The sequence below is a fragment of the Mirounga leonina genome, unplaced genomic scaffold (genome assembly GCF_011800145.1).
Source record: "Mirounga leonina isolate KUSES-001 unplaced genomic scaffold, KU_Mleo_1.0 Mir_170, whole genome shotgun sequence".
Lineage (NCBI taxonomy): Eukaryota > Metazoa > Chordata > Mammalia > Carnivora > Phocidae > Mirounga > Mirounga leonina.
The window spans coordinates 4,097,004-4,230,725 of record NW_023270433.1 but is presented as its reverse complement, the minus strand read 5'-3'; the positions used below and the strand labels follow the sequence as shown (position 1 = coordinate 4,230,725).

Below are 133,722 nucleotides of genomic sequence, written 5' to 3'. Positions count from 1 at the left end.
GGGGCGCGGGGGCGCCGGGGGCGGGGCTGGGCGCGGCGCGGGGGCGGGGCGTGGGCGCCGGGGGCGGGGCGCAGTCCGGAGACCCTGGTGTCATCAGGCCCTGGGGAACCCCAGGGGGAATTTCATTTCCGGGGCCCATTTCAGCTGGGCTTCTCGAAGGACAGAAGCTTCTGGAATCTGCTCTATTAATAACCTCCCCCTTCGGTCATCCCCACAGACACTGGAAATTCAGAACCACTAGTTAGAGTCAAAGACTGGTTCTAGAGCTTGCTGTATGCCTCAGTTTCCCCACTTGTAAAATGAGGAAGTGGATTAGATCAAAGGTTTTCAACTCCTTTTTTGTGGCTGAAGCTTTTCTTCCAGTGAATTTCTTCCAATGCTTTATAAGCAGAGGCCCAGCTTGTAAGACCCAGTGGGCACTCACACTGGCTTTGGGGTAGAGAAGCAATCCAGGGGGGCCCTGGACCCGGGCCGGGGCTGGCCACCCCGAAAGGCCAAACCCATGGCCTCGGCCAACACCCACCACCCTGGAAGGGCTGCCCACCACCCCTGCCTCTGTCTCCAGTGGAGGCCAAAGCTCAGCCCTAGGGTGCCCAGCCGCCTTGGCACCCCACTGCCCATCCTCCACCCACCAGGTCAGCTCTGACTTCACAGAGGAGAGGCTGCCCACAAGGCTGCAGCTGTCAGTCTGAATTACGGCATCGGCCTTCAGATAATTCCATCAACTCTAAAGCGAACCAAACAGAATTGTGCTGCCCATGTCACACCGGCTAGCTGCAGGGACAGGGTGGGGCCTCCGGATCCGAGTAGAGGCATTCCCCCCTCCCAATATCCTTCTTCTTTCCTTGCCTCTCTCTGCCTCCTCACTTGGGCCAGCTCTGGGCTTCAAGGAGTCCCAGAGTGGGGACACTTGCCCCCTCCCACAGAGCAGAGGCCCCAGGAAACCAGCTGGGAGGGGGTTAGGGAGAAGCTGGAGGCTTCTGGGCTGCTCCTCCACCCGCCCTGGAGAGGAGATGCAGATGCGGACTACTGCCCCACCCTCCGCCCAGATGCCCCGCCTCTGATGAGGCTCCTCCCATCTGTCAATAATCTTACAGCCCCTTGGAGCTGGGAAGGATCCGCGCTCCCTCCAGTTACACAGACGGAGTCTGAGGTCCAGAGAGGGTTTGGGGCGGCCCTAAGCCACAGAGCGCCAGGGCCAGGGAGAGGGAGGGGGTAATGGATGCTAGAGAACCAAGACAGTCCAGTCTTCTCTCAAGATGTGGGCCCTCGGGCAGCCGTGGGCTCACGTGGACATGGTGTGGGGTCATCACCGGGGGATGGCGGGGAGCCTGCTGGAGGCACGCGGGGCCGGGCGGTGTGGGGGTCCGTGCGGAGGATGCCCACAGGTCGCCTTGACCGCACGCCTTGCACGTGTCCGTCCAGAGTGTAACTGCAACCAGATCGGCTCCGTGCACGACCGGTGCAACGAGACCGGCTTCTGCGAGTGCCGCGAGGGCGCAGCGGGACCCAAGTGCGACGACTGCCTCCCCACGCACTATTGGCGCCAGGGCTGCTACCGTGAGTGCGCGCCGGGCGGGCGGGGCCTGCTGCTGCGGGGCGGGGCACGGGGCGGGGGCTGGCGCCTCCAGAGGCGGGGCTTGGGTCGTGGACGGAGCGGGGGGGCGGGTGGTCCGGGGCTGTGGGCGGGGACAGGCGCCACCAGAGGCGGGGCTTGGGCCGTGGGTGGAGCCAGGGGCGGGGTCCTGGGCGGTGGGCGGGGCCTGGTGCGACAGGAATTGGGGGCCGGTGCCAGGTGGGAACCCGGAGGCGGCGGATCTGGGGGTTGGTTGAGAAGGGAGCTGGAGGCAAAGGTGGAGCTGGCGGTTGGTGGGATTTGGCTGACGAGGGCAGGTTTGCGAAGGGGGGTGGGGGGAGGAAGGGAGGCTGTCCGAGGAAATGATGGCTTGGCGAGACCGAAAGGACGAGTGGTCGCTAGTCTCGGGAGGAGGGTGGAAGGGCGCTCCAGGCACATGGACTAGCAGGTGCAGAGCTCCGGAGGAGAGAGAGCAGGTGCGCCCCAAGGCCAGTGGGCCGGGAGCGGGGAGGGCCAGGGGCAGTGGCGGGAAAAACGACAGGGGCCAGGTCTCGCCGGCCACTGTCCCCATCCACGCAGGGGCGTTTCGCACCGAGGGCGCCCTGAGCCTCCGGCACCCCTCGGCCCGTCTGAGTCGCAGAAGCCCCAGCGAGGGGGGTGGACGGGGCCACCGCCCGCGTTAACTGCCCCTCCGCCCCGCAGCCAACGTGTGCGACGACGATCAGCTGCTCTGCCAGAACGGCGGCACCTGCGTGCAGAGCCAGCGCTGCGCCTGCCCGAGCGGCTACACCGGCGTGCGCTGCGAGCAGCCCCGCTGCGACCCCGCCGCGGAGGACGGCGGCCTGGACTGCGACCGCGCGCCCGGGGCCGCCCCACGCCCCGCCACCCTGCTCGGCTGCCTGCTGCTGCTGGGGCTGGCCGCCCGCCTGGGCTGCTGAGCCCGGCCCGGAGGGCCCTGCGCCCGGGGCCCCGGGGGCCCGGGGGGCTCGGGGTTCGGGGGCCGGCGTCCGAGGCCGGGCGGCGAGAAGTGTGCGGCCCGAGCTGCTCCCAGGTGCTACTCAGCAGAGTCCTCCCGCCTGCTCCCGCCGCGGCCCGTGGCCCCCGCCCCCGCCCCGGCACTGCCCTCCGCCGCCGCAGGGGGCGCTGTGCGGCCCTGGCCCCAGCAGCCTGCGACTCGGGTCTCAGTTTTTCTTTTGTATTGCCCGCCACCCCCCCCCCTTTTTTTTTTTTTTTTTTTTTTTTTTTTGCTGGCGGTGAGCGAGGGGTGGGGAGAAACGCCGCTCACCTCAACACCTCCAGGTCCCGCCTCCCAACACACACACACACGCACGCACGCGACTGTCGCGGACACCCCCTGCACCTGTCCCTGGCTTACCACCCGCCGGCGGACCCGGAGGTCCAGTTGCCTACAACTCTTCTTTCTTTGTTTTCCTTTGCGACCCACCGGACTCCGTGAGGCCTGGTGACCAAGGAACTCACCGTCTGGGGGAGGGAGTTGGGAAGGAGGGTTGGGAGGGCTGGAACCTTTGTTTTGTAGAGAACTATTTTTGTTTGTATTAACCGTCCGCTATAAGGAGGACGCGAGGCGCTACAGGTGGTTGATGGTGTATTATCCGACGGAGTAAAGAGTCTGCTCACTGCTGCCTCCAGGGCCTGTTTTCTGGGTTCATTTACACCCCGCGGGTTTGGAGTTTAAGGAGGAACCCACAAAGTAGCCTTGGAGGAACTTTCACCGTGAGGGCCACCACTTCCCCAGGCCTGTGAGTGAGATCCGGCAACCCTCCTCCCTGCAGGTCTGGTTAGAGCCCTCTAAGCCCTTGGTAGGGGGTACCCACATGTTAGCAGCTTCCCCAGACTGTTGCCTCCCTCCTGTCCCTTAAAAAAAAAAATCCAAAGTTTATTGGCACTTTTCCTCAGCTGTCCTTGAATTTAAAAGCACGTGGTGGACACTGGTATCATTGCTGAGAGATCCAAGGGAACTGACTGGTGATTTATAAATGGGATGGATGTGTCTCTCAGACCTGGGGGACCCCCAGCCTCGGGCCCAGTGTCTGGAATCCCTAGATGGAATGCACAGCCCACCACCCTCTCCTCCTTTCCCTCCCAAAGATCACACAGGGGGTGGCCAAGGAGACCCAGGGGCGGCCTGGGAGTTGTGAGAGGACATTCTGAAGAATGCGGTCTATCCCGCGCCATGGAAGGGTCCCCTGCGTCTCTCCCGCCCTTGGGTACTCGTATTTCCCACCCCCCACCCCCACACCACTTACTCTCCGGAAGGTCCAGATTTCTCCCAAAGATTCTCAGCCCCATGGGTCAGTTCTGGCTCCTAGCTGCTCCTACAGCCCCCACCTGCGGTTACCTCCTGGCACCTGCAGCCACTCTTTCCAGGCTGGAGAGTTTAGACCTGCCTCCCCCACCCTCAAATCCCCAAAGCAAGGCTAAGACCCAGTTCAACAGAACTTGGCCTTGAGGATGAGATTACAATACAGCACAGGAAGGGGGAAGCTACAACTGGATATGAAACAGGATTCAAGGCTTGTCAAGGACAAAGGCCAATCCTGCTGGCCTCTCTCAGCTCCCATCCCCAACACCAGGTTGTAGGGGTCAACTCCCAACCCCTAAAGGAAGTGCGTTCCGTCAGGCCCCCTGTGGCTTCTTCACCTTCCTTCTTACCGACAGAAGCCCAGTGAAAATAAGACATCCTGGGACTCCCTGTGTATAAGAGTGGGCATGTGACATAGTTCTGGCCACTGAAATCTAAGCAGGAGTGATGGATGGGGCTTCTAGAAAGTTCCTTACAAGCCCCTCCCCTCCCTACTCCCCACCCAGCTTTAGTTGGCCCCGTTTGGGGCCCTGGCCCTGCTCTCTTGCCCCTCCCCCTGGTGCTCAGGCAGCAGAAGTGAGGGAGGGGCCATCTGGCAACCCTGGGTGTGAGGGCATCCTTCTCGGGATGGTGGAGCTGAGGACCTAGGAGAGCCAAGCACATCAGGCCTGCTTGCCAACCTCTGCACTTCATGTGTGAGAAAAAAATCAATCCTGATGTGATTAAAACACTGGAATTGGGGTTTTCTGTTTCACGCAGACTTACCAGTTCCTAAGCTATTGGCTCTCCCCACCCAGCATCTGGGTCCCCCCGCCCCCCGAGTCCACCGAGGCCAGAGAGACTGACACCCTCCCTCTCTCGGCTGCAGCCGCCCTCCCCCCTGCAACACTGCCCATGACCGAAGACAAGGGATTACAGCATTAGGCCCCGGTGTCCAGGCCTTGCTGTCTCAAGCCACCTCTTTCCGGACGGGAGCTGCCTCCTCCTTCAGCTGAGTGTGGACCCACCGCCAGACAAACAGTTCTGTTGGCTGCAATTTGTAAAGAATGGTCGCCTTCCTCCTCCTCCTCCCAGTGTTAAAATACAAAGGCACCGCAGTGATATACCCCCAAACACACACACACACACTCACACATGCGCACACACAGCCCTTTGGTCTGGTTCCCTCATGAGAAGCAGAGCCTGAGACAGGGGTTCGGGCATGAATTTGCTGAGGTAGTGAGGGAATTAGGATGTGGGGTGTGGGGAAGGCCCAGCACCGATGTCCCCCCTCTGCCTGGTCCACTGCGGGGGCTCTGGAGCATAAACCACATCGTGAGGCAAGGGGCAGCTTCGACCCAGGCAGCAGTGCCCTCATGCTGCCTTGGGGGGCTGCAGTCAGTCCCCTGGTACAGAAGGTGGGTGGCCGTGAGCTGTGAATATGCCAACACAACGTTGGGGGGTGCTCCCCTAAAGGGCCTCTGGGCTGAGCACCAACAACTCTGCACATGCACGCACACACGCACACACACTCTCCCCTTTGTGTCGCCCTGGGTGTGTCCCTGGAGGGGTCCTGAGGCGTCTAAGACGAAAGGGGCCTCTGTGGGCGGCGCTCTGTCCTCCCCGACCTCTCTCAGCCAGACCAGCGCTGTGTCAGCTCCCCTGGGGCTGGTCTGAGTGATGGCTGGGAGGTGGACGGCATCATCAATCAGAGCGGCAGCCCCAGTCCCTGAGAACACCACTCAGACCCTGACCTTGGCTGGAGGGTGGAGGGAGAGTTGCCCGTGGCCATTTGGAACGCTCTGACATTTTCCAGGCAGCGGGGAGAAGGAGAAAACAAGGCGAGCCGGACCCAAAGTCATAGCCCAGCCTCTCTTAAATACTGCATCCTGTCCCCGACCGAGATCAGGTTCTGACACCTACTCCTGAGAGGTAAAGAGGCCAAGGTCCCGATTCCTCAGCTTGGATAACGGCCCGCTGTCAGGCGCCGTGCGCAAGTGAATGCTCGTCTTCAGCCTACGACAGGTTTCTCAACCTCAGGGCCTGGAGACTTCTGGGAGGGCGGCGGGACGCTGTGCTCGGCACCTGGGAGGTTTAGCAGCATCCCCGGCCTCGGGCAGCTAGATGCCAGCAGCACCTCCTTCTCTGGGGTGAAAACCAAAAGTGCCTCTGGGCATCGCAGACTGGGGGCAAGACCGGCCCAGGTTGAGAACACTGCCCTAGGTAGAAGGGACTACCATACCCATTTTACAGAAGGGGAAGAGGAGGTCCACCAAGGGAGGCTCGGAGAGAAGTAACTGGCCTGAAGTCACACTTGCTAAGCCCGGGGGCAGGAGCTGAGTGCAGTCAGCCTGACTCCAGAGCCCAGTGTTGAACCCAGGGCCACTGCAGCCTGGGCAGCCCCAGGCAGGGGGGCATCTGCCCGGGGTGGGGGAGGGGCTTGGGGGCCCTCCTGCCTGCTTTGCCCTCCATCCCTGCGCCCCATGCAACCCTTCTAGCGGGCTCTACAGCAGGCAGAGCAAGGAGCCCTGGGGAGCTGGGCTTCATCCGAATGGCTCTGCTGTCGCGGGAAATGTCTCCCCACCCGCCCCTCCGCGGCAGCCTCGCCTCGCCCCCTGCCCCCACCTGCCCCCTCTAAATAAGCAGGACTGCTGTGTTAGCGTTTCTGGCCTCCCCTGCCATGCGTCACACTTACGAGGCATTTACGGGCGCCGGGGGAACAGCCCTCGGCCTCTCCAGGCAGGCCTGGGTGGGCAGGGCTCCGAGGGGGCTCACCCCATGCCTGCACCCCTGCCCTGGGCCCCACACTTCTGGCTAGGCCCGTCTCCCCCAGTCCCAGAGGGACCCCAGCACATCTCAGCACATCTCAGGCCAGAAGAGTTTCGGGGCAAAGGCCCAGGGAAGGAAAGCTTTACTTGTTTATTTTTCCTTTGCAAAACACAAATCAGACTGTAGGGAAGTTAGCAAATACAAAGAAGCGAAATAATAATAATTTTAAAATTAAAATCACCCACAATCCTCCGTTCGGAGCTAATAACAGTTAATATTTTCTGATATACATTTCTAGTACTTTTCCATAAAGCAAACCCACAGATAATCTGGGCCGGCATTTATTAAGCCCAGTAGTAAGCATCGTGGTCAGGCTTGACATCCTTATTTCGAGAATCCCGGCAAGGAAGCTGGGAAGTGGGCTTTATCAGTGTAGCCACCTTACGTAAGGCTGACAACTCTGAGCCTCCAAGAGTGTCCTGCTCAGAGGGCTTAGGCCCAGCACAAAATCCAGCTCCAGGGTGACTTAAGCAGAAGAGATTATTTGAAGGCACATGTCAGGGGAGTTAGATGTACAAAGCCGGGGCTGTATGCAGCCCAAGGTGGCCAGAGGGCGCCCCCTGCCCAGATGCTGCCAGGGCTGCGGCCCTCACCCCAGGCCTGCCTCCTGCTGGGTCCTCACCAGGTACGCACAGCCTTGTGTCCAGCATTTCCCACCCCACCGAGGGAGATGGTCTCCCTTCCCCAGCTAGAGAAAGGGCACAAAGAAACATGACTATTCAGCACAGAGAGGGTGGGCAAGCCGCCCAGAGTCACACAGCCAGGAAGAAGCAGGACCCCGGATGCAAATCCAGGCTCTCCGGTGCAGAACCTAGCTTTTCACACTGACCTGCACACTGCCACCTTTTCCCTCTATTTTATTTTATTTTTTAAAACAATAATGGCTTCATCTTATATATACCCTTCTTGGTAATCCGCTTTATAAAATGTAGCAATATGTCCTGAATATCAAAGGGGGTCTTTTGCAATGAAAAAGAAGTGCCCAAAGCACATCCTTTCAATCTTTGTTTCCACCTGGCGCCCTCTTTCCCACCCAGAACCCCCGCTCTGGGGGGAACAGGAATCCAGCTCCTTGTTATAGGAGTGACTCCCTGCCAGGCCCATGTGCCCCTCCGACAGGACAGGGTCTGGCCAGGCCCCCGGAGTCCCTGTGGCTGTGTTCCTGGGGGCACAGAAGACGGTGCCGTCTTGCGAGAGCGGCCCTAGGCCAGAGACCAGGTGGGAATACCTGCAAGAGCAGGGCTGCAGATGACTTCTGGCCAGAGCACACTTGTTCTGCTGTTGAGGCCAGTGGTCCCGCCAGGAGCGGCTGGAGCGGGGCCCGGAGTCCCGGGAGCTCTGGGATTGAGCCCTGGAGCCGGCACCAGAGGCCCTGGGGTCTGTCCCATGCTGTACATTCACAGCTGACCGAGGACCCACATTTCTACCCCCCCCAAAGGGGAAGGGGTTCTAAAAGCAGAAGGGGTGGCAGTGAAGGGCACAGACCCTGGAGTCCAACCACCTGGGTTCCAAGCTGTCCTCCACCACCTGGGTGACCTTGGACAAGTTACTCAGTCTCTCGGCTGGGCGATGGGGGTGGTAAACGTGCCTGCATCTCAGGGCCATGGGGGGATTCAGCAAGTTGAGACCGTGTCCCCCCTCCCCCCCAACAGACCCACGAGCGGGGCGTCACTCCACCCTCCTCCCGCCCTCTACATATACTTGAGTACCTCTGGGGCCAGGCCCTGGGGCCCGCGGAATCAGGCCGACACCCCAGCCCCAGCCCCGGCCCCAGCCCAGGCACGGCGAGCGCCCCTCCTCATCACTGCCATGTCCAGGGCCAAGGCACTGGGTAACACAGAGGAGGGTCCCGCTCTGGGGCCCAGGGTCTGGTCCACAAACCAGCGGACTGTGAGGGCTGACGGCGTGGGCAAAGGGCAGGAGGGGACCTTGGAGATAAAGATGGGGAGGCTCTCTCATCCTGATTCCACCGGGGACGAAGAAAGTCCGGGATGAGCCCGGAACCTCTTGCATCACAAGGTAAGGAGGTGCTCAGAGGAAGAAGAGGGCACATCCACGGGGATCACTGGAGTATAATGAGAATAATGACAGTCGCAGATTTTTACACACTGTCTTTTTTTTTAAAGGACATCCTGAGTCTCCAGTGATATTCCTAAAGAGGAGTGGGGGGGGCAGGCAGTGAGGAGCTCTTCCTCATAGAATTTTAGAATGACGCATTCAGGAGACGGCCACTGGAAAATCACTATTTCGTAGCCACCAGTGTGATGGCTGATCTGGGCAGGAACATCCATGGATGGTAAGGGCAGTGGGTAGAAGGTTCACGAGTAACAGGCCTCTCTCGGCCTCAGTGGTTCAGCCCCAAATTATGGGTTAACTACAAAGAAGGCAGCTGGTGGCACCGCCTTAAATTAACCAAGTGACCAAACTCAGCATCACCAACAACAAGGCCAACGAATGCTTTGTGCCTCCCGATAACAATGCCACAGAAAGAATACATCACCACCTACGTTCTTGCCGAAAATATTTAACCTGATTCAAATCGCAAGGAAACAATCAGACAAATCTAGACTACGGGGCATTCTCTAAGCTACCTGGCCTTTACTTGTCAAAAATGTCCTTATCATGACAGACTGACACAAAAGAAAATGTAAAAAAGAGTGGAACATTTTACAGGCTGAAGAGACAGGGCAACTAAATGCAATGTGTGATCCTTGATTGGATCCAGAATTAAAGTCTTTTTTAAAAATACAGCAATAAAGGACATTTTAGGATAATTGCAGAAATTTGAACACAAATTAGATAATTATATCAAATGTCGATAACAGTATTGTTATGTTTTAAAAAGTCCTTATTCCTTGAAAATGTGTTCTCTAGTATCTAAAAGTGAGGTATCATGATTATCACAAGACACTTGGAAATTTTTCCGTGAAAACGAAAAGCAGAGACCGATGGATGAACAGAACAAGAAAGGGTAACATGGTAAGGGGTCGAGAACTGGTGAATCCAGGTACTTTAGGTCTTCATTGAATTTAAGTCTTCACTGCACTAGTTTAACTTTCCTTTACATTTAAAAATTTCAGGACAAAAAGTTGGATGAAAACGATAAAAATTTTTAAATAAACTCATTAATAATAGCGCTAAGACAATTTGGCGGCATTTGTGAGAAGCGGGGAATACAATTGTATCCCTTCCTCATGCCATAAATAAAAATAAACTCAAGAGGTTAAAAGCAAAGTAACGCTTTCGAAACCTTTAGGAGATTGGTAAATTCAACCACACTGCAGTAAAAATCTTCTATACCATAAAAGACACCAGGAAAAAAGCGCAAGCCATGACCGAGACAAGATACTGGAAATACATGAAAGAGATAACGGATTAACATTGAAAATATATTAAGAATTTCAAAAAAAAAAAAAAAAAAATCAAGGGAGAAGACAAACAGCCCAAGAGAACCATGAGCAAAGGATGAGAGCCAGCAAATCCTGGATGAGGGAACAAAAACGGTCAACAAACCTAAGAGAAGATCAACCTGGTGGTAATCTAGGAAATACAAATTTTACCCCCATCAGATTAGCAAAGAACTTTTTAAAAAGTCTGGTAACACCCTGTGTTTGTGAGGATGTGGGGCAATGAGATTTCACATACACTGCTGCCGGGAATATAAATCAGCATATGATTTAGTCTAATGGGCTTTTGCCTGGCAATTCCTCTCCTCCGTATACATCCTAGGGAAAATCCAGCGCAAGGAACAAGAACATCTGTACAGGAGTGATCACTGAAGTATTGAATAGTGAGTGATAAGTGGAAACAATCCAGATGCACTGCACAGGAGGCTAGATGTGGGGCTTGCGGAGCGGTCCCGCACTGGGATAGCATCCAGAGGTGACAGTGGGTGACTGGGAGAGGGCCCCTCAGCCGAAGCACTACTGACATTTTGGACTGGACCATTCTGCTGCGGGGGGGGGGGGGGGGGGGCTGTCTTTGCGCACGCGCCATATTACACAGCACCCTTGGCTTGCGATAGATGGTAGTAGGGCCCACTCCCAAATTGCAACAACTGTCCCCCCCACCTGAGAACCCCTAAATTAGAGCTATATGCATCCCCATGGATAAATCCTAAAATACAATGTTGAGTGGCAAATTCGAATCACAGAAGGAGAGATGCAGTATCATAGCCTTCATAAAAACACTAAAACATACAAAAGAAAGGCATCTCCATTCTCCAGGTGAGACCCAGAGAGGCGGGGCAAGTTGTCCGAAGCCCCCAGCTGGAGCCAGAGGGGGGCCGGAAGTCCTGTTGCACCGCGCGTTTGTGCCATTCGAGTAAGTTAGCCCCTAAGTTTATATGCTGGATTTTTTTCGTGCACATTGGCGCATCTTCCCTGATGAAGCAATGCATCCACTGCCAGCAAAAACGTTGCTAGACGCCTTTCTACCGGTGGGGACACTGGCAGAGGCCCTTGTCCATGAGGGGCCCCAGGTCACACTGGCTTTGAGAGCAACCGATGTAGATGGGCGATTTTCACACCTTTCCACCGAGACCAGGGTACAAGTAACATTTATCGTTGCACACTACCGCGCAGGGGGCGTATCTGAAAGAAAACCTGCTCCCCTACCTGCGAGCTCCTTCCGGCTCTGCCCTGCTCTTTGCCTCTTGCTCTGCGTGCGTGGAGGCTGCAGGGTGGCAGCGCTGGTCACTGTCCCCACCGCTCCCCCGGAGCCAGGGCGGAGCGGGGGACATCTCGAGGCAGGTCCCCTGCGCGGGCCCCCGGGAGCTGGGAGCGGGCCGAGAGCGCCGCCCTGCCGGTGGCGGGTTCCGTCGCATTCCGGCAGCCGGCGCGCACCTGGCACGGCGGGGACCCCCCCATTGTCCCAGGCGCGGCGCCCAGGCGGCGCGATCCTGGGTGGGGAGGGCGGCTGGTGTCCCCTGTTGCGCAGCTGCCCCTCTGGCCATTCAGGCCGCGAGCCCCTGCAGCGCCCCCCGCACTGGGGGTCCGGGGCGGCGGGGGGAAGGCCAGGAGGCCTGGTGGCTGCGGCCCCGGCCATGGGGGAGCCCAGGAGCCCCGGGGCCGCTGAGCACCTGCGCAGGGCGGCCACCGCCCCGGAGCCCACGGCGAGGAAGTGGCTTACTCGCACGAGGAAGATTTGCGAACACAGCCTTTCTCGCAGGCTCCAGGGCAATGCCGTTTGTAAGACAGAATGACCGAAAGAACTGGTGTTTCCTTTAAAATACCATTAGTTTTATTACAAAAATAATTCACACTCACTGTACAACAAATGGAAAAATGAAAAAACAACAACCACCAAATAGAGAGTAAACTTGCATTTACTCCCTGGAATAGTCAGGGCACAGATGATTTCTAGGGCAGTGGAACAGTCCCATAGAAGGCTGGAACGGCCTATGGGGGTCATCACACGATCATCCAGACCGATGGAATGCACCCGAGTGAACCCTAATGCAAACCATGGACTCACTGACCCCAACAAATGTACCCTCGGGAGAGGGTTGGTGGCAGTGGGGAGGCTGGTGTGTGGGGAGGAGGATCTTTGGAAAACCTCCGTACCTTCCTCTCCTCTTGATGTGAACCTAAAATGCTCTATAAAATAAAACCTATTTAAAAAACCCCAACTACCTAGGCCTTGTTAAACATATTGGCAAATGTCCTTTTAGGGTTTTTTTCCCCCCCCTTATTAAAAAATTCTGTGTGCTGTATGGAGAGAGAGAGAGAGAGAGAGCGAAGAAAAACATAACCATCCCTTACCACAATATTGTGAATCCTTTCCAGGTCAAGAAAAATGATTGAAAACTATACTGGGGGTCTGTCGCTGTGCCCTGAAGGTGCCGACATTAGCCGCCCCTGTAATGGTGTGTGGAGCAGTTGTAACGGGCTCGTGCCGCGGGACCCGTCCCTATGCCCCAAGATCACCCGGGAGGAGAGTGCCAGACATGGGGGTTCCAATCAAGGCATTTAAGTTGCTTAAAAACCTGCAAGGGCTCCCTACTGCCCTTTGCGTGAGACTCGGCTACTCGCCTGCCGAAAAGGACCTGCAGGACCTGGCCTTCCTTAGCCAGCCCCTCCGCCCCGCCGTTAGCTCCTGCTGGGTTCTCGGACCTGATCGTGCTTTCTTCATCGCGCCTTCCAGTTTTTGTCTGGAATGCCAACTCCTACCCCGCCCGTCAGCTCTCAGCTGCCTCTGCCTCTCCAAGCTGGAATGCCTGCTGACTGCACACAGCAGAACGCCGTGTGTCTTCTTTCTAGCTCATTCTTTGTGGCAGAAAAGCACTGACCTGTGGGGGCTTGGGCCCACTTTTAGGTCACACAGGTTCTGTGGGTCAGGAATTCCAATGCAGCTTAGCTCAGGGGTTCTGACTTGGGGACTTTCTTGGGCCTGACTTGGGCCTGACTGGGGCTGGTGGGTCCACTTCCAAGATGGCGCCCTCACTGCCCATGTTGAGGCTGCTGGCTGTTGGCACAAGGCGGTTCCTCCCCATGAGGACCTCTCCCCACAGAGATTCTTGAGTGTCCCTCACAGCTAGGCAGCTGGCCTCCCCCAGAGCAGATGATCCGACCGAGAGCACGCACCCCCTGCAGTCACCTGTTTCCACAATACCCAACTGCTTCCACAGTCAGCCCTACTCAGCGCAGGAGGGGACTGCCAACTCTGCTACTGGGAGGGACCAGAGCATTCCGGGTCTCGGAGTTCAATTAAGCAGAACCACTGTCAGAAATCAACGTCAGGTATTATCTCCTTGACTTGGCCTTATGCGGTTTGAGTGGTTGAACCGTCCCAGCGAGGTGGTCATGTTCATGCCTCATGCTGGAGCTCGAAGTCCACAGGCAGGCAGTCCGGGAAGGAAGACGGAGGTGAAGCAGGAGAGCGAAGGCAAGCTGGAATCGGTGAGGTGGATTGGAGCCCATGTCCGTCTGCCCGCAATGGTGGAGACGGGGGGCGTCCCCCAGGAGAAGCTGGGGCCCCCTGTCCTGGAGCCAGACAGCCTCCTGTCCCAGGTATTGGAGAAGCTGAACAGTGACGGTTGCAGGCCCCACGCCAACGAGCCAGCGGTGACAAGAGGCATGAGTTACGACAGCGCCCCGGGCCTCTGTCCCCGCCTCAGAGCCTGTGAACAGTAGGGCGGCTGCTGCTTTTCTGGCCTCAGACCGCACGCAGGGTCTCCTGTGGCCCACCCGAAAGCAAACCTACGGGGAGCTCTACCCACCCAAGCTGACACCTTACAAACTGCAACGGAGTGAGGTTTGTGTCCCCCTTCCCCCCATTCATACGTTGACATTCTGCCCCCCAAGTGATGGTGTCAGGAGGTGGTGCCTTTGGCAGGTGATTAGGTCACGCGGATGGAAGCTCACGATGGCCCCAGAGAGCTTCCACGCACCTTCTGCCACGGGAGGACACAGCGACGAGAAGGCCATCACCAGACACGGCATCTGCTGGTGCTGCGATCTTAGACTCCCAGCCTCCGGAGCTGGCGAAGAATGTTTCTAAGGCACCTGGTCTCTGGGGTTTTGTTGCGGAAGCCCGAGTGCGCTAGGGTAGAAACCCACCACAAGCTTAGCTCTCCCTCCCCAGAACCTCAGGGATCGGGGCCTGATTTTGGAACTTGGTGAAAAGAATCAGAAAAGGAACTCAAACCCCAATTTCCACTTTCAGCTAAAGAAAGTGAAGCCCCTGGGGGCTGCGAGCTGCCGGTGGCCGGGGTGGAGCTAAGGCAGACCTGCCCCCTCTCTGGTTAACACCGAGCCCCTCCCAGGCCCCGTCTGTGTGCTGGCACCTACCGGAGGGGTTAGAAGTAAGGCCTTTCCGGTCACCAGCCCCGCAGCTTTGCTAGTTCGTAGCTCGAGCACCCCGGGCGAGCACTTCAGCGATAGGAGCTGGTGTTAGAACACCCGCACGCGCCCAGCGGACTCTGCCGTGCGGGGCTTAGCTCCAACGTGGAGCCCCAGCCCGGGATTCCCTCGCCTCAACAGCGGCCACGCGGGCGTCCCTGCTGGACAAGCACCAGACCCGTTGCCTTTTCGAGGCCTCATTGGCCACACGGACTCACCCCGGCCCTCCTCCCTTCTAACGGCCCCAGGAGTCACCTGAGCGGTTTCCAGTTCTCCTTCCCCTGGCCCTGCTGTCCTGGGAACCTCCTTCCGAACGAAAGCGAAGGTGCCCCGATGGCCTTTCGTGGTGGGCCTTGCCCTGTCCGGGGCTCCTGGGGGCGACAATGGTTGAGGAAGGCAGACATGACCCCCGTGGGCCCGAGGGCTGCTCCTCTCTCCTCCTGACCCCTAGGAGCCAGGCCTCAAGGCTGGAGGCTCAATGGAATCACCTGAGAGTGAGTTTAAGAGTTTAAAAAAAAAGTAGAAGGCAGCAAGCGCGGGGCCCCGGACCCATTACATCAGAGATTCTCGGCTAGAGCCCAGGGGCAGCATTTTTCCACAGCTCCCAGGTGACTCCGAAGCGCGTCCCGGGTTGAAAACGCCATGTGAGCACTTCTTTTTGCAGGCAGGTGGCAGCAACACAAAGGTGGCCACGTCCACCAGCACATCCACCAGCACAGGTGAGCTTGAGGCTGGGGAGCAGGGCCCACGCGGACCGCCTCGCGGGGCTCCAGCACCCCATCTGTCTACAGATACCATTTATGCCACTCGACGTGGCAGATGCCTCCGTACAGGACCGGGTGACAATAACTCAGGTCCGTTAAGGGCGACGGAGGGGTCCCGTGAGTACAGAAGGTGCTGTCGTGTGCTGCACGATACGTAAATTCTACTTAAGCTGAAGCTAAATTTTTGTTTCCTCCCTGAATTATTTATTCCTCAAACAATGAATGGTGGCCCCCGGGAGGTGGCGGTGACTGCGTGGGCGAGTCGGGCAGGAATGACTTTAAAAATCGTCACTACAGATGTGGCAGTAACGAATTCCACAGATGAAATGGACCTCGGAGCACTGGCCTCTCACCAGGTCCTTTGGTGAGTTGAGGAGGCCCCTACCACCATCCGTCATTTCACCCTCCTGGGACTCGCTCGCACATCCGGAATGAGCCAGCGCCCTCCAACAGGAGTGCGGCGGAGTCCCACGCCGCGAAGGAAGCGCGCTCCACTTCTGTGGCCGTCGGCAGTCACCCTGACTTGGACGTCTGCACCCATCGTGTCCCTGGGGGCTCCGCTCACGCCCGCCCAGCCTCTCCCACCCTCCCCAGCCTCTGCCTGAAGGTGAGCATGCTTTTCTGTCGGGCCAAGCCCCCAAACAGGACTGGCCACCAGGGCTGGTCGTGACACACCTCGTGACCTCACAGGTGAGATTTCACCCCAAGAGCCGGGGGTGGGGGGGCTGGAGAACATTCTTGAATAAAGCAAATCCCCACCATGTGCTGTCTGCAGACAGACCACATGGCAGGCTGAACGGGCCTGAGGCACTCTGCTGAGCACACTGACGCTGAATCCCACCTAACTGAGGCCAGTTTTCCGGTTTCCGCTTTTAATTTCACCACTTTCTCTTAAAATGGAGGTTTTCACAAAGAGGGGTACTGTCTACCAAATCCCAGCTGTGAACTCAGAGCGTAGAGTCAAAGCTGCAGCAAAGAATTCTCATTTGCGCAACTAATTTTAGAAAATAGTTTAGTACATTTTTGTTATAAAATCCATTTACAGGAGGTTATTCACATGTACTTATCAAATTTGCTCCTGGTGATACATGAAAACATAGAACCAAATAAACCATGCACATAAATCCAAGGAAAATTATATATAGAGAAGCAAAACAAGTTTTTAAGCAGAATATATTCATGTTGAAAGAACGAACAGTGAAGACAGGCCACTTTCTCGTAGCGCCGTGGCAAGGACGAAGCAAACAGCCGTATTCCTCACTCTGCAAGATTAACTCCCACTCACCAACACTGCTGGGACAGCCACATCGAGAAGGGCCCCATTTACACATAGGAAATGCTTTATACCAACTTTTTTTTACCAAGTGGAACAACAAACAGTTTCAAATGCAGTGTCAGGTGGCCTGCGTTCGCAGGGAGAGGTCGGCAGGACACAGGCTCGGATGGGGAGCGTGGGCAACCAGCGGACGGACAGGGCGCACGAGAACACACGTCACGCTCGTCGGAAGCCCACGGTCCGGGCGTGGCAGCGAAGTCCGCGGCTGGGAACAGGAACCCTTCTTTCTTAGTCTCCGTGCTGCACCAGCAGAGGGAGAGGTTCCTGGCCCCCAACTGTGTCTGTCACGCCTGCTTTCTAAGCCTACAGAGTTTAGGCCCTTTACACCGCTGCCGCCAAGAACCTGCTCAAGAAGAGTAGAAGGAAAGTGAACTCAAAGAAACAGTGCCATTCCTTGCCAAAGGCACAAGCAGGAAGCTTACAGAGCCCCTGACCCGGACAGGGTGGGGCTCGCCCTGCACCTCCTCACACTGCGGCCGAGGACCCATGCCCTACCCGCACGCAGGGAGCAGGCCGACCGTGGGGCCGGAGCGTGTGCTCCCTGAGGGCCGGGGGTGTCCGCTCGACGTCAGCAGACCCCCGCTGGGGTGATGTGAGTAATGAAGAAGCAGAATGTCTAAACTTTTGGCAATCAAACATTTAAAGCTTTTAATAACCAGCTTCAGTAGAATTTTCTGACACGAAGCCCTCTTTGCTTAAAAAGCAGATGGCAAAATTTCAAACGGTGCACAGTAATCTTCAAAGGGAGGCCCTAACCAAGTTAGCCAACGGGCTGGGCTGGGCTGCCCAGCATTCCCTACAAACCACTAGTTCTGATAGGTGCAAACTGTTGATACCATATATTCTCATGTCTGTGAATTTGGAAAACAGGACTTTGCAATGAGCGACCCCCCCACCCCCATGGTGCAGGTACTCAAACATCCCCTCCCCACGGCACCCCAAACCACAGCACAACCCCCTCTAACCAGATGACCCTACAAAAGTGGCATCTTTTCAGGAGTTAACACAGTCTCCAAAGATCACAGGAAACCTGTCAACTCTCCTCCTGGGTCTCAACTTCCAATGTCTGCGCTTCCCTTCAGCCTTCTCTTCTGAAAGGGTGTTTCTTTCCCGCCTACAGTATTCTATCTGGCTGGCCCTCCTGGATCCCAAGCTGCCAGGTCGGTGACCCGAGGCCCCTGGGTAGACATCTAACATGCAGCTCCCCAGGCTCCCCCAGAGCAATCTGGTTGGATTCTCCCGGCAACCTGCCGGCTTTCACGCACAGGGATTCCCCACGCTGCTCCAGCCCCAGCAACCGTGGGACCTGTCCACCCACCAGTTACGGGACACTCACAATATGCTGGGGGCATCTGAATGGTAGGTCAAGAATTATTCTTCTGTTTCATCTTCGTCTATTTCAAGGGGAACACGAATTTTAGCTAGAAACCCTGTGCTTCCTGAAATAGGAGGCTGGACTCATCAGAGCAGTGCAATATCCTGCACCAAGGAGCCTCATCTGAAAACGTCCAACAGCAGCAGAACTTTACCGAACAGGACTCGGCTGCCCGAAGTTTCCCCCAGGAGACTCCACTTGTTTTCTTAAATAGAACTACAGCCGTCTGACCCACCGGCATGAACCCTGCCTCCCAGAATACCTGGGCTGCTGAACAGGTCTTGCCGGAACAACATCTGAAAGGGCTTGCCCTCCTCCTCCCACCTTTTTGTTTTGTTTTTTAAGTATAAAGTTTGTTCTGCTGAAAATGACTAACATTTTAAGTAGGGGAAAGAAAAGCGGTCTACTAGATTACATTTTAAAACGATTTTGTTATTTGCTATACAAATATACATTTCAACTTCTACAACACCCGCCTCAGTCTGACCCCTTATCTCAGAAGGACAGGAGCTCAACATTCTAAGTCTCCGACTTCAAGGACAGTATTACAGACACACAAAGGCCCTTGAAAGCTTTTACAACTGACAAAAAAACTGTGGAAGATGACCAAGAGGCTCAGGTGTTGGGATACATTTTCCATGTTTTCCAACAGCACACAAACTCCTTTAAGGAAAAAAAATGATCTTATCTGGACAGTCCCACTAGCTGGTCAGCTTAAGTTTGCAACGATGCTGTGGCTGACAGTCTGTGCCATGCGGCTTCACTATAAAAGCCTTCTTTTCTTTGAGCTGCAGTCCTCCTTCTCCAGTCCCCTCTTGTCCCAGCCAGGGCTCCTCTTCGAGTAGTGGCTCTCCGGGCTCCACCTGTCCTGGTCGCCCTCACTGAAAGCCCGGGTCTCTCTTCTGTGGCTGAGCCCTCCTTCCCAGTCACATCTTCTTTTACTTGTGGAGACATCAGTCCCAGCAGCTGGAGGTTCACACTGCGCGGGAGGTTTGTAGTTGTTCAGAGCGGTTCCTCTGGCAGTGGACTGCTGTGCGCTACCCAGATCCTGGTGACTCCCAGGGAAGCCTGGCTCGCCCGAGGGAGGTGTCGCTCCGGGATGCTGGGGGCTCAAGGGCTGCGGATCCCTTAGGCACACCCCTTTGGCTTCGGGGTCTAGGCCCATCCTCCTAAGCAGTCGTGGGTCCCGAAGCCGGTCCTGAAGGAGAGGCCTTTCAGGGTCCTTTGTAGTGACAGTACCAGAAGATTCCTTGGAGTCAGGGGGCGTGTGATACAGGGAAGAAGTGAAAGATGTCTTGGCAAATTCACTGTCGAGCTTGTTGCTGGGCAAGCCGCCCTGGGGTCTGGACGCCTCTGGGGCTACGGCAGGAGGGTGAGTCAGACTTCTCTGCAGCACGGGCTTGAGCTTCAGAATCTTCGCTGCGTCGTGCCTATAGTTTTTGTCGCACGTCTTGATAATGGCACCCCGCTTCTGTGCATCCTGAATCAGGTGATTCCAGTGCTGATTTTCCTTGAAACAGAGAAGGGAAAAACAATTACACCCCCAAAACACTCGTACGCTTGGGAAGCATGAAGTTTCTGCTTTCGTTTCTGAATAATAATAAATACACTTCATGAACAGATTCTCAAGAATCCATTAAAGGAAAAATAAGTTCAAATACAGAATTATGAAGCCACATTACCAGAAAAGAGCACCAGTCACTGCCTATGAGAAAGAACTTCCACCATTTTACCCTGTGGCTCATGCTGTGTGGGAAGCAGAGCTTCTGCAGACCGGACCAGCTGTCTACAGCCGCGAGTAGCTACTTACATTTCAATTAGTTAAAGTTAAGTAAAATAAAAAGTTCTGTTCCACAGCTGCACCAGCCACATTTCAAGTGCTCAGGGGCCACACGTGCCTAGTGGTTAGTGTGCTGGATGGTGCACAGAACAGCTCTGTCATCCCAGAAAGTTCCCTTGGACACTTGATCTAGAGTCTTGCCTATCTCTCGAAAGGCTAACATTTTGGAGCAGGAAAGCTTGGTTTCAGAGAGCCCTAAATTTTGGGTGTGTGTGACTATTCTAGAAAGAGGCTCATAGCCTTCACTGAATTCCCAAAGGCCTCCCAGACTCCAAAGGGCTAAACTGTCTTAATCCACTGAGACAACTATTCCACAGATTTTTCCCACTGTCTGTCTCTTTTCTGGAGGAACTTAAGTTACGAAAGCAAACCTAAGGAGAAGGAAACCCCACCTGCACGCATCTCTCCTCTCTTCCCGTTTGACTTTCCTCAGCAATAAACTACCACTTTACAACCATCAGAACGTGGGCCTCTTTAGAAAGAAGAGTGAGCGTGAGAGGAGAAAATCCAAAGCCTAAAGAAAGAGGAGACAGCTGCCCTCACGTGGCCTCCTGCCCTATTCAAAAAACTGGGTGAGGGCAGCAGTATTTACTTGCTGCATGACCGTGGTCAAGTCAACCTCTCTGAGCCTATTTCCTCATCTGTAAAATGGGCATAATGTTTTATTTAATGGATTCTAAAATGCACATTGATTTCACATTTAACATTTCTTAATTTGGGGCACCTCCTGGCGAGGTAGCAGTTTCCGAGTACCTAATCCTGGAGGAATTCATGGTTAGGCAACCACAACCCAACCCGCTGACTGCACAGGGAACAGTCTGTGGCAGAAACAAGGACGTGTGTGAGTGGGACCTGGGGAATGATTCTGTAGTGCTAGACTCGGAAAGTGAAGTCCTTCCAGGAACACCGCAGCCTATCCATTTTGTATTTTCTCTTTTATGTATGAACAAGGGTGACAGAAGTCTGTCTTGTCGAAACAAGTCCAAAAGAGTTCTTTTAATAAATATAAAAATTCTACGTGAAAATAGTGTCACAGTTTAATAGTAGTACATAAAATAATGATTCCTATCGTAATGGCTTCTTGGACTGGACGAACTGGGACTGTGTGAGGGCTGAAGGCTCATGCACAACGCGCACGCCCAGGGCCGGCACGCACCAGACAGGCCCGCGCGAGCGCTACTGGGCCCAGGGCCTGAACCTCCTTCTCACTCCGGAGCGCTCCCGAGCATCTCACCCTGAGGCTCAAACACAGATGTGACATGAAGCAGATGGCCCTGCTGCTATTTTTGCCAAGTCTATGGCACCTCAACTTGGTATTTAATCCGATCCTAGGATCACAAAAACAGTTTTGAGAAGGAGCTATTACTCTTGGTTTCTCAGAGGAAACCAAGTACCTTCACCATGGATTACGTTTCCATAAGGGAAACTGGGCTAAGAATTAAAAAAAAAAAAAAAGGAAAAAAGCCCCAAGGACCACAGTTTTCCTATTCTGGTCTTTCTGTGCCACTGGTTTCCGAGAGTGCAGACACCCCAGCTCCCCGCCGCGTGCTCCAGGGGCTCCCCCGCCCCGCTCCGTCCCGCAGTCACCACTCATCCATGCCCAGGCACTCCAGGGGGTGCACCGCCACCGCCAAGGCGCATGCAGATCCCCGGGTGCCACAGAGAGGGGGCAGTAAAACCGGGGGTGCCCAGCAAGCCTCCTTCAATCAGGGCGTCGCTAGGAGACACATAGCTCGAATACACTTTTTACCTTTCAGGTTAAAACATTACCAAAATTCAACCGTGTAAAAAGGATAACTCTAACAGGTTAATCAACTGATAAGAAATCATTTTTTAACACTTAGATCCTAATGGTACCAGGAAAAACAATTCTATAAAAAAATGTTTTAAAAAATTTTAAGAAATAATAAAAAAAAAATCTTTTCTTCTGAGGTAAGTACAGATTCACAGGAAATTGCAGAAAAAGTACAGAGAAGTTCTGTGCACCCTTCACATAGTTTCCCCAGGTAGTTATAAAAATACTTTTTAAACTTTCAATTTATATGTAAATTTTTGCGGCAGAGAAACGTAACAGTATGAGATAACAGAAAGGCTTTTAATTATAAAAATATATATCCCCCCTGAATTTTATCCCAAACAAGTACAAGTGGAAATTCAATTTCAAAGAGCAGAAAGAATCATACTGCTATCTGTTCCAATGGATTCATTTAAGAGTGATGTAAAGAGGGCGCCTGGGTGGCTCAGTTGGTTAAGCAACTGCCTTCGGCTCAGGTCATGATCCTGGAGTCCCGGGATCGAGTCCCGCATCGGGCTCCCTGCTCAGCAGGGAGTCTGCTTCTCCCTCTGACCCTCCCCCCTCTCATGCTCTATCTCATTCTCTCTCTCAAATAAATAAATAAAATCTTAAAAAAAAAAAAAAAAGAGTGATGTAAAGATTTTTAATAGTTTTATTTTACAATGCCAATATTTATAATATATTCAAAAGCAAAATCTTAAGCAATACTTAAACTTACCATAACAAATTTTCAATATCAACTTAAAAACAGGTGGTATGCAGCTTTTAAAAATTCCTTCAAGGGGGCACACAAATAACAACAGAAGTTGAAGACCACAGATGTAGGGAAGAACTGAATGGGAAAGACTGTATTTGAATGCCCTCTGGTGGTACTAACCAGAAAATGGAAAAAATACTGAAAAAAATCTAATGAGTTAGCTCCTCTCCTAACATAACCACTGACTTTGGGAAACACAAAAATGAGAAGAATTCGAAGTTGTGACCCCCTGAAGGGGCAAGCAGCAAACACCTGTGTTAGCCAGCTGACATCACCGACGGAGGCCACACTCTGCCTACCACGGATGTAAACCCGCCCCGTCTCCTAGAGGAGCTCTGACACGGCCTCCCCCACCCAAGTGACACAGGGTGAGCAGTACGCTCCCCATGCCAAAACAGAAAAGAAGATCCAAGCTTCCTCTTGCAAACTCCCTCGAGCTGGCGTTAAGCTGGGCCAGTAACAGCCACAGTAGCTGAGTGCGTGCTAAGTGCCAACAACTGTTCTAGCACCTTAGACGTATGGATGGATTTATAGGTCTCAACAGTCCTATGATGGAGACACAATTTTTTTTTCATTATGGATACTGTGGATACTTGGGCCTTGGACTGGGAAAGGGTTAGCAGTTTACATCTATAAAAGTTCCCAGACAGAAGTTGCTGAAGGACAGGACAACCAGGGGGAAGCAGCTCATTATTTTGTAACCCTGCAATCAATTCCATTTTGATGGAGAATAAAAACAAAACCTCCACCGAGTATCAGTCACAATGGGCAAACTGGAGCACTCTGGTCCCGAGAATGCACCTACCATGAGGGTCCTTAAATGTCCGAGGATGAAGAGGCTGTACTTGGCTCGTGTGATGGTGACGTTCAGTCTCTGCAAACTTGCCAGAAATCTAAGCAATAAAAACAAAGTTACTTCCTTCTGCAGAACGACTTAGCGTAAGTGCAGGTGACACACAGACAGTGCTTCAGAGAGCTTTCCCTGTGCTCCTTCTCCTTAAGATTTCATTTATTTATTTATTTGAGAGAGAGAATGAGAGAGAGAGAGAGCATGAGAGGGGGGAGGGTCAGAGGGAGGAGCAGACTCCCTGCTGAGCAGGGAGCCCGATGCGGGACTCGATCCCGGGACTTCAGGATCATGACCTGAGCCGAAGGCAGTCGCGTAACCGACTGAGCCACCCAGGCGCCCCTCCTTCTCCTTCTTTAATGGTACATCATTTTCTCCCTCTTCCCAACACAGGGTCCCCAGCAAAGAAGCAATTCCCATTAAAACCTGGAAACAAAAGGCTTGGAGCTTTCCTTGAAAGTGATGCATCTGTCTGTCAATCTCCTATTTGGACTTAGAAAAGATACTGGGAATTTTAACAGTGTCATTTTTTTTTTTTCTTAAAGATTTTATTTATTTGACAGTGAGAGACAGAGCACAAGCAGGGGGAGGGGCAGAGGGAGAAGCAGACTCCCCGCTGAGCAGGGAGCCCGATCCGATGTGGGGCTTGACCCCAGGACCCTGGGATCATGACCTGAGCTGAAGGCAGATGCCCAACCGACTGAGCCACCCAGGCGCCCCTTAACAGTATCATCCTTAAAGCTTTAGAAACATCCTAAAAACACGCTACTAGATCAGTTATTCTTAGTATGTCGGAGATCAGTAAAATGTTGTGGAGCGAGAGGAGAAGCACACACATATCAGACAAAGGTACCAACACATCTGAGGAGAGCTCAGCAATAACAGAACTGCTGTATGAAGAAGGTGGCCTTTCTGCTTCACAGGATGCCCCAGAGATACCAATGTCTTCACGTGTCCATGCAGACTCTCTCCAAACAGGGAACAGGTAACTCATGTTACTATTTTCTTTAAGAGCAAGGAAACTCATTTATAATCTGTAAATTTCACCTGCTCCTCAAGAGCAGGAAAAGGCAGCCACCCAAGAGTCTCAGGGCTCTGAGACTCAGGGGAGTTTTCTGTCCCTCATTACAATGTTCTTGGCATCTTTAGTGAGTCAACTGACAGGAGTTAAGGTTTACAAACTTAGCAAAGCACAAAAACACAGAGAAGACGAAAAGCCACTCTATGACAGATCGTGGAAAGGACAGGCCCCCTGCAAACTACCCCCGAGCCAAGAGTTAGGTTACTCTTAGGAGGTCAAAGAACAGACTGCCCCTGGACGTGGGTGATAGACAAGGTCCAAGAGAAGCAGACGTGACAGTGGATCAACTTTACAAGTGAAAAAGGAAACTTTCATGAAGTGACGCAAGTTTTTATAAAGGAAAATACCGCAAATAATGATATTCTCCAACAGTGATCAAAACCAGATCTGACTCGAGATTACAGACAAGTAAAAAGCCAGTGACACTCACCCAATTGAGCCCTGCATGGTATTTGCTCTGACGCACGTAACAATAACGCAATCCTTCTGCCGGCCCTGGAACCCATCCACGGTATCTACTTCTGCTGGCCTATTTACAAAAGACAAATATGTTTACTGAAAAACGTTAAGATAATTATTAAATATGCATATTTATACAGTAGCATTTTTTCAGCTTTTGTCATGGTATCTTTTATCAATATATAATTCATGTGACGTAAAATTCACCACTTTAAAGTATAGCATTCTGTGGTTTTTAGTATATTCACTATGTTGTACAACCATCACCACTATGTACTTTCACAACATTTCCTTCATTCGTGCCTATTAGCAGTTAATCTCGATTTTTCCCCTCTTTCCAGGCCTGGCAACCACGAATTTACTTTCTGTCTGGAAATTTTATTTATAAATGGAACCATAACATATGTGGCCTTTCCTGCTCGGCTTCTTTCACTTAGAACATGTTCAAGGTTCATCCCTGCTGTAGTGTGTAACGGTACTGCACTCCTTTTAGGACTGAATATTTGGTTGTACAGATACACCATGGTTTATTTATCCATTTACAACTGATGGGACATCTGGGTTATTTTCCCTTTTTGACCATTATGAACAATGCTGCTATCAACATTCACTTACGAGCTCTTGTGCTAACATTTTTTCGATTCTTTCAGGTATTTATCTAGGAGTGAGATTTCTGGGTCATACAGGAATTCTACGCTTCACTTTTTTTGAGAGAGAGAAAGCACAAATGTGAATGTTGGGGGAGTGGGAGGGGGAGAGAAAAGAATCCCAAACCGGCTCCATGCCCAGCAGGGAGCCCAACATGGGCTTGATCCCACGACCCTGAGATCATGGCCAGGCCCGAGCTGAAATCAAGAGGACACTTGACTGACAGAGTCACCCAGGTGCCCCTATGCTCCACTTTTTGAGGAACTGCTAAACTGTTCTCCACAGTGATCTACCATTTCACATTCTCACCAGCAATGCACAAGGGTTCCAATTTCTCAACATCCTTGCCCAAACTTGTTATTGTCTGTTTTTTTATGAGTCATTTAGATGGGTGACATGGGGTCTCACTGTGGTTTTGATTTGCATCTCCCTAATGACAAATGATGTGGAACATCTTTTCATGTGCTTGTGGACCATTTGTTTACAACCTACTTTTGAGAAATGCTATTTGAATCCTTTGCCCATTAAAAAAATTAGATTATTTAACTTTTTATTTTTGAGTTGTGTGAGTTCTTTATATAATTCAGATACATGATTTGCAAGTACAGATTTCCCTTGACTTAGGATGGGTTACATCCCAATAAACCCATCGTAAGTTAAAAATACCCCAAGTTGAAAATGTAATTTACTACACTTAACCTACCGAACACTGTAGCTTAGCCTGGCCTACCTCGGACATTAGCCTACAGTTGGGCAAAGTCATCTAACACAAAGCCTATTTTATAATAAAGCGTTGGCTATCTCATGTAATTTACCGACCACTGCTCTAGGATAGGTACAGGATGGCTGCCAGTGGCCGCGGGACTGCCTGTGAGCTGCGCCCACTGCTGCCCAGCACCGCGAGAGGCTTGTGCTGCGCATCACCAGCTGGGGAAAAGATCCAGATTCAAAATTTGAAGTATAGCTTCTACTGAATGTGTACTGCTTTCCCACCATCATAAAGTTGGAAAATTCTAAGTCAAACCATGGTAAATCAGGAACTATCCGTATATTTTCCCATTCTGGGGGCTGTCTTCTCCCTTTTTAAATGGTGTACTTTGACACACAAAGGTTTCTAAATTTTTAATTATGAAGCCCAATTTATCTATTTTTACTTTGGTAACTTGTGCTTGGGTGTCATGCTGAAAAACTGTTGTCTAATCTGAAGTCACACAGATTTATACCTTTATTTCAAGTTTTATAATTTTATCGCTTAGATTCAGTGCTCTAATCCACTTTAAGTTCATTATACTGTATGGTGTGAGACAAGAGTCAAAATTCATTTTCATAGTGCCTGGGCAGCTCAGCCAGTTAAGCTTCGGACTCTTGATTTGGCTCAGGTCATGATCTCAGGGTGGTGAGAAGGGAGCCCCGTGTCTGGTTCTGTGCTGGGCATGGAGCCTGCTTAAGATTCTCCTTCTCCCTCTCCTTCTGCCCCTCCCTCCCACTTGCTCCTTATTTAAAAAAAAAAATACATTCTCTTGCGTGTGGAGATCTAGTTGGCCCAGCACCATTTATAAAAAGGCTATTATTTCCCCACTGAATGACGTTGGCACCCTTGTTGAAAAGCAACTGGTCATAAATGAGCGGGTTCATTTCTGAACTCCCAATTCTATTCTACTGGTTTCTATGTCTATCCTTAGGACAGTACCAGTTCTGATAACCAGCTATGCAGTAAGTTTGGAAATAGTAAAGTGTGAACCCTCCAACATTTAGTGTTCTTTTTCAAGATATTTCCACGTGAATTTTAGGTTAAGCTTGTCCGTTTCTGTCAAACAGGCAGCTGGATTCTGCTAGAGACAACACTGAAATCTGTAGATCAATCACTCTGGGGAGTGCTGCCCCCTTAACAGCACGAAGTCTTCCAATCCACGGACACAGACTATCTTTCCATTTATCTTGGTATTCTTTAACTTCCTTCAGCAACGTTTTGTACTTTTTGATGTGTAAGTTTTATACGTCTTTACTACATTCGTTCCTAAGTATTTTGTTCTTTTTGATGTCATTATAAACAATTGTTTTTTAAATTTCCTTTTCAGATTGCTAGTTGCTGCTGTATACAAATACAGCTAATTTCTGTATACTGATCTTGCATCCTACAAGTTGGCTGAACGCATTAGAATGAATGGTTTATGTGGTTTTTGATATATAAGGTCCTGCCAACTATGAAAAAGGATAGTTTTACTTCTTTTATAATATGGATGCCTTTAATTTCTTTTCTTGCTCAATAATCCTGCTCAGAACCTCTAATACAGTGCTGCACAGAAGTGGTGAGGGCAGGCGTCCTTCCTGATCCTGGGGGGACAGCACTCAGTCTCACCATCAAATATGATGTTAGCTGTGGGTTTTTCATAGATGCCTTTTATTAGGTTGAGGAAGTTCCTTTCTATTCCTAGTCTATTGAATGTTTTTATCCTGAAAGGGTGCTGGATTTAGTCAAATGCTCTTTCTGTATCTACTCAGATGATCATGTGGGTTTTCTCCCATTATTCTATTAATATGTTGTGTCACGTTGATTTTTGTATATTGAACCAACCTTACATTCCTGAGATAATTCCACTATGGTCTTGGTGTATAATCCTTTTAATATGCTGAATTCAGTTCCCATTATTTTGTTGAGGATTTTTACATCCATATTCATAAGGGATACTGGCCTGTAGTTTCTCTCTTCTTGTGATGTCTTTCCGTGGCTCTGGTAAGGTAATTTTGGCCTCATAAAAGGAGTTAGAAAGTCTTCCCTCCTCTTCTATGTTTTGGAAGAGTTTGAGAAGGATTGGTATTAATTCTGATCTTACTGTTTGATAGAATTCACCAGTGAAGCCTGGTCCTGGGTTTTCCTTTGTTGGAAAGTGTTTGATTACTAACTCCATCTCTTTACTTTTTACAGGTCTGTTCAAATTTTCTTATTTTTTTCTAGAGCCAATTTTGGTAGCTTGTGTGTTCCTAGGTTAAGAAATGTTTGAATTAATGGATTTCCGATAATTAATCTTTAATTTTATTGTTGAGGTAAGAAGGAGACAAAAACATGATCTTCACCCTGTACATAAAGGCATGAAAAGGATTAAATACTTTATTCTAAGTGAAAGTGTTACTTCGTGAATCTTACTAGAATGAGAATTCAGATTAACAAGTCATAGAAGTAAAGGAAGAGGACTGGAGGGTTTCTCAGTGGGTTCCACTGCCAATGGTGGTGAGGACATCCCGATCAGCAGGAGGTACTCTGTCTATGGCTGGTCTGCGGGGCCGGGAGTCTGAGCGTTCCCTACCCAGCATGACCGAAGCCTTGAGTCTCCTCCTGCTGTATTACCACGGCCTAAGGCCATTTCCTAGAGTTAGGTTTCCTTTTATCCCCTCTTTCTTCTTTTTAATTCAACAGAAAAACTGGAAATATCTGTAAAAATATAGATGCCTCACCCTTTTCTATCAAATTCTTTGTCCAAATCCTTCTGAATCATCGTCTTCTGAGCCTTGTAATGGGTTATTATGCCAATGTTCCGGAAAGTAACATCCCTTCTTTTGTCTTTAATAAGTTTAATTATTTCCATTACCAGTTTTATTTCTTGAACATTTACATATGAGCTAAATAAGATGAAAAAAACAAAACAAAACACATCAAAACTAATAGCAGTCCAACTGCTAGCTTCAGTCCTACTTTGTTTTCCGTTACAGTGAAGGGCAGGCAGGTATGTTTCACCTTTATTCAGTCATCAGCGGCTCAAAGAAGCTGTTATAATGACCATTAATATTGCATACTTGAAGACCTATAACCACCCAGTGAAACAGGAAGTTGTAAGAAAGAAAAGACTCTGAAGTCAACTGAAGTTTACTCACTGATATCTTCATTTGTTGTAACCGGGACAGCAACAGTCAGAACAAAAGTATTCATAATAACGAAGATATGAATAATAAATAGCGAACACTAAGAATTTGCTATCTTCCACACACTGAAAAAAGTGCTTTATCATATTATCTTTCTTAATTCCCCACGCTGGCTGGGCACCACACGGCGAGGGGATGCCATCCACACAGACTAAATGTGATGTAGCCCCCAGAGGTGAACAACATGGAATCCTGCAGCAGGCCTGCATCCTCACTGGCCTCTTCCTGCACTCCCAACTCACCTCCCAAACCACACGCACCCCTTCATTACTGTTCTAGGAGCAACATGCACTGCACCTGAGGCCATCTTAGCGGTCTCACTTTAAGGGCCTTTAATACCCACAATCTTAACTTCTGACTTACTCGACAGAAAACCCCATTAGCCAGCTCTCTCTTCCATCACTGAAGTCTAATTTACTTTCCTCGGTCACCTCTCAGGTCAACACTCTTCTGTGACCTTCACCCCCAACAATGCTTATGGCCAACTGCTTCTCTGTAGCCCTAACTTCTTCACTCAGTGTCCTGTCCCCCCACCTCAGTAGCTCAACTAATACCTAATCCTTACTGAGGACGCCACCTGCTCTACAGCGCTCTCAGGGACGCAGAGGTGGTATGTGTACTCTCCCCGTACTCCATGCTAGGACCTGTGCTAACAAACACAGCCTACAGACCACTACCCCTCTATTTTCTCACAAGATGCCCTAACTCCTTAGAAGTTTCTCCTACTTAGCAGTCACCACTCCTTTTCAATCCTTCACAGACCACATTAATACGTTCCCTTATACACAATCCCAGACATCAGGTACTGTCCACCCTCTGTCCCCTACCTTAATTCAAATGGATCTATACTGATCCTCACACCGCTTAACCCAGCTGGAATAAGTAATTACCTTGGCGATTACCCAGTTGTGTCTGTCTCTCCTCTTAGATCACAAGAGCCATCCATGCACTGGGGCCATGTCTGTCTTACAACAGCTGTGATCTTATTAGCATGTATTTACTCAAGCGCTTACCATGCTAGGGATTACCATCCCCATTACACAATTAAGAAGAACTAAAAGGCCGAAACGTATAGAGAAAGATATTAGTAATTTATGATAATAAAGGAAAAGCTAGTAGCCTAGCTCCAGAAAAATGCCTGTGCCCTGGCACTAGGCAAAGAGATATATGGAAAATGTTTTCCATGTAAATATGAACAAAAATAACAGCTCTGGGACCATCCCTGGGGATGGAAGAGAGGAGAACATACTCATTATCCCGTCTTTCTGAACCGTCTCCGACATCAAACACCAGGTAAGGTTGAAATGGCCAGTCTGATGAACACCGATTGGTTTCAGTCTGTCTACAAAAAAGCAACCACCATTCAGAATACAAGTTATAAGAAAATATTTTATTTTTATTACTATTTTTTTGTTAGGGAGGGAACTAAGGATAAGAAATACCTTATTTTATCAAAATGTGTTTTAGTGAAAGGTAAAAAACAGATTTTATTTCTGTTCTAGGCTAGGGAGAGTGATCTGTGCAATTAAAGGTAACTGCAATTGAAAAGTCACTCCTAATATAGTAAGTGAAAAAAGCAAGCCAGAGAATACAGACAGTCCCCGACTTTGGATGGTTCAACTTAACTCTGGTGCAAAAGCAATACATTTCGGTGGAAACTGTACTTGGAATTTTGAATTTGGATCTTGTCCAGGGCTAGCAACACGCAGTACAATCCTCTCACGAGACGCTGGGCAGCACTGAGGAGCTACTCCCAGTTAGCCCCGCAGTCATGAGGGTAACCAACTTCTACGCTGACAACCATTCTGTTTGTAACTATCAGTACAGTATTTGATAAATTACATGAGATATCCAACACTTTATTATAAAATAGGCTTTGTGTTAATGATTTTTGCCTAACTGTAGGCTAATGTAAGTGTTCTGAGTATGTTTCAGTAGGCCAGGCTAAGCCATGTTTGGTAGGTAGGTTTGATTTATGATACGTTTATTGGGACGTAACTCCATCATAAGTCAAAGAAGATCTGTACTATGCTGAGTATGGTGTGATTCTTTTTTTCAAAAATTTAAAAAGTAAAAAAGTAAAAAAAGATATGTATAGTGTAAGGACTAGAAATAGATATACCAAGATGTTACCAGTGATTATTTCTGGGCAGCATAAATAAGGGCAATCTTCCCCCCTTCTTTTTTTATCTGCATTTGCTAAAATCAACATGGCTTTTGTAATTAGAAAAAATTATTAAACCTCTGATTTATGCTTTTTATGATGACTTAAGAACACAGTAAAATAGCTATTCTTCCTAAGCAGCTAAGCCCACAAATAAAAATAAGCTAATATAAGCAATGAATGGGAACTCACCTATTTGTTTTCAAGCTTCTGTTATAAACATAATTAGAGGGGAAGAGACATATGTCTGGGTGCATCCTGTACTGAACAGTAAGCTGTAAAATAGGCAGCCTGCCGATCATATTGTGCTCCACATTGTCTTCCAGCAGCTTGTAGAAGCGCGCCATCATTGACTGGTCATAGCCATATTCCTGTGCTTTCTGGAAAGGGCGAGAACAACAATTTCCAAGCATTTGTTTATACTTTTCTCACTATTGTAAAAACAGCAACTGAGCTCTAATATGTAAGCGGCATAAGATGGCCAACAACCACAGATTCAGAGAAAGATGTTTCTGACTCCAGGCCTTGAAAAATGATGTAGCTTGACTATAAAAGTTTATTTAGAAAACCCACATACTGCTTATGAAAAGGATGTGATCTGGGGCACCTGGCTCGCTCAGTTGGTAGAGCATGCGACCCCTGATCTCAGGGTTGTGAGTTCAAGCCCCATGTTGGGTGTGGAGCCTACTTAGTTAAAAAAAAGAAAAAAAAAGGAAAAGATGTGATCTTGTAATGGCCATAACTAAAGCTGTTTTGATGCTAACAGAGGTCACCTGAAAGAATCAATAAAAGAAAGAATTGCAGCACAGATTTTAACAATTATATCTAAGGTATTCTCTCACAGATGGAAATATTGGTTGTCATTGTACACAAGCCTTTTAAAGACCAATCTCATCCATCCAACATACACTGAGAGCACCTAGAAGTTGGAGTGCTGAGACTGTTAAGTGAATTAGATCAAGTGCCACAGAATTTGTATTCCAGTGGAGGAGAAAGACAAGTGACAATAATTACTAAGTTGATTTCATAAACCTATTAATGAGTTAAGACCTGAAAAATTAGTGACCTAAAAGATAAATGAAGAGAATAGTTCTAATGTTATTGTAGCTGTGCCGTGGGATATACTTTTCGATGTCAACATCATACAAATATTCAAGAAGTATTGTGTCTTAAATCATCTAGAAGCAAATGTGCACTTAAGAATGCACTAAGACAACGGATATGGGATCTTCACACGTGATGCTGAAGACGTGTGTGCGAAGTTCGAAAAACCTGTTTCACAAATTAGGAGAGTAGTGGGGGGGGGAAGGCATTACTTCCTAAATCATAGGTTATTTCTATATGTGATTTTAAATAAGTCTGTGTAACTAAATAAAATATTAGTAGTAGACATTCAACCATTTTATCTACATCCCCAGAAGTTGATCTATTCACAAGTTAGCCAAACCTATTTTGAAAAAGAAAAAGGTAACAACAGTTCCACTTGCAGAAAAAGACTGAGTCTCCCCTACAGAATGATGTGGATTTCTACGTTCTGACATGGAAGGATATTCCTGATCTATTTACAGACCGGAAAAAAAGGCAACTTGGCACAGAATGCTTCTGCCCCCTTTAAAGCAAACTCTATACACATACAACCACCACACACAAACCTTATAGCCACCTGACATACCATATCCTAGCGACTTATGTACTGTCTGTTACCCCCTACATGCAAGCTCCAAAAGGGCAGGGACTTTTGTCTGTTTTCTTCACTGTTTTAACACCAGTACCTGAAACAGTGCCTGAATTAGGCTGGCACTCAATGAATACTGATGGAAAGAAATGAATAAACGAACACACAAATGCCCAGCAAAATCTGTTAAAATACTCACTAAACTGTTCCCAGTAATTCTTCTTAGAAACAGGTGGATAGAAAAGCATGTTGAGAAAATTAACTTTGTAATTATCTTCTAAATTTTTCTCAATAAGCCCATATTATTTCTGTAATAATAAGCCCAAGCAGATTTTTCTCATTTTTGCTGCTTTTATCAATCACCAAAGTAAGCAGTAAAGTTGGGGCCCATCAACAATCCCTTTTCACTACATGCTGAGTCCCTTCAAGAAGTTAAATCAGTAAATTTGCGAGATACCATGTTATTTAAAAGAAATGCAATACAGAGTCGGTTCTTCATTATTCTCCATGAACAGAATCACCCGCAGCTTTTCCTACGGACACAGGTTTTCACTCAGAGATCTCAGGTGTGCTTCTAGGCTAACACCATAGTGTGATCATGCACGTGCTCAGATGTCAAAGAACTGCACTATCATTTTCAATAATTCTGAAGTCAAAACACAGTAATGACAACAAAAACCACTTGCTTTCATTCCACAACTGAACAGAAATGCTTTGGAATGATCTGTTCTCTGGGGTTATTTATGCAACCACTCCTCTGTACAAACAATCTTTGTATTAGTGAAATATATAACTATTAATTAAATTCAAAGCCATGGGGCGCCTGGGTGGCTCAGTTGGTTAAGCGACTGCCTTCGGCTCAGGTCATGATCCTGGAGTCCCGGGATCGAGTCCCGCATCGGGCTCCCTGCTCGGTGGGGGGTCTGCTTCTCCCTCTGACCCTCCTCCCTCTCATGCTCTCTGTCTCTCATTCTCTCCGTCTCAAATAAATAAATAAAATCTTTAAAAAAAAATAAAATAAAATAAAATAAATTCAAAGCCATGGTCTACACCTATTTAGATTACCCAAAACATCTACAAAAGTCCCGATTCTGGTGTGCATTTCTAGGAGCCCTCTGTGGTGCGGTAACAGCAGAGAGGGGCGGGCCACGTTCGAGGTGCTGGTTGGTCCTCCCCATAAGCGGGGCTCACGGCCCCTTTTCTCTTCCTGACACTGCACTTTCAGAGGACGAGAGAGGCACAGCGTTATCTTTTTTTTTTTTTTTTTTTGTATGATAGGACACAGAATTCTAAAACTGGAAATGTACTCTAAGTATATTTAAAGTACTCTTGATAACGTTTTCAAATTTGCATACATTTAAAATATAAATCAGGAGGTTAGGAAACTTAAAATTTTTCTTTTATTATTGTTTTGGTGTTTATGTTACTAAAATGGATTGGATACAGCCCTTAAAATAGCTGTGCACCGCCCTTCCCCAAGATAGAGCAGGCCGCACATGGAACACGGTCGTTCTTGTCTTCAGGTCTCGGGCACACGCCCTGCTCGGGTCACACATGCACATAAGCACAATCAGGAACAAAGGGACATTTTTACAGACTTTTACTCTTAAAATTCAAACAGTGGTTCTCTTTCCTTAGCCATTCCCTACTTTTCCTTCCAAATAAGAGATGATGATCCAAGACAGACCCCCTCCAAACACAAGAACAAAAAGGGCCCTTCCACTTTAAAGCAATATGAACGTGAAACTAACTTACCATAGAAATGACCGTGGGAGGGAGCTGTTTAGGATCTCCTACGAGGATGAGCTTGTTACAACGATGGATGAGTGGAGTAAGAGTCTCAACCTCACAAGACTGCCCGGCCTTGGGAAGAAAGTACAGAATGAGAAAGTGTTCTTAATCATCTTTGCGGGCGCCTGGGTGGCTCAGTCGGTTAAGCGACTGCCTTCAGCTCAGGTCATGATCCCAGGGTCCTGGGATCGAGTCCCGCATCGGGCTCCCTGCTCTGCGGGGAGCCTGCTTCTCCCTCTCCCACTCCCCCTGCTTGTGTTCCCTCTCTTGCTGTGTCTCTCTCTTTCAAATAAATAAATAAAATCTTAAAAAAAAAAAAAATCATCTTTGCTGTTTCTTTATCCATGTACACTTTATCTAATTCATAAAAGTTCTAACATTCAGGAAAGTATCACACTTTCTCCTTCTGCACTGAGTATCAAAAATAAGGATTTCTGAAAAGTACTTATTGTGATGAACACCAGGTGATTAAAATAATAAAAAAATAAGAAAAATGAGAAAAAAAATAAGGATTTTTTTTTTTTGGTTAGAAGATAAAACAACAACAGAAACAAACACTCTAAACAATCAATTAAGAAGAACCACCACAGGTGCATTGTGAAGCTGGAACCAGCAGGGTACCATGACCACTTGGGAACCAGCCATGGGCTGGAAGGCATGTAATGCCCCAGTCCTATGTTCTCTGTTCTTTCTGGGCACTTGCCCACGGGAACTGCATGGCTGTGTGACTCCCCTCTCCCTGCCACCCCCTTTCTTCCTTGTTCCCCGCAGGCCTCATCATCTGCAAGACTCAAGCTTCTCTTCAATAACATTTTCTTCAATTATTTCAACATTTCCATGGTTTCTGTTCTTTCGTTTTGGTGAAACTGGATCTTGGATTGATCCTCTGTATCTCATTTTCCACGTCTTTTGTCTTCTGGCTCTACATTCTGGCCAACAGTAGGTACCCAACAAATGCTTGCTCAATGAATGAACTACGAATAAAGGATATTAGCTGAAAATATTGTGGCTCAGAGCTGTCCAAAGTTATATTAAAACTGCTTCAAAAGGGAACCAGAGCTATTCCAAGCAGAAGCGAGATACTCCTTGGGAAGGATCTGTTGGGAACAGTCAGGCATCCTTAAGACTATATAATCCCAATTCTGGGAAAGCCATTTTAACCGTGGGGGGCCGTAAGCAGCACATTTCAACATAAGAGACTATACACATGTGACTGCAGGTAAAAAACCAGCTACACAAGGACTCTGCTCTAACTCAGCAGCAGCATGGTTCCCTCAAGACTCGGCCCTCACAGCAACATCCAAGTCATACCGCCGACCGCCTACTGACCTCATCGACAATGACACAACTGAAGGGGACACCCCCTTGCCCACGAAAAGCAGACTCAAGCAGTAAACCACCACTTGTGCTCAATGTGCAGCAGATGACATGAGACTCTAAGATGATGATGCTCTGTGTTTTTTGTGGGCGTCCTTGAACCTAAGACAACAAATAAAGATGCATCAATATTTCGCTGTATATAAATTGATTATGGTAGGCCTATTTTTTACTGTAAAACATCCACCATTTATTATGTGATAAACATATTTGGTGAACGCTGAGGGGGAACCTCAAATCTAGAAAACGGCAGAAACGTTTAAGATAATCAGAAACCACCAGAGAGAACACTGTGCACTGCAGTGCAGTCTAAGCTCAGAACAGGATTTAAGCACATTAGGAAAAATTTATTCAGGCTTGATTTGGTCAAAGCAAATTACAATTCTTACAGCAGATGTATGTGGGCAGGTATCAGAATGCGTAGAGATAGTTGTGAAGCAATTATCTGAGTTAAACTAGGGTCAGAACTCAGCTTGAACATACATTTTTCTGTCAGTTTTTAAGTATATAATGTTGTTCTTTCTTTTACAAAGGCTTGTACCAACGACGACAATGCCTGTGAAAACGAGAAGCATTCTGCTTGCACGTAAGAAAGACCACCTCGGTCCATCTCTGCCACATGGATTGTGTGATGGCGCCAGACAGTGCACCTCCCATTTAGTGTTCAAGCCAATAAACCAGGGTTCTTATCAGAGATGCAGTGAGCCTATTTCGGTTCCTAAACAGGGGTTCATCCCTCCGCATTTGTTCAACCCCAGAGGTGGACTCCCAAGCATGTGTGGAAGCTTCAGGGAGATGGTGGCAACTGTGACCCTCCCAGGGACACACGTGAATGCACTGTCACACACCTCTCCTCTCAGCCACCTGAGGAAAACTGCCAAGTACAATTAATTCAGTGGCCCACAGAACAAGGTGATGAGCAGCAAAACCCACAGTATATGCAAAAACAGACTTCATCCTTAAGTTTGGGAAGTAATTTTGGGCTCAGTTGACAATTTTAATAGAAACCTTTCCACGTAATTTTTTTATTTAAATGAACAAACAGCTAAATTGTTCAACTGTTATTTATTTAGCTATATCGGGAAGGCTAATACATTCAAGAGAAAAATCTCAGCTTAAAAATACTAGTAACGTTACCAGTTGCTATAACCTGCTCTCCCTGACCCCCACTGGTTTATTAGGGCTGCAATCTGGTCACAAGGATATATATCAGGCTCATCCTAGCTTTGATCAATCTAAATCTTGTTCTTTTTTTTTTTTTTTTTTAAAGATTTTATTTTTAAGTGAGCTCTGTGCCCAACGTGGGGCTCAAACTCAACAACCCCGAGAGATCAAGAGTCACATGCTCCACCAACTGAGCCAGCGAGATGCCCCTTGATGATATTTTTATACCCAGAAAATACTGGGGAAGAAGTTACACATGCTATAGAAGGATTCTTATGATCAAAAACAAATAGGATAAGTTTATGCTTTCAGTCAAGAATTGTAAAAGACTTGTTTGTACTCTCTTTTGCCAAATCCCCAGCCACTGTCACGCTACTTGAATCTAGACATCTGATTTTCCTTTTTTTTTCCCCTTCTCTTTTTGGTGTCCTTGGGCGGGCACGGATTTTATTTTCTTTTTAACAGGGAAAACACCTTCAAATCTACTTTCACTAACTATTCATCTGATGATAGTTATCATAATCGACTTTGCAGTGCCGGGGGTGTGGAGAGCACCTAACAACGGAGTTTAATCCTTACCCAGACCTAGAAAAGGAAAAAATACTTTATAATCACCTCTTTCTTAGAAATCTCAATGACGATAAGAATTATTAGGCTAAAACAAAAACAGCAAATGTACCTGTAATTGCATCATTTTCTCTACTTTAACATTTAAAAAAGCTTTTCATAATATTTAAATGCAGTTGAGAAAAGCCCATCAGTTGTGTGAAATAATTCACAATAAAAAGAGAAAGAGAAAAACCTGGAAAGTGCTCCAGGTGAACCACTTACCTCTTTAATTTTAGAAGCTAGTTCCTGCCTCTCTTTTGAAACTTTCGCAATTTTTTCATCTAATTCTTGCCTCTGGGAAAGTGAGAGTGCAATCATTAACGTTAAACTGAGCCATTTTAAAATGCTTTCCTGCCTTGCCTCTCCGGCGGCACTGTAACCTACCTGCCCAAGACTCGCTGTTCACCCAGTTCCTTCTCTCTTCCCCAGGAGTCCCGCCACGGGGGTGTGCTGGGGCTACGCTACCCCACGGTACTGCTGCCTCGTGCACGCTGTCCGGCCAGGCAGCCCGAAGAGACCCTCCACGGACACGAGGCCTCCCGCGAACAAGGCCCCAGGTAAGAGAGCAGCCACAGAGTCCGAGCAAATGCAAGCCCCGACAGGACTGCCCTCAGGACCACAGTCTCCCCTGCCTCCAGCACCTGTGTGCCTTATGCACACCCATGCAGCTTATCTAAGCCCTGCTCTTTTGGGCTGAGTTGCCCCATCTGGCCCTAGCCCAGGACCCCCAAAGCACCTCACCCACAGACCCCAACAAAGACGAGCGCCCAGGTCCTGCCTCTCGGTCTGCATTCTGCCTTGACCTCCCTGTGTGGCCCCTGGAGGCGGGACGTGTACTTCCTCCAGGATCTGTGCGCAATAAACGTCTCTATTCAATTTCTCTATGGTCTGGCACCCTGAGCTTCACTTAAGCGTTAATCTGATAAAGCTTAACACTGTACAAGATTCCGTTCTGTCTAGTGTGTCCCATGTGTGCTATTTCTGTCTGCTGGGCAGTCCAACCCCTGGGGCTCATTCCTCCATTAATTTCTGGGTGGTTCCAACAGGTTATTAATCACATTCCAGTCATTCCTCTAGCCACAGTGATGGGCATATAACATAGGCCTGGTAAACTGGCTCACATTCCCTTAAAAACAGGGATTAGACCTGCTTGCACACCTAGGGACTAATCAGACTCCCTCCATGGAACTGATGCATGGATAGCAGGGAAAGCAGCCCCTTCTTGCCCTATGGGTTTCCTTCCTGCCTGCCTGCCTTCCTCCCTTCCTTCCAATTTATTTATTTATTTGAGAGAGAGAGAAAGAGCGTGGGCAGTTGGGGGGGTGGTAGAGGGGGGAGGCAGAGGGAGAGGTAGAGAAGCAGACTCCCTGGTGAGCATGGAGCCCAACACGGGGCTTGATCTCACAACCCTGAGATCATGACTTGAGCCAAAATCAAGAGTTGGATGCTTAACTGACTGAGCCACCTAGGCGCCCCTCCCTTGGGTTTTCTAAGCTGGAGCGGTGGTACCCAGAGATGCTGGCACTTGTCTTCTCCAAGATGAGAAATGTCTGACACACAGAAAAATCAAGGGATGGAGAAATGACATCTGAGCCTCTGGATCCAGCTACACTGGAGTTAATCACTCCCAGAGTTCCTAGGTATCTAAGTCAGTGAATTCCCTTTTTGTCTAACTTGGCTTTAACCTGCAACTGAAAGATATCTAATAAATTCACTACAGCTTTAATACAAGGCAGGCAACAGCAAACTACAGCCTGGGCCAAATTCAGCTCACCATCTGTTTTTATAAATAAAGTTTTATTGGAACACAGCCACATCCATTTGTTTATGTATTATCTATCACTACTTTTATGCTACAACAGCAGAGCTGAGTAGTTGAAACAGAGACCATATGGCCTGCGAAGTCTAAATTACTTACTACCTTTCCTTTTTAGAAAGTTTTTTAATCCCTAATATAAGGCATACCGCTTTTTTATACATCTTTATACACCAATTATGCTATTCCACAATAAAACATTGGTATCAAATACTCATCACTAGCTTCTGTACTTATCAGCTATTAAAAAATATTCATCAAGACATGTTTAGATACCTGTATTTCCCTTCCTCCTCGGCATAAAGCACGCTGGCGGGAAAGTTCATCAAGTTGATGATCTAGAAATTCCTTTCTTCTATGCATCTCCTGAACATGAGAAGGTAAGTCTTTTTCTTAAAAAAAAAAGAATGCTATGATAAGTCTCACAAATATACACATAAGCATATGCAATCAGAAGAAAAACTAGTTCTCAAAGCAAGGCTATTTCGAGTGTCTCCAAATTACCTTTAATGTCCAACACATTAACTATCACATAAAAGAAAACAGAAGTAATGTTAGTATGTGCCTTAATGAGTACTTACTCATTCTGTGGTTAACTTGGCTGTCCAAACTGAATTTTAGGACCTCATTATTAATAGACTTTTCTGGACCGAGACGTACTAAATTTATATCTCCACAGTTCCCTGTTGATAAAAAAATCATACTTAGAGATTAATAAGGACACTGCCAATCTCTGCACATAGTACCTATTTCTAAGCGAGCATACTAACAATCAGGGAAGGGAGCCAACATTAATTATCAATCAACTCCACACCTGAAGCTACACTAGAGGATTCATACACATTAGATATTCTTCACAACCACCCTGCAGGGTGAGTACTGACCATTTCTACCTAATAAAAGCTACAGAGGCTGCATAAACAGGAAATTACAAAGTTGAGATTCAATTATACCAACACTCCTCAAACTATGTTCTGTACAACATTCCATAGTAAAATACATTTGGAAAAGGTGAGTTGAAATAAGATAGATTTCTTAACCACAGGATATATCAGATATGTAAAGACTTTCATATATTAATACATATTTGAATTTCCAAGACAGAATCATATTTTACTATCAAATCCTTTCGTGGAATATTCACAAGAAAGTTTTTGAAACTCTACTCCATATCATGCTGCTACTCCAGAATCTAAGGAACACAAGGTGCTGAAACTGTGAAGTAGATAACTGCAAACAGTGTAAATGTCATTTAAGTGGCTGGCTGTTAACCACACCTTTATTTGCAGTCACCATATTTTATATATTACTTAATCTAAAAATCTCTCACTCCATCCTAGGGCTAAGTTATAGCAATCAGCACTTACCACAATCTGACACATCACATACTTATTTGTTTACTGTCGATCTCCTTCCACTGAGTAGGGTTTCGTTGTACTCACTGGCTACGATAGGGGCTGGCACCGAAGCATAATCAATGTATGCTGAATGAATGGATGACTTACTAAGCAGTTGTCTACAACCTATTTTGTTCCTAGTTCAGCTCATTCTTCTCACTTTGAAGGCATCTTCTCTGGCCAACATTTACTTAAAGGTTTCAAAACTGCTAACTTACTTGTGTTTCCACGAGAAAGGTGGATGAAATTACCTGGAGACTCACCTCCTATAAATACCTAGAAATGCTCCATAAATTAAAACAGACTCCTTGGGCGCCTGAGTGGCTCAGTCGTTAAGCGTCTGCCTTCAGCTCAGGTCATGATCCCAGGGTCCTGGGATCGACCCCACATCAGGCTCCCTGTTTGATGGGAAGCCTGCTTCTCCCTCTCCCACTCCCACTCCCCCTGCTTGTGTTCCTGCTCTCGCTATCTCTGTCTCTGTCAAATAAAAAATAAATAAATAAATAAATAAATAAAATAAAATAAAATAATAAAATAAAATAAAATAAAATAAATAAAATAAAATAAAATAAAATAAAACAGACTCCTTTAAACTGCAGGGTGAGCTCACAGAAATGCAAGAGAAATTCCTAGGGGCCAAAAACAAAGAGAAAGCTCAAAACCAGAGTTGAAAGCCCACAAGGTGCTGAGGCTTCCCTGGGGGAACAGGATGAGTCAGGGTTGGTGCTGTCTAGGTGCTCAGAATTTTTTTTTTACTGAACATTCAATAAAATGCAGATGTTTCAAAATCTTTAGTTGTACAGTTTGACAAATGTCTACACTGGCAAAACTACCATTCCAGTGAAGACATAGAACTTTGTTAATGGAGGCTTGGATTTTAAAGCCCACTGGATGGGGCGCCTGGATGGCTCAGTCGTTAAGCATCTGCCTTCGGCTCAGGTCATGATCCCAGGGTCCTGGGATCACGCCCCGCAGTGGGCTCCCTGCTCGGCGGGGAGGTCTGCTTCTCCTTCTCCCTCTCCCACTCCCCCTGCTTGTGTTCCCTCTCTCGCTGTGTCTCTCTCTGTCAAATAAATAAATAAAATCTTTAAAAAATAAATAAATAAAACCCACTGGAAAGGAAGAGGGCCTGAAAGAGGTGGGAGGATGAAAAGGAAATGAATCTAACTGCGCCTGGGCTTAGCTGGGAAAAACCAAAATCTCTTCCAGGACTTTCAAAACATAGGCTCATACCACATGTGGATTTAGGGACTAAATATATAATTCAGGGAATGACAAAGGTGACCCAATCAAAATATAAAATGAGAATACAATGAGCAACTTTATACCAATATATTTAAAAATTAAGAGGAAATGTTGATTTTTCTTGAAAAAATACAAATTAGCCAAACTCACTAAAATACAGAAACCTGAATAGACCTATTAACAGCTAAGACATTCGGACAGATTAAAACTTACCCATCTGTCAATAAACAAAACAACACTAAAAACAAATTAATCTTCAAGGAATAGATAATCTCTGTCATATATAAAACATTCCAAAGAATTAACAAAAAATTATCCCCAATTACATTTTTAAAGTCAGTGTAATGATACCCAGACATAGATAGGACAAAGAAAAATCACAGGCTGGCTTCATTCATGAGTACTAATTTTAAAATCCTAAATTAAACATTAGCAATCTAGCAACGTGTTAAAAAATAATAATACATGACCAAGTTGGCCTTATTCTAGGAATCAAAGATATTTTAGTATTAGAAAAACACTGTACTTTACCCCACTAACAGATTAAAGAAAAAAGTTTCATTACCATTTCAACAGATGCAACAAAATGCATGCAATAAAATTCAACAGCCCTTCATGACAGAAACTAATGACAAAGGACCAGGACAGCTGCAAGTAGCGGAAGAAGTGACAATGAATGCAGTATAAAAGACCAAAGTTCTCTTCTACAGCCAGAAGATATCATTTTTTCTCTAACAAATTGGAAGATCCAACCTGGATGCCTGGCTGGCCCTGTCCTGATCCCGGCCCAGCTGCACGGTCAGCACACGCCTGAGAGTGCTCACCTTCCCTCAGCCAGCCAGGGAAAGGCACGTTAAAACCACACCACTGCGTATGCACTGGAGCTGCTCCTGGACGTGTAAACGGCTACACCCACGTGTGAGGACAATTTGGTGCTATCTAGAAAACCGAAGATGCACAAATCCTTCAACCCAACATTTTCACTTCAAGGTCTACTTATGGTAGACCAGTGTTTTTATAAACTCTTGACCTTTCATATGAGGTACACCTGACCATCAAAACCCAATACAGAACTCACACACCTCCCCAAGGAAACAAACACAGTCCCTGCGTACCCTCATGGCCTGAATCTCACTGGAGAGAGCGCAGCAAACGGAATGCCTAAACCCTCGCCTTCGTGGGGCTTATGATATTCCAGATATACTGCACGGAGGTTCTCTCGCCTCTGGTCCCTGTTACTGATAGTAACCTCTGCTAGAGCTCCCCATACCCACCAATCCTTTCCCACGACTAACTCCTAACTACTCTCCAGGTTTCATGTGAGACCTCATTTCCCCCAGGAGCCTTCCTTAACGCTCCACAACTGAACCGAGGGCCGCTCTAAGGTGTCTGAAAGTAGCCACATCTTACTGCTCTTACAGAATGTCCAGATTTATACTCTAACTGCCCACTGATCCACTTCCTCATTATCATCTCCTGGAAGGTTTCACTGTTGAAACCTCAGTACTTAGCACAGGGCCTTGGCACAGAGTAAATGCTCAATAAAACTTGCTAAATGAATTGATGAGTACATATGGGCCACAGCCCCAAGCAAAAGTTATTACCAAAACTGGCTTATTCTTTGGCATTCAAAGCTGCCCACACTAAACACAGAACAAAACCAAAAACAAATTAAAAGCCATATAAGTATCATACCCAAAGGATTCTTCTTGTCTTTACATTTTTCTTTAAATTCGAGGATGATTTTTTTCATAAGTTCATCAACAGCTGCGTTGGAAGGCGCACACACAAGGACACGGTTTTGTTTGATTTTGGCATTGGAGTTTTCATCTGAATGCCCCTTCCTCTGGTTCTACAATTTGACACACACACGCCAAACAAACAGACAAACAAAAAATACTGATGAGCTCTATTACAGAGTTTTCCAGTTTTTCTCTACTTCCGTGTATGTTTGAAAGTTCCCCTTATAAATACTTAAAAATAAGTAACAGCAACTACATCTTACATTGACATTAAAATGACTCTAGCAGGACATTTTATCATAGCTTCCCTGAGCCTCACCTCACTATCCAGTTATTTTACTCCATACTCAATCCAACCAAAATGTAGCCCAGGAATACATTCCAGACAGTTTCTTGGCATTAGACGTGACAAGACCACCATTCTAGCCCTTCAGCTTAGTGTCACACAGGACATTTTCTGCTCTTTTTACTTTTTATACCCTTGTCTCCTTCTGCTACCTCTTTCTCAGATACAGTTCCACACAGTATCAAAAAGATACACAAAAGTGCAGGAGGAAGACCTGTAGTAGTCATTTACGTATGTCAGTTAACTCATGTGGAACGATGTGATGTGCTTGGCTCCCAGCACGGACACCCTCACATACTCTACCTCTGTCAGGAGGCGGTACAGGAGGCCAACAATAGTTTTTGATTTTCCTGTTCCAGGTGGTCCATGAATCAGACAGATCTTGGCAACTGACGGGGAGTGTTTGACCATGGCATATGCAGTTTCTATCGCTTTCTTTTGGTCTTCGTTGAAATCTCTTAAGTAGGCGATCTATGCAAAAGACATTAGTGAGAATGAGTTGCTCTTCCTGGAGTGGCACAGGAGAGGAAGAAGAGAAAACCATTTGAATTTCTTCTAACCTTTATCAGACAGAAGCTTTGGTTATGATCAGGAAAGACCCCAACATGACCTTTAATCTACAGAACCAATTTCACTACTATGAAGTTATTTATGAGCGTCTGTAGGCTTCAGCCCACCTACAACTACAACAACTGCATTTTTATTTGTGATTCTTACAAAGAGGATCACAATAAATTGTTCAATACTTTTCTTCTATTTATTCTTTCCATAGATAGTACAAAAACGTTCTAAGATTTTCTTTCCTAACATTCCGGATTTTGGATCGGATCTAAGTTTAAACCTCAGCTTCACTCACAAGCTAGGTCTCTAAACTCCTAACATCTCTGAGTCTATGCCTTTGTCATCCATTAAATCTGGGATTCCGGAGAGGACGAGAAGTGAATGAGATACTGCACAGAAAGCCCCCACACAGCAGCAATCCAAACACTGTTACTCTTCTCTTGCCTTCCTCAGTATTAATCTCCTGGAATGAATATATATAGCTCTTACAGCGAGAACATACATGCTCATGCAAAATGGCAACTTTACCTGTCAATTCTCCATCGATCTTTCAAATGCAAAATTAACTCTATTAACCTACTCCTACCTCTGAATTTTAATCACCTAACAAGCATTTAAGTAGGATGCTCATCTAACATTTTAATGCTCCTCTTTAAGCATATTTTCAATTCTTTATTGCACTACACTTTTTTCCTGAGGTAAGCTGAGTAACATAACGAAGCGCCACACATCCTCACTGTGCACACACGGGGATACAGCTTTGTCCCAGACATACAGGAATGTGCAATGAATAAACACGACATGATGCTGTCACATTCTGACACGAAATTTTCGGACTTTTCGTTCCCGTTTAACCATGACTCACAATTCTCTCAGATGTTGTAGTTAGTAAATCTTTTGTACAGAAGTCCATGGGGTTTGGATTCAGAACAGCTCTGGCCAGTTGGTTCCGTCCACTCAACAAAGACATGGCTTTCAACTTCCTTTGTGTAGTTACCAGAGAACTGATTACAACGCATTTCACGAGTTCATTTAAATTGACTGGCAAATTATCTTGAGTCTGGATGGAAAGGGAACACTCAGATTTCCCATTGCGCACTATTACCAAGAAGGAGAAAAAGCAATTTCAGTTGCCAGGGAATAATGCTGTCCAGCTAAAAAGGTTATTCAGAATTATGTATTTTCTAACTTATGTTTTTTGTATGATATTGTTCAAGTAATTCACTCAAATGTTTACTGAATGCTTCCAAAGAACCAGGCAATTCCTTTCAAGAAAAGGGAAGCAGATAACCAAATAAACACGTCAGGTGGTGATGAGCACCATGAAGCAAGCAGAGAAAGGGGATGAAGAAATCATGAGGGATGGGAGGGAGCTGTATTACCGTCACAGGCAAGTCAGGGAAGGTCCTCCTGATAAGATGGTATCTTAGTAGACACTTGAAATAAATGAGTAGGCCACGCCCTTATCTGAGGAAAGGGTGTTACCGGCCAAGAATCGACAATTGCAAAGACCATGAAGCAAAGATGTGACTGGAGTATTTCAGGAACAAGGACAAGCCTAGTATGGCTGGAAGGAAAAGGAGGGAGACAAGTGCTGCGAAGACTCAGAGAAGAAAACGGGGCTCCATTTTATAGGGCTCTGCAGACCACAATACTGACTTTGAACCTTATTCCAAGTCAGGTAGAAAGCCACAGGGCAGCTTTGTACTGGGAAGTGACATGCTTAAACTTAGACATTAAAAGAATCGCTCTTCCTGCAGATGGAGAATAAACAGCAATGGGAAAAGCACAGAAGCAAACAGGCCACCAGGAAGCCACTGCAGCTGATGGTTGTGTGGACCAGGATATAGTAAGCAGACGTGGGGCTTGGATTCTGGATACTTTGCAAAGAAAGAGTCAACAGGATTTGCTGATGAATTATTACATGTAGGATGTGAGACAAAGAAAGGATCAAGGATGACTGGGGTTTTGGGCCTGAGTAACTAGAAAAAGGCAGGCCCCTTGCTGAGATGGGAAAAACAGAAGGAATAGTAGATGTCAGGTAGAAAATCAAGCGCTTTCTTTGGTCTTTTTGTCTAACATATTTGCAAATGGAGATGTCAGATAGTTGGATGCTTGAGGAGCTGGAAGGAGAATACCTTAGAAATATAAATTTGGCACATGTCATCATTTGCAAGAGTCAAAAGCACAGATTAAGCTATGTACCCCTCCTGCTACGCCCCTAAATGCACTCTACAGGAAGAACTGGGCTGGACCACACTTATGATAGAAATACAGCACACCAGTTTCAGTGCATGATGCTCAACTCCAAGGAGCTTTGTTTTTAAGACTGGATGCAAAAAGGCGAAGGAATAATGAACTCATGTTCTTGTCACACAGCTGAGGCTAAGAAAGCAGCAATGTTAAAAAGGCTGCTCAGCATACAATGAAGAATGTGGGCAACCCTGCAGTCAAACAAATGTAGGTTTCAATTCTGGGCCTACCACTTAATACTGAGAATGACCTTGGGAGGGGTACTGAATATCCCTGAGCCTTCATTTCCTAGTGAGCAGGGAATACATAGATCTTACTGCTTTGCAAGGCTTTGAGGAAGATGATAAACGAGCACAGGAAGGACAAGGCACGTGGCCTGGCACAGAGCAGGTACTGATTACATCCAAGCGGACGTTACTTCTGCGATACTACTTCCAGGAGACGGGTCCCTACGACACAAGGGATGGGGGCAAGGGAAACAGCAGAACCTTCGAGTTGCCTCACAATGACTTATATGTTTGGTCTTCTCATTGATACTTAGCCGTAACACCAAGGTTGTGATTTTAAGATACAAAAAACAGATGGTTTGCAAATTGTCTGTTTAATAACAAACACAATGACAGATGAAGAAATGTATCAGAAAGAGAGGACATTACAAAAGAAAGCTTTTAAATCATAAATCTAGAGCAGTAAGTACTGGGCTTTTCCCAGATGAGTCTAGAAAAATTAAAAAAAGGACTCTGGATGGCAAGTAACCAACCTGGCAAATACACATCTCAAATATGTTTAACAAGTATGTGGCCGGTAAAGCACAACTCAGAGGGAAATTAAAAGATGAGCTTATATCTGACAGATTTCTCTTTACAGTCTCATTATCTACTTACTGACTGAAGTGCGGCGAAACTTATGAATATAACCGCAATGATATTCACGGAGATCCTGCATGCGATGTCTCTCTGTATCTTTCTTCTCTCCATTTTGTCTTTCAGGAACCAAAAACACCAAATCATTTTCCTTTGGATGAAGCTGTTTAGCTAGTTCACATTCCTCAAGATGAACTATGAAACAATAAGAAGTTGGCATTGATTCTAACAGAATTATTTTAAATGAGATTAACTTAAAGGATATTAACACTTATACTAAGTTCAAGCAAGTATACAGCACTAGACTTTGTAATATACTTCAAAATAATACTCTAAGCCAGTCAACATTCTCAAATACGGATTATACAGTATTATAAAATGTATTCTTCGCAATGGCTAAAAAGCCAAAATAAAATCGTAATATTCAAAAGTAGCTAGTAAACTTCCTTTCCTTAAAACTTATTTTAGTTTTTAACCAAAAAATTTTCTCTTTTGTTCCTCGGTTTCAAAATCCCAGGAGAAAACCCCAAAACAGATCCAAGGACATATAAGAATTTTGAGCCTACTGGTGGCATTTCACACTTTATCTTAGCCAAAGGCCGAGAAGCGATTACTGGTGGCATTTCAAACAAGGGGGAAAGACTAGTTGTAAACTACTGGGGCTGGGAAAACAGAGCAAGCACAACAACAGAAAAGTTGAGCACACCAACCACCAGATCCAGTAACAATATAATGAACTAAAATACGAGGCACTGGGATTAGACAGACAGAACCACTAAATCCAAACAAGATTTTAAAATGTAGCAGGTTAGGAGTGCCTGGGTGGCTCAGTCGGTTAAGCTTCTGACTTCCACTCAGGTCATGATCTCGGGGTCCTGGGATAGAGCCCCACACCAGGCTCCCTTGTTCAGTGTGGAGTCCGCTTCTCCCTCTCCTCTCTGCCCCTCCCCCCTGCTTAAGCAAGTTCGCACACTCTCTCTCTCTCTCAAAATAAATAAAATCTTTTTTAAAAAATAAATAAAATGTGGCAGGTAAGAAATATCTATGTGAAGGCATCAGAGCAATTATAACAGTGAAGAGTTACTGTGTTGAGATCCAGAAGAATGTGGAAATCCAATGGAGTCAGCCCAGTATTTCCCCTAGAAACATCTCAACTATGCTTGGAGTGGCAGCCAAGAGGTCAGGCCAGACCTGGGATGGCCTTATTGGACTAAAAAGACAAAAACTGGAGTCCAGGGCCTGTCCAGAGTGGGGACCCTGGTAGCCCTATATGCTTCAGGTTGGGACTACGAAGGACTCAGGACTACACCCAAGGATGAAGCAGAAGCAAACCCGCCTTGACGTGGGCTACAGCCCAGCTTCCAAACAGCTGGGTGCTCCAGAAAAGCCAATCCCTTAAACCAGATTAAGATGATCCCACATCGCAGGTGCCCCCAAGAAGCCTGGCAGAAGCAAAGGAAAATCCTCTGTGGAGGAAGATAGTATCATCCTAGGCCTCAAATTATTTTTATAAATAACACTGCAAAGATACTGACCAACACGCACCAGGGATAAGCAGGGCACAAGGAGAGAAGAAAAACACAAAGCGGTACCATCAGTAAACAACCGAGGACTGTCACTGGGGGCTACAGATTATGTCTCACACAGTTTAAAAGGTTTTACCTCATCTATGGAAACACTTAAAAGAGCTACTAAAACTATAGATTTTGATAAATCAAGGGTGCATGTTTTAAGTTTTAACCTAACTGTTCTAAAACAGCAAAAGATGTATACATTGAGAGATAATTTCCAAACTAACAAGAAAAAGTAAAAAGAAATTTTAAAATGAGAAAAAAAGTAAAAGTATTCAACCAAAACAAAAGCTAATACATGTAATATATAATTAGGTTCATTTACTTCTGTTGTGTTTCACTTTATGGTGTGCTTTTTAAAATTCACCTTTGGTAATTTAATAGTTCAAAGTCTCATATATGTGTAAAAAGTATACTCTAGTTCTATCAGGTTTTTTTTCTTTTAAAGATTTTATTTATTTATTTGACAGAGAGAGACAGCCAGAGAGCACAGGCAGGGAAACAGTAGAGGGAGAGGGAGAAGCAGGCTCCCTGCTAAACTGAGAGCCCAAAGAGGGGCTGAATCCCATGATCTGAGCTGAAGGCAGATGCTTAACTGACTGAGCCACCCAGGCGCCCCTCAGTTTTTTCTTTATATATTTTATTAGGCATATATACATTGAGAATTGTCATCTCCTCTGAACTAAACTTATGATTCCCTTTGTATGTAAGTTTTTTTGTCTTACAGTCTATTTAGTCTGATATTAACAGAGCTAAACATGTCTTTTTTTTTTTTTTTTAAGATTTGAGAGAGAGAGAGAAAAAGCGCATGCACATGTGTGTGAGTGACTACCTGCTGAGCGCGGAACCCGAAATAGGGCTAGACCCCACAACCATGACGTCACAACCTGAGCCGACATCAAGAGTAGGATGCTCAACTGACTGAGCCACCCAGGCACCCTAAACACATCTTCTTTTATTTATTTATTTATTTAAAAAAAAATTTTTTTTTTTAAGATTTTATTTATTTGAGAGAGAGAGAATGAGAGACAGCATGAGAGAGAGGAGGGTCAGAGGGAGAAGCAGACTCCTTGTTGAGCAGGGAGCCCGATGCGGGACTCGATCCCGGGACTCCAGGATCATGACCCGAGCCGAAGGCAGTCGCTTAACCAACTGAGCCACCCAGGCGCCCCCACATCTTCTTTTAGTAGGGTTTACGTGAGTGTCTTTCTCCAATCCTCTGTTTTTTCAACCTTTCTGTATTCTTATGCTTACATGTATTACTTGTTCATACATACAGTGTATTATTATATTGTAATCATTTTGTTCTTGAAATAACCATTTTCTTCTACAGGATGCTAAGCTACTTATAAAATTGCAAGTTCAGATACGGGATAAAAGAATATAGATAATATTGGTCATATCAGATAGCAAGTCAGCTCTCAAAGACTTGTAGGGTCCTACCTAAAGGGCTTAAATGATAATGGATAGAAACACAAGTATATATAAGTCCATGCATTTATGAAATTTAAAAAAAAAAAAGCACATCGGTCAACACCAGTGCCTGCGGTGAATTAGCTCATTATTTTAAAAACTGGTCAAGAGTCAAGTACTTTTCTACATTTCTTTATAAAGTACACCAGAGAGTAACCAAATAATATAGAGAAATTTCTTTATAGAACTATTCCAGCTAATAAATGAAGAAATGATCGAGTAAAAATATCACCATTTTGTACCTTTAATAAATTAATCTAGGCATTAAGCATCCACAGCTGTAAATATTACTAAAAGAGAAATTAGAGATCATGTACTTCCTGATAAAGGAACATAACACCATCTATGAAATAGTTTTGCTAAAAATAATAAATCAAACTTGAATCAGATCATGCCTCTAGATACAACTATCAATTTACAGGAAATACAGAGGACAGGAAAACGTACCAACAAACACCAGGGGGACACAATCAACAAGTATAGACAATAATTCTAAAGGATCAACAACTCAACTTTTTCAACAAACAAATTACAAGGGGGAAAAAAAACAGAATGAGAAAATTATAGTTAAAAAAAACCTTTCAACTAGTGTCAATGTGTGCACCTAATTTGGACCTTATTTCAAACTCGCTGAAAAAAACTGTTATTTAGGATGAAATTGAAAATTTGAACACTGACTAGCTATCTGATATTAAGGAATAACTTAATATTTTAGCAATAAAATGTAATCTTATTATAAAATTTTAGGTCTGTTATCTTTTAGATATTCACTGAATTACAAATGACACCCCACCTCCGCAAAAATCAAACCAAAGATAATCTGCAAAACCTCTCCATCGTAAACACTAAAACATCACTGAAAATAAACCAAAATAACTGGATGTATTTCTTATTCATGAATTAGAAAATTATCAGAAAGATGTCAATTCTCAAAAAAAAAAGATGTCAATTCTTGCCCAATTTCCCCATTTTTTCCTCTAAAAGTTATACGGGAACTCAAGCAGACAAGAATAGCTAAGGCACTCTTAAGGCAAACAAGGTAGAAGGAACTGTTGTTCAGTCATTACTAAAACTCATTATAAAGCTGGACTAAGTAATTAGACAATGTGATGTGGGCACAAGGGTAGGCAAATGACCCAATAAAGAAATGAGTCCAGAAAAAAAATCCATGAGTTAAATGGACACTAGATTTATGGCAAATATGGCACTGTGCAGCATGAAGAGGGTGGTCTTTTCAATAAATGATACTGGGATAACCACAATTCCATTCAGAAAAAAAAAAAGAAACATGACCCCTATACATCCCATTCATGCATAAAAATAAATTCCAGGGTGCCTGGGTGGCTCAGTCGTTAAGCGTCTGCCTTCGGCTTGGGTCATGATCCCAGGGTCCTGGGATGGAGTCCCGCATCGGGCTCCCTGCTCGGCGGGAAGCCTGCTTCTCCCTCTCCCACTCCCCCTGCTTGTGTTCCCTCTCTCGCTGTGTCTCTGTCAAATAAATAAATAAAATCTTTAAAAAAAACAAACAAAAAAACCACAAAAAAGAAATAAATAAATAAAATAAAAATAAATTCCTGGTTGACAAAACAATGAACTGTCTAGAAAAGGGGCTACAAACTTTTTCTGTGAAGAGCCAAACTTTTTTTCTGCAAGCCACACATAGGGTCTGTTGTTTATTCATCATCTTTTTTTCAAAGTTCTTTGGGGCACCTGGGTGGCTCAGTCGGTTAAAGCATCTGCCTCCAGCTCAGGTCATGGTCCCAGGGTCCTGGGATAGAGCCCCGAATCGGGCTCCCTGCTTGACAGGGAGTCTGCTTCTCTCTCTCCCTCTGCCCCTCCCCCCACTTGTGCATGCTCTCTCTCTCAAATAAAGTCTTAAAAAAAATTCTTCAAAAATGTAAAAACCTGGGGCACCTGAGTGGCTCAGTCATTAAGCGTCTGCCTTCAGCTCAGGTCATGATCCCAGGGTCCTGGGATCGAGCCCGATGCTCCCTGCTCAGCGGGAAGCCTGTTTCTCCCTCTCCTACTCCCCCTGTCTGTGTTCCCTCTCTTGCTGTCTCTCTGTCAAATAAATAAATATTTTTTTAAAAAATTGTAAAAACCTTACTCTAAGGTAGTACAAAAAACAGGATATGGGGTAGATCTGCAAGCCATAGTTTGCTGACACTTGTTCCAGATGTTAATATATTTATGAGCTGCAGCAGGAAAAGGTTTCCTAAATGAGGCATAGAACACCAACCATAAAAAAAAAAAAAAATAGGGGCGCCTGGGTGGGCTCAGTCGGTTTAGTGTCCAACTACAGATCTCAGCTTAGGTCTTGACCTCAGGGTTGTTAGTAAAAAAAAAAAAAAGATGCATTTGCTATGTTAAAAATAAGTTCTAGGGGTGCCTGGCTGGCTTGGCAGGGAAGCATGCAACTCTTGATCTTGGGGTCGTGGGTCTGAGCCCCATGTTGGGTGTAGAGTACTTAAATAAATAAATAATAAAAATAAGAAATTCTTAATAAAATAAAGCTTTTTAAAGACATCAGTGAGAGTCAAAATGTGAGCCAAACTGAGAGAATGGCATGTATCCAGATTATATAAGGAACTCCTACAAATCAATAAGAAAAAGGTAACAGAAAATTAACAGTAACTTTGAATAGGCACTTCCCAAAAGAGATTACTGAACCATCTACTAAATATATAAAAAGGTGCTCAACTTCACTGATAACAAGGATATGACAAAATAAAACCACAAAAGGCCAGCAAGACAAACATGGCATAATGGCTAAAACTAACATGACAATCAATACAAATGTGTTGGTGGAGACCGGGAACAATGTGACTTCTCGTACACTGTTGGTGGAGTTTAATGCTGAACAACAGGCTGCGCATTACCTAGTCAGCTTGAACATACACATACCCAGAGACTCCATAATCCTCCTCTGGATAGGACTCAACAAAAATGCCCTCTCACCAACACAGGAACGTCAGGGTGGCACTGTTCATGAAATTCTGTGTCAGATTTAACAGAGCACGCCAGAGGCTGCTATCTTTAGAAAGGTCTGCTTACAAGGGTGGCCTTTGGCATGTGGGATCCTGGATCTCGGGATTATCATTTGCTGACTCATCAGACTCGCTGTGCCTAAACCATTTGCAAAAATATGGTCTATACCAAACACCTGCTTTACTTCTGGAAGTCAGGAGTTTAGGCTAGGCAGAGGGTGTTTGGGGCACTGAATCTCTTAACACGCTTCCCTAGTAGGTAACATTCTGCATGCCGTGCACTGTGACAATTCCTTACTGGGAACTTAAGTACACTGCATGTAACTCTACTGGGAGAGGACTCAGGCTTGCTCCTGGTGTCGTCCACACTTCACCCCATGTGCTTCTCCCCTTGCTGATTCTGCTTTGTAGCCTCTTAACAGTCACAACCATGAGTATGAGTATATGTTAATTCCTATAAGCTGTCCTAGTGAATCACTGAACCTTGGGACCCGACACACAGGCCAAAACTACTGAAAATAAAAATGTCAACAGTAAAATCATAAAAACAAAACAAAAATCACACAGTAAAATCAGGACATGTTCACATAAGGAAATACTACTATAATGATGACACACAAAATTGATGAATTTTTCATACATGTTAAATGAAAGAAGCCAGATAAAGAGTAAATACTATGTAATTCCAACATATGATCAAGTTAATGCCAGATAAATTTGTGATTTAAATATTTAAAAGAAATATAAAACTACAAGAAATTATGAAAGTGTCTACTTTTTTTTCCCTAAAGATTTTATTTATTTATTTGACAGACAGAGAGAGAGACAGCGAGAGAGACAGAGAGGGAACACAAGCAGGGTGAGTGGGAGAGGGAGAAGCAGGCTTCCCAAGGAGCAGGGAGCCCGATGTGGGGCTCAATCCCAGGACCCTAGGATCAAGCCCGCATCGGGTTCCCTGCTCAATGGGGAGCCTGCTTCTCCCTCTGCCCCAGCCCCCCACCCCTCATGCTCAGGTGCGCTCTCCTGCTCTCCTCTCTTTCTCTCTCACAAAAATAAATTCTAAAAATCTTAAAAACAAAAAAAGACCAAAGTCAGAACCATAAAGAAATAAGTATAATAGTTTTGAACATCTGTAGAAATTGTCTGTGCCTCAAAACCTGCATGTGAAACTGAATAACAAACTGCCAAAAGCAATTTACAACAAAGCACACACATTAAGAAGAAAACAATGTCCCTAATGGGGGCGGGGGGGGGGGGGGGGGGGGGGGGGGCGCCTGGGTGGCTCAGTTGGTTGAGTGATCAGGTCCTGATCTCAGGGTCATGGGATGGAGCCCTGCAGAGAGGGGAGTCTGCTTCTCTCCCTCTTCCTCTCCCTCTGCCCTTCCCCTTGCTCTTGTGCTCTCTCTCAAAATAAATAAAATCTTAAAAAAAAAAAAATTCTAGGGCGCCTGGGTGGCTCAGTTGGTTAAGCGACTGCCTTCGGCTCAGGTCATGATCCTGGAGTCCCTGGATCGAGTCCCGCATCGGGCTCCCTGCTCGGCAGGGAGTCTGCTTCTCCCTCTGACCCTCCCCCCTCTCATGTGCTCTCTCTCATTCTCTCTCAAATAAATAAATAAAATCTTTAAAAAAAAAAAAAAGAAAGAAAAAGAAAAAGGAAGAAGGAGGAGGAGGGGCAAAGGGCATGAACCATTATCCCCACATTCTGGAACCTCACTAAGAATACTCATTATCGGGCGCCTGGGTGGCTCAGTTGGTTAAGCGACTGCCTTCAGCTCAGGTCATGATCCTGGAGTCCCGGGATCGAGTCCCGCATCGGGCTCCCTGCTCGGCAGGGAGTCTGCTTCTCCCTCTGAGCCTCTCCCCTCTCGTGCTCTATCTCATTCTCTCTCTCAAATAAATAAAATCTTTAAAAAAAAAAAAAAGAATATTCATTATCAGAAAAGATTTGGGAACAAAGCTACAACCTCAGATGAGATACACTTTACATACATAAAACTGGAAAACAAAATTGAAGCTAGCAAATGAGGGAGATGTACATTCTTATATCTTCATGTTAGAAGTGAAACTGATATTCCTTTTGGTAGGCAGAGGCAATATGGAACAAGTCTTAAAATACACATGCTGTTTGACCTAGCAAAGTTTACACTGAGTGTTTGCAACAGTTAAAAACTATAAACGATGTACATGTCTAACTAGACACGACTGGTTAAGTAGATCTGTGGAATATATTTACAATGGAATAGCTATAAATATTAAATATACTGTTATTGGGCGCCTGGGTGGCTCAGTTGGTTAAGCGATTGCCTTCGGCTCGGGTCATGATCCTGGAGTCCTGGGATCGAGTCCCGCATCAGGCTCCCTGCTCGGCGGGGAGTCTGCTTCTCCCTCTGACCCTCCCCCTTCTCATGCTCTGTCTCATTCTTTCTCTCTCAAATAAATTATTTAAAAAAAGAAAAAAGAAATATACTGTTATTTAGTAACTCTGAAAAAACATTTACAGTATATTAAATAAAATTAAGTAAAATACAAATTTCATGAAGGCAGGAATCTTATGTTTCTTCACAGCTATATACCCGGCATCTAGAATCAGACCCTATCAGGCACTATAAAGTCAGTGTTTGCTGAATGAATGAAAAATGTCACTACATAGTTGAATGACCCTACTACATTCACATGTACCCAACTCACACAGGTGAGCAGTCTCGCAGTAAGATATATACTAGTATTTTCATAGGACTATCTTGGAATGATCGGAATTGGTGGTATTTCTTTCTGTTGGCTATTATTATTTCGGTGTCCTACAATGAACATATAGTACCTTTCCCCAAAAATATACATACACATGCTTTTTATCTTAATTGAATCTATGGAGTAGGATGGACAGAGGGTGGGGGGGGAGGCAAAAGAGGATTTATACTTTTTATTTTTATTAAAGAGTTCTGAATGTTTGGTTGATTTATAACTAATGCATAAGTGTGGTATGTGTTTCAGACCAATGATGAAATGAGAAGACAGACAGCAGGAACATTTACTCAGAATCTATAAACACTATGATTTTGGGATACCTTCCCCCAACCAATCTTGTCAAGCTCCCTTCACTCACCCTCTCTTCCATGCCCAGCTTCCACTTTGGCCTGTGGTATTCTAATTATAGAATGGTTACAACCATGAATTTTATATTCGTAACTGTCCCAGTAACTGTTCTCATTAAAAGACTTTAAACATTCCTTGCGGCGCCTGGGTGGCCCAGTCGTTAAGCGTCTGCCTTAGGCTCGGGTCATGATCCCAGGGTCCTGGGATCGAGCCCCGCATCGGGCTCCCTGCTCCGCGGGAAGCCTGCTTCTCCCTCTCCCACTCCCACTGCTTGTGTTCCCTCTCTCGCTGTATCTCTCTCTGTCAAATAAATAAAATCTTTAAAAAAAAAAAAAACTTTAAACATTCCTTGTAAGAAGTTACAAATTCAGCTTAGGAAACCTATGTCCCAGAAAAGTCAAATGATGATAAGCTTTCCTCAAACAGAAATTTCCAATTATTATATATTCCAAATTACAGAAGAAAGAACTTACCCACAAACTCCCAGTATTTTTTATAATCAGCAGGAAATTTTCGTAAATGCAACTGATAGAATTTCTCTTTGTTTGGAGAGCTGATCCACTCCTGTGCCACCTATATACAGCAAAAAAGTGTATTAAGAAAGCAAAAACATTCTGGAAAGCCAATTCTAAACAGCAAAATTTCCCAAAACAAGCAACAAGTAAAGTCTGGAACCTAAAACCTCAAGTGGCAGAACATGAAAAATTAACTTGTGACTTCTGGTTTCCAGTTTGACATAAACTTAGAAGTCACCACTTCATCCTAATGAGTAAAAAGCAAGCTGAAAAATCAACAACCCTTCCCATAACCAGAAGTGACAGGAGCACAAAGCTCAGTGCCAGGAGAGGAAACCCTGAACTGGGACTGATGAGCTGCTTGAGGCTCATGTGGACAGCTCTGAGTGACAATAACTCTAGGGGGACACAGTCATAAGGGGGCACCCCTCCACTTTGTTGAGTTCTACCTCTAAGGAGCCGTTCTAGGCCCTCACAGCGAGTACTGGAGAAAATCCCTTCATGCTTCTAGCACAAGGAGGAGGAAAGAAACCATTTTGAAATATATCAGAACATTCTCATCTTAACAAGGCTTGATCTTGGAGAAATTCCTATATTAGCAGAGTTAAACTATTTGAGGGAAAAGAAATAACCAACTGAGCCCATTCTGGCCATCCTGTCCCACCTAAGGAGGTGGAGGGAACTGAGAAACATGTACGGTTCACAGTCTAGGGGCCAAACCTCACCAAAAGACTGAGAAACTACCACAGGATTACAGAACAATCCCCCTCCTCCACAACTTACCATCATATTACTAAAAGCCTACTTACTGCTGGCTGTTCCTTTCACCTACATCATGTCCACCTTACAACAAAAATTATAAGGCATACTCAAAGGCCAAAAACAGTCTGAAGAGACTGAATAAGCATCAGAATCAGAGGCAGATATGGCAGGAATGTTGGAATTACCAGAACAGGAATTTTGTGTATTTTTTTTTTTTTTTAAGATTTTATTTATTTGACAGAAAGAGAGACAGCAAGAGAGGGAACACAAGCAGGGGAAAGTGGGAGAGGGAGAAGCAGGCTTCCTGCTGAGCAGGAAGCCCGACGCGGGGCTCGATCCCAGGACCCTGGGATCATGACCTGAGCGGAAGGTAGACGCTTAACAACTGAGCCACCCAGGCACCTCCTGACCAGGAAATTTTTTAAAAACTATAATTAATACACTAAGAATTTAATGGAAAAAACAGAGCACGCAAGAGATGATAATGGGGGCGCCTGGGTGGCTCAGTTGATTAAGCATCCAACTCTTGATTTTGGCTCAGGTCATGATCTCATGGTTGTGAGATCAAGTCCTGCCTTGGGCTCCTCGCTGGCCATGGAGCTTGCTTAAGATTCTCTCTCTCCCTCTCCCTCACTCTATTTAAAAAAAAAATTAGATGATAATGTAAATTCTAAGAATCAAAAAGAAATGCTAGAGATCAGAAACACTGGCAGAAATGAAGGATGATGCTCTGGTGGGTTCATCAGTAGACTGGACATGGCTGAGGAAAGAACTGCTGAGCTTGAGGATCTGGCAACAGAAACTACCAAAGCTGAAAGGCAAGGAGAACAAAGACTGGGGGAAAAGAACAGAATATCCAAGAACTGTGGGCCAAGTGCCAAAGACCCAACACACATGCAATGGGACAACTGGGAGCAGGAGCAAAACAGAAGCAAGATTTGAAGCAATCATGCCTGAGAGTTTCCCCAAATTAATGTCTGACACCAAGTCACAGATCCAGGAAGCTCAGAGGACATCAAGCAGAATAAATGCCAAAAACTATACACAGGCATATCATATCCATACTTCAGAAATCTGAAATAGCGAAGATAAAAAAGTTGTGAAAAAAGTCAGTGGAGAAAAACATCTTACCTACAGAGGAGAAAAGATAAGAATTACACCTAACTTCTCAGAAACCATGCAAGCAGGAAGAAAGTGGAGTGAAATATTTAAACGTTAAGAGAAAAAAACCCACCAACCTAAAATTCTGAACCCTACAATTCTCCAAAGTGAAGGAGAAATAAAGGCTTTCTCAAAGAAAAATTGATGGTATTTGTCACCATTAAATCTATCTTGCAAGAAATGCTGAAAAAGATCTTAAGAGAGAAGGAAAATCATATTGGTCAGAAATCCGGATCTACAGAAACAAAGAGCATCAGAAAATGAGTAAGTGAATGTAAAATTAAAACCTTTATGTTTCTTTTTCTTAACTGATCTAATAGTTTATTCAAAATAATAGCAATGATATACTCATTCATGTATGTTTATGTGTGTGTGTATATATATATATATATATATATACGTGTCTATGTTTATACATAAGTGAAACGAACACCAATAATGATACAAGGGATGGGAGGGAAGAATTAGTAATATTTTGTTATTATGATGTACTCATAGTACCCATGAAGTGTTATCTGAAAGTGGACTAAAATTAGTTGTAAATATGTATTGTAAGCTCTAGGACAACCACTAAAAAAAAGAAAAGAATAATTGATATGCTAAGGAGAAAGAGAAAATGGAATCATATAAAATGCTCAGTTAAAACTACAATGGCAGAGAGGCATGTGGGTGGCTCAGTTGGTTAAGTGCCTGACTCTTGATTTTGGCTCAGGTGATGATCTCAGGATTGTGACTGAGCCCTGCTTTGGGCTGGGCATGGCACCTGCTTAAGATTCTCTCTCTCCCCCTCTGCCCCTTCCCACCCCTGCTCATGTGCGTGCTCTCTCTCTTAAAAAAGAAAAAAAAAAAACAAAAAACCCACAATGGCAGAAAAAGCATGGAAGACAAAAATAGGAACAAAGAACAAGGGCAACAAATAGAAAACTGTAACAAATACAGTAGAAATTAATCCACTTATATCAATAGTCACCTCAAATGTCAATGATCTAAATACACCAAATAAAAGATCGTCAGAGTGAATGAATCAGAAAATAAGACCCAACTATATGCTGTCTACAAGAAACTTTAAATGTAAAGACACATTAAGGATTAAAGTAAAGGGATGGAGGGGGACCTGGGTGGCACAGTAAGTTAAGCATCTGACTCTTGGTTTCAGCTCAGGTGGTGACCTCGGGGTTGTGAGATCGAGCCCCACGTCAGGCTCAGCACAGAGTGTGCTTAAGACTCTCTCCCTCTGCCCCTCCCCCACCCCGCCCCGGACTCTCTCTCAAATCAATCAATCTTTAAAAAAAAAAAAAAAAAAGTAAAGGGATGGAGAAAGATAACCATGCTAACACTAATAGGAAGAAAGGAAACAGTATCACACAAGGCAATTTACATGTATTTCTTGACACCCGTGCACCTGCTAGTAGATGCCATTTCCAGTTGAAGAAACTAAGAATATTCAAATGACATGCCCAAAGCAATACAGCTAGTAACTGGGCAGACAGGATTTAAAAAAAAAACTTATCATCTACATTTTCTAACAAACAATAGAAGGAACAATTTAAAAAAGAAAGAAAGAGAGAGAGAGAGAGACAGAAAGGCAGGGTGGGAAGGAGGGAAAGAAAGAGGTAGTAGCTATATTAATTTCCAACAGAGCAGACCTCAAGGCAAGGAAAGTTATCAGGGATGAAGAGGGGTATCACTGAGGGACAAATAAATCACTACTCCAAGATACATGGGTCAATACTCTAAGATGACACAATAAGCCTTCATATATATGTGCCTAACAACAGAGAATCAAAATAAGTGAGGCAAAAACTGATGGAACTGCAAGAAAAAAATAAATTAATCTAATATTTTAACACTCCTCTATCAGAAATGGACAGATCTAACAGGCAGAAAATTAGGAAAGACACAGCTGAACTCAAAAGCACCATCAACCAACCAGATATAAATGACATCTATAGACTACTCCATAACAGTAGCAGATCACACATTCTTTTCAAGCTCACATGGCGAAACAGACCACATCTGAGGCCATAAACCACACCTTAACAAATTCAAAGGACAGAAATCATACACTGTCTGTTCCAGACTATAACAGGAAAAGCCCAACATATCTGGAGATTAAACACATTGCCAAAGGAGAAATCTCAAGAGAAATTTTAAAAATATACTGAACTAACTGAAAATGAAAAATACAACTTCTGAAAATGTGTGAGATGTAGCAAATGCAGTGCTTAGAGGGAAGTTTATCCACAATGAATGCATAAAAAGAAGAAAGATCTAAAATCAGTAATCTAAGCTTCCACCTTAGGAAACTAGAAAAGAAGAGCAAATTAAATCTAAAGCAAGCATAAAAAGAAAAATAATAAAAGAGCAGAAATCAATGAAATTGAAAACAGGAATCAGTAAGAAAAATCAATGAAACCAAAAGCTGGGTCTTTGAAAAGATCATAAAATTGATGAGCCTCTAGCTCATGAAGCCTAAGAAAAAAAAGACACAGATTTCTAGTATCAGAAATGAAAGAGGAGACATCACTATAGATCCCACAGACATGAAAAAGATAACAAAGGTTATGAACAACCCTATGACCACAGATTTGATAACCTAGGTAAAATGGACCTATTCCTAGAAAGAAATAATCGCCAAAATTCACACAAGAAATAGATAACATGAATAGGCCAACATCTATTAAAGAAATTCAATCAGTAAACAAAAGGAACCTTCTGAAACAAAACACCCAGGCCAGCTGAATTCACTGGTGAATTCTACCAAATTTTTGAGGAAGAAATTATACCAATTCTCTATGATTTCTTCCAGAATACAGAAGCAGAAGAGTACTTCCTAACTCATTCTATGAGGCCAACACTACCCTAATACTAAAACCAGACAGACATTACAGGAAAAGAAAACTATAGCTCAGTATCTCCAACATAAAAGTAAAAAGCCCCACCAAAACATTAGCAAATGGAATCCAACAATGTATAAAAAGAATTACACATCACGAGGGTTAACCAACCAAGACTCCCCAGCATTTATGGAGTGGAGCATGAGAATTATTTGCTAATGAGGTCAGACTCTGGTCCAACACAGCTACAATCAGTTTGTATCACCCACTTCCATGTCCAGAGTGCCCCACAATGTGGCAGGTCTGAAGAATCACCTTCAAAGATGCATACTATGTTCATAACCTCATTCAAGATTGCCAAAACCTGGAAACAACCCAAATGTTCATCAACTGTGACTGGAAAAACAAATACAGCATTAACCATACAATGAAATATTATCTGAGAATAAAAAGCCATGAACAACATGGATGACCCTCAATATCATGCTAAGTAAAAGGAACCAGATGCAAAAGACCAAATATTTTATCATTCTATTTATAGGATATATCCAGAAACAGCAAGTCTGCAGAGTCAGAAGGTAGATTCGTGTCTGCCTGAGGCTGGCTGCAGAATGGGGAGTGACTGAAAATGGGCTCAAGGGCTAGTTTTAGTGCTACTGGAAATGTCTAAAAACTGGATTATGGTGATGGTTATAAAACTCTGTAAATTTACTAAAAATTCATCTGCATACTTTAAAAGGGTGAATTTCAGAGTATATAAATTCTACTTCAATAAAGCTATTAAATTGCATCCTAGTAGGTACAACAAAGAGTGAGAAAGAAAAGGACCGATCAATAAAATCTCAAACCTGCTTATCTTAGATAGAGACCAGGGTATCTGCCTGAGAGTGCCCAGAAGGTCCCAGATAGTTCCCATCCTGGAGAGAGGACAGACTTTTAGTTTGAAATTATTTGGACTTATATTAATTTCTAAAGCAACCTTAGGAACCAGAACTAAAGAGGATCTCTGATCGTCAAGCTATAGTGGCCTCCTATTATAGGCCAAACTTATTGAGAGATCACAGAGAAATTCAAAAAGTACTAATGAATATACTCAATATATACTATATATTCACTGGTTTGTACATTTGATGAAGTTACATTTTTATCTGTTTCATAACCTTTTTGGACTTGGAAAGTTTAAACATCATGAATGGCATGTGCTAATATTTTCACACTAAATGAAATAACAGTTAAATGTACAAAGAAGTGAATGTTTGTGGTCCATCAAAGAAATCACCTAGGTTCAGAGAACAAATAATCATGCATGTAGTTAGAAAATAAGCTCCCTGAGTAGAACATTTACAATGCACTGAACAGAAACTAACATTCATTGGCTCTTCAAATTATTACAGGACAGTGGAAATGCTGTAATATCGTACAATGCACTGTAACTACAAAAACATACCATGTTCCTGTTCTTTACACTGGGAGGAGGGGGACATGTCCAGTCAGGCCCTGTCGTCAGAGGATATACCAGTCTTCTTTTTTCCCAATAGAGAATGGGATTATTCTACAAAACTGTATGTTTCTAAAAATTTGATAATTTTTCAGATCAAATATTCTATTACATTTTGACAAAAATATTACCACTATATACATTTTCTTTGATTATAATGGGACAGTTAAGATAACTCTCTTGATTTAAAAAAACTACATTATTAAAATAACAGCTATTTCACTGTGGAAAATGAGTTTTTACAAGGGTGGTTCCCAGTAACCAATGTTGCTCTTGCCTTACAACAAGACAGAACCAAATACAAAACCTACAGAGCAACTGCCACTCATATGTCCTATCTTCCCTTTCTTCACAAAGTCAAAGGCGAAACCCACTGACTTTTGTTCTGAATCCCTCTTGTCCTCCTTAAGACTCAAATTTCTGAAGTTACCCATTTTCTTAACATCAATTTCTTCCTGCCCATTGCCCCTTCCCATCAGCATACACCTTGACTTACCTCTTGGAAAACAAAAAACCCCACCCAAACCATGTGGAGACAAGGGGGTAATAGAGGAACTTTGTGCTTTGTCCTCAATTTTGCTGTGAATCTGAAACTGCTTTATAAGGTTTCTTAATGAAAGGGGGAAAAAAGCACCACTAGCAAACAAAACGAATCCTTCTTTAACTCCCAAATCACCATCCAACTACTGCCCATATTTTTCTGCTCCCCTTCTTTTTTCAAAACAGTCCTGCTATTCACATCTTTTATACCTGGCTTCTGTCCTAACCACTCCACCAAAATTTCTCATCCAGGTAGCATACCCCACTTTCAAAGATTACTTTCCTTGCTCTCTTTTTGCCTCCTTGCTTTTGATTTCAGGTAAACAGTAAATCAGAATTCAAGATCTACTCCCATCAACAGTCTATGCAAGGCCTCTCTTATTCGATTTTTCCTTTTACCCCAGATGCCCACTCCCACAACTTCCACCTTCCACACCCACCCTGTTTCTGGTACTAGTTATCACTAAAAAAATCCAGTGCAGTGTGTGTATACCCAAAGGACACTGTGGTATAAATCCGCTTACTTTTTTTTCAATCAATACTTAAGAGTCTGTTGCTACTGATTGCAGTTGGAACTGTTGTTACTTCATTCATCCATCCTAACTGGTTCTAATTCCATAAACAATCCTGTAAATAACATCCTGAGACGCACAGATCCCCGTGGATGGACAAGTGTGTGCTCTGGTTAGTACACACCAGTGTGAGACTAAGCAGTCAGAGCGATCACAAACTTTGGCTCACCACTCTGTTATTTTAATGTCCTTTTCTTTGTTTGAGCAGCACTTCATATAGTTATTCACCATTTAGTCTTCCTTCGGTGGACTGCTAGTTTTATTTTTTGTCCATCTCCTATTGATTTCCCTGTATTTTTGTTGGTTTACAAAAGCTCTTTGTATATCCTAGTTGTCTCTTGTCACTTTTGGAATATTTTAACTCTTCTTCCTATCTGTTAACTACGAATATGGGGTCCTTCACTGAAAAATTCTTAACTATTACAGAGTAAAATCCAAATTTTTCATTTTAGGGTTAATGCTTCTTGGGTTTTTAGGACTTTAGTCACCTAAATTGACATGTGTTTTCTGATATTGTTTATTCTATCTTATGTAATTCTACCTTTCAAATATATGTGTTAATTGAAGATAATGTGCTGTAAGATAGTAATGTAGGCTAATTTTTCTCTGCTGGAGTAGGCCAATTTTCCCCCTACTATCGAACAGTCTCTCCTTTCCCTGCTGACCTGTGGTGGCCTATCAGTCTTACCCTAGGTTGTCATACATGCAGGGAAGAGTTAGGTCTCAGGAGCCAAAGGGTCTTTGTTCCATTTCAGTGAGTTTTCTGCCCTTTCCCGTGCCCCTCTTATCTATTTCTATGCTTCGAAATATGTCTTTATATTGAACGAGTGTCCCCTCTCCCCATTACGCTGATTCTTTTTCAAAATGACTATTATAAAGTATGTTATTCTTCCACACAAATTTTAAAATGCTTATAAAGCTCTTCCAAAAAATCCTGCTGAGGGGCACCTGGGTGGCTCAGTCGGTTAAGCATCTGCCTTCACCTCAGGTCATGATCCCGGGATCCTAGGATCGAGCCCCCAGTTGGGCTCACTGCTCAGTGGGGAGTCTGTTTCTCCCACTCCTTCTGTCCCTCCCCCTGGCTTGTGGTCGGTCTGTCTCTAATAAATAAATAAAAATCTTTTGAAAAAAATCCTGCTGGAATTTTAACTCAAACTACATCAAATGTATAGATTCAGAAAGAAGTCACATTTTTACAATGTTAAATTGTCTCATCCATGAATATGGCACCTTTCTTCATTTATTCACTCCTCCTTAATGGCCTTTAAAACAGAGTTAAGTCTCTTAATTATTCTCCATAAATACCTGATGCATTTGCTGTTAGGCTAACTCTTAACACGTTTGCAGTTTGGGTTTTGTTATAACTGATACTTCTTTTATATATTCTAGCTAGTTTTACAGCTATAAAAGAACTTTTTTTTTTTTTTTTTTTTTTTGGCACATCAATCTTGTACCCAACTACTGATTCTATTGGGGTTTCTATGTAGATAGTGATACCATCTGCAAATGATCAGAATTATGACTCTTCCAATTATTCACTGCTGTTTTCCTCGCCTTCATGAACTGTATTACGGAATATTAGCTGTAGTGCCTGTCATCATCCACAACAACCGCTCTGTCAACTGCTGCTTTGTCTATTTTAAGATTACACTATTGCATCCATGCATGCTCACAGTCGACTGTATGTTCTTGGGTCACTGTTCCTTTTATGAGTATCTACTGTCTTTGTGTTTCTGAATTATTTTCACATTCAATTTTGTTTGATAATAAAACTGCAATTCTGCTCTCTTTTGGTCATGTTATTCTGTTACTCTTTTCCATCCTTTCATTATAAACTTTTCTGGCTCTTTTTATGCGAACCTCTGGCAGACAGTATTACTACTGGAACCTGCCTCTTTAGTACGTTCTAAAGGTCTTGCTGCAACTGTTAAGAAGGTGTACATGTGCTTAGTTATATTCCCTTGGCACACTAAGAACTCTTTCAACCCAAACTCTTAAATCCTTCCCTATTTCTGGGAAATTTTCAGTTTTATCACCCTAGCTCATTTTTTCCCTCCTGAGATCCTTATTACACATAGAATAATACTTGTGCCCAACCTTGTGCCTTTTCTATTTCCCACTTCCATCCTTTCCTGATTCCTCAGGTTGTGTATATTTAATATTTGTGCCACTTAGTGAGTTCTTGATTTCAACTATTCTCTCTTTCATCCACACTATCTTCTGTGTGTTGTTATGGTTTCTCCCTCCTGCTTCATGCTTCATGTTCTCTCCTCTATCTCTGAAAATATTTAACAGGCTAAATCTTCTTCTGTCTGCTCCACTACTTTTGCTTTATCCTTCTATATTTTCCAGGTTGCTACTTTTCTCTTATAGTGACTACACTCCAAGGAGATTCATCTCCCCTTCTTGAATTCATACTCCCCACAGATTCTAGGCATATCAGCTGGAAAGGTATGGGTGGTGGGTGGGGGTGGGGGTGGGAGAGACACAAGGGGCTAAATCCTAGCACCACTCTAGCTTTTGTGCCTCTGCTAATGAATGGGGTAGGGAGTAATGGGGGGGGGGGAGGGGAGAGACATACCTCAGGAAATGAGCATGAAGTATTATAATCTGCAAATCTACCCCAGCACTTATGTTTTTCAAACTCTAACTCCCTTGGTTATAATAACCTAGCCCTAGGGACAAGAACTCTCAAGAACCAAGGAATTCAAAGACTAACTGTGAGCCATGCCTCACATGGGCTGGGCTACAGAACCACCCTAATGCTGCCTAACTACTTTTGGCTGACATGAGCTAGCTGCATCTTTTCTGCCCTGTACTACACGGTAACATCAGAGCAGTGTTCTAGCCCAGGGCGATGAGAGGAAGGAAAAAGGGCAAACTAAAAAAATCCACTCTAATTTCCATCTGTAGCAGTTCTTCTAATCTGGTCTGTCATTTCCTTTCCACCCTGAGACCCAAATCACGTCCTACTGTCCCAAGGCTTTCTCACAATATATATTCGTCTGACACATTCAACTATACCTCTCTGGCTTCTGTGATGTCACTTCCAGAAGAGACTGCCATTAGCCCAAACTCATGTGATGCCCAGTAAACAGCATCACCGCCTAACCAGATGCTTAAGCCAAAAGCCTCAGAATCATCCTCTCTTCCCCTTAATTCCCACATCCATTCCATCAATACATCTCCAAAACTTACCCACAGTGCATTCACTTTTACTTCCAGAGCTGCCACCCAAATTAAATTACCATCATCTTTCTCCCAGGCTACTGCAACGGCCCCTTGACACATCTATTGCATCTATACTTGCCTTTCCAGATTATTCTCCATGGAGCAACCAAGAATGATATGTAAAAAATTGCAATCTACTGCATATTACTACTCCCCAGCCTAACACCAACCAACTAAACATCTTCCAACACTTTCTCACTAAACTGAGGATGAAACCCAACCCACAGTTTCCAGGGCCGTACACCACCTGGCTCTTGACTATTTCTCCAGTCTTATTACATTTCCCTTTCCCCCTCAGTTCCTTCACTCCAGACACACCAGCCTAATCTCTCTGCTCATACATGCGCAGTTAGTTCCTATCTCAAAGCATCATGTTCCTGACACTCCCCTCTACCCTGCACAAAATGCTCTTCTTCTGGCTCCCAGCCAGGTCTCAAGAGCAGCTTCCCATCACTTATCTTATCAGCCTGTTTTGCTTCCTTCGCAGAACAAATTACAATCTGAGATTAGCTAAAGAAATGAAGGAATTTCCCTGCAGGGGATTTAGGTACTGATAATCAAAGTTAGTACCCAAGAAGAGCACTTACTTCCTACCTACTCCCTGTCCATACAACCTAAAATGAGATGGTGACAGGACAGCAAATATAAATGTTAAGATTAAAGAGCAGGGGCACCTGGATGGCTCAGTTGGTGAAGCGTCTGCCTTCGGCTCAGATCATGATCTCAGGGTCCTGGGATCAAGCTCCACATCAGGCTCCCTGCTCAGCGGGGAGTCTGCTTCTCCCTCTGCCCCTCATCCTGCTCGCGCTCTCACTCTCTCACATAAATAAAATTATTAAAAAAAAAAAGATAAAAGAGCATTCGCCACAATGGCCCATTTAAAAAAGGGGAACCTGCCAAAATGGCATACATTTATCTAATACTTTTATGTGTTAAATGCAAGGATTAAAAAATAAATATATCTTTTATCAGGCACATCAGTATATAAAAGACTCATATTGCCAGAAGTTGAATTTGCTCCCATTTGTCTTTTGCACCAAAGGATAATTTACATGTCATTACATTTCACCTGCAGTAAGGTGTATTAACTAGATATGCTTTATGTCCTAAATAAGAGACCAACCAAATTTTTGTAAATAGAGTCTACACCCACTATAGCATTCTATTGACAAACATTATGAAGTCAAATTACATCAGAATGAGAGTGATGAGCCTCGATGAGGGTTGATGCTATAGCCTGTGGCTCATTAGAATAAAAATTAGAAGTAATCAAGGCATCTTAATACCACCACTAATAACTGTTGGCCTGAAGAAACAAGAAATGCGAAAACAATGTTGTTTAAGCTGTATGGTTAAAAAAAGAGACAGAAAATTTCAAATAAAAATGAGAGATTGAGGAGCGCCTGGATGGCTCATCGTTAAGCGTCTGCCTTTGGCTCAGGTCATGATCCCAGGGTCCTGGGATCCAGCCCCGCATCGGGCTCCCTGCTCTGCAGGAAGCCTGCTTCTCCCTCTCCCACTCCCCCTGCTTGTGTTCCCTCTCTTGCGGTGTCTCTGTCAAATAAATAAATAAATAAAATCTTTAAAAAAACAGAGAGATTGAACACAGGCATTTCCCCTTTCACTCCTCTTGAAACCCCACCAAAACACCAAAGCAATTTTTAAAAACAGATTAGTTCATTAGGACAAAGAACAGAAGACACATGTATCAAAATGTTGGGGGGCGCCTGGGTGGCTCAGTTGGTTAAGTGACTGCCTTCGGCTCAGGTCATGATCCTGGAGTCCCGGGATCGAGTCCCACATCGGGCTCCCTGCTCGGCAGGGAGTCTGCTTCTCCCTCTGACCCTCCCCCTCTCATGCTCTCTGTCTCCCATTCTCTCTCTCAGATAAATAAATAAAAAATCTTAAAAGTGTAAAAAAAAAAAAAATGTTGGAAGCAGGGAAAGCAGCTGGATGAATGGTAGCTAACTCAGCAAGTCCAAGAAGCTGAACTGCAACCTATTAGCAATCTGATGCAGACCTCTAATCTGGAAGGAGGGCTGGAGAGAGACAGCCCCTCTCTGCAACCCACAAAATACTGCAGAGATTTTGTCTGTGGAGAGGGTAAAAAAAACAGTCTTCAGCCTTGGGGACAGCAGTGGGGAAAGCAGGCACGGTGGAGACACGGCACTGACAAAGAGGGAAATTAGGCAAATGTTTATACACTGAATGTTGGGACCCTTCCCTGTCCCCCACCCTCATCCCATGGTCAGCTGCCCGTCAGCTTACCCTTTCGAGGCAAAATATCTGAAGATTCTTCTTTGGGGAATCTGACCTCACTTAAGAGAGAAAAAAGACTATAAAGATACTGACTTATAAGGGTGGGAATGGGGCTTTACAACAAAACGCCAATGGTTAACTAGCCTACCCTTTCACTCAGAGCTTCTTTTTAATCTTATATACGACAAAATACAGATTTGGAACTACACCGAAGCATACAATTTTCACATAAAGAATGAAACTAATGCTGGGTTTCACCATGTTATGGTGTCCTTCAGATCACATTTAACTTCCCCACAGTGCAATAAAAAGGATCATTTTAGCAAAGCAGGAGCTTCAGGTATCCTAAGCATCTCTTTTAACCTGTCACTATTTAAATTCATCCCTTTTTTATAGCGTTTTTACAAACTGAGATGTATTTCATACAATATAAAATTCACTATTTTAAAGTGTACCCTCCCTTTCAGTGGTTTTTAGTATATTCACTGTTTTGTGGAGCTATCACCATTATTTAATTCCAGAACACCTGCATCATCTCAAAATAAACCCTATACCTATTGGGAGTGTCCTTTCCTCCTCCACCCCTGGTAACCCATAATCTACTTTCCGTCTTTATGGATTTACCTATTCTAGACATTTCATATAAATGGAATGATACGATATATGGCCTTCCGTACCTGACTTCTTTCACTTATCAAAATATTTTCTTTTTTTTTTTTTTTAAAGATTTTATTTATTTATTTGACAGAGAGAGAGATAGCGAGAGCAGGAACACAAGCAGGGGGAGTGGGAGAGGGAGAAGCAGGCTCCCTGCCGAGCAGGGAGCCCGATGTGGGACTCGATCCCAGGACCCTGGGACCATGACCTGAGCCGAAGGCAGACACTTAACAACTGAGCCACCCAGGTGCCCCAAAATATTTTCTTTTTAATTAAGTGTACCTGACATATAATATTAGTTTCAGGTATTAGCATAATAGTAACAATAACAATACATATTATATAATAATATTACATTATTACATATAATTTTTCAAGGTTCATCAATGAACATGTAAAAGTAGCAGATAATGGCTTATTCCTTTTTACAACTGAATATTTCATTGTATGGACATTAATACATTTTGTCCATTCTTCAGCTAGTGGATCTCTGGGTTGTTTCCCCTTTTTGGTTACTATGAATAATGCTCCTATCTGCTTTTCAGTATCCTGTTCTTAATTGTGAGTAGATCACCCAAAATCATCAGCTATCTGAAGAAAAGAGTTAATATAAAAGGTCTGTATACACTAAAACGAACAGGCAAAAAGCAATTGGGGAAACAGGAACTATGCAAAGAGAACTTTTTAACTGACTTTAAAATTATCGTTAACAAACTTCAGACAATAAAAAGATGCCATGGGGTGCCTGGGTTGTTCAGTCATTAAGCGTCTGCCATCAGGTCATGATGCCAGGGTCCTGGGATCGAGCCCTGTATCGGGCTCCCTACTCCTTGGGAAGCCTGCTTCTCCCTCTCCCACTCACCCTGCTTGTGTTCCCTCTCTCACTGTGTCTCTCTCTATCAGATAAATAAATAAAATCTTAAAAAAAATAAAAAATAAATTAAAAAAATGCCACGCTCATGAAAAGAAGAATAGGATCCTATAAAATGGAATCCTCAGAGAACAAGAGTCCCATGAAACTAAAAGTATGCTAAAAAAAAAAAAAAAAAAAAAATCAATAGGTGAGAAGTCCTCTGATAAAGTAGAAAAAAAAAAGTGAGATGGAAAGTAGAAAAAGTGAGAAAATTTAAGAAATTTTAAGACATGCAAGGTTTCAAAATGTTATCATCCACACATCCTTTTTTCAGGAAGCTAGAAGGCTGTGCTTTGCTAAAATGATGGAATAACCAAGAAAGATAACTAGGGGCACAAGAGACAGGGATGCAACACAGGAAAGAAAGAAATGCAAGCCCCGGGATGAGGATGGTGAGTACTTCAGGATAACCATCATAAACCAAGAATACGAAACTTATAGATTACTTCATATACCTGATCATGAGAGATTTAAACATCCAAAAGAGTCTGAAGCTAATTTAGTTGTAAGTATATAGAAAATTAAATGAGACAATAAATCCAGAGAAAACCAAGAGTTGGGCAGGAAAGGAAAAGCAGTTACAGCATACTACATGACTTAGCTGTGGATACAAAGTCAAAACAACAAAACACTGATCATAAAATCATAAAATAACTCTGTAATGAGGATGAGGGAACAGGAAAGGTTATGTGAGAATGTAGGGATGGAAGAAAGGGTACTTCCTATAGCAACAGAAGATGCCCAAAACTGAAAAGTTAAGAAGTCACAAGAGTGACATGTTACTTAGAAATATGGAAGTAGCTATCAAAAGGATCCATTAAGAATAAAAAAATGGTTACTGAGAGGGTGAGGGGTGCATGCCATTTTTTACAAAAGTATTTGACTATTTCAAACTTTGTGTATGTATAGGGTGCCTGGGTGGCTCAGTCAGTTAAGTGTCTGCTTTCAGCTCAGGTCATGATCTCGGAGTGCTGGGATAGAGCCTCATGTCAGGCTTCATGCTCAGTGGGGAGCCTGCTTCTCCCTCTCCCTCAGCCACCCCCTCCACTAGCTCGTGTTCTCTCTCAAATAATAAAAAATAAAACATAAAAAATAAACTCTGTGTATGAGGACGCCTGGGTGGCTCAGTTGGTCAGGCATCTGCCCTCGGCTCAGGGCATGATCCCAGGGTCCTGTGATCGAGTCCCGCGTCAGGCTCCTTGCTCAGCGGGGAGCCTGCTTCTCCCTCTGCCTGCCTCTCCCCCTGCCTGTGCGCTGTCTCTCTGACAAATAAAATCTTGAAAAAAAAAAAAAAAATTAAAAAACAAAAAAAACAACTCTGGGTACATGTATAAATGGAACTTGTGCCTATTCTGTTTTGAAAAGACTAGAGCTACAAAAATGTCCTGAAAGGATCTTATAGAGGAATATAGGATTACCTCTTAATCCAGGGAAAAATATATAAAAAACATGTCTGTCCTAAATTTAAGGGCCGTGAATGGCTTCTCAGCAAATTAGTGCTTTCCAGCAAGAATGAAGATTAAAAAGTAAGCTTCAAAATGAGTAAAATTTATTTTCCCCAGCTTACTTAACTACATACACTGCTCACTGAGCTAAGAATTCTTCTATGGGAAGAAAATAATTCTCCTAATACTAAATCAGTATTTCACTTTGCTGTTATGGAGGTATTAAAGATCCTTTGTCAATTAGTTGTTTCTAATGCTTTTGAAATACTAGTAAAATAAATCTTAAAACAATGGCTAAAACTGGGGGCATAAATTGATATAAAAGTATATTTTAAGGATGCTTTGATTCAAGCTTTATAACAAATATTCACAATTTACTTGATGATCTTATCTAGCACACTTGCCCCTTCGTATGATACATTTCCTTTTCCTTCAACACACTAAGCTTGATCCCACCTACTTGTATCTGCTCTCACCCTGTCTGGAATATACTTCCCATGGTGGATTCCTTCTGGTCCCAGTGTAAATACTATCGCTTGCAGAGACTGTCAAACCTTTTTGTCAGAAGTGCCCTATGCCCTTTGTGCTAGATCACACTAGCATCCTTCCCCTGATCTGAAACGATCACATCCAGAAGGCAGAGGCCATGTTCTGCCAGTCTGCCATGTTCACCACTTTACCCCCCAGGCCTATAATGAAACTTGCCACATATCAGCCACCCATATATCTTGCAGGTGAATGAATACACAAATATTTACTTCAGTGTTCTTGGTTTTGTTTTTAAGAAACTCAGGCTGTTACATACTCGTGTTTTGTTTTTTTTTTTTAAGTAACTTGAAAAAGTAAAAATCTAACTTCTGACCCCTAACCTGCTTTGAGAATACCAAAAACATCTTTCAAAATGCAGTTGGATGCTTACACTTAAAAGTATTGGCTGTTTTTCTGAGGTTCAAATTTAACTGGGAATCTTGTACTTTATTTGGCAATCCTAGTCAGGGGGAGTAAGGAAGAGAGAAGAACCAGAATGGGATGTGTTGAGGTAGGGGAGACAGTTAAAGGGAGAGAGCAACAGCTAGGATGAGTAAGAAACTGGAAAGACAGATTATTATATAAAGAGAAATTCAGGATTTACTGCTTTGTGTTGTTCAATGTAATTTACCCCATGCCACCTCCTCAAGAAAACTATAAAAAGGTCTATATTACTTTAAGAATAAATGCAGAAGGGAGACCATCTCCTGATAAGTCTTCCCTTACCTCTGTATCAAAAAACACTCCTGTGCTCCCTCTGGACTTGGTTCATTAGCACTCTGAATTGTGTCGGGAGGCCCCAGAAGGGCAGAGGTTGAGAAAGTGCTTCCTCTCTATCACCAGCACCTAGAACAGCGTCTGGCACAAATGCCCATTCAACACGTAATCTAAAAGCTACATCTAAATCAAAACTAGGTCAGTTATTTTAACTGTACTCTAATCACTACGGAAATAAGAAAAGAAGCAACTTCAAAGTCTCAGCAGGTATACAACTAAAATATACTTACTGTTTCAAAAGTATTCAATATCATCAAAGGGAAAAAAACATTAAAATAATCTCCACAATCTTGAAATTTGACAGGCACAGGTCTTGAGATGGACTGACAAAGGCTTGCTGGGGGCCCGCACTGATCAAAGTTCACAAACATTTCGTATTTCCATTTTAAGACCTCTTTGACAAAGGTGTCAGAGATGGACTGCGATGACAAGACAATGTGGACTGGAGAGGAAGCTGAGAAGGATTTGCTTTCACCAAACGTTAGTTTGTAACTTTGCCTGATGGAATTACTTGGAGTCTGAGGGTGAAGAACATTGCACAAACTCTTCACTTCACCCACTGGCTTTGGAGACAACACAGAGGCTGGCTGTGGGACTTTCAAAACAGCCTGTGCCCCATTTGACTTATTTTTTAGAGCTGGTGGAAGTGCAGAGGCACTTTCCAAAGACTTGGAAAGATTAGCAATTCGTGAAGTACTACTTGAGCTAAAAATCTTAGCAGTGGAAGGTCTCGAAGGCTTGGATGCAGAAAGGGGCAAGCCAGGTTTACGAAATACATCTTCATCTGCTGCTTTAGCTTCACAGTGTTTTGAGCAGTAGTCACCCTGGTTTTTCGGGGTTTCAACACAATCTTTGTACTTACATTTTGTGCTACTCCAAGATTCCAACTGAGGCCGACTTACAGAATCTTCTTCCACCTGAGCTGTATCTTTGCCATGAACTACTTCAATGAGTTTCTCATTACCATTCTCCATCTGTGAACACAAATCCATATCTTCAGGATCGTGCTGTGTTAGAAATATATTCTCATCTTCTGTATCACTGTTGGATTCAGGCTCTCCGTCTTTCAAAACTGTCAATTCTAAATGATGTACTGTTGGGTCACCACCTCCTAAGGGGTCTGCTGAAGCAGAGACAATGATTTCCTTTGTTGGTATTCTTCCATTCAACACAACAGAAGCAGACTGGTTCAAAAGACAAGCATCACTGGTCACCTGAGACACATATTTTGTTTTCATGGGTTCTGGTTCTGAAGACACACATTTTATTAATTGTTTCCCAGTGTTGTTAGCAACCTCCTCAGTTCCTCCTTTGTAACTATGATCTGAACCATCTGATTCTGGGACAAGTATGTCAGAATTCTGTGCTGGACAAAGCCCTGCTCTTGTAGTATCTTTATTTTCATAATCCAAAAGTCCTTGTCTATTTTGTTGTGATTTGGGTCTCACCTGCCTTCGCAACTGAAGATCTTGACTTGTCAGCAGTTTCTTATTGTTTCTGACAGAGAGAGTCTGAGGAGAAATTAACTTAGTCTTTTTGCTAGTATCAACCACTCCAACACTTTGACCATGGTGGCGTAACTGAACTACATACTCTAGAGATCCCTGAGACAAATCAAATGCCTTACGAGGAGCCTTCTTCAGACCAAGTTTCTCAACTGCTGAAGTTGGTTCAGGGCACTGGCGAAATTTCTTTGGTGGAACTATAGCAGGAGTTGTCCTACAACTTATATAATTTGAACTTTTATTCTGCCCTTTCTTGGTATCTGAATGTGTTTTCTTAGGAGTTTTAGGAAGTGGGACTCTTCTAATGGGTTTGGAATAAGTACGAAGCTTTGGAGAAGACTTCTTCAGTGAAACCGTAGTGTCTTTGTCTCTCTGAACACTTGAACTGGGACTCGCTGTCCTTAGGTCCATACTTTTAAAATCATTTTCAGTCAGACCTCTCTCATTAAGAATATCAGGCTCGTTCTCGTTTCTATCAGAAGGTGAAGGCCTTAGAGGACCTTCAGCCATAGGTTTTTCAAATCGTTTTCTCTTACGTTTTTTTACTTCAATTTCACAAAATTCCCCAACAGAAATACTACTCTGTGGTTCTGTGTGTTTTTCAATGCCCTCTGCTACCTTCTTAATAACCTCTTCAGATACATAATCTGTCTCGTAACCCCAATCATTCGTGGTATCAGCTATGCCAGCTGAACAAGAATTTTTTTCATTCTCTTGAACTGAATTCTTCTCTGCTTCCTGATCTTGCCAAGCTGAAAACATCTCACATGGACTTTCAAACTCAAAAAACTGAGAATCTGATTCTTCCAACTGCAAAACGGGCTTTGTCTCCTCTTCCTTTATTAACTTCTTTTCCACATTCGGACTAGCTATTGAAGTATGCTGCTCCAGGCATTCTTTCTTGATGCCTATTTTATCTTGTTTAATGTGTTTCTCAAAACCCAGAATTCCTTCATCATCATCATCATCAGAATCTGAAATAATAATAATCTGGCCCCGACAGGCTTCCCCAGTATTATTCTGGTCAGCCGGGAAACATCTTCTGTCATCTTTCACTCTTCTTTGTAGCTGGGATGAGCTTTTTTGAGTTGAATCTGATGGGAACTTAATAACGCTGGCTTGAGCTATTAAAGATAACTTGTGGAGGTCTTGGTCTATCTGAGAATCTGTTAAGGTGTCAGACTGAGGACTGAGGCCAGGAGCCTGTTCTCTCAAGTGAGAAGACATCTGACTGGTATTCTTGCTAATTTCCTTATCTTTTGATTCAAGAACAGTCACAGGATCTTTGAAGGGAGACATTTTCTTCACGAAAGTGTTGGTCACTTCTGTAAACGAGACCAAATCTTTATCATCAATGTGACATTCCTGCATTTGATACCTGTTTTCATAGGAAGAGCAAATATCTAACTCTTCACTCTTCAGTTGTTTCTTTTTCAGCAATGAACTGTTTTGAGATTTTTGTTCCCCATTTTTATCATCCAGAATGCCGAGAGGGTCTAAAGAGAGATTGTGCATGAAGCCATCCCCTTTCTGACCTCCTGAATCTTTCCTTGAATAGAAACAGTCAATGTTAGACACAGTTAGGTTTTCCTCTAAATTACCAGTATTATTGATCAAAGTACTTTTCCTGTGTTGCTTCTTTATTACATGTGATGACTTAGCACAAATTTCATTTTTATGTGCCTTAGTTTTTGATTTTGAGGTTTTGCCAAGAGCATCATCCTTGAAAGAGAAATCCTCATTTGATGTGCACGACTTCTCCAGCGAATCAGTGCTAGAGTCGGTCAACAAATGTGTTGACATTATTATTCCTCTGTCACATCCCCTTTCTGGACCATTCCTTGAAGTACAATTCTGCAGTACATTTCTTGAAGTACAATTCTCTTTCACAGACTTCTGCTTCCCTGTACTTATTTTAACTTGATCTTGAGCTCTTTCAGTGAAAAGGTTTTTACTACTCTTCTTTATGCATGACTCGGCTGAGAGATGATCTTCTAGTTTCCAATCTTTTATATAATTTTGCTCATTATCCTCTTCTGTCGTGTTACTTGCTTTAATCAATATATTCTCTTGTATTTGATATGCCTCAGCTTTCATTGGTTCTTTAGAAAATGTTGGGCTGGAGTTTTCCAGACAGTGCAGATCTTTATTGGACTTCCTCTCTATTTGTTCACTTTCTTCTTTACTGTAAGATGCCGGAGAGCTTTTACCTGCAGGACTCAGATCCACGAAAGTGTTACATTGAGGTACTTTGACTTTTATGTTTCTGATAATTTGCTTTAAACAAGTTTGTAACTCATGGGTTTCCTGAGTACTCAACTGCCAACCTAGAGACAAATTTCCACGCAGAAATAAATTGAGTTTATCCCAGAATCGCTTACATAAAGTTTGCTGCCCAAGCTGATAACCTTCTTTAAGGAGACTTCTAATCAGCTGCACACAAGCCAGTTGTACAGAATTTGATGGCATTGAATGCAATGACAGAGATGATATCATTGCTGTTCCTTTGGAGCAATTTCCAGATGACTTCTCAGAACTCCGTGCAAATGCAGTGGTAGGTAGCTTGGCACATTTTACAACGGCTTCTACCCATTGCTGGGAACTAACCCACAGCAAATGCAGACATTTTTTATTTCTATGCAGCTCAATCACGGACACCAAAATCAGAAGAAAAAATTCAGTAACTTTGTCACACATGGCATCTGTTTGGTTGAGGACATCTTTGACTTCCGAGTGCAGATGATGAATAACCTCTACTATATAAGCCACACCCAAATCCTTAAGATCCATGAGGGACTGAACAAAAGGGATGAACCACAGAAAGGTGCTGTTATGAACACGCATGTCTTGACCAATATCTGACTGAAGCACACTGGCTAATGTTTCCATCTCTTCATACATGTTAGGACAATAATCTGGGCAAATGGCTGATCTCCACCCTGAATCCTAAAATGAAAGAAATACTGACATTAGATAAGCAAACAGAATTCATGATGGATTTAATGCATAGCTATTAAACGATGTATCACTTAGTTTTCCTATTTTGGTTCACATATACGCCCCATAAATGGAAAACATAGGTCAATGTCGAGGTCAAGGATTCATGAGTACACCTCGTCTTCTTTCCATTAGCAGGTTTCGATTCCAGTCATGTCACTTATCTCCCTCATCCTATAACCTTTCCACCCTTCCTGACTGCCCTTAATCTTCCAAAGTGTGCACCTTGTAGTGAGAGTCCATTTTCCCCATGTACATCTGTTCAATCAGAAACCCCTTATGCAGCAGTGGATTCAGAATAGCTATGTATCATAACATCAGTAATTCAACTAATTATGTACAATATCGCCTACACAATATAAAGGCAATACAGGGTCATCTGAATTCTCAACATGTTTTATACCTTTTTGGTCTTTTCGGGATTATAATTGTATACAATCTGGCTGCAAGTCACCATATCATCCAAATATGACTCCGGTTCTAACTTGGTCCTTAAAGAGTAATAAGAATAAACAGAAATTAATGAAATGAAGAAAAAAAAAAAAAAAGCAAAAAGGAAAAAACCCTATTGCTAAGTCAGTTACAACAGACTTCCTCATTGAGATTATTTTAAAATACTGACACATTAACTGAACTAACCTTACAGAGCTGTTCCGTATATTTTGGATCTCTTTATTGTAGCTCACATTGTTGATAATGGTTTGAAATGCCTCAATAGGATCAATACGTTGACCCCAGACCTTAGATCCAAGGCGATCCAGAATCACCATGAAACAGTGTAATGCTGGCCAAAAAGGATCCACACTATCATCTGAAATACAGTGGAGTAATTGCTGGATTACAAAATGATCAGAAAAAGATGCTAAAACATACTGAGAATGAAGCATTCTTTATCTGGGTAGCAAAAAAACTGAATTAGCAAAGCAGCTAATTTAAAATAAAGTGCTGCCAACCACAGGTTTTAAAAACCTAGTAAACTTTAAAGCTAATTTTGCATTTTTTTCAAGCAATACTATACACCCCTAAGAAATTTTTTAATGGGGAACAAATGGAGAGTCTAGGTAAACTCACCTCTCTCACCCTGTTTGCCATACCTGAAACAACCCTTCCTACCGAACAAAAGCCCATGATACAAGAAATCCTGGTTTTAAGCATGATCTGAATTATGTGTGCCATTTGGCTGCTGTAAAGGACTGAATACCTTAGCTAGTATTAGGCTAAGCAGATACACACACCCTTCATCCATCCATATCTCAACTTGGCCTTGTTATCTACTTTTCACCCAAATGGTAGGAATTCCCACTACTGAGCAGCTCTTACCTCCAGTCCTTTCCCTCTCCTCTATCAGATACGCAGTGGCAAAATACTGCCCTACTCAAAAGCCTTCCAATTGCTCTTCAATGTCTTCCAAGAAAATTCAAGGTCCTCAGTCACGCACTTACTTGTAAGATCCTACTCTATTGTGTCTTTCCAGCTTTATTTTTCACACTCCCATCATCACACGCTGTCTACAGCAAAAACAGCTGGCTTCTTCCCAAGTAAGAACCGGAATGCCTTCAGCACCACCTCCCAGAATCCTCCATCCTCAAGCCCAGCACAAATGCTCCTACTACATCAAACATTCCGTGGTCGCTTACTCTTCTCTAGCACTCTTCTGGACACAGGAGCTCCCACTCACTCAGTTACTGATAGGTTATCTGCCCACCGAGAACTTCCTGCTGTATTTCCTTCAGGGCTCTTAAACTCTACTTGCTTTGCCACAGGCATTTGTGTAAACCTTCCCATACACTTTCTTGTCCTTTCCTGCAGCTGATAGTGTCTTATGGCCAGTAAGCTCTCAAGTAAGGAACAAAGTCGTCAGTTTGAAGACCATTATGAAAGCCTTCTTAAAGAGATGACTCCCGTTTTGAAGAACGTTAGGGGAGCTGGATTAACGGAGAAGACAGAGTTGTATGGGCAAGGCACAAAGAAATGAACTATTAATGTAGTAAATGCTGGTAAATGAATTAGTAATAACTTTAACAATAATGTAGCAAGAAAATGTATGTGATCACAAAAAGAGTAACACTGGGGGGGTGCTGGGTGTGGGGTGGCACCGGGGCTGGGGATGGTGGTGGCCATGGTCGAGGAGGCTCCGGGATGAGCAGGAGGAGCGCCGTGAGATGGACCAGCTCCCAAGGCAGCAGGGAGGACACTGCCTCTTACTACAGCTGCTCAGAGGTACTAAAGGAAGCTCAGCAGATGTGGGCACCCCAGCCAGCAGCAGAGAGGGGTGCAGGGGAGCCACAGAGAAGCCCCTTCTGATGCCCCAAGGAACAAGCCGACCCATCCAGGCTCCAGGACCACAAAGCAATATGAAACCTGTTCACGAGAGGAGTCAGGAATGCCTTCCACCAAAGAAATGTGACCAGCGAGGATATGAAGAGAACTACCAGCTGCTCAACTAACCACACACCCTCCAGTGATGCCTCTGAATGGTCCCGAGGGGTTGTGGTGGCCAGGCAGAGTCAGGCAGGAGCCAGAGTCAGCCTGGGGGGTGATGGAGCTGAGGCCATCGCTGATCTGACGGTGGACCAGGATGGTATGCTGTATAAGGTGGCTGTGCCACCTGCTACCTCCTCTCCAACTGGCCCATCTGTGGTGAACATGAGCCCCTTGTCCCCCCCCCCAAAGAGTAACATTTACATAGCTCTTTTAGAATCTTGCACAAATGACTTTATATCCACGCTGGAGTTGTCTAAAGAGAAGTGAATGTGGGGGGAAAATGATTCATTATATTTTCATAGGATCTGACATCCTTGATCTTTATTTACTCCTTCATCAAGATTAGAAATATTCAGTACAGATCCTCCCTGATCAGCCTGATACAACCATGAGCAAAAGAAAGTGAGGGTCTAATAATAAACATGACGACAAGTTTTACACCCTGTTTTCTAGACTATCTGAACAGCACTGTCCAAGAGTGCTTTCTGTGCTGATGGAAATGTTCTTTACCTACACTGGTCAATACAGTAGCTACCAGCTACATGTGGCTACTGAGCACTCAAAGTATAGCTCGTGGGACTGCAAAACTGAATGCTTTATTTAATTTTAAGTTTAAATAGCCACATTTGGCTAAGAGTCACCATGCTGGACAGTGGAACCCTAGAGAACCAAAGTGAAATGAAGAACCAGGAAAAAGGAAGACCCTAGGACAGGAAAGGTTTTCTCCACAATTTTAACTACCATGTCATTAGAAATTTATCTGCTAGTCTTTTTTTTTTTTAAGATTTTATTTATTCATTTGAGACAAAGATATATATAGAGAGAGAGAGAGAAAGAGAGAGAGAGCATGAGCAGGGAGAGAGGCAGAGGGAGAGGGAGAAGCAGGCTCCCCGCTGAGCCAGGAGCCCAATGTGGGGCTCGATCCCAGGACTCTGGGATCATGACCTGGGCCGAAGGCAGACGCTTAACCATCTGAGCCACCCAGGCGCCCCCTGCTAGTCTTGATTCTACCACTAAATGGGCATTTCAACAAGAAACAGTAAGTTAACTTCCCTGGGCTTCAGTCTCCTCTTTTATGAAGGTAAGGTGCTGAAATTAAACTCTAGAAGTCCCTTCCAATTTAAAAATCTGAATCCGTGACTTAACCATACAAACGTTCTCTCTTCTTTTGTCCACACCATACACCCAAATTCTTGCAATGACACTAGTATTTTAAAAGGGCATATCACAGTATTCAAAAGCATTTAGCAAATAAAGGTTATTACCATCTGCTTGCCTCTCCATGGTGTGAAGTATTGATTGCATAAAATCATTCTGTTTGTCTGAGCCCAGCAACAGTGAGTCCATGGCCTGCTCCTCCAGAATGGTCAGCAACATGCAAATACCTGTAAGATCATTGACAAACGTTTTCTTGACTTGATTAAGTAACATTGCTCTCGTGCCTTCTCTGGCTTAGTTGGCAAAAGAGTAACAAGGCGAGGGCGCCTGGGTGGCTCAGTTGGTTGAGCGACTGCCTTTGGCTCAGGTCATGATCCTGGAGTCCTGCGATCAAGTCCCGCATTGGGCTCCCTGCTGAGCAGGGAGCCTGCTTCTCCCTCTGACCCTCCTCCCTCTCATGCTCTCTCTATCCTTCTCTCTCAATAAATAAAAATCCTTAAGAAAATTATAAAAAAAAAGAATAACAAGGCGGTAAAATGAAGCAAACCAGTATCCAGTTCCTCAAACATTTAAGTCTGAGACAGTCATACACAACTGCTCCCAAGTAACAGGACTTTAGACTGACTTGAAAGTAAAAAGGGAAAATGGTATGAACGGGTTAGAAAACAACTGCTATGACGACTACCACACAATTTGTATTTCCTCAAATCTAAGGTGCCTTCAATTTTAAGATCACCATATTTTGAGCACTCATCACTGCCAAATATGACACATGACTATAAGACTCAGAATCAGTAAAGTAGGGTAGAACTATTTTGAGTCAGTGGAACTTGTTGAAAAACCAAAGCTATTATCTCTTTCACAACCAGGCAATATTTTACAGATGGGAAAATCTCTTTAAAATATATCAAACCCCATTAAAGTCAACTGTTATACTATTATCTTGTTACATATAGTATTGCTTTAAAGATTTAGTTGCCATACTCGAACATGTACCTCTTACAAAGATGGTTTCTAGGATAAATAATGTTTAAAAACAGGATGTGTAATGGCTAAGTCAATTTAACAAGAGAACAAGAATTGGGAACTATGAAATCCTTGATCAGATCACCAAGAAACCACTTCCTTTGCAGGATACTCATTAAGAATCATGAAAAATACTAGTTATATTTGTGTAGGAACAGTACTTACCTAACCAATAGTTTTTGTAGTTGGTGGTATCGTACATGTGTGAGGGCAGAAGAATCAGTTTACCCTTCTCGAGGACAGAAGAAGTATAAATGTCCGGACTTTCCAAAAGCCCCAATTCAATGACTTTAAAAAGGCAAGTCAAAACCTCCTGCAAGTCATAATAATCATCTCTGTCCACTTTTCCCAAATTTCTTGCGGTCAGGATAGCCCAACGCCGAACCTAAAGGAATAACATGTTCACTGCTTCATTCAACAAATAATTGTCTACATGCAGCAAGAACCTAGTTAAGAAAATAGGATTCTCTACAGATTTTAAAAGACCTAAGATACAGGTCGCCTGGGTGGCTCAGTCGGTTAAGGGACTGCCTAAGATACTAGTAACGCAATGCTTGGACCTTATTTTATCCTGATTTGGACCCTAAAAAAGCATTTATGAGATAATCACTTAACCACTGATTAGAAATATATAGGGGCACCTGGGTGGCTCAATCAGTTAAGCGTCTGCCCTCGGCTCAGGTCATGATCCCAGGATCCTGGGATCGAGCCCCTTTCAGGCTCCCTGCTTGGTAGAGAGCCTGCTTCTCCATCGCCCTCTGCAGCTCCCCCTGCTTGTGCTCTCTCTCTCTCTCTCTCAAATAAATAAAAATCCTTTTTCATAAAAAAAAATATATATATTAAAGAATTATTTTAGGTGTGGTGATATGAATTTTTTTTAAAAAGTCATTATCTTTAGAGACATACTGAAGTATTTTATGGATGAAATGCTCTGATGTCTAAGATTTGCTCTAAGTAATCCAAAGGGATATAGAATATTGGCTATGTAGTGATAACTCATAAAGCTCAGTGATGGATATATGAGGGTTCATTATATCATTCTACTTTTGTATGTTTGTAATTTTCCGTAATAGAAAGTTAAGAGGGGGGAAAAAGTGGAGCCTCAGAAGAAATCAAAAGTCACCTCTAAATGTCAATATAGCATAGACAAATGATTTTAAATTTCTCGTGGACAAGGGGTGCCTGAGTGGTACAGTCGGTTAAGCATCCAACTCTTGGTTTTGGCTTAGGTCATGATCTCACGGTCATGAGATAGAGCCCCGTGTCGGACTCTGCACTCAGTGTGGAGTCTGCTTAAGATTCTCTCTTCCTAGGGGCGCCTGGGTGGCTCAGTCGGTTAAGCGGCTGCCTTCAGCTCAGGTCATGATCCTGGGGTCCTGGGATCGAGCCCCACCTCTGGCTCCCTGCTTGGCAGAGAGCCTGCTTCTCCCTCTCCCTCTGCCTGCCTCTCTGCCTACTTGTTCTCGCTCTCTCTCTCTCTCTCTGTCAAATAAAAAAAAAAGATTCTCTCTTCCTCTCCCTCTGTCCCTCCACAACCAAGCTCCCTGCCCCCTGCTCTTTCTCTAAAATAAATAAATCTTTAAAAAATTTTCTTGTAAGCTATGAATTAAATTTAGTAATCATGACCAACCTTAAAAAACTAATAAAATAGAACAGAAAAATATCAGCGTGCATCCTGCATGTTAGGAGTATTATTTTGGGAAATGTTTGCGTCACATATGCATATGTATATGTGTACTCAATGAAAAACACTTTTTATCACAGGTTATGGTCAAAAAAGTTTGAAAAACATAGAGCTAATGGATGTAGGAATGGACTGGCTCTACGCCAACGTAAGTAATGAATTTTAAACTTTTGGAAAAGATACAAAGGAATGCATGAGTCCATACTGGACTGGAGAAAGGCAAAAGCTCCTGGTTATAGTACAATCAATGTCACGTGTTAACTGGTAAATGTGTTGAGTGCTGGATGGGAAAATTACTTCACAATCCCAGAAAAACTGGTTCAGGCAAAAGCATCAGTTAGCACTAAATATAGGAGAAAACTTTGGTGAGGAGCAGGGCATTTCTGTGATCTCCAGTATCTAAGAAACAGAAAATATACAGTGAAGAAACTGGACAACACCTTGATCAGCTGATCAAAATTAACATAACCACAAAGGGCAAATGATATGATGCGCGTCTGTTATAGGACACTCTGAGAAGGACATCACATCACTCTTATGGAGTACCCCAGCTGGGAATGCATAGCCTGACTCTAACAACTAGGAAACATTAGACAAACCCAAAATGAGGAGCATTCTATTTTTTAAAAGGTGCGGGGAGGGGCGCCTGGGTGGCTCAGTTGTTAAGCGTCTGCCTTCGGCTCAGGTCGTGATCCCAGGGTGCTGGGATCAAGCCCCGCATTGGGCTCCCTGCTCTGCGGGAAGCCTGCTTCTCCCTCTCCCACTCCCCCTGCTTGTGTTCCCCCTCTTGCTGTGTCTCTCTCTGTCAAATAAATAAATAAAATCTTTAAAAATAAATAAATAAATAAATAAAAGGTGCAGAACAGGGATGACAGCACTCTTCAGAAATGTCATAAGACAAAGGCTGAGGAAACAACAGTCCAGATGAAGGGAGACTCAAGCAACATAATTACGTGTAAGAGCTGATCCTGGCCCGGATACTGGAGCACAGGGGGGAAACACTACGAAGAACACTGGAGAGCACATGGTACAGCTGGAAGACAGACATTACTAAATCAGTGCGAAATTCACTGAAGCTTGTAACACTGTCCTTACAGAAGGAGAAGAGCCTCTTCTCAAGAGATACACATGAAGTACTTAGCGGTAAAGCACACAGGGATGAAACCGACTTTCAAATGGTTCAGGAAAAAAAGCTGTGTCACTTGAAAGCAAATGATAAAGCAAATGGAGACACTAACAATTAGTGAATATGGCTTAAGATGATACAGGTATTTTATTCCTGAGAATTTTCTGAAAGTGGGAAAGTACTTCCAAACAGTTAAAAAACCAAACCAAACCTAGGGGCTCTGGAGCCCGGCTGCCTATCTATACACCCTGGGTTCCACACGCTAGTCTGTGTAAGTGACTCAGTTTCCTCATCTATGAAATGTGGGCTGTAAGGTTTTAATGAGTTAACATCCGGAAACTACACAATACTGCACCCAAAACACAGTAGACCTGAATATTCACGGCTGAATATTCACAGTCATGAAAAGCCTTTATCCAAGAAAGCAGTATGTCATGTAATACTTAGGATTGCCCAAACAATGTGAAAAGGCTGACGCTGACTTTGCACAGACTGTTGGTGGTAAAGGACCCCAGCTGTTTGAAAGGTCTTTATTTCACCTTCTCTCTTGGGCGCTTGCTTCTAGATGGACAGCTCCCATTCTTCAGCAAAGGGAAGACACTGTTCCATCGTCGGTTTTATTCCTATGACTGAGAAGCTAACTGCACCTCTCTCGTAGGTAGTCTTTTCTCTGGCTCCTTTAAAACCTTTGTCTCTAGTATCCTGAAGCATTACTACAGTGTGCACTGGTGTGGGTTTTTCTTTTATCTCTCCACCTCAGGATCTGTGAGCATGCTTATCTGCGTTTTTCACTGACTTTGAAAAATAACGCACCATCACCTCTTTATCACTCCGGTTCTTTCCTTTGCCAACAGAGCGAACTGAGATTAGATCTTCCCACTGTACCCTGCCTTTTCAGCATTCCCCCTCCATCCCTTTGTCTGTCTTTCTAAAGTAACCTGTTCATCTTCTAAATTCATTCATTCTCTCTTCAGGCACACCTAACTAGCCGTTCAATCCATCTAAAGTGTTTAATTTTATGTGTTTCATTTCTACATATTTTAATTGAATCTTTAAAAAATATTCCTGGTCTTTTGAGAGTGGGTTTTCAAGTCTCTCTTCTACTGAAGCACTTTATATTCTGTATCTGATCATTCTAATAAAGGAGTTCTTTGGGTACACTTGCTCATTTTTATTTCCACTCACACACAGTGGTTTTGTTGTTTTAATTTTGGTACCTTCATTGGGATATATCTGTGGGAATCTGGCAAGGGCTCAGTTGATGTGTCCCTCTGGAAAGGATTTGCAATGGTTTCTGCAAGTATCAAGCAAGCAGGCAAACAGGAACTTCTCTTATGAAGAGAGGGCTTTGGTTACAAATTTTCAGGGAAGTCTTTTCCTCACCCAGATTTCAGAGACAGACACATTTCTGTCATCTGTGAATTATTTTCTACTACCTTTTCGACTGAGGGTGTGGCCCACCAAGTCTGTTTTATTTATTTATTTATTTTAAAGATTTTATTTATTTATGCATGAGAGACAAAGAGAGAGAGAGAGAGAGAGAAGCAGAGGGAGAAGCAGGCTCCCAAGGAGCAGGGAGCCCGATGCGGGACTCGATCCCAGGACTCTGGGATCATGACCTGAGCCGAAGGCAGACGCTTAACCATCTGAGCCACCCAGGCGCCCTCAAGTCTGTTTTATGGTAGAGCCTCTAACTCCCTATCCCAACACCTTAATATACATCTGTTAAACATATACTTTAAGGTTCTACTAACTTTGGCTAACACTCTCTGGATGCCTGTGGCTTCACTGTCCACCTTCTACTCTGGGTTCCAGTTCCCTGTCCATTTCACTCTTACCTTCTTGGACAAGCCTATAAACCCTGTCACATTTTACCTGGCATACCTAAGTATTTTGGAGGAGGAACATTTTTCAGTTTATAGAGACACTAGACTGCCAGAAATTGAAGTCTTTTGCTGACATCTTTTTCGGATGAGGGTTAGGGAATAAGACTTCAGAATTAGACTATAACCTTTTATTCATCACACACTTTTATCTTTGGTCCATGCGTAGCCCACTTTTAAATTTAAATTTTTATTATTAATGCAACATGCATCCATAAACTCATCATCCAACACAAAAACTAAGGCCCCTTTACTGTAACATGCATTTAACTATATGGGGCCCATCCCCCCCCCATCTTCCTTCCCCTTCCAACCTGAGGTGACCATCATCTCGAATACCATGTTCTTCATCCCCTTATTTTTTATATAGTTGTGGTATCTATCTGTAAATATTCATTTTATTTCTAACTTTATAAAAAGAGTTTCCTTCTATATGGAATCTTCTGAAACTTTATTTCACTTAGTGTTATATTACCAGGATTCACTTATTTTGTTTCAAGTTGATAGTTTGTTTAGATTGCTACATGATATTCCCATGTGAAGATACTTCAGTTTATCCACGGACTCCCCCACCACCAGGCATCCCAGTTGTTTGCAGGTTTTTGTGAATTCTAAGTAGTGTGCTATGGAATTTCTTATATATGCCTCCTGTTACAAATGATCAAGAGTATCTCTCTTACATACACCCTCAGGAATGAAACTGCTAGATGGGGCGCCTGGGTGGCTCAGATGGTTAAGCATCTGCCTTCAGCTCAGGTCGTGATCCCAGGGTCCTGGGATCGAGTCCCACATTGGGCTCCCTGCTCAGCGGGGAGCCTGCTTCTCCCTCTGCCTCTCTCTCTGTCTCTTATGAATAAATAAGTAAAATCTAAAAAAAAAGAAAGAAAGAAACTGCTAAATCATGGGACATAGGAATGTTCAAATTTAGACGAAGCCAAACTAATCTCTAAGGCGCTGCCCCAATTTACACTTCTACCAGCAATGAGGTCCTGCAGATCCACATCCTAATACTTATAGCCTCAAACTAGCACACACTACAAAATACTGTGGTTTTGCTATTTCCTTGTCATTAATGTCAAGCTGTCCTTCATATGTTTATTAGCCATAGAACTTCCTCTTCTGGGAAATGCCTGTTCAGATCTTCTTCCACTTTTCTTTTGGGGTTTTGTTAGTGTTGTTTATAGCTTCTCCCAATTTTTAACTTGTCTTTTCACTTTAAGATGTCTTTTGATAAACAAAAGTTCTTAATTTTGATATAGTCACGTTTATCAGCCTTCCTTTTATAACCAATGCTTTCCTTCCTTAAAATCTCAGTGATATATACCTATATTTTCTGCCAAGAGTTTGGCCATTTTATTTTTGACTTTTTTTTTTTATTAAAGATTTTATTTATTTATTTGACAGAGAGAGACACAGTGAGAGAGGGAACACAAGCAGGGGGAGTGGGAGAAGGAGAAGCAGGCTTCCCGTGGAGCAGGGAGCCCGATGCGGGGCTCCATCCCAGGACCCCAGATCATGACCTGAGCCGAAGGTAGATGCTTAACGACTGAGCCACCCAGGCGCCCCTTTATTTTTGACATTTAACCTTGAGTGTTTAAATACTTGATGTTTTAAGTATATGACTTAAAAATATGATTTCCTCCATAGAGATACCTTTGTATCACTTCCATTTCCAGTCCTTCTTTTCCCCATTGGTCTGATGCATCATCTCTATCAAATACCGAAGATCTAAATATGAGCGAGTCTGTTTGAGTCTCTATTGTATACCACTGGCCAAAGTATCTGTCTGCACATCACTATCACATTGTCTTAACTAGCAGAGCTTCATAGTAAGTCTCCCTCATCCTCAGAAATGTCTTGGCAACTTTGGATCCTTCCTCTTCCATATACGTATTTTAGAAACATCTTAATGTGTTACATTAAAAACCCTGCTGGAATTTATTTAAAAACACTCTGAATCTATAGATCAATCTGGGGCAAACTGAAAGATCTTTCTATTACTAAGCTTTCTTATTTATGAACACAGGGTCTAGGGGCGCCTGGGTGGCTCAGTCGTTAAGCGTCTACCTTTGGCTCAGGTCATGATCCCAGGGTGCTGGGATTGAGCCCCACATCGGGCTCCCTGCTCCGCGGAGAGCCTGCTTCTCCCTCTCCCACTCCCCCTGCTTGTGTTCCCTCTCTCGCGGTCTTTCTCTCTTTCAAATAAATAAAATCTTAAAAACAAAACAAAACAAAACAAAAAACACAGGGTCTTTCTTTACTTATTCAGGTTCTCTTTCATGTGTTAATTAAGTTTTATGATTTTCCTGTAGAAGTTCCGTATCTTTGTTAGATTTATGCCTGGGTATTTAATATTTTCTGAACCTGTAATAAATGGAAATTTATCTTTATTAATTTTTGGCTGGCTGTGTACAGAAATACCAGACTTCTGTAAATAATCACCTTGTTAAACACTTATTTCTCAAAACTTGTAGATTCTTTGGGGTTTCCTAAGTAAATGATCTTATTGTTACAAATTATATCATTTTTACTTCTTCCTTTCAAATTCTAATGCCTCTCATTTCTTTTTCTAATCATTTTTACTGCATTGACCAGAAACCCAACTTAACACTACAAAAAGTGGTGATAGTGAGCACCTTTGTCTATTTCTGATTTTAAAGGGAATGCCTCACTAAAAGTTAGTCAATTTGGATAATGTTTCCTTTAGGTTTTTTACAGATACAACTCATCAGCTTATAGAATTCCCTTCCATTCCTAATTTGCTAAGCATTTTTAATCTGAATGGGTGCTGAATTTTATCAAATGGTTTCTCTGCATCCAATCAACCATATGAGTTTTTTAACTTGTTAGTAAGGTGAAATTCTATTTATAGATTTTCTAATATTTTGTTTAAGATTTTTGCATATTAATGACCATCATTTAACCTTAATGTTTTAGGTGTCTTGTTTTTGTTGTTATGTCTTTCTATTATTTTTGTTTTTATGTTGTTATGTTTTTGTTATTTGTATCTTGTTACCTGCTTCATAGAATAAATTTAAGAGTATTCTTTTTCTGGAAAGACAAACATAAAATAAGGATAATCTATTCTGAATAATCAGCTCATAAATTTTGAAGCTTTATTTCTGTAATTACTTCCAGTTATCAATTTCCCTGAAAGCACCTCTTTTGCTACATCCTATAATTTTTTTATGTAACATCTTCATTAGGATTCGGTTCTGTGTATTCTTAAGTCTTGATGATTTCTTTTTTAGCATATGTTAATTTCAAAATGTGGAAACTCATTTATCTTTTCATTAACTTCTATCTAAATTGTGTTATGATCAGAGATCATGGTAGTCCTTGAAATGTGCTGAAACATTTATCATGGCTTAGTATGTGATCACTTTTGTCATGTTCAACATGTATTTGAAAAAATGGTTAGACGCCCAGTTCACATATATATTCATTAGGTTATGTTTGTAAACCACCTTATATATATATATATTCCCTTCCTTGCTGAGGTCTTTATTGATCTACTGATTCAATACTGAAGAAGAGGACACGGAAATCTTTTACAATAATGAGTCTACTATCCCTTCCTGTAGTTCTACCAATAACTGCATATCATTTACTTGAGCCTATTTTAACCAGCATATTACTTGTTTAAAAATGCTATATGGTCTTGATGAATTGAATTTTTATTATGTAGTAACCTTATCCATCTCTATCCAAATGTCTTTTTTTATTTGATATTACAATAGCTTCACCACTTTGTTTAGGTCAGTATTTGCCTATTAGCTGTTTTTCCATCTCTTACATCAACTTTTTGCACAAACTTTTTGCAAAAGGTATCTTTAAACCTGTTTATACGTACGAACCTTTTCTATTTCTTTTAAAGCATTTTCTAAATAAACTCATTATTTAAGATAATTCACTACCTAGCTCTGCCCTTAACCAGATGAGAAGCTTGCATGCATGCTCTCACATCTTTCGTCTCCTTGCCTGCCAACCTCATCACGTTGATACCACCTAGTCCAAGTTATTATTGATATATTCACGTTCCTTGAACTTAGTGGGGTTTTTTTTAAATAATAAACTTTACCACAGTATTCAATCAACTTTTATATATTCCTGACAACATCATCTGAATTCTTCTCTCTCAAGGACTTCATCAGCAGTCTAACACCAGCAGCTCAGGACTCCCAACCACTGGTCACTTAAAGGACACTGAAGACTCAGTCACAAAGCCTGTGAGGGCCTGGCCCAGGTCGTGCAGGCTCGGCTGGACCTGCTTCTTCTACTGCTATGCAGCTGTAAAAGGCCAGGCCCAGAGGGCACCTGGTTATACTTTCTGTCCATTTTCTTTCACAGCCAGGGGCATCTCACCTTTACATTGAGCACAGGCCTTGACCCTGGTCCTCTGCCTTGCCTGGAGTACACTTGGAACTCCTGTTATCCTGACAAACTGTATCCCCGGCTACCTACAGCTACCCAGGCCTACAGGTTTCCACTGTTTATCACTCTGTGTTTCTGCTCCATTGCTGCTCCCCAGAAACATTTACCTTTTGAGGGGTGTGAGTATACATATTTTTAACAGTTTAATATTTTAAACAAAATATACACCCAAACCCTCTATTATAACTATCTATAACTATATGTGCAAAAAATATGTCCTTTCATTGCCTACTACTCATACTCACCATTTCATTGGGATGGACCAGAAACAAATAGATGCCTGGATGTTTGTCAAAAACCTGAAAGGAGCAATTAGCTTGTTCCATCCGACAAAGTGCTTCAACACATAATTCATCTAAATAAAAAAAAAAAATAAGCCAGTAAATAAAAGACATAAATCTTATCAGCTTATCAAAACCCCCTAAATATGGCTCCTTTGGTTGTTCTGTAAGTAAATAAAGTTGTTTCTTTCCTTTTTTTTTTTTTTTTAAATGAGGCATTAAAAATGCTGATCATGTAACAATATTTACCTATCTGAAAGACTAGTCTAGTGTGATTGATCATGGTGTGTTCCTATAAACTACCCTGACTTTACTGGTATGCAGATTTTTTCTTACATTGGGCATAATTATACCCATAGGATATCTTCTTAGAAGCATGGATATCAGTCCAGTTCCATTAGCATTTTACATTTTGATCCACATGGACTTTATTTAGTACTAGTGATAAAGTGAGCTCTCCCCTCAAGTGGCTATTTTGTCCTACTCTCATTTATTGACTAATACACTTTCTCCACTAGTTTGAAAAGCTACCATCATCAAACAAGCTTCCCAAATATGACTGGTTCATTTCCGGACTCAATGCAGTTCCCTAAGTCTATCTATGCTTACACTGTTCTGATTCCTGCTGCTTTATGGAAATCTCTTCACTACCCTTTCAGAAGTATCCTAAATAGACTCCTACATTTACCCTACCTAATCAATCAGCTTTACTTTCTCAAACTTCAAAGAATATTGTTAGTGACGGAGGATGGCTTTGGGAAACAGTGATAATAACAGGAAAAGCATGAAGGAAGTGCTTGGGTATTGATGGTTTGTTTCTTGTTCTGAGTGCTGGCTACATAGGTGTGTTTGGTGAAAAATTATCATTTATGTACTTTTCTTGGATAGAGTATCTGTTAATAAATGCTTGAAAACTGACTTGTTAGAATTTTAAAACCTAATTATTTAAAACTTATTTAGGGGGCGCCTGGGTGGCTCAGATGGTTAAGCGTCTGCCTTCGGCTCAGGTCATGATCCCAGCGTCCTGGGATCGAGTCCCGCATCGGGCTCCCTGCTCCTTGGGAGCCTGCTTCTCCCTCTGCCTCTCTCTCTGTCTCTCATGAATAAATAAATAAAAATCTTTAAAAAAAAAAACTTATTTAGGAAGAATTGATGTATCTAACCAAATCTTTAGATCTACTTTTCAGTTTACTGAAAATACAGAGAATAAAGAAGTTAAATAATATCACAAGTAAGCAATCTAAAAAATCCAGAAAGTGCATTATACATTATTCTACAGGAACTATATGGTCTCAGTAAGTCAACATTATGGCAAAAAAAAAAAAAAAAAGTGTATGTGTACAAGTTGACTGTTCTAGATTCAAAGAGATGTACAAAATATGAACCAAGGCAACATATGGTCCCTGATTGGTTCTTATTTAAACAAACCAGCCAAAAACCTCATTTTGCAACTACTGGGAAAATCTGAATATGGACTAGATCCTAGACAGCTTAAAGGTATTGTTATTTGGGGGGAAAAAAAGGTATTGCTATTTTGTTAGATCACAAAAATGTCTTCACTTTTATAAGATTCACATTAAGAAATGCAAATATAAATGACCCAAATCTATGCACCAATAATATGCCACACCTTAGTTAATTAGTGAAAATTACTACAGACCAGTAGTTCTTAACCAGACAGTTTTGCCTCCATGGCGCCCCGCCCCCCCCACCACTCAAGGCTCAAGGGACATCTGGCAATATGTGGAGACGGTCTGGTTGTCATCACAACATGGATAGTGGGAAGAGCAGAGGGCTACTGGCATCTAGTGGATAGAGGCCAGGGATGCTGCTAAACATCCTACAATGGACAGCATAACCCCCACAATGAAGAAGTATCCAGTCCAAAATGTCAATATGCCAATGTTGAGAAACTCTGCTATAGACAAATTACAAGAACAAAAATTAACTAAAGGATAGATGAGTAAATGTGTGATAAAGCAAATACGGTAAGATGCTAGCAACTGGAGAATCTACATGATGCATATATGGTGTTCACCATATCGTTCACTTTTCTGTATGTTTGGAAACTTCCATACTACAATGTTGGGAGAAAGTATGAAGTATCCTTATTATATGTTTAACAAGCAGATTTTCAATACAGATAAAACTAAGCTTTTACAATTCTTAAAAAAGACTGATAAAACTTGTAGAACACCCACGATACTCACTAACACGCTCATGTAAAAGCAGGTAAGGATATTTCAGTATTTCAAGAAGAGGAACTCGAAGCTTATTTTCAAAGTCTTGGCCAGTAAAGTCAAACAGTTGTGCCTCTCCATTGTTGTCTACTATATACAATTCATCATCATCTCCAATTTCTGCCTTCATGGATTTTTCAAAGTGATTTATGAGACGTAAGGTTTCTAATTCCCATAAAACCTATAGAAAAAGAAAAATGGGCAGTACGCTTTATATCTTATTATCAACAAAACACTGGATGTCATGATCTTTTTAGAAAGCTTTCTAACAGAAGTTTAAAGAAGTAATAGATATCACATTAGATTTGAAGAAAACAGTTCCTAAATAAGGCCACTTTTATGATATATGAGTACATACAACGTGAGATGTGTAAACACTGCCCTTGAAGAGTTTTGTTATAAATATCTCAATATCCCTTATCAACTATGAAAAAGGGAATGATGGGACACCTGGATGGCTCAGTTGGTTAAGCCTCCAGCTCTTGATCTCAGGGTCGGGAGTTTAAGCCCTGCACTGGGCTCCATGCCCACTCCCCCAAAAAAGGGGGGGGATGAGAAGTTGGAGCTTCTCTGTCAAAGGCATGACCAGGCCTTCTCTGTCTTCACTTCCATGGTCCAGCCATAGGTACCCACCTTAAAACATTAGCTTTAGCACAGACACTGGTTAGCTTCGTAACTAGGAAACTTAGCAAAGGTTTTCTCAACAGATTCATAACTAATCAACCTCTCCTCCCTTCTACATTATCTGCACATACCTCTACAGTCTGATTGTGTTTTTCATGTAATAAACCAAATATTCAAAGCCACATATTTAAAATATGTTTCACTTTGTTTACGATGACCAGCAAATACACCTGCCCTTAGAAGTTTATACCATTTATCCATTAAAAAATGAAAGAGAAAAAAGAATCAACCTTATTAAAATAACCCAAGCCATTCAGATACATGAATGTAACACTATCAAATATACAGACTTAAAAACATAAACTGAAAAAAACCCATACGTCATTTCATAAAATTGTTTTATATCACGATGACTAAAAGTGAGGGAACCTAAAATTCTACTTAAGGTTTCAATTCAATTCCATCCATCAATCCTGTTTCCTGAATGATTCCAAAAGAGTTCAGGTTTCTCCTCTTCCTCATAATCAAGCTCTGAAAAGTACTGTCCATCAAATGTAAATTACCTCATGCAAGAATGGTAAATCATCCCTTGCTTTGTGGTATTCGGCCACACACTCTAAGCAGTAGCAGAGGTCTTCATTAGCTGTTTGAAACTCACTGGAGTGGGTCTCGGATGCATAGCGCTGTAGGAAGTCAACGGTGGAAATGCCACCTGGCGTACACCAACAACATGTGCTCATTCTGCACCTGTATCCAGAAGAGACAATATCTAAAGAATAAAGAAAAATAACAACACTTCAGGCCTCTCCTGTGTGACCCTCGTCTCTAACTTAAAATGTGCCTCCACCACATGGAGAATGTTCTCCTGGTCAGCTTATCAATTACTGACTGAACTCAAATTTGAACCCACTCTTAAAAACTTTATCTTTGACACATAAAAAATATGAAACGAAAGTACTTTGTTAGTAAAAAAACATCACACAATACGCAACTGTACTATAGAGAAAACTCAAAACTGTGTAGTACTGATGGAAAATTACAGAGACAAAAACCTATCAATGCCTTCAAAGTATAGATTTTGGAGTATTCTAGTGATGTACTGGAGCCAAGTCAAAAGTTCAGAGAACCTTTACATTCCTAGAAGACATTTTTCCAGAAATCCATGGAAATATAAAAATCCATATTAATCCATACCAATAACAAAACTCAAGAGAATGTTCTCTGGTTTAGAAAGTAAAGGTACAAGAATCTGCACACGGTGTGTATGAACCCCACTGTAAGCTGTAATAGCTACAAATGTTAACAACCTATTGCTACTAAGTTTAATACCATTTTTTACTATCTCCAACTTTTTGTTTCTGTAATAACATCAGAGCCTCCACCATCCAAACTCATGTGAAAGGGTTAAGATAAAGTAATTTTCCAAATCCTAGCAGTCTCAAAAAGAGCAAAGTAACAGGAAGGTACCAGGAAACAAGAGGAAATCCCAAGAACCAAATGTGTCAAAGGTTTGAATAAAGATGCACGAATGAGGCAGGTTTATCAGAACTACAGACGGCATGGAACCGAGTGGATCAGCAAACAGGATGAAAGCCAAAATCCAGAGATCTCCAATTCCAATGAGGTGTAATAAAAATAAGATGCTATATTTTTATTCTTAACTAAATGCATACAAAGGTAAATACAAAGCTCATCATCAGTAAACAATGTGTTATGACTAAACAAAAATACAAGGTGAGCCTGGAAATACTCAAAATATAAAAGGATGTGGGAATGTCAAAGGAACACTGGAGCCAACCTCAAAGAGCTCTGGATGACCAAATCTGAAACAATTATCAACAAAGTAACAATGTAATTGTGGATTATAACCCACAGTATAGATACACCTGAGTCCAAACGGATATAAATAAATGACTGCATGAATAAACAAATGTGGGAGACCAACCTTCCTTACAGAAGAATTCCAAATAATACATATACATACTCTGTTCCAAGAGGTGGAGCTTAATCCCACCCCATCTTGAATGTGGGCTGGACTTGCTGACTCACCACAAAAGAGAGTACGGAAAGGGAGATACTATAACATTACAGTGGAGACATCTGGCAAACACAAACTTAACCAAGTACTCAAGGCTCACCTCACCGGAGTTGATAACCCCTCACCTAATGTACTGAGGAAGGAACTTCAATGCTGTAGGATGCTTCTCCCAAACCCATAACCCCAGCCTATTCATGAGAAAAACATCAGACAAACCCAAAGTGACAATTATCTACACAGCTATCAGCCAGTCTGCAACAAGGAAGAAAACCACACACACCCAAGAAGAATGAAGCAAGTGTTCTTTCATATGAAAATGATAATTTATTGGGAATTGGCCCAGAAAAATATCCAACAAGACTGATCTTCAGAAATTTGACCTTAAATTAACTACCCAATGAATATAAAATATCATCCTAATTAATGGGAAACAAGCTGCAAACCCAACTGTAAACTATACACTAACAACTAAGTCCATTTCATAACAGGATGGACCTAACCCAGGCATTCTCATCAGGGGTGACATCATCCTCAAGGAGATGAAAACTGGTTAGTAGGACACAAAAAAGTCCTACCTTTAGGCATAAAGTACATAAAGAGATATATAACGTACTGGTGGTTTAAAATTCATGGGAAATTCATAGGAAAGAACTGTCTAAAATGTTTCCTTTCAGGGAGGGAGAAGGGACAATAAAAGGTTAAGAAACATGACCAAGTCATTAAATATTTGGATACAGAAACCCGGCAGTGTGATGTTTTCAAATGCATTATCATCCTAAACTCAAGAGTGCAAAATCTCTGCTAACGGGAAATCAATGACCTCTTGATAGAAACTGTATTTCACTGCAGAGGCTTTTTTGGCATACTGCCAATTCCTAAAATAAGCTGTTTTTTAAAAAAAATTCCTTATTTTCTTCTTACATCATTGACTAAAGAATTATATATAAATGCGTAAGTAAAATCAAATACACGCATTTGTCTTGTGAATTTTTTTTTTTAATGTTTTATTTATTCATGAAAGTCAGAGAGAGAGAGAGAGAGAGGCAGAGGCAGAGGGAGAAGCAGGCTTCCTGCTGAGCAGGGAGCCCGATGCGGGACTTGATCCCAGGACCCTGGGATCATGACCTGAGCCGAAGGCAAGATGCTTAACCATCTGAGCCACCCAGGCGCCCGTCTTGTGAATTTTTAAAATTAATTTATTAAAGTACTAATTGTATGCTTTCTTCATGCAAAAAAATTAGGGTGACTTTCAACATTAAAGCTGAAAAGGACATATAAAAAGGGACAGTCAGAAAACATACAGAAAAGGACATTAAAAAGGAGAAATCAAAACTCATTTATGAGAAGATTTCACTAAGTCCTAAATTTCCTAATTTAGGACTTAGCAAAAAAATAATGTGAGTTACACAGTCCTCACTTGAAAAATAAAAAAAGTAAGCTAGTTCAGCTAGAGAATCCTACTCTTTCCTGACACTAATTCTAATTCAATTACATTCTACTAATGCCCACCCTGTGCAAGCGTGCAGCAAACTAGGGAATACCAAGTAATATAACAGATATTATGGTTTTGCATAAAAGTATTTTATTCAAAGAAGAGTTTCTTACACCTAAAATGCCAATATCATAAATACTCGGAAGTTAGAAGTCTACAGAAGCTGTTTTTTCCGGTGATCTAATTCAAAGTGGGGAGTGAACTTAGAAGATCTAAGATCTAAGAATAGAAAGTGAAACTCCTCGGAGATTTCTCAAACATCATCAGTTGTGTCAAGCAGGATTTGTGCAGTCGATAAAAACTTTGAAAAAATTAAGGATCTGAAGTACAAATAAACTGGTGTAACTTTAAAATAACTAACTTAACCAAAAAAACAAAACAAAACCTTTCTATTAAGAAAATTAAGGAGTCTTTTTGTTTCACTCACCCAAAGAGCTAGCCTACTTCCATACACCAGAAAGGACTAAATTTTCTTGTCATATAACAGATGAGTGCCATGAGTGCCAGAATACAGAAAATAGTGCTATAGAGCATGTCAACAACAGAAACAGTTTCTATGACTCCTCTCGAAAGGTCATAAATGGGTGGTTATGTCCCCAAATCTAAAATCATCACTGGCCTGATAGTTAAGCCCCCAAAATCTAAATGAGATATACAATGTGATTTTTATTTTAAGGGAAAACTGCAGGTAGGTGACCACAAATCCTGTAAGTTTTTGCACAACCCAGTTCTTCTGAAAGTCATTTCTGTTCATTTCCTCAGATTTTAACTGCTTGGAACTATTACTGAGCCACAGATGGTGGTGTCCAGGGAACCCTCAAAATGCAGGACAGAAATAAGAGCTGCACTCTGAGCATCAGAAGAGAGTTGATTTGTCAGTAACATAGGATGCTTCACCAGAAGTATGGACTGACTTTCCAAAGACTGGCCCTGAGGATATCATTTCTCAGTATTAGCCGGCCAGAAACTTTAAATAGCAATCACTTCCCTCTACCTTTCCCAGCTAAACTTCTTGAAAAAGTAATCTGGATTCACTTCCTCAACTCCTTGGCAGTCGGGCTCTAACCTTACATTTCACTGCCACGTCTTACCAAATCCCAGACGTTCTTTACTTGCTGCCTCTGAAGCATACAGAAATGCTGGCCATGCATTTTTTAGCTAAGACAACACACCAATCCCCTTTCACTTCCTCTACCTCATCTCCTTCACAATCACCTCTTCCTTTTTTCTCCCTCTCAATATCAGCGTTTCCAAAGGCTTGCCTCAGGACTCTTCACTGACATCCTCTTTCTGGGTAACCTAATTCAAACCACTGCTTCCATTACTACCTATAAGGAAACCACCCAACGACTGCGAACGTATGTAAAACTCTCAGTGCAATGTTTAACTGTAACTGAGCCACTCAATAAATGACAGCCTAACCCAACCTACAATTTCTATTTGATATCCAACCACATGAAGTCAACCTCTACTCACCTGACAGGCACCTCAAAGTCAAAAACAGAGTAAAACCCTCCGCTTAAATCTGTTATTCACCCTGTACACTCCCATTACGATCCCTTCAGTTTTCAAATCAGTTACCTGGTAATTATCCTATACTCTCCTTCCCTTAGCCCCCATCTTCATGAATTCCATAAAGTCTATCTCCCTTATCGTATCTGCACTTTATTCTCAGTGACACTGCCACCGCCTCAGAAGAATACATTTTCACCATCTGTGTGGATTACAGAAGCCTAAATGTCTCTGGCTCTTGTTTCATCCACCAATTTTTCCTCCAAAATGCTGCTGAAGGGCAAAGCAAAAACTGAGTTTTGAATTCTTACAGTTTGGAGATAAAATTCTAATTTTTGACCTCACCACAGAAGGCCCTCCCTAATCTGGCTTCGGCATTTCCTGCCATCCTCCCTCACTTGCTCTTCCTAAAATGGTGGTATTTGGCATTCCCTGCCTTTATAGAAGCTCCTTCAACTGCCTTGAACACCCGCCCTCCATCCCTCTCCCTGGTTCTTAACCCTAAATGCATACCAGAGTCACTGAAAGAACTTAGGAGAAAAATAAAATTCAGATTCCATTTTTTAAAAGAACCTCCCCACTTATTCTGATTAAAAGAGTTGAGAGCTACCTGTGTGCAGTGCATCCCTGAGTGTCACCACATCCGGGGGCTGACCCATCCTCTCTGCCTTTGATGACTTTTCTTCTATCCTCTGGGAACTCTGTATACGTTTGTCACTGCCCTTAGGGCGCTGACTTGAGCTGTTTACTTTGGTCTCCCACCGCTGCCACCCACCTGCTCCATCCTCACCACGTCTGAGTCCGTTAGGGCAAGGATCTGTCTTGTATATTTTTACTCCAGTGCTTGACGTATCAAGTGACGGACCAATGTCTTAAACGTTTGTTTAAAAAATTATTACCTGGGCTAATGGCCTACAGAGAAGTGATCCTCTCAGTCGAGATTCCTAGGCTTATTTGTGAATGGGTGAGGATTTGCACTCACATATACCCAGACTCTGGCCCCAAGAGAACATTTCTGAAATAAGACAGAAAAACAAAACTGATGAAGTGGTTTTTCTACGACATCTGAGCGTCATTCTCATCAACTCTGTGCAGTGGAGGCAGCTGGTACCAATGGGTCAAACGGCACGGGCTCAGGGAGGTTAACAGCCTGCCCGCGGGCACCCAAGTCTGCAGAAGGTGCGAGGGCGCTTCTGACTCCGCAGGGGGCCGGCTCCATAGGGGACTGTCCCCGCGCAGAGAACAGCTGGGCACCTCGTCCAACACCCCCCAACTCGGCCAGAGCAGGGAAACTGAGCCCTCGGTCCGCCAGTCACTCTTCCTCCCAACCGGGGGCTCTTCCCCCCTCCAGCCCCCACGCCCCGTTCCCGCAGGGCCGAGCGCGTCTTCGGCCCCTCGCAGCCCCGGCAGGCGCGGAGGCGGACAAAGCCCCTCCGCCGGCCGCCGGCGCCTTCAGGTGGGGAGGGGAGGGCCATCCGGGGCAAGAACACTCTCCGAAACGGGGAGAAGGACCCCGGGGCGCGAGGACGGAGACTGTCTCCCGCGAGCCCCCGACTCATGCCCAAGTCAGCCGCGCAGCGGCCAGACCAAAGGCAGCTCGCACGAGACCGCAGCGGAGACGGCAGCGAGGGAGGGGCGGGGGTCCCGACGCCCGGGACCCCGGGCCGCAGGAGGCGCCGCGGCCCTCCTGAGGGGAGCGGCCCCACTCGCGCCGCCCCTCCCCCACCCGCCCGGGCCTCACGCGCCGCGGCGGTTACTCCACGAGGCCGCGCGCGAGCGCTCACGCCCGCCGGGCCCGCGGCCTCGAGCCCGCCGCTCGCCTCACCCCGCTCGGCCCCGCGTCGGCCGCTAGCCCACCTCCATGCCTCGGCTCAACAGTCGGCCGAAGGCGGATGTACGGGCCCACACCCGTCTGCCTCCGTCCCGACCCGGCCACCCAACCCGGCGGCGCCGCGCGCGAAGGCGCCGCCCCCCGCGCTCGCGGCGTCGGCCAAACGCAGGCCCCGCCCCCGCCGCAGCTTTCTTGTTTTGGGGCGCCGAGGGGCGGGGCGTGGAAGAGGCGCACCCGGGCTCCGCGGGGCGGCCGAGAAGCTCGCGTCACTTCCGGGATGCCGGGCTCGGCCAATCGGGAGCGCCCGTGTTGGGGGAAGGCGGGGCATTGGCTGCGAGGCGGTGAACGCGGCCCCGCCCAGGACTCGCTTCCGGTAAGGGCCGCACCCTGATGCGCCTAGCCGGGGGCGGGTTCCGCGCCTACCCTACTGCGTTTTTTTCCCGTCCCTTTTCTTCTCTTTTCAGCGCCTCAGGTACTGTTCAAGATCAGGAAGGATTTTTTTCCCCCCTTTTTCATCGCCTTTAAATACCTAAGATGTGTAATCAACACCTAATTTTGGGATACGTACACCCTGTATTACGGAAAAAGGATACACGAAGGATGGTAGAGACAGCAGCAACCACCGCTGGGAAGCATACCCGGTTTGGACCGCCTACCCCTGACTTGGGTGGCGAGGTGTCTCCACCCGCCTCTACTCTGGTGGAGGAGGCGGAGACCGGTGCCAACCGACGCTACCGAGGACCGGAGCGGCGGGCACTGGCGGGCCAGCGACGGCCGCACCGCAGGGACCCGTCACCGAGGACTGAATGGAGGCCGGGGGCGTGGGCGGGCGGGGAGAACCTTCCAGCGAGGGGGCGTGGCTTGGCCCCCCTCCCCCACTCCTGTCCGTTGCGGCGCCTGCACTGTCCCCGCACCGCGCGCTGCAGCGCGAGAGCAACGACCGTTGCTCGCCTCGTTTCTCGATGCTTCTCTGCCACACGCCTCCCCCCGCCGAGTACCTAAGAACGTTACAGAACCGCTGCGCACCGTACTCGTTACAATAAGGTGTGTGTGTGTCCTCATTAAAGTACTGTGTTGACGGAACACTGGTCTGACATGAGGTTCTGGATGGCCGTTGGCAAGAAATTTAAGAGACGGATAAGATGATAAAAATAAATAACCTGGATTTCGTATTTCCCTGACATCACCATTTTCACGTAGACCCTTGCAGAATGTATTACTTAGGTTTTGACTAAAGTGGACGGGAAAGAGTATTGGGAAAAGGTCAAGCTCCTCACCACCACGGCAGAGACAAAATGATCACCTTGAATACTGAACAGGGTGTTTTGCCCCCAGACACACGAAAATGTTTTAACTTCTTCGAAAATTAGGAAAACAAGGCGCAAGTTTAGGTTGGATCAGTTCTTTTAATAGTTAACACATGTGTCTTTATACCAACATAGTCACAGTTTTGGTATTTTTAAAGAGGAACGTGTTCATGAAGGCAGAAAGTGCCCAATTCACAATTTCATCCTGCCTCGGAGCCTTCTGTGAGCCTTTTAATTCTACCACATTTGCTTTCAATCTGTAAATGATATATTGATATATTTGCATGCTTTTTAACTTTATGAAATTACCCTAAATGCGTTTTACTGGAAATTGTTTTTTACACTCAACTTTATGTCCTGTGACTCACTGATCCAGGGTATACTCAGGATTTGTAGAGCCCAGAGCTTACACAATTTGAGGGTTAGGGTTAGGGGCTCAGCAGGCAGCCTCCCTGCAGTTGTAGGACACCAACAGTCCCCTTTATGAATACAAAATTAGGAATAAAATTAACATTTAGGATGATTAGCACAAATTATACATTTTTTAAATAGACAAAATCCACTAAAATAAAAAAAAATCTCCCCCCCCCGAAAAACAAACTACAAACACAGCTCTACAAAAATTGTGTATTTTGGCTTCACACACTTTAATTACCTCAACAATAAGGTTGAAGATCTTTTTCAATAGAGAACCCAAAGGGAATGCAGTCTTTTCTCTAGCAAGGGTGATGAAATTTTATTAAGAGTTTATAAAAGTTGGGCGCCTGGGTGGCTCAGTTGTTAAGCATCTGCCTTCGGCTCAGGTCATGATCTCAGGGTCCTGGGATCGAGCCCCGCATCAAGCCCCCGCATCAGGCTCCCTGCTCAGCGGGAAGCCTGCTTCTCCCTCTCCCACTCCCCCTGCTTGTGTTCCCTCTCTCGCTGTGTCTCTCTCTGTCAAATAAATAAAATATTTTTTAAAAAGTTTATAAAAGTTTTGGGGCATGTGACTGGCTCAGTCAGTAGAGTGCATGACTCTTGATCTGAGGTTGTGTGTTTGAGCCCCAGGTTGGGTGTAGAGATTACTTAACATCTTAGTGGTGCCTAGGTGGCTAAGTTGGTTAAGCGTCAGACTTTTGATTTTGGCTCAGGTTGTGATCTCAGGGTTGTGAGATCAAGCCCCACGTCAGGCTCTGTGCTCAGCAGAGAGTCTGCTGGCTCTCTCTCGCTCTCTCTTCCTTTCCCTCTGCTCCTCCCCTCGATCTCTGTCTCTCTCTCAAATAATAAATAAATATTTAAAAAAAATAAAATAGGGGTGCCTGGATGATTCAGGTCGTGATCTCGAGCTCAGAAGGGAGGTCTGCTTCTCCCTCTCACTCTGCGCACGCGCAGACGTGCTCACTCTCTCTCAAATAAATAAAATCTTTTAAAAAAATAAAACTTAAAAATAAAGTTTATAAAAGTTTCTTTCAAATTGATTCCATCTGACAATGTCATGTAAATTTTTAGGGTTGTCAAATTAAAATTACTATCAAGTTTTTTTTTTCACATGACCTGTAAGATTTCAGAGCCCAGTTTCTGATGTAGTGACTGAGCCTAAATATTTAGAACTGATGACACATTATTACAAGGCTGTCATGGATGTTCTCATCTTTAGAAACATATTGTGACTTTTATATGTCAGTACTTTATGTCAAAATTTCAGTACTTTGGGGTGCCTGGGTGGCTCAGTCGTTTAAGCGTCTGCCTTCGGCTCAGGTCATGATCTCAGGGTCCTGGGACCGAGCCCTGCATTGGGCTCCCCGTTCAGCAGGGAGTCTGCTTCTCTCTCTCCCTCTGCCCCTCCAAAACCCCCCACACCCACTGTTTGTACTCTCTCACACGTACTCACTCTCTCAAATAAATAAAATCTTAAAAAAAAAAAATTTCAGTGCCTGGGTGGCTCAGATGGTTAAGCATCTGCCTTTGTTTGGCTCAGGTCATGATCCTGGGGTACTGGGATCGGGTCCCACATCAGGCTCCCTGCTCCTTGGGGAGCCTGCTTCTCCCTCTGCCTCTGCCTCTCTGTCTCTCATGAATAAATACGTATAATCTTAAAAAACAAATTTTTTTTTCAGTACTTTCAGCATGCCTGGGTGGCCAGTCAGTTGGGCGTCTGACTCTTGGTTTCGGATCAGGTCATGATTTCAGGGTCCTGGGATCAAGCCCCACGTGGGGCTCCATGCTGAGTGGGAAGTCTGAGATCCTCTCTCTCTCCCTCTCTTTGCCCCTCCCCCCACTCCCATGCTCTCTCTCAGATAAATCTTTAAAAAAATTTCAGTAATTTCTCCAGTTTGATCATGTGACTCATTCCTCATTGTCATTTGCATTATCAACAACCCGAGAATCTCTTACTCATTATTTCTATTTGAAATTGATCTCTTAATGAATTATTGAATTTTTTGTTATAATTTCTACTGATTTCAACATCATTTATCTTCACTTCTGTCTCATATTCCTTTAATTTCTGTCAACTTCATGTAGTTTATATAAAGTTATACACAATAAAATACAGATTCTAAATAGTGCATGGTTTGAGAACTTTTATTTTACTTTTTAAAGATTTTATTTATTTGACAGAGAGAGACACAGCGAGAGAGGGAACACAAGCAGGGGGAGTGGGAGAGGGAGAAGCAGGCTTCCCACAGAGCAGGGAGCCCAATGCAGGGCTTGGACCTGAGCCAAAGGCAGACGCTTAATGACAGAGCCACCCAGGTGCCCTGGTTTGAGGACTTTTAACAACTCCATAATTTCATGTAACCATCTCCAAACATGATATAAAACATTTTTTTTCAACCCAGAAAGTACCCTTGGGACACTCTCCAGTAAATCCCCTTCTCCACACTCACCCAATGGAACTGGCGATCTGATTTCTGTCACTTTATCTATCACCATAGATTCATTTAGACTGTTCTAAACTTTTTTTTTCTTTTTGAGAGAAAGAGTCAGAGGGAGAGGGAGAGAGAGAATCTTAAGCAGACTCCATGTTCATCAAGGGGCTCAAAGTCACAACCCTGAGATCACGACCTGAGCCAAAACCAAGATTCGGATGCCTAACTGACTGAGCCACCTAGAACTCTGGTACCCTTAGAACTCTTTTCAATGGAATTATATATTATGCACTCTTTTCTCATGCTTTTGAAATACTTCTAAAAATGTTTTATCTCCTAATGCAGCAACTTCAAATAAAGTTTTTCCTAGTATTTGGTGGGAAACTTGGTCCTGGGAGAATAGGAAGTGAGGTATTTACTATCATTTACTATCATGACTGAGCTGAATTTCAGTCCCATTCCCTTCCATTCCTTGTCCCGTAGGCCCTCGGTATACCCTTCACACCTCTTCCAAAACCTTCTCTTCCTGAGCAGTGAGAGTTGGCAACAAGGGCCATTTAACCCTCAGATCCATGAACACAGAACCTGGGGCTTTGGAATTTGCAAGAGGTTAATAAAATGTTGCAAGCCTGGAAGGAAATTACTGAATGAAAAATCTAAAGCTATAATACTAGTATCAATAAATATTGAAGTTTTTACAGAAAGAAACATGTCTAACCATCCACTGCAATTCATTTCAACTCACATAATTTTACGCAAATATTCTCAAACGTGGGCTGTAGGGTATCTGATATAATGTGAGAGATGTAGGGCTTCCAAGAAGGCCAGAGTGCATGGAACCAGTAGAGGCCTCCTAGGACCCTTCCTGGTAGCTCAGCCTTTTCCCTTCAGCTTTACCAGCAGTCCTGAAATCCGGCTACCCAGCCTCCTCTGCTCGCAAACAATGGTGACCCCAGAAGAGATGAGTGAACATCTCTCCTGGACCAGCCTGTGCGACTAGACCAAGCCTGAGGGTGAAAGGTGTCCTTCAGTCCCAAGGTGAAAACCGCTCAACAGAACAGCATTTTCAAGGAAGGAAGTCAATGCTCCATAGAGGCAATGACTGGTTTGGGAGAAGAGGAGAAATACAAGCTTAATCTTTTGACCTGTCAAATGAAAGACATGTTCTCAAGTGAATAGATGCAATACACGGGGACTTTATTACTGAGCTTGGGGAGGGAAAATAAAACACACAAATTAAAAAAAAATTTTTTTAACCTTCTGAATACATGACTAGCGCTTCTTTCGGCACCTGAGAAAGTGCCCTTGCAGAGGATGGCCTCTGGAGCTGAAGCTTTAGCAGCTTCATGGTCTGTTCACCTCTGCATCCATCAATCCATTCGTTCATCAGATACTTATTGATCATCTAAACTAGGGGGGGCAGCGATGAAAATGTCATTGCCCACAATTCTGGTGTGCAGTTGCTGTTGTAGATAGAGTATCTTTCATGTTTGTTTCATGAATCTGTCTTTGCACAAGTGCGACATTGTGGATTTACGGTTAACTCTTTAAACTGGCATGTAAATATCCCCACCTTGTTTTATTCCAAAATTGTATCCGCTACTTTTTGCTTTTCCGCCTAAGTTTTAGAATTAGCTTATTCATTTCATAGAAAATCTTGTTGGTATTTTTACTTTATTGTATAGAGTCTATAGATCAATTTGGGGAGAATTAACATCTTTACAATTGAGTCTTCCAGTTATCAAATATACTGTATTTCCCCATTTATTTGTCTAAGTTTCTGCCAATAATATATATATGTACATGTATATATACATGTTTTATTTAGAAATCTTTAATATTAAGGCATTGTACCTTTTTAAAATTAATTATTTATTTTAAATATTTTTATTTTTTATTTGTCAGAGAGAGAGAGAGAACACAAGCAGGGGGAGTGGCAGGCAAAGGCAGAGGGAGAAGCAGGCTCCCCACTGAGCAGGGAGCCCGACGTGGGGCTCGATCCCAGCACCCTGGGATCATGCCCTGAGCCGAGGGCAGATGTTTAACCGACTGAGCCACCCATGCATCCCTATACCTTTTTTAAAAAACATTTTATTTTTAAGTAGTCTCTACACCCAATATGGGGCTCAAACTCAACCCTGAGATCAAGAGTCACATGCTCCACCAACTGAGCCAGCCAGCCAGATGCCCTGGCATTACACCTTTTTTAAGAAAAGTATTGAAGAAATTATATAGGGTAACAAAAAAAATGAATTAACAGTATTTGCCAATGTTTTGTTTACCTGAAATGTTATTTCAGTTATAAAAACATCTCCTGTAACAAAAAATAATCAAAACCTTTACTGGATTTAACCCTTTATTTTAAAGTCCTAAATATTTTTTTCACTTCTTAAAGATTTATTTTATTTGGGGGGAGAGCATGGGCTGGGGGGCAGGGGCAGAGAGAGAGGGAGAGTGAGAATCCCAAGCAGGCTCTGTGCTGAGCCCGGAGCCTGATGTAGGGCTCCATCCTATGACCCTGAGATCATGACCTTGAGCCACCGATACCAAAAGTCGGACGCTTAACTGACTGAGCCACCCAGGTGCCCCTAAAGCCCTAAATCTTAAGGTAAACAATATTTTGGGTAGAAAATATGCTAATTTTAAAAGTTTGGTATGCTATTTCTATGGTTTATTAACATATATTATGTACACGTAGCTGGTCCTTTTTATAGTAAACCTGGCTAGGTTAATCACTTATACTAAGCATTGTAAAATAAAGGTAAGAGCAAAATGTTTTTAGCAAAATACTCTGTATGAAAGAACTGTAAGTATCAAATATATTCATTAGTAGTTGTTATAGACTGAATTGTGTCCCCCACCTTTCCCACATTCCTATGTTGAAGCCTAATCTCCAATGTCACTGTGGAGACAGCATTTAAGGAGATAATTAAGGTTAAATGAGGTCATAATGAATAAGGAAAGGGTTAAGGTATAGGCAGGGAGAGGTAGGGGGCCCCTGGCTGGGCTCTGAGACTATTCCTGGCAGGCAGAAGCACTAAGCCAGAGTGAACAAGAAATAGGGGAACAGACCTCCTGGCCTTGGATGGTGGGGAGTATTTTTTCTTTGGCAGCTACAGTGTAATCACAGAAAATGACCAAACTTCAAAGAAGTAAGTCATGAAAGGTATTATCAAGAGTCCGTGCTCAAACCAAGATGGCACAAGAATCTCAAGGCCACAAGCTTCCAAGTTGGTTTTCAAGAAAACACTGCCCCTAAAAGCCCTCTGTGGCAACCCATCTGGGACCCCTCTCACTCTAGACAGCTTCTTTGCTTTCTGCTCTCACCTTCACTTAATAAACTTTCATTTCACTTCACCCTTTTGTGTCCGTGAGATTCTTTCTCTGACTTTGTGAGACAAGAACCCTGCGATCCTGTAACAACAAGGATGAGTCCCTAAAACCAATAGGACCGGTGTCCTTATAAGAAGAGGAAGAGACACCAGAGGGCACACACAAAGGGAAGTCCACAGAGGACACAGCGAGAAGGTGCCACCTGCCAGCCAGGGAGAGGGCGCACCAGAAAGCAACCCTGCTGGTACCTCCATCTTGGAGCTGTAGCCTTCCAAACTGTGAGAAAATAAGTTTCTGTCGTTTAAGCCGCTCAGGCTTCCATATGCTGTTATGGTAGCCCTAGCCCATGAATACAGTGGTTGGTAATTATCTGTGACAAAACATGTAACAAAATATCTTCACTGAATTGTCTTTCAGATTACAGCTGCCCTTTGGCATCCGAAAGGGTTTCCCATAAAAATACGCTGCAGTGAAATTCACTTCATTAGTTTATATCGATCTCTTTTTTTTTTTTCCTCCCGCCTCCTTTCACACTGGCACCATAATATTGGAAGCATTAAGTACCTGGGATTCACACCTTCTATAAAGACATTATTTGAGTAATTTCAAATGATGCATAGCTCTTTGTGTTAAAAAGATGCTTTGTGGTCACAGCTACTTCAAAAAGCCAGTTATATTCAAATAGCCTGACATATCCTGCTTCAGCAATGACAGACGCATGTTTTGAGATGTGGCAATTTATTTATTTATTTACTTACTTACTTAAAGATTTTATTTATTTGACAGAGAGAGACAGTGAGAGAGGGAACACAAGCAGGGGGTAGTGGGAGAGGGAGAAGCAGGCTTCCTTATTTATTTATTTAAAGATTTTATTTAGTTGACAGAGACAGTGAGAGAGGGAACACAAGCAGGGGGAGTGGGAGAGGGAGAAGCAGGCTCCCCGCAGAGCAGGGAGCCCGATGTGGGGCTCGATCCCAGGATCCTGGGATCATGACCTGAGCCGAAGGCAGACGCTTAATGACTGAGCCACCCAGGCGCCCCTAATCAGACCTTCTTAAAGCAGAGAGATTATCTAGGTGGGCCCAAACTACTAGCTTAACAGCTAAAGACTGAGGCAGAAGAGTGGATCAAAGGGATGCTACATTAGGATTCGACCTCTTTGCAGGCTCTGAAGATGGAGGAAGGGGACCACAAGCCAAGGAATGCAGTAGCCTCTAGAAGTTGCGAATGACCTTGAGTTTACATCCAGCAAGAAAAGAGCTCTGCAACCATGAGGAACTGAATTGTTCCAACAAAGCCAAATGAGCAGGAAGCAGATTCTCCTAGAACCTCCAGAAGAGTGCAGCCCTGAGGCTATCTTGATCTTAGCCTTGGGACCCACACCTTTGAAGACACTATGACATAGAGTTTGACCATTACCCACATGCAGGGTAACCCACAGGGAACCCACAACACGAGTTTTAAACAGGGTGATGTGATGTGACCAATTCTGCAGCTGTGGGAGGAGACTGGAGAAGGGTCAGTAGCAGCAGGAGGGAGATCGGTGTAGTTAGAGGATGATGTCTGAGACCATGACAGAGGCGGGCAGAACTGGACAGATTGCAGATGATTGACCGGAGGTGGAGCTGATGGGTTTGGTAAGGGACTAGATGTAGAGGGATGGCGGCAGCAACAGTGGATGGTTCCCAGGTTTCTGATTTGAACTCTGTGAACGTGATACCCCTGGCAGAAATGAGAAAGCCTGGGCGGTGACGCACTTTGAGGTGTGTGGGGGTGACTAAAACATTGTTAACAAGTCAAACTTGAGATGTGAGACACCTGAATGGAGATCACAAGTAGGCAGATGCGGTTTTCCTTTTTCAAAATTTTATTTATTAAGTCATCTCTTCCCCCAACATGGGGCTCAAACTCACAACCCCGAGATCAAGAGTGCACGCTCTGCAGACTGCACGAGCCAGGCATCCCCCGGCGATGCATCTTTCAGCCTGGAGTACAGGGGAGAATCTGATCTGTAACCATGCAACTGGAAGCCGTCAGCATGTCGAGGTTATTCCAAGGCACTGAGGATGTGAAGAGAGGCCCCAACAGTCCCGAGGACCACGGACATTTAGAAGCTGGGTGCAGTGGGAGGAGCACAGAGGAAAGCGCCCATTCCACACTTGTACTAATACGTACATATTACATATATATTTAAAGATGGGTGATTTGGGAGCATGTTTATGGTGATGATGATCCAGAACAGAAGAGACTGACGTTAGGAGAGGGATCAGCAAAAGATCAAAATCTTCGAGACAATGTAAGGGGCAGACTGAGGGGCTCAGGCGCAGGGTGAGGCTTCCGGCAGGAGGAATGAGTGCAGATGGAGGCAGGATCGCCTGGTTGGTGGAGGGAAGAGGGAGTTGACGTCCGCTGCCTTCAACTTGCTCAGTGAATCATGTAAAGGGCAGAAGAAGGGTGTGGGAGGGTTGAAGGCATAATGGCTGATGTGAGGAAAGAACAGCAAATGTATCAGAGAATCAAAGTAGATCCTCTGGTGACGCTGTGTCTGAGGCTGACAATCATTAAAGTGAAACCAGCCAGCTCAGTTGTTTTTTTCCCCCCAAAGATTTTATTTACTAGAGAGCAAGTGAGCACAAGCAGGGAGGGGCAGTGGGAGAAGCAGGCTTCCAGCTGAGCAGGGAGCCCAATGCAGGGCCCGATCCCAGGGCCCTGGGATCATGACCTGAGCCAAAGGCAGAAGCTTCACCAACTGAGCCACCCAAGCACCCAGCTGCGTGGTTTTCTTCCAGAAATAGTTACCTCTTAGGTGCAGGGAGGAGGCAGATGGAAGGGCTCACCCAGGCTTGGCGTCTTGGACGGGAAAGTGCCACCAAGGGAGAGGACGCAGAGCAGTGGGTGTTCAGAAGAGAGCAACAATAGAAACAGACTCGGTGACAGCTTGGTCAGGCTATGAGCCAACTGGTGGACAGATGCACCGTTTGATGAGGCCGGGGAATTAGGACTGGCGGGTATTTCAGGAGCTGAACTGGAAATGGTGTTCAGCAAGCTCTGGATTGTGTCGCCTGCAAGTCTGCCCGGTTCCCTCTGGCATCTTCAGCTCCTGCTGTGCTTACTCAGTGTGTGTGTCAACAACTGTGGAACTGAAAGTGGCCTGGAGGAGAATTGAGGTCTTGGTCTGATTATGACGCTCATGTCCCACCTCCCCTCTGCCGCGGTCTTGGACCTCTCTGTTGGGGAATGAGGTCCACAAATGAAGCTCAGCAGCTGAAAAGCGTGCCTATTGAAAAGTGCAAATGACCAGAACTGGGGCGGAAACTCAAACCATGCACGGGCAAGACTGTTCAAAACAATTTTATTTGTTCCTCCGTCTTGTTTCTTGTGAGACAGGTTGAGCTCACTCGCTCTCTCTCTCTGGGTCGGCTCTTCCTCCTTCACGTCCTCCCAAGTACAGACTTTCTACACCTTTTCCCCTTTTCAGACTCTAAATTGGGGTTGTCCGCTTGATGGCTCAGCCCTCACCTTCGTGGAGCTAACAAACCTGCCTCTCGAAGGTTGCTTGCCTGTCCTCCTTGCGCCACAGACCAGGGGTCTCCGCCCAGCCTGCACAGCCCAGAGCAAACTCACGGTTTCCCCGCACAATCTTCTTTTCCTGGACCTGCACTTGACATACACAATCTACTACTCTACCCGTCTTTTTCTTCCACAGTCCAGGACTCTTAGATGTAAAAACAGTGTTTGGCAAAGGCTAACATTTCTATGGTGCATTTTTTTTTTTTTTGAGGGGAGAGGCATGGAGATATCAATGAGAAAAAGTTACAAAAATAGAACTCGTACAAAAAGTACACAAGTTTATTGGGCAAGATTCACAGCACAGGCAATTACCCACTGTCAGCACACATCTGTGGGTTGCTTCCTCAGAGTGCTCTTCACCTCCTCTGCTAATGGGACTCTGATTTTTCCACTGGGGTATTTACCTTCCCAGCCACTCCAGGCGTGCTGTGCTAAATCCCAGCTCCAGAGCAGAGCCCAGACTGGCTGAACACAGTCCTCTTTTCCTGTCTCCAGTGATGATTCAGAGCTGGGCACAGGCTCTAATTTGGGCACTGGGAGCAAAACCCAGGACTTAAGCAAGAGCAACTGGAAGAGACCTTTTTTCCTTCCTCTGAAGGGGGAGCAGGTCTGCTGAAGCATGTGACTATGAGAAGGGGCCCCCTTGTGTGTACTGAAGATGAAGTGGACAATGGCGAAGGGGGAGCAGAAAATGCGCCAGAAACCCCATCTTTGGTGACCACAAGTAGCTGAGTCAGTCCTTACTTGGACTTTCAGTCTTGAGAGTTCCCGGATTCCTTAGATCCATGTGGGTCCCATTTTCTGGCACTTGCAAATCCAGAGTTCTACCCTATAAATTCACAATCCCACTGCCCCGAGAGAAACACTGTCGACATTTTGGGTTTAATTTCTCCCACATGTTTTAATGCATCTACATATATACCATTTCCTTTATTTTCTTACTTTTACAAAACTGAAAATACTCTTCTGAAATATTTTAGTTGATAATATTGTTTACCTCTTTTTATGTTGACCCAAACTATAATAATAATTTTTAATTATTGGATAATATCCCATTCTAGGAATATACCATAATTTAACAGATTTCCATTAAGGAACATTCACATTTTTGTCTGCTTTTCAAATTATGAATGTGCCATTCTTATACATGAGTTCTTTTATTTCTGAAAAGTGAAACCGCTTTATCTCTGTAAGTGAAATTGCTGGATCATAAAATACATTCTTAAGGCTTTGCTGTATTTCACTGGATTGTCCTCCAAAAGGAACTTTCATTCCTGTCAGCATGGGGACAGGTATGTTCGATGGATAGGAGGTGACGAAAGGTAGAATACTTGCTAAAAAGAAACATCCACTTGTTTGCTGCATATTTACTGAGTGTCTCTTGTGCGTACAACACCGTGACAGGCGCTGGGGATATGCTGGTGACCAGCCTCCTAGACCGGTCTCTGTACTCTTCCTTCTCCAAGTATGGCAGCTTTGGAAAAATGTCTAGCTTTGTGGATGAATTAACTGACAGCGCACACGTCATGATGTGAGATAAATGGCATAGGAGAGAACACTCGGGAGATGGTGGAGTCCAGTCTTGGCACAGATGGTGACATGGCTGCATGGGACGTTGCTCACCCACACCATGTTCACGTGTGGCCAAGAGCCTGGAACGCTCATACCCCTTGCAGGGCAGCGGGGGCCACAGTTACCCAGGGCTTGGCAAGTCAGCCTTCCCGTGTGCGCTCTCAATCCTATATAACAATTTTGTAACCTAAATCCCTACATTAAATCCTTCTCTGTGTGAAACACCTAGAGCGGTTTTGCTTTCCTGATTTGACGGAAGAGCCCAACATGTAAATTATCCTTGAAATTCTGTGAGGTGTGAGCTATGCCTTAGACCCACATGGCATCTTTCCATAAATCTAACAGAGCCAGATTTCTCTGGAAGCAGTGGAAGAGACTGCTGGGTTTTTGTTTTGGATTTTGTTTTTTTTCCCAGTTGGAACACCAGATGAACTCACTGACTGCCCTTGAGAACGCATCTTGTATGCAAAATACGTACCCTTAAACACCTGACTCCCTCAGGAAGATGAGATCCGCACACGGAGGCAGGTACATGCAAATGGAAGCCAGGCTGAGAGACCAGCAGATCCACAGCCCCCTGCGAATGCTTATCTAGAACTCACATTGCCTGGGCACACAGAGTGACAACTGGGAAAACAGAAAGCAAACTGGCATGCGTGCCTGACTACAACTGTCAGGGTTCCCATTTTTGGGGAGTGTGTGTGTGGTGAAATGCACACAATGAAATGTTCATGGGATGGGACTCTCCCCTCTGCTGCCACGAGAGGGACTTGGGATACTGCTGTTCTACAGAAACTGCCAGGTGGGCTTATCTTCAACAGTCCAGCAATAGCAAATCAACTCCGGATGCTCCTTTCTTTGCGCACGCAAACACACTAGAGTCTGAAAGGGTGAATCGCTTTGGGAGGCTCCATAATACGAAGTATCGTAGACGTCCCCTTCCTCTGGCCGTGGCCCCTTCTCTACTAAACATCAGTACTGAAAGCAGAGTCTCTGCCCCATGCACAGAAATACAACCAAACCTGGAGAGGCGGGCAAGACACAGCACTGTCCCCTACCTCTTCTCCCCGTCTTCTCCCTCACTGTCGTCGTCACGATAGAAGATGTCACTGAACCGGAAGGCCTGCCTGGGTGTCGCGGGACTCTGGATTTCGGTGCCCGTTTTCTCCACCTTCTTCTCTAACTTTTCCTTGAGCAGAGGCAGAGTGGTCTCGTAAAGGTAGTCTATAATCTCTAAAGAAAAGAAATGTAATGTTGACATTATTTGTACAAAGACTCCTTCCCAAGGTCAAAGGGCAGAGGGCACGGATGTGGGTGGCCCACTGCTGCTATTACTGTGTGCAGTGGTCCTGTTCTAACTGGTTTACTTGTATTCACCAGTCCCCTCAGAATCCTAGGAGGAGGGCATTACTGTCAGCCCATTCTTCAAATGAGGACACCGAGGCCAAGAGGCGTTATAAATCATGGCCAAGGTCGTGGAATTTGTAGGGGCGAACGCAGTCGGGATTCAAACCCAGGCAGTGCTATCTGCTAAGTGTCAGAAGTAGTCATCACACACTCCAGGGCAAAGCATCACCCAAACTCATGGTTCCCGAATGCTGGTGCTGGGCAGACCGCTTGAGGCTCTCCTTGAGCCTGTTAGAGAAAATCTAGCCTCTGGACGCAGCCTGGAGGTTAGGATTCAGTACGTATGGGACGAGGTCCGGGTATGTATGTGTTCAACAAGTTCCCCAGAGGACTCTGATAATCTGAGTTTGGGAATACTGAAACCACCCACAAATGGCTGCAGAGAAGGAACTGGGCATCTTAGGTTTGTTCTGGAACCGTGTGTGCACACGTGTGCATGTCAGTGTGTGGCGTGTGCGCACATGATAGTGATCCAGGAGCACTCAGTTATTTACCGAGTGCTGGCCACACACCGAGCGCCCTGCTGACCACAGTTCATCTGTCTATTATCTCACTGAGAACTTCGAAAGTCCCGTCAGGTGGGGATGAACAGGTGGTGATCTCTCCCATTCTACAACCAAAGAAACCGAGACTCCCAGAGTGAAGTCATGCGTCCGAGGTCACACTCCCAGCACGGGGCACCACCTGCTGTGTTCTCAACTATTTAAATATTAGAAATGCTGACCTGGAAAAGTCTTCTTCTGCCAAAAGGGGACACAGGTAGCTTTCAGCTTATAAAATTTAGTTTGAACATAGGATGGAGGAACATCACTTTAGAAAGGAAAAGATAAAAAAAAGTTAGCATCAGTTTAAAAACTGGTTATTTCACTACTGTGTACGAAGTACGTCGACTCGGGAATCTACAGGTATCAGTAACTTTCTTAATCCTGAACAGGAAACCATGGTGTCCACAAATGTGGGACAAAAATAAGACACACATGAAAAAGCTGTCGTTCATTTGGGTAAAAAACACACACACAAAAGAAAGAAGGTGAAAAGCACAAGACAGATCCTGTTTAAATTACACTACTAACATAAGCTGATGCTTACCTTGTACTTGGCCCTGCCCTAAGGGCTTCCTTTCTAGCCACAAACAATCTACACAGCTGCTCTATGAGGAGCTACTACTCTTTTTTTTTTTTTTTTTAGGTTTTATTTATTTATCTGAGAGAGAGAATGGGAGACAGAGAGCATGAGAGGGAGGAGGGTCAGAGGGAGAAGCAGACTCCCTGCCGAGCAGGGAGCCCGATGCGGGACTCGATCCAGGGACTCCAGGATCATGACCTGAGCCGAAGGCAGTCGCTTAACCAACGGAGCCACCCAGGTGCCCCGAGGAGCTACTACTCTTGTGCCTCATTCTGGAGATGGGGAAACTGAGGCACAGAGAAGTGGCCCAAGATCTTACAGCTAATAAGGGGGAGGGCTGGGACTTCAACTGGGTGGTCTGACCCCAAAACCCACACTCTTCACCACTTCACTTAAGATAAATGCGTATTTGTCACAATCCAAAGGCAGATGTCCCCTGATTTTTTATTTTGCAAAGCTAAAAAAAGCACATGTTTATGATGTTTTGGTGAGTCAAATGTATTTTCAATTTACAGTAAATAGGACAGACACAACCAAATCTTACTGTTTTTTTAAAGTGAAAATCTCTAACTTTACTTCCTGGCCACTTTTTCTTAGACGATAAAAGCAAGACTTATTTCAATAATTAGTTAACCTAGTAGTTAATTAGTGTGAATACGTTTACTCTTACTGGGTTCTTCCTCACAGCAACCACTAGCTAGGTGCTGTGTGTCCCTACTGAGCTATGTGTCCTCCACGGCCGATCTCCTTAGTCCTCGTTATGGTCCTATTAAACCATTTTGTGGATGAAGAAACTGAGGCTCAGACACAAGTTAAGGAACAACGTGCCCAAGGACAGCTAAATAATGAGTACCAGGAGTCAACACCAGGTCAGTCTGACCATAAAGGCCAAGTTCTAAGGCCCCCATGCCTTCCAACTCTTCCTGCAGGGCCGTGAGTCCTGTGGGGCATGCTGCAGACCCAAGCTAGGGTTTGGAGAAGTCACAATAATGGATCTGGACATTTTTTCTTTTCTTTTCTTTTTTTTTTTTTTAAAGACTTTATTATTTATTTATTTATTTGACACAGAGAGAGAGATAGCAAGAGCAGGAACACGAGCAGGGGGAATGGGAGAGGGAGTGGCAGGCTCCCCGCCAAGCAGGGAGCCCGATGCAGGGCTCGATCCCAGGACCCTGGGATCACGACCTGAGCTGAAGACAGACGCTTAATGACTGAGCTACCCAGGCGCCCCGGATTCTGGACATTTTCAAACCAAGTAGGCATGACATCTCATTAGGCGGACACGCTTTCTTGACATCCTGCCCAAATAATTCACAAGGGAGACTTTAAGACTCCGAAGAGACTGAACTTTTAAATATTATTTTTCACTGTTTTAATTATTAAAACTTGACAGTGTGCTATTTCAAACAGTATTTGACTAGATGCCATAAGCTCCGTTTTATGAGATTTATTAATCTTAAGTGAAACAATGTGTTCTTAAATATGTAATTTTACTTAAAACCATTAAAAACCCATTTTAATTTAAGAACTTGTGATCTGAAGCAACGTCACAAAATATATAAAAATTTACTGGAAAAGTCCAATTTTTCAAAAAGTGCTTTGCTATTACAAAGGGAGGGCTTTGCAGCCATGGGTGCTTCTCAAGATGGGAGTTGGTGGGTCCAGAGCAAGGTCCCCTCTTTCAAAGCACCTGCCACCCTCATCTCTCAGGGACCCATGATTCTGAGCAGTGGGTGCCCCACCTCTCACTCAGGTCACCTGGAAAAGGGAAGGGTTTGGAACCATGAGCATGTCTGGGTCACGACAAACTTCCCATTCTCCAAGTTAACAAAAACCAAACTGATTGTTCTTTGTTCCTTGTCCACGATCCCAAGGTGCAAATAACCACCAGAACCAGTTTAAACCCTTCCTCATGGATCAAGGATGACGTCACACTTTTGAAAGTCAGCCAGGGGGCAGCCGCCCTGCCCCACTGTCCACCCTTCCAAAACTAAAGGCCAAACAACCCCCAACTCCTGAGAGCCCCCCAATCCCCGCACCCCACACCCCTCAATGATCTGCTCTGCTCACAGGGACCGTGCTTGGCGAGCAATAAATTCAGATACTGAGAGTGGTGGCCTGTCTTCGGTAGCAGGAAGGGATTCAAAATGCAAGGATGCCGTACAGCAAAGACTCACAGCAAAGGCAAAAGGAGGTAGCTCACAAACATAGGAAAGTTCAACTTCACCCCCCAGATGAGACATGCAAATGAAGCCGCACCGAAAGTACCGGGGGAAGCCTGAAGAGGAACAGGATCTTTACATGGTCTCAAAATATCTCCCAAGGCCCCTTCTTATCCCCAAGAGAGCTGGTACTTTATACTGGGGGGGGGGGGGAACGCGGCAGATGCCACCGGAGCCAAAGGATCAAAATCAGAATCACGGGCCTCACGATGTGGCGTCACCTGTGCCACCATCCTGCCTAAAGTACAAGACCCCACCACGAGGGGGCACCGGACAAACTCCAACGGAGGGTCACTCTCCAAACAAACGGCCTGCGCTCGCCCACGTTTTCAACGCCATCAAAGACAAAGGCAGAAGAGCTTTACTGATCGGAAGCCAGTGAGGAGACAGGACAGACAGACGGGAGCTGGAGTGGAGCTGGACTGGATGGTAAATCGGGGGGAAATGCTATAAAGGACATTACTGGGATGAGACGCCTGGGTGGCTCAGTTGATTGAGCGTCTGCCTTCGGCTCGGGTCATGATCCCAGGGTCCTGGGATCGAGTCCAGCGTCGGGCTCCCTGCTCAGCAGGGAGCCTGCTTCTCCTTCTCCCGCCCCCCCAGTTGTGCTCTGACAGATAAATAAAATCTCAAAAAAAAAAAAAAAAAAGGACTTTAGTGGGGCAATTTGGATGTGAGCTGTGTTTTATTTAGTTTTTAAAGATTTTATTTATTTATTTGACAGAGACACAGCGAGAGAGGGAACACAAGCAGGGGGAGTGGGAGAGGGAGAAGCAGGCTTCCCGCCGAGCAGGGAGCCCGACGTGGGGCTCGATCCCTGAACCCTGGGATCATGACCCGAGCCGAAGGCAGACGCTTAACGACTGAGCCACCCGGGCGCCCTGAATGTGAGCTGTGTTTTAGAGTACAGTGCTGTACCTGCGTCTGATGTCCCGAATCTGGTCACTGCACTGTGATTATGCAGGATGATGTTCTTGTCTAGGGCACGCTGGCCGCCACTAACCCTCAAGTGGTTAAGGGAAACTACTTTATTCCCTTGGAATCAGGAGCAGGAGAGGGAGGGCGGATGGTGAGCAAACATGGCAAACTTAAGAATTTATGATTTGGGGCAAAGGGTAAGCGGGGTCTCTAGTAGTCGTTCAACCTGTTAGCGCCTCGAAGCTCTCAGGGGACTTTGCACACACTTCACTCACCCTTCCTACGTGTCTTCGGTGAGGGGTGGGGTGGAGGGAGGGTCCCGCTGGCCCCCAGCACCCAGAGCGGAGGCTCCAACTACACGGGCGCACGGGGCAGTCTACACGCGAATCCGCTCAGACCTCACAGACGGTCACTCCTGAGGCCATCTCTTACCTTCCGTCAGCCTCGCACTGAATACACAGCCTTACCCTATGGCGCCAGCAAGGTCTTCCCAGTCTATCTCGTTAGTGTCCTCCACGTTTACCTCATACAATCTACAAGAAAAAATAAACACGAAGTTTTCAAGCACAAATCAGGACAACGGACACCTTCTCAGATTCACCCATGTGAAAAGCTTGGGGGCACCAGAACGTTCAGCCCCGTCCCAGTTCCCTCAGGCCCAGCGAAGTTGGCATGCCAGACCAAGGTTAGCCCAAGGTCATTAGCCATGTCACCACGGATTCTGCTGCTCAACATCGACTTTCTGGCCAGAGAGAGAAACAGTTCCAACAGCATCGCCTTCTATTTCTCTACCTTTCGATGAGGTTGATTTTGGCCCGCAGAGCATTAACTCCGCGGTACACATCCCGACCATTCGTCATCCTCTTGGTTAGGATTTCCGTCCTGCGTTCAAAAAAACAAAGAATGTACTTTAAGACTTTCAGGGGTAAAGTCTGCACTGCCATTTCCTGCCCTTTTCTCACCAACATCACACCCCTACTGAGAACTAATTTCTAACTTGTGTGACTCATCACTGCTAACATTTACCACCAGGGAGTATGCCAATTTTTTTTTTTTAAGTGGGAAATGATAAATAAAACGACAGAAAGGTGGCACCTGGGTGGCTCAGTCATTAGGCGTCTGCCTTCGGCTCAGGTCATGATCCCAGGGTCCTGGGATCGAGCCCTGCATTGGGCTGCCTGCTCCGCGGGAAGCCTGCTTCTCCCTCTCCCACTCCCCCTGCTTGTGTTCCCTCTTTCACTGTGTCTCTCTATGTCAAATAAATAAACAAAATCTTTAAACAAAAAAAAAAAAGAAAGTTGATGGTTACTGAAACTGGATGAGGGATACAAGTTCTAAATTTGTGTGTACGATGAAATTTCTGTAGTAGAAGTTATAAAAAGGAGAAGAGAATAAGCCCTTTAACAGGTGTTAAATGAAGCTGTAAACTCTCTTTTTGATTGTTTAGAAAACAGAGGGACATTGCTGTTGGGACACTGAGGGATCAGCTGTTGGAACACGAAGGGAGACTTGGTACAGTCATGACTCCTCTGAGGCCCACAGCTAATGGCTGAAGGGAAGGGTGATTGGAGCTCCTAACGAGAACAGTGACCCAGCTAAAAATATTTTTTTTTTTTTTAAAGATTTTATTTATTTATTTATTTGAGAAAGAGAGCATGAGAAGGGGGAAGGGTCAGAGGGAGAAGCAGACCCCCTGCTGAGCAGGGAGCCCGATGTGGGACTCGATCCCGGGACCCCAGGATCATGACCTGAGCCGAAGGCAGTTGCTTAACCAACTGAGCCACCCAGGCGCCCCCTAAAAATATTTTTTAAGTACTCATCTCAAATAGCAAAGTTTGTCACGATCTGATGGACAGATCGCTAGCTGTTACATTCTGGATAAGGGGGATCCATGATACACAGGTGAGGACGCTGTTTGTACCAGCAGCCAACTGTGTTCGTTCAAAATGCATCCTCGGGGGCGCCTCTGGGGTGCAGTCAGTTAAGCACCCGACTCTTGGTTTCGGCTCAAGTCGTGATCTCACGGTTGTGAGATCAAGCTCAGGATGGAGTCTGCTTTGGACTCTCTCTCACTCTCCCTCTGACCCCCCACCATGTTCTCTTATTAATAAATCTTTAGGAAAAAAGTAAACTGCATCATCTGTGGTCATTTCAATTTACATGAAAGAAATCTACATTCAGGTTTTCAGTTTCCTGCTTTTCTCTTCAAGTTAAAAAGCAGTCTCTCTTACACGTTATCCGAATTATCCCGATCCTGAAGCACGGCTGCTCTGCAGCATTTCCCTCTTTAAATACTGACCAGTGTTTAACAAACACTCCTTCTTTCAGTGTAAACTGTAGCGGAAGAAAGGGCTCTGGTTCCTCCATGTTATATGCTTCATCCCCCAAAACATGATCTGTTCTGTGGAGTTTATGTCCCTGACTATAGTCTTCTATGCAAATAAACAGATAATTCTACAGCAGAATTGTAAGATAACAATAAATGGTATAATTTAAGAGTCTGCTTTTAATATAAAATATACCTAATCTGGATCTCACTCTTATTTGACACTGACGATGACCACACTCCTTTGCGCATGACGTGTGGATCGTGAGCTGTGGGACCACCGCTCTAAGGGGTCCTGTAGCAGCTGAACACCCCACTCAGAGACCCTCCAGGGCTCGGAAAAGCCACGTCAGGCAAAGAATGCGCAGCAAGATCAGGACTGAAAATGCTTCTGTGTGACTATGTTGTCTCAAGAAGTTCTATGGTGAGGGGCACCTGGGTGGCTCAGTCGTTAAGCGTCTGCCTTCGGCTCAGGTCATGATCCCAGGGTCCTGGGATCGAGCCCCACATCGGGCTCCCTGCTCCGCGGGAAGCCTGCTTCTCCCTCTCCCACTCCCCCTGCTTGTGTTTCCTCTCTCACTGTGTCTCTCTCAGTCAAATAAATAAAATCTTAAAAAAAAAAAAGAAGTTCTATGATGAATACAGCTGCCTGGCGTTAGTGAGGACAGAGGAGCCCCCGGACAAGACAGGCTCACGGGAAGGGCAAGCTCCTGCACATCACCGTGCTTGTGATCTCTCTCCCAGAGGGGAGTTTTGTGTTTTTTTATGTCGCAAAGAGAGAACTGTTTTGTTTTACTAAAGCCTTAGCAAGAGACAGAGTAAAGACACCAGAAGTCAATATTCAGTATTAAAAAGGTTCCAGTTCCTTTGGAGGAAACCACACGATGAATCAGGGTTAGTTAGGTGCTAACTTACATCGGATGTTGATACCAAAGTGGTTAGAACAGCTGGCCCGAGGTGATCATTTTTGACACGGAAGGCTTTGTACATGGTACTTACATAGGTCTCCTTCCGTTATAACCCCACTCATCTACCCACTCCAGTGATGTGTATGGTACAGGGAGGGGGGAGGGAAATATCTCGTTGAAATTTATGTAAGAAACCTTAAAACTTACCACTTACTTTTACACTGCATCCAATTTCTGGTTTCTACTTTGGCTTCTACTTCTACCCAAGATATGCCCTTGTAGAGTTTTTCCCTAACAATAGACAGGCAGCCTTCAGGGTTTTCTTGGAGTTTAGAATCCACCTCTTTTAAATCGTGGGGAGACATTTTCTTTAGAATCACTTCTTCGACGGCCTTGATTAGTTTCTGGGTTTCCGTCTTACTCCAAGCACCATGATTTCTTGCTGTAGACACAAAAGGATGATCTTATAGTTGCTAATCTATTTGTTTTCAAGCACAATATCAAAACCAAAATGACAATGATGGATACATGTCATTACATACTTGTCCAAACCCATAGCACATACACCACCAAAGGTGAGCCCTAATGTGAACTATGGACCCTGGAAGATGATGGACGTGCCAGTGTAGGGTCATGGACTGTAACAAAGGTCCCCACTCTGGCGGGGGGGCGGTGCTGACAATGGCAGAGGCTGTATGTCGGGGCAGGGTGCATATGGGAAATCTCTACCTCCCTTTCAATTTTATTGTTGACCTCAAGCCACTCTAAAAAATAGTCTTAAGGGACATCTGGGTGGCTCAGTCAGTTAAGCGTCCAACTCATGATTTTGGCTCAGGTCATGATCTCAGGGTCATGAGATCCAGTCCTGCATTGGGCTCTGCACTGAGTGTGGAGTCTGCTTGAGATTCTCTCTCTCCCTCTCCCTCTGCCCCTCCCCACCCGTTTGCCCACGCACTCTCGCTCTCAAAATAAATAAATAAAGCCTTAAAAAAAAAAAAAGAAAAGAAAAACCAGGCACTTTTCAGAAGACAGAGGGCAACATCTTGATTACACAGACATACAACCATCAAACACAGCTACACGCAAATTAAAATGGAACCACTTCTTTTTTTTTTTTTTAAAGATTTTATTTATTTATTTGACAGAGAGAGACACAGTGAGAGAGGGAACACAAGCAGGGGGAGTGGGAGAGGGAGAAGCAGGCTCCCCGCAGAGCAGGGAGCCCGATGCGGGACTCGATCCCAGGACCCTGGGATCATGACCTGAGCTGAAGGCAGTCACTTAACCAACTGAGCCACCCAGGTGCCCTGGAACCACTTCTTTTTAAGAACCAATGCCCGGGCGCACGGGTAGCTCAGTTGGTTAAGCGTCTGCTCTTGGATTTGGCTCAGGTCCTGATCTCATGGCTTGTGAGATCAAGCCCTGCATTGGGCTCTATGCTCAGCAGGAGTCTACTTGGATATTCTCTCCCCCTGCCCCACCCCCCTTGTGCTCCCCCATACTCTCTCTCAAATAAATAATCTCAAAAAAAAAAAAAGAACCAATGCCAGAGAAGTCCTTCCTTAAAGCAACGTATGTTTTTTTAACTTCAAAAAGAATGTTGTTCTTCTTGTTTCTGACAGTAATGTCTCTTGTGTGAAACTGGGAGGTTCTCAAACACTTAATGGGGACAAAATAACTGAACGACTTCACGTGCATCCGTAACTCTCCCCAGGAACTCCCCGTGTGGCACTGAGCTGCAATGGGAACTCTGGCCTCAATGACAAAGACACCTGAACCACAAGCTGGCCTCTGACGGGGGCATCAAACCATCTGTGGGTCATCCTCCTTGTCTAGATGGTCACAGTCAGGCTAAGTAAGAGGCCTCAAACCGGGAGCCTACACATGTCTTTGGTTTGGCCCATAGCGTGATTGTGTTACTTTTCCTCAACAATTTAGATGAATATTTAAAAATTGAGAGTTCCAAAGAGAAAAAAACAGTATCTAGATTAACACTCCCCCCTCCCCTGCCAAAAGCAGACTTCTGCTTTACTTCCTGGAAACTGGAAGAACCGGCCACACTGAGTCCCCACATGGCACCAGCGGCTGGATGTGGGGGCACAGAAGGCAGGGCTCCCGGGCACGCCAGGTCCATGGACGCCCGGCCGCTCTGCCCCACACGCTGCTCTGCCATGTGACCTAGCACAGCATCCCCGTGCTGACAGTGACGTCGCCTGTGAGCTTCTTGAAGCAACTGGGGATTTTATAATGCAAAGAATATACTCAGGAAAATTTTCTTTTTTAGAAAAGAGGAGAAAAAGACACAGGAGGTTTTGGAAAAGTCCCTGCCTAACGGGCCGACTGAACTGCACCCCGGCCCCCTGCAGCCTCTGCTGTCCTCTGGTGGGGGAACCTCCTCCGCCCAGGCTCTGCTCCCCGCCAGCTTCCTAGGGTATGTATGGGTCAGGCTGGCGGTGAGAGCTGCGCTGACAGTGAAGGACCTCAGGTGTGGCCGAAATCGGTCTTGTAAATAAAGGCCCCGTGGTTTCACAAACACGCGGGAGGAAATGCAATGAATCAGTACAGAGAATGGCTCAAAACGTGACAGCTCTCTCAGAAGACAGGCTGGCAAAGAGGCCTGCACCGGGGGGTGGGGGGGCTCATTCGTTCACCCGGGGGGGGGGGGGGGGGGGGAAGGACCAGAGAACAACACTTACGACTGCTGATCTGGGAGAACTTCAGGGCAACAGAAAGGCTGCTTCGAGCCACCATCTCGCCAATCTTTTTCCAGTCGTTCCCATGCAGGGAATGGTAGATCTTTAACTTTTCCATGTCTCCTTTGCTATACCTGAAAGGGAAAATGTGTTACAATTCCCAATTAAGTACAAGATTAAAAACCCTATCATCATTGCAGTTTGCTGTAGTCCTGGGAAAAGCTGCCAGGGCAGGCTGGTCCTGTCACTTCCTGTCCCGGCATCTCGACTGTGGTCACCCTATAAATCAGTCACTGCAGTCCCAGGCCAGGGGCCTGGCTCAGTTACACAGGGGCTACAGCAAATAACTGGGTCACATTATTCCCATCCAAACCCTAAAGGCTTTGCGCTGCACGCACAAAACACCAACTCCTCCATGTGGCCTACAGTTCAGCCCCACTGGCCTTCTTGTAGGCCTTTTTCCCCTCAGAGCCTCCGTGCTGCAGTGGCAATGGCCTTCCTCCACCCACCTGGATGGCTCCTGCAAACCCTGCAGGTGGCCCTTCGTCAGCGAGGATGTCCCGATACCTGAGGGTCCAGTCCCCTGCTGCTCTCCCCCAGAGCAAGCTCTGCCCCTTTCACAGCACCCCCCCACAGAAGGGCAGTTGGACATCGAGGGGTCCCCGTTTACCCGTCTCTGCCTCTAGACCAGCGCCGTCCAACAGAAATGTAATATGAGCCATACACATCATCTAAACCTTGTAGCGGTCACGTGAAAATGAATTTTATTTCATTTGAATGAACTTAATAAAATATTTGACTTAACCCACTATATTAAAAACGCAACCATTTCAACATGCAGTCAGGATCTGAAAGTGTTAATGAGGTAATTTACGTTCTTTCCTTCTAACTCCAGCATATGGTGCCTCTCAACTTGGACTAAATGTATTTCAAGTGCTCCCTGGCCCCGTGAGGCTGGTGGCCACCGTGATGGACAGCACGGCTCTGGAGGGGACATCCTACAAGGGCTCAGACCCTGTTGGTTTTTCTACACCATGGTATCTGCAATGCTTGACAGACAACATTCAATAAATACGTGACAAATGACTTGACACAAATGCACAATTATTTAAGGAATGTACGGCGCTTTTTCGTTCCACATAAAAACAAATATTATACTAAAGAAAAGAACCAAACAACACTAAGTGGATTTGGAGATTAAACACAAGTGTTTAAGTGAAGGGAAAGCAATCCTTAGGGCATTCTAGAATTCCTTAATACAGGGGGCGGGAAATGGTGGTTTATGTTACTACTAACTCAACACAAGAGAAGCTCTAGCAAAATACTACCCATCCCTGATGACAGTGATTCAGAATTACTTCCAACAGTAAGAGCCTAGCACTCTCAGAAGGTCATCTACAAATGCAGAGCATGGTGAGGAGAGACCTGTAATCCTTCACTGCTAAGACTCATGCTTTCTAGCAGTTTCCTTCTCAAGGCAATCAGGGTCTTTCTGAGATTATTTATTTTTAATATTTTATTTGTCAAGAGAGAGAGAATGCATGAGCACAAGCAGGGGAAGTGGCAGGCAGAGGGAGAGGTAGAAGCAGGCTCCCTACTGAGCAAGGAGCCCGATGTGGGGCTCGATCCCGGGACCTCGGGATCCCGGCCTGAGCTGAAGGCAGACGCTTAACTGACTGCGCCACCCAGGCGTCCCTCTTTCTGAGATTTAAAACAACTTAAGGGTACCCCTGAAGCGACAGAAAGGAGGACATCAGAGAGAAAGTGAGTGCATAACAATGACGAAACAGGTGTATTGACCTCTGACGTCCCCCAGAGCCTCAAAATTCTTTGATTTTTGGCTTTCTGTGATTTTTTTCAGTTAAGAATTCCTTAAGTTAGAAAAAATATATTCTAAGGGCAAATGGTTACCACAACACATTGGAATGACAGACTTGGCTTATTCTAAAACTTTCATTCCCACGCTTATGTCACAGGTAGCAAAATGTCACCTCAGCTGCCACCATTCATTTGCCAAAAGCGATCTTTCAAGTCCCACTTAACATGTCATCTTTAGTGCATTTCCTTAAAGCTCTGTCCACAGATGCCCAACCCCGGGGCTTGGGAAAAAGAGGAAGGCAGGTATTAGTTTGTGGGCAACCTTTTCCTCTGCTGAAGGTTTATGTCTCTTGTTCAAAAGTTAAGAAACCAAAGTCAGGGGTGCCTGGGTGGCTCAGTCGTTAAGCATCTGCCTTTGGCTCAGGTCACGATCCCGGGGTCCTGGGATCGAGCCCTGCGTCGGGCTCCCTGCTCTGCAGGAAGCCTGCTTCTCCCTCTCCCACTCCCCCTGCTTGTGTTCCCTCTCTCGCTGTGTCTCTCTCTGTCAAATAAATAAATAAAATCTTAAAAAAACAACAACAAAAAACCCACCAAGGTCGTATCAGTGTTTGCAGGTCAGAGAATACGTATGTGTTGGTTTATAATCATGCAACTAACTGGAAGGCAACTGGCCCTGTCAGATTTACTAAATCTGCCTCCCAGAGTGAGATCGAATAGCTGGTCGGCTGGGCCCTCAGAGGGAGGGGTTGACACCTTCCTGCCTATCCCTCTGGCCTGGAGCTGAGTGCTTACCCACAGCCGACCCCTGATCTATGCCGGTTTTATCTGGAATGTTGGGAACAAAATATAGTTGGGTATTTTGCTTGGGGAAAGAGAGAGAATGACCATCACCACAGGACACTCTGCACTGTCACTAATGACCCGCTCCTATGGGACCTCCTATTAGTGCTTACCCCACCTTCAAATATTCACTGAAAACCCAAAGAATTAGGCTGAGTGCTGAAGGGAACATCGCACTGAAAAGGAATGTTTGAGGGGTGCCCGGTGGCTCAGTTGGTTAAGCGTCTGCCTTCGGCCCAGGTCGTGATCCCCGGGTCCTGGGATCGAGCCCCGTGGCAGGCCCCCTGCTCAGCTGGGAGTCTGCTTCTACCTCCCCTCCCCGCTTGTGCTCTCTCTCGCTATCTCTCTCTCTCAAATAAATAAAATCTTTTTTTTTCCTGAAGATTTTATTTATTTATCTGAGACAGACAGAATGAGAGAGACAGAGAGCACATGAGAGGGGGGAGGGTCAGAGGGAGAAGCAGGCTCCCCGCCGAGCAGAGCCCGATGCGGGACTCGATCCAGGGACTCCAGGATCATGACCTGAGCAGAAGGCAGTCACTTAACCAACTGAGCCACCCAGGCGCCCTCAAATAAATAAAATCTTAAAAAACAAAACAAAAGGAACGTCTGGGTACACAGGGAGCTCACAAATTAGCAGAGAGCAAAGAAAACTTCATGAGTAACATGAGAGGCATGGCACGCTGAGGGCTAAGGAAAGTATAAAGAAAGGCCAAGGATTTAGAAAGGGGAAGATCATAAACGTTTACTCAAGAGGCAGAAACCGAAATGAGCTTTGAAGACATACCACTGACAACAAATACACAGTCTACTTTTCACACACGAAAAAATCTTCAGTTTTTTACCTCTCATCTGTTGAGGACATTCTAATTTATACTATCAGCAAAAACATTCTGTCTCAAGCTGCTAAGGCTTTTTCTTTTTTTAAAAAATTTTTCATTGTCATGTTAATCACCATGCTAAGACTTTTTCTTACCTGCCTTTATAATTGTTGACATCAAACATCTTCTTTGCTCGATAGTAGACGAGTTTCCAGGGCCGGGCAATGCCCTTTCCTAAAGTCAGAAGAAAGGCAGTCAGAGGGGTCCACAGGGCAGGGCTTGAAATGGAGTCACAGTTGGAAAGGGAACCCAGCATGGCTCCTGTTAACACCACTACCCTAGATCCTGGGTCAGGCTGGGATTTCATACATCCCACACAAAATCACCAGTTTCCTTGGAGAGCTCTAAAATCTACATACTTAGTAAGTCAAGGCTCCAGCTTCTGGTCTACTAAACTCGAGGGAAAAGCCCTTACAAAGCAAAGTAATGCTAACAAAATTTGAATGAAGAGGAAAGCATGCTAAGGTGGGGGACACATGCCAACAGTTCTCCATAAGATTAACAGAAGAGCTTTCTCAATGAGCAAGCTTGGCTTGCTTCCTCACTCAGGATGAAACAGCCCCTCGACAGGGACCCCCCCTAGTCTGTTTCCCCTTGTGTACTCGAGAACACCTAAGAGGGCGCCTGGGTGGCTCAGTTGGTTAAGCGACTGCCTTCGGCTCAGGTCATGATCCTGGAGTCCTGGGATCGAGTCCCGCATCGGGCTCTCTGCTTGGCGGGGAGTCTGCTTCTCCCTCTTACCCTCCCCCCTCTCATGCTCTCTCTCTCTCATTCTCTCTCTCAGATAAGTAAATAAAATCTTAAAAAAAAAAAAAAAAAAGAAGTCAGAGAACACCTAAGAAATCATCCTCTTTACATTCACGGATTTTTTTCAGTCTGATCCTGTGTTGCTTCATGACTTTCTCACTTTCCAAGTACAGCTGCAGGAGGAGGGTTCCAGAGACAAAGCACAGATAAGGCTATACTTGGAAAACTTAGAAGACCCTGGTACATGTAAGAATGTGCTTTGGGGCACCTGGGTGGTGCAGTTGGTCAAGCGTCCGACTCTTGATTTCAGCTCAGGTCATGATCTCAGGGTCATGAGATCGAGCCTGGTGTCGGGCTCTGTGCTCAGCACAGTCTGCTTGAGGTTCTCTCTCCCTCTGGCCCTCCCCCTGTGCTCTCTCTAATAAATCAATAAAATCTTAAAAAATATGCTTTGTGCAGCATATGCAAAACAACACATAACAAAGAATAAAGAAAGAGAAAGCAAAACGATACCTATTACCAAGTACAAAAGCTAGAAGTTGATCAGGTCACTTTTTATAAAATCTGTAAAAGCACTATACTTGGGAGACACAAACACATTCCAAATCCCCAAAAGTACAGGCCGGCAACAGGAATACTTGTAGCCATGGCAGCGGGTAACATGCACCGCAAGCACTGAATGCGCCAGGCGCTGCGCTAAATACTTACCGTGGGTTCTCCCTTTACGGTTGGTAGGCTGTGGATGGTCAAAGAGTAAACAGTTTTAAACTTACCAATGTGCAATCTAAATGCGTATCTTCTTTTTAAGTCGGTGATCACAGATTTCTCCTCTGGGTATCTGTCTGTGTACAGCAGTTTGTCTGCGTTCTCAATTCCTGTCAGGGACAGAAATTCTTGCACATTTTTCTCTAACTGCTTGTTTTCCTTTACAGAAAACTTGCCAAATCTAATAGCGACACCTAGGATTTGGGTGGGGAGAAAAAGTATGTATTGTCAATAAGGAACAAAAGCAAACCTACCATCTGGTCTTCAACAGTTACAAGACAGTGGCTTGCCAGCTTCCCCCTGCTGGGAACAGCCCCAGCGGTGTACTTGTACTTGCTGTTAGCTCCCCTGCTGTGCACGCCCCACCCCCCCAACTTCACTTCCCTTAGAATTCAGCTCAAGCCACTCTTCTCCCAAAGTCTTCCCTGGTCATCCCCTTCCAAAGTGACCTTCCCCATTTATCACTCAACTTTTGAAAGTAGTTGTTTTTTATATTAAAAAGGAATATATGTTCATTAAAAATTCAAGCAGTACGGAAATAAACATTTAAAAGAAGCCTCCCCTTTGCTCTCTTCTGCCTCGCTCCCCCCTGCAAGGCAGTGCTGTGAACTGGCAAGAACTCGAACATTCACATATATTTTCTATGCATACGTATGGGGGGTGGGGGAGCAATGGCATCATGCTTTACATTCTAGTCCTCTTTGTAGCTCAAAGCAACCAAGTTTTATTATGTACTAACGATCTTATATACTATGTTTTTCTATTCTTAGACTTAAAGAGTACCTTTTATAAAATAGTCATAAACATTTCCACAGAAAATACACAAATAGAATGGGACCACTCTATAGATACTGCTCTATTTTGAATTACATTTTTCTTCCTTAATTTGGCTATTTTTTAAAACTAATCTCTTGGGGTGCCTGGGTGGCTCAGTCA

General features: G+C 44.2%; 3 protein-coding genes across 9 annotated transcripts in view; 1 reads left to right on the top strand and 2 right to left on the bottom strand.

Moving 5' to 3' along the window:
- The window catches only part of NTNG2 (netrin G2), a 65,116-nt gene extending 62,602 nt beyond the window's left edge, over positions 1 to 2,514 (top strand). Inside the window, exons 10-11 of the mRNA XM_035016576.1 lie at positions 1,426 to 1,560; positions 2,279 to 2,514. Coding sequence (XP_034872467.1) covers positions 1,426 to 1,560; positions 2,279 to 2,514 — 371 coding nt within the window. The remainder of the gene's footprint in view (positions 1 to 1,425; positions 1,561 to 2,278) is intronic.
- A 13,793-nt stretch (positions 2,515 to 16,307) lies between these two features.
- SETX (senataxin) lies at positions 16,308 to 103,624 on the bottom strand. Of its 4 annotated transcripts, none has more exons than XM_035015553.1 (26): positions 103,532 to 103,624; positions 102,574 to 102,689; positions 97,196 to 97,401; positions 95,979 to 96,189; positions 93,733 to 93,842; positions 84,526 to 84,745; positions 83,442 to 83,561; positions 80,332 to 80,503; positions 80,096 to 80,183; positions 75,421 to 79,641; positions 57,969 to 58,068; positions 48,393 to 48,566; positions 46,121 to 46,353; positions 44,998 to 45,165; positions 44,302 to 44,458; positions 40,546 to 40,647; positions 40,241 to 40,356; positions 38,371 to 38,442; positions 36,328 to 36,477; positions 34,963 to 35,070; positions 31,725 to 31,912; positions 30,618 to 30,710; positions 28,904 to 29,068; positions 24,774 to 24,872; positions 23,221 to 23,308; positions 16,308 to 19,533 (listed from the first exon to the last, which is right to left on the bottom strand). In XM_035015553.1, exons 3-26 carry the CDS (start codon positions 97,370 to 97,372, stop codon positions 18,787 to 18,789), a joined length of 8,079 nt encoding a protein of 2,692 aa, XP_034871444.1. In that variant the 5' UTR covers positions 97,373 to 97,401; positions 102,574 to 102,689; positions 103,532 to 103,624; the 3' UTR covers positions 16,308 to 18,786. The 4 variants fall into 4 exon arrangements, with proteins under 4 accessions (XP_034871444.1, XP_034871446.1, XP_034871445.1 ...); XM_035015555.1 differs by having other exon boundaries at positions 18,787 to 19,533; positions 97,196 to 97,379; XM_035015554.1 differs by having other exon boundaries at positions 18,787 to 19,533; positions 103,500 to 103,555.
- Positions 103,625 to 115,438: 11,814 nt separating this feature from the next.
- TTF1 (transcription termination factor 1) overlaps positions 115,439 to 133,722 on the bottom strand; it is a 22,232-nt gene continuing 3,948 nt past the window's right edge. For 2 of the 4 annotated variants that reach the window (XM_035015551.1, XM_035015552.1), the window contains exons 4-11: positions 132,795 to 132,980; positions 131,370 to 131,448; positions 127,739 to 127,869; positions 125,250 to 125,484; positions 122,601 to 122,690; positions 122,276 to 122,341; positions 118,268 to 118,353; positions 115,439 to 117,369 (exon numbers count right to left, since the gene is read on the bottom strand). In XM_035015551.1, the coding sequence (XP_034871442.1) occupies positions 117,191 to 117,369; positions 118,268 to 118,353; positions 122,276 to 122,341; positions 122,601 to 122,690; positions 125,250 to 125,484; positions 127,739 to 127,869; positions 131,370 to 131,448; positions 132,795 to 132,980 (1,052 nt within the window). In that variant the 3' untranslated portion in view covers positions 115,439 to 117,190. Of the gene's footprint in view, positions 117,370 to 118,267; positions 118,354 to 121,733; positions 122,342 to 122,600; positions 122,691 to 125,249; positions 125,485 to 127,738; positions 127,870 to 131,369; positions 131,449 to 132,794; positions 132,981 to 133,722 lie in introns of those variants that run through there. The other 2 variants (XR_004681186.1, XR_004681185.1) reach the window with 2 other exon arrangements.

Bases quoted from the DNA above. Each gene is read 5' to 3' on its own strand.
- SETX (XM_035015553.1), bottom strand. From the start codon at position 97,372: ATGAGCACATGTTGTTGGTGTACGCCAGGTGGCATTTCCACCGTTGAC. The intron at 35,071-36,327 runs GTCAGTAGGCGG...TTTCTTCCCAAG, and splicing joins GTTGTGTCATTGTCGATGAG to GCCGGGCAGTCTTGTGAGGT. The intron at 24,873-28,903 runs GTGAGGCATCTA...TTTTGTAAATAG, and splicing joins AAAGAATTTGATAGAAAAGG to GCCAGCAGAAGTAGATACCG.